We start from the raw sequence: 144,179 nt of genomic DNA on the forward strand, positions 1-144,179 counted from the left end.
AAACCCACATGTAGGGAGGGTAAGGAAACATATTTCCTCACAAAAAAAATCCTGCGGGTAGGGTATGAATCCAAGGGTGAATAACGTCCGGCTTTATGAATAACAAAAGCACAACTCAAACTTCTGCCTTCCACAACCTCCAACCAATAAGCTCACGGTAATTCTGACCATGACCAATGGCTGCGTCCCTGGACAAATCTGCGCAGATGTTTGAAGGGCGGTCCTGTTGAAAAAGGTATGCTGGAGCCGCAAGACTTGGGAGGGAAAGTAGATACTTTCGTTCAGCGAAGGCATAAAGAAAAGATGGTCGGATTTATAATCTGTTTTGGAGAAATATAGTTTATAAAGACAGGTAGGGTAGGCTACTTATAAACACATTTATTTTTGTATCTCGCGTAAAGTAATAAGACGTTGGTTATAACCTAAGATATATCTTGGTGAGGTTTGATTTTGGCATCATTCAATTCAACTCTTGATAACTTCATGGCTTTGATAGAAACTGATACTGATGGTAGCTGCAAATTGAACGGGCCGTCGACAATTTACGGTAGGATTGGCACAAGAAGACAAGGCAAGACCGGCATAACCGGTCAAATGCAGCCCAAAGACACGGAATATTCAACAGATGGGTTACCCAACGCATTCTTACACAGTCTGAGGACACTCTTTGACATCCTTGATGATGGGAAGAGAGGATATGTGCACATATCGGAGATTGAGAGTAGATGGCAAGGGGCAGATACTCATGATTTGTCCGGCGGGGTTCTGGAGTGTCTGAGGCTGGTGGCCCCACCTCATGGCTGCCTGACATTTGAGCGCTTCGTGGCGGGGCTGCGATACTCCATGCCGAACGCGGACAACAACAACCACATAAAGGCTCAGGTTTCCCTGCACCCGAAACAAGCACTTCTGAACTCTAAACGGCACCATATGCCAGCGCAAAAACCTGCCCCGCTCTCTACCTGCTCTGTCGGAACTCTGATTGAAAACAAAGTTCGCCCACTGGGTCCAAGCAATGGGACAAATACGCATCACAAACGCGCGTCCTCACTTCAGAGTCGGTCCAGACATAATGAGGGGAAAACTGGACACCCACCAGTCACCTCGGTCGTAGGGGGTCCCATGCGTTACACCAATACGGGTTATGAGAGAACAGGCAGAAGTTTGGAACGGATAACCATTGTGCCCGAAAGCGGTTCATATCGAGCGGATTCGGTTCGGATGGGGAAGCAGACGCATCCTCAGAAGAGTCGGTTGAGGTCCACAGAGTCCCTTGCTCTCGAGTCGTCACGTCTCCAAAAACCAAGTGAGTTTGATTATCAAAGCTCAATCAAATCAGGACCAGTCTTCCATCATGTCTATCCATCTCCCCATCATGTGTATGTATTTTGTTTCTCACTATGCTAAGCGATCAGTAATCGTCCTCAGCAATAAGATCAAGTGGGGTTTAAACAGATCAGGGCTATTCTGCTGCCTCAGTCTCATTGACCCAGGTGTGGAGGTAGAGGAGTTGGAAACACACACACACCCATTACACACATTTCTATACCAGACTGTCATCACTAAACAACTGCAGCACTAGCACCAGGTTCCAACATGTTTAGCATCACATGCTGACTAGACTAGGTTGAAAAGCATTAAACATGCATGGCAATTTAGCTACCTAGCTTGCTGTTGCTAGCTAATTTGTCCTTCCATATAAACATTGGGTTGTTATTTTACCTGAAATGCATAAAGTCTATTACTCTGACAACGAATCCACAGATAAAAGGGTAAACCAAGTTTGTTTCTAGAAATCTCTCCTCCTTCAGGCTTCTTCTTTGGACTTTATATGGCGGTTGGCAACCAACTTTAAGGTGCATTATCACCACCGACTAGACTGGAGTGTGGACCTCAGTTCATGTTTCAATCACCCACGTTGGTTTATGCTCCTAAAAACCAATGAGGACATACACACACTTTCACGCATCATATATGCTGCTGCTACTCTATTCTTATTTTACTTTTATGAGTATCTATCCTGGTTCCTATATGTACATATCTACCTCAATGACCTCATACCCCTGCACATTGATCTGGTACTGGTACTCCCTGTATATAGCCTCACTATTGTGTATTTTATTCCTATTGTGTTATTATTTGTATTTATTTGTATTTCTTAACTCTGCATAGTTGGGAACGGCCTTGTAAGTAAGCATTTCACGTTAAAGTCTCTACCTGTTGTATTCGGCGCATGTGTCAAATACAATTATATTTGATTTGTTGACAAATGTCCACATTAAAACAGAGCCCACGACCTGGGGCCACAGCTAGGGGTCAATCCTTCCACACACTCTGGGTTTTTACTAATGGGGGAGCTCAGCTAACATTATTTTGTTATCGTTATTTCAAAGCCCTGGTATGCCTCTCAAATCTCTGCTGCAGTGAAGAGTGTGTAATTGAATAATTGACCTCCAGCTCATCCAGAGTGAGTCACAGATCATGTCTCAAATTCTTCTGGATGCTTAGCCAGAGTTTAGACTGGGCTCTGGGCTCCTCCTATTGGGATCATCAGCACAATTTTCCTGGTCTCGCTCATTAGACTGACCTGTGTTCACTGAAGTCGGGAAAGCTATGGAGAAAATCCTGCTCTCTCTCTCTCCTTTGTGCACAAAGCCCCCCCCCTCCCCCTCTCGCTTTCTCTCTCTCCCTCTCTAATGGCCCTGCTGAGTCCAATCCTGTCTGTATCTATAACAGGGACATGTCCGTGAAGCAGCCTGGAGGCCCTGGCTAGCTACTTATATCAGTGCCATAGACCCACTCTACCCACTACTCTCTGTAGAGCCATGGGATTGGAGAGTGTGGTGAATGGCAATGTAATCTCCCCCAGCAAACCCGCTGGATTAGCACAGATTACGTGCAGAGTAATTGAGGCACTGCAGCGGTGAATCCTGCCCAAGCTACCATTACCCTGCTCTCTCTTCTCTCGCTCTCAATGTGTTCCAAATGGCATCCTATTCCCTACATAGTGCACTACTTGGTCCTGGTCAAAACTAGTGCACTATATAGGAAATAGAGTGCCATTCGGGATGCAGACTCTTGGGGGATGTCCAAAATCATGGAGAGAGATCACGTCTGCCCGGCTGTGGAACTCATTGAAGAGGCTGATGTGGTATTGGCGTAGGGTAATGTGAAGAGGCTGATGTGGTATTGGAGCAGGGTAATGTGAAGAGGCTGATGTGGTATTGGAGCAGGGTAATGTGAAGAGGCTGATGTGGTATTGGAGCAGGGTAATGTGAAGAGGCTGGTGTGGTATTGGAGCAGGGTAATGTGAAGAGGCTGATGTGATATTGGAGCAGGGTAATGTGAAGAGGCGGATCTGGTATTGGAGCAGGGTAATGTGAAGAGGCTGGTGTGGTATTGGAGCAGGGTAATGTGTAGAGACTGATGTGGTATTGGAGCAGGGTAATGTGAAGAGGCTGATGTGATATTGGAGCAGGGTAATGGGCCAGTGGATGGAGCTGGACTGTGGACTATGTTTAACAGAGCTACTGACCCCAATGCTTTAGTGCCCTGCCAATGTTAAGCTGAAAGAAAGGCATAATAACAAGTATCACTTCCCTGGAACACTATGAAGTATTTCCCACACTCTTAACGGCAACTTCTGGACAACGTCACTGTGTGGGCGACATGACGTCCATGCTATACAATGCTCTAAACACTGAAAAAAGATGAGGACAGATTGAGCATTTTTCATGGTTGCAGTGCCTGTTGTTCTATCTCTGTTTACCTGAGTAGTGAACTGTAGGCAGGCAGGGGAGGATGTGTGGAAGTGGTCGGACAGAGAGAGCGAGAGAGAGCTTGTCAGAGATGGCCTTTCCGACCCGTCTGACTGCAAATTACCCAGGAGGCGTGAGGAACAACTCACCTCTGGAATAACTGTCTCTGGAGCCAGAGATCGTTTGGAGAAGCACAGAGGAGGTGGTGTATGTCTCTTTGTTAACAACAACCTGTCCACAATCTGTAATATTAAGGACGTCTCGAGGTTCAGCTCGCCTGAGTTAGAATACCTCATGATAAGCTGTAGACCACATAATTTACCAACAGAGTTTTCATCTTTATTTTACGTAGTTTCTATTTACCACCTCAAGCTGATGCTGGCACGAAGACCGCACTCAACGAGCTGTATAAGGCCAAAAGCAAACAAGAAAATGCTCACCCAGAGTGGCCGGTGACTTTAATTCAAGAAAACTGAAATCACATTTACTCCACACACAGTCGCATACAAAGCTCTCCCTCGCCCTCCATTTGGTAAATCTGACCATAACTCTATCCTTCCGATTCCTGCTTAAAAGCAAAAACTCAAACAGGAAGTACCAGTGACATGCTCAATACAGAAGTGCTCTGATGAAGCAGATGCTAAGTTATAGGACTATTTTGCTAGCACAGACTGGAATATGTTCTGGCATTCATCCGATGGCATTGAGGAGTTTACCACATCAGTCACCTGCTTCATTAATAAATGCATCGATGCTTTGTCCCCTCAGTGACTGTACATACATATCCCAACCAGAAGCCAAAGATTACAGCCAACATCCGCACTGAGCTAAAGGCTAGATCTGCTGGTTTCAATGAGCTAATCCCGCTATGCCCTCCGACGAACCGTTAAATAGGCAAAGTGTCAATACAGGACCAAGATCGAATCCTGCTACACCAGCTCTGATGCTCGTCGGATGTGGCAGGGCTTGCACACTATCATGGATTACAAACGGAAACCCAGCCGTGAACTGTCCAGTGCCTAAATACTGTCTATGCGTGCTTCGAGGCTAGCAACACTGAGCTATGCATGAGAGCACCAGCTGTTTCTGGATGACTGTGTGATCACGCTCTCTGTAGCCGATGTGCGTAAGACCTTTAAACAGTTTTACATTCTCAAGGCCGAAGTGCCAGATGGATTACCAGGACACGTAGTGAGACCAGCTGGCAAGTGTCTTCACTGACATTTTCAACCTCTCCCTGACCCAGTCTGTAATACCTACATGTCTCAAGCACACCACCAGTCCCTGTGCACAATAATGCCAAGGTAACCTGTCTGAATGACTATCGCCCCGTAGCACTCACATGTGTAGCCATTACATTTTTTGAAAGACTTGTCATGGTCATGGCATCACATCAACACCATCATCCCAGACACCCTGGACCCACTCCAATTAGCATACCACTTCAAAAGATCCACAGATGCCGCAATCGATATTGCACTCCACACTGCCATTTCCCACCTGAACAAAAGGAACACCTACAGTGGAGCACAAAAAGTATTTAGTCAGCGCAAGTTCTCTGACTTAAAAAGATGAGAGGCTTGTAATTTTCATCATAGGTACACTTCAACTATGACAGACAAAATTAGAAAAAAATACAGAAAATCCCATTGTAGGATATTTAATTAATTTATTTGCAAATTATGGTGGAAAATAAGTATTTGGTCAATAACAAAAGTTTAACTCAATACTTTGTTATATACCCTTTTTTGGCAATGACAGAGGTCAAATGTTTCCTGTAAGTCTTCAAGGTTTTCACACACTGTTGCTGGTATTTTGGCCCATTTCTCCATGCAGATCTCCTCTAGAGCAGTGATGTTTTGGGGCTGTTGCTGGGCAACACGGAATTTCAACTCCCTCCAAATATTTTCTATGGGGTAGAGATCTGGAGACTGGCTAGGCCCTCCAGGACCTTGAAATGCTTCTTACCAAGCCACTCCTTTGTTGCCTGGGCAGTGTGTTTGGGATCATTGTCATGCTGAAAGACCAGCCACGTTTCATCTTCAATGCCCTTGCTGATGGAAGGAGGTTTTCACTCAAAATCTCACGATACATGGCCCCATTCATTCTTTCCTTTACACGGATCAGTCATCCTGGTCCCTTTGCAGAAAAACAGCCCCAAAGCATGATGTTTCCACCCCCATGTTTCACAGTAGGTATGGTGTTCTTTGGATGCAACTCTGCATTCTTTGTCCTCCAAACATGACGAGTTGAGTTTTTACGAAAAAGTTATATTTTGGTTTCATCTGACCATATGACATTCTCCCAATCTTCTTCTGGATCATCCAAATGCTCTCTAGCAAACTTCAGACGGGCCTGGACATGTACTGGCTTAAGCAGGGGGACACGTCTGGCACTGCAGAATTTGACACCCTGGCGGCGTAGTGTGTTACTGATGGTAGGCTTTGTTACTTTGGTCCTAACTCTCTGCAGGTCATTCACTAGGTCCCCCCATGTGGTTCTGGGATTTTTGCTCATCGTTTTTGTGATCATTTTGACCCCACGGGGTGAGATCTTGTGTGGAGCCCCAGATCGAGGGAGATTATCAGTGGTCTTGTATGTCTTCCATTTCCTAATAATTGCTCCCACAGTTGATTTCTTCAAACCAAGCTGCTTACCTATTGCAGATTCAGTCTTCCCAGCAGCCTGGTGCAGGTCTACAATTTTGTTTCTGGAGTCCTTTGACAGCTCTTTGGTCTTGGCCATAGTGGAGTTTGGAGTGTGACTGTTTGAGGTTGTGGACAGGTGTCTTTTATACTGATAACAAGTTCAAACAGGTGCCATTAATACAGGTAACGAGTGGAGGACAGAGGAGCCTCTTAAAGAAGTTACAGGTCTGTGAGAGCCAGAAATCTTGCTTGTTTGTAGGTGACCAAATACTTATTTTCCACCATAATTTGCAAATAAATTCATAAAAAATCCTATCCTTATTTTTGCTCTCATTTTGTCTGTCATAGTTGAAGTGTACCTATGATGAACTTTACAGGCCTCTCTCATCTTTTTAAGTGGGAAAACTTGCACAATTGGTGGCTGACTAAATACTTTTTTGCCCCACTGTATGTGAGAATGCAGTTCATTGAATACAGCTCTGTGTTCAACACCATTGTGCCCTTCAAACTCATCGCTAATCTAACAATGCTGGGATTAAACACCTCCCTCAACAACTGAATCCTTCCTGACGGGCCACCCCCAGGTGGTTAAGATAGGCAACATCAACTACGCCACCCTGACCTTCAACACGGGGGCCCCTCAGGGGTGTGTGCTTAGTCCCCTCCTGTACTCCCTGTTCACCCACGACTCCAACACCATCATTAAATTTGCAGACGACACAGCCTGATCACTGACGACGATGAGAAAGCCTACAGGGAGGAGGTCAGAGACATGGCAGTGTGGTGGCAGGACAATAACCTCTCCCTCAATGTCAGCAAGACAAGGGAGCTGATTGTGGACTACAGGAAACTGAGGACCGAGCATGCCCCCATCCACATCAAAGGGTCTGTTGTGGAACAGGTTGAGAGCTTCAAGTTCCTTGGTGCCCACATCAATAAGGAATTATCATGGTCCACACACATAAACCCAGTCATGAAGAAGGCACTGCAATGCCTCGTCACCCTCATAAGGCTGAAAGGATTCTGCATGTGCCCTCAGATCCTCAAAAAGTTCTACAGCTGCAGCATTGAGAGCATCTTGACTGGCTGCATCAACACTTAGTATGGCAACTGTTTGGCATCAGACGCACGGCGCTAGAGGTTAGTGCGTACCGCCCAATACATAACTGGGGCCGAGCTCCCTGCCATCCAGGACCTTTATACCAGGTGGTGTCAGAGGAAGACCCTAAAAATTGTCAAAGACTCCAGCCACACAAGTCATAGACTGTTCTCTCTGCTACCACACGGCAATGGTACCGATGCACCAAGTCTGGAACAAACAGGACCCTGAACAGCTTATACCCCCAAGCCATAAGACTGCTAAATAGTTAGTCCTGGTAGGTATTGGTTAACTATTTAACTATCTGTAGTGACCCTTTTTGCACTAACTATTTTGACTCATCACATGCACTGCTGCTACTATTTATTATGTATCCTGTTGCCTAGTCACTTTATGCCTGTCTATATGTACATATCTACCTCAATTACCTCATACCCCTGCACATCAACTCTGTACTGGTATCCCATGTATATAGGCAAGTTATCATTACTCATTGTGTATTTATTCCTTGCGTTATTATTTTTACATTTATTCTTTGTGTTATTATGTTAAATGTTTTCAACAACAAAAAAATAGAAATGGCCATTAGGCTCTCTTTCAATTAGCAATGCTGTTTCAAGGCATGCAAATGAGGCTTACCTACACTGGTAAACAGTATCCTCTTTGGGTGCCACAGTCCAACTTGACGATTATCTAGAGCCACTAAACTAGGTGCTCTACATATTTCCATCCACCTCTCTGAACCCTGCATACTCCTGCCCTCAAGGAACTATCTCCAGTTACCGATTAACTGGATTTTTGGAAGTCCGGATACAACATGGAAACGTGTCATGTTTTCTCTGTTCTGTTATCAACTATCACCTGAACTGTTTTTATATACATAAGTTCTTACATTTTATTCTCATCTTCCCCCAGAATTGTAATTTATCCCCATTCAATTACAACCCAACCAGATAGGGTTGATAAGGTTAGCAGGGAGGGAGGGTAGCGTCCTCGTGTGGCCACCAAAGGCACTGCAGGGTTTACAGATTTCACTATTCTGAGTAGTGGCCTCTCTCATTCGCTCGTTCGCTCACTCGCTCGTTCGCTCACTCGCTCGTTTGCTCACTCACTCACTCACTCACTCACTCACTCACTCACTCACTCACTCACTCACTCACTCACTCACTCACTCACTCACTCACTCACTCACTCACTCACTCACTCATAGACTGTTCTCTCTGCTACCGCATGGCAAGCAGTAGTGATGCACCAAGTCTCGAACCAACAGGATCCTGAACAACGTTTACCCCCAAGCCATGGGACTGCTAAATAGTTAACCAAATACAGTGCCTTGCCAAAGTATTCGGCCCCCTTGAACTTTGCGACCTTTTGCCACATTTCAGGCTTCAAACATAAAGATATAAAACTGTATTTTTTTGTGAAGAATCAACAACAAGTGGGACACAATAATGAAGTGGAATGACATTTATTGGATATTTCAACTTTTTTTAACAAATCAAAAACTGAAGAATTGGGCGTGCAAAATTATTCAGCCCCTTTACTTTCAGTGCAGCAAACTCTCCAGAAGTTCAGTGAGGATCTCTGAATGATCCAATGTTGACCTAAATGACTAATGATGATAAATACAATCCACCTGTGTGTAATCAAGTCTCCGTATAAATGCACCTGCACTGTGATAGTCTCAGAGGTCCGTTAAAAGCGCAGAGAGCATCATGAAGAACAAGGAACACACCAGGCGGGTCCGAGATACTGTTGTGAAGAAGTTTAAAGCCGGATTTGCATACAAAAAGATTTCCCAAGCTTTAAACATCCCAAAGAGCACTGTGCAAGCAATAATATTGAAATGGAAGGAGTATCAGACCACTGCAAATCTACCAAGACCTGGCCGTCCCTCTAAACTTTCAGCTCATACAAGGAGAAGACTGATCAGAGATGCAGCCAAGAGGCCCATGATCACTCTGGATGAACTGCAGAGATCTACAGCTGAGGTTGGAAACTCTGTCCATAGGACAACAATCAGTCATATTGCACAAATCTGGCCTTTATGGAAGAGTGGCAAGAAGAAAGCCATTTCTTAAAGATATCCATAAAAAGTGTCGTTTAAAGTTTGCCACAAGCCACCTGGGAGACACACCAAACATGTGGAAGAAGGTGCTCTGGTCAGATGAAACCAAAATTGAACTTTTTTGGCAACAATGCAAAACGTTATGTTTGGCGTAAAAGCAACACAGCTCATCACCCTGAACACACCATCCCCACTGTCAAACATGGTGGTGGCAGCATCATGGTTTGGGCCTGCTTTTCTTCAGCAGGGACAGAGAAGATGGTTAAAATAGATGGGAAGATGGATGGAGCCAAATACAGGACCATTCTGGAAGAAAACCTGATGGAGTCTGCAAAAGACCTGAGACTGGGACGGAGATTTGTCTTCCAAAAAGACAATGATCCAAAATATAAAGAAAAATCTACAATGGAATGGTTCAAAAATAAACATATCCAGGTGTTAGAATGGGAAAGTCAAAGTCCAGACCTGAATTCTATCGAGAATCTGTGGAAAGAACTGAAAACTGCTGTTCACAAATGCTCTCCATCCAACCTCACTGAGCTCGAGCTGTTTTGCAAGGAGGAATGGGAAAAAATTTCAGTCTCTCGATGTGCAAAACTGATAGACATACCCCAAGCGACTTACAGCTGTAATCGCAGCAAAAGGTGGCACTACAAAGTATTAACTAAAGGGGGCTGAATAATTTTGCACGCCCAATTTTTCAGTTTTTGATTTGTATTTTTTTTTTTAAATATCCAATAAATGTCGTTCCACTTCATGATTGTGTCCCACTTGTTGTTGATTCTTCACAACAAAATACAGTTTTATATCTTTATGTTTGAAGCCTGAAATGTGGCAAAAGGTCGCAAAGTTCAAGGGGGCCGAATACTTTGGCAAGGCACTGTAGCTACCCAGACTGCATTGACCATTTTTGCACCAACTCATTTGATTCATCACTTACTGTATGCTGCTGCTGCTACTCTGTTTATTATCTATTCTGTTGCCTAGTCACTTTACTGCCTATAGGTACATAGTACCTCAATTACCTCCAGTACATCGTCTTGGTACCCAATGTATATAGCCAAGTTATCATTGATCATTTTGTGTTTGTTCCTCGTTATTTTTTAAATAATTTTTCAAAATGTTCTCTGCATTGTTGGGAGTAAGTAAGTAAGCATTTCACTGTTAGTCTACACTTGTTGTTTATGTGAAAGCATGTGACAAATTACAATTTGATTTGGGGTGGGGTTTTGGTGACAATGTCTCTTTTGATTGTTGGCTGGGGGACAGTTCAGTTCTATCATAGATGGAAACCGTGATGCACTGAACACAACAGAGTGAGTCAGAACTTCTCTCTGATGTTCATGTCCATCGAGCTCTATGTATTTGATACTAACATTATAGAAGTGCAAACAAGTTTGTTCTTCCTCACAGCAAATGGGTGTGTTTACATTTTATGTATTAATTATCCAGTTACCCAAAGCATAGTTGTACTAACCAGACAGTTGATACCTGTGTTCCAGACAAGACCTGGAAGTCAGTTGGTGAAATCAGCAAAAAATCTTTCTGACCACCCATTCCTGCCCAATTTCTGGTCCAGGTATTGTGGAGGCTGGGTTACCGAGGTCCCAGAGTGAGTCAGCCACGGGATTCACTGTCTCCAGACGCCATGGGCGGAGCCGAGATGAGCAGAGACGCCACACCATCACCAACGGGGTGGATTATGGAATGGTACTTACGCCCGCTAACACACACACACACACACTGTTGCATTATGCACAGTTTTCAGAGAGGCAGTCAAACAACCATGTTCTCACTGCCAGTGAAAAGAGGTATTTTGTGACCCACATACAACGTGAACGTGGTCTCATACTGGTGTTCAGTGATATGGTTGGTGTTAGGGGTCTGTTCAACTTTTTATCTAGAGTGGGGGTGAGGTGGAGAACAGTTTCATGGATAAACAGGCCTATCTGCTCTGTGCAGACTGCAACTGCTGTAGGTCACTTTGTTTCTGTTGGCCAACACCCACCATTAACTCCCCCATTCAACCCCTCTCCCTACACCCCTCCCACCTTTCACTCAGTCCAACCCCTCTCCCCCTGTGGCCCTCCCAATCTCCTGCCCCCTTTCCATGCCTCCTCTCGCCCTATTTTTCTCTCTTTCTATCCCCCTGCCTCCAGTTTCTCTTTGAGCCCTACTTTATCCCCCTCTCTATGTCTTCTCCTCTCCTTCCACTCTTTCTCTGTGTGAAGTCATAGAGGGAGCTGCTTCCCCCCTCCTCCTCCCCCCTCTGGCCGCCTGTCCTCATTGTAATGAGCCGGGTCGGGCCCAGGGGCCTGGAAGCAGGGGATTCGCTTGGCCCACCCGGCCCAGCCTGGACAGCTGTCTGGGCAGCCTACACCACTGTCTTCATCCCTCTCAGCAGCAGTCTGTACAGCAGCAAGGCACTGCACTTTTTCCTCGGGGTGAGTGAGAACAACTAGAGGAGAGAGGTCAGGAAAGAGAAGTAAAAACGGAGTCTTGTTTGGTCATTGAGCTGTTTCCATGTATGTGTATGTCTATTACACGCTTGCAGATGTGTGTTGAGCCGTGTCAAAATGTAACTATGGAGTTATGAGCAGAGTCAGGCAGAGATAACTGTTTGTCAACTAGCCCGAATATTTAACAGTTCTGTGTCTGCGGTTGATGTGTTGTTGAAGCTCGTGGAAAGTACCAGTTTCAGTTGTTGTCTTGTTGATAACCAGTAAACTCCTAGTTGTAATGTTTGTTCCTCTGGCCCTAGCAGGTGTATGATAGTTTGTACTGTTTGGCGCTGTTGTGTAGATTATCCTGATGCCCATGATTTTGTACTTAGTGATTTTAGATACGACAACATCAGCTGTGTCATGCCGTTGTAGTACTCTTTGTCATTTTAACATTTACATTAAAGTCATTTAGCAGACGCTCTTATCCATAGCGACTTACAGGAGCAATTAAGGTTAGGTGCCTTGCTCAAGGGCACATCGTCGGCTCGGGGATTCAAACCACAGACCTCTCAGTGACGCTGTTAACCGCGAGGCCACCTGCAGCCCTGGTAATGTTAGCTTTGTCAGCCAGTTCTCCCCTCCCGTACCCTCCTCTCCCCTCTGCAACTTTTCCTCCCCCTGTTCTGTGTTCTCTCCCCTCTTTACAGAGCAGATTTTCCCTGCCTGTGGCCCACCACACAAACACGGCCTGACACTCTGGGTCACGCTTCATTCCAGCCACAACCCCACCCCCCACTCCCCAACCTCTCTTTCATCCCTCGCTCTCCTCTCCTCTGTTTGCAGCTCCCATTCATCCCAGCAGGGCCCAAGCTGAAAGGGGAAATGTGTTTAGTATGCAGTGATGGCACAAGAGGTTTACCCTGGCTAATTACAGTCCAGATCAGATAACAACAACGACAGGATCAGTAGACTTTGACAATACTGGTTGGTTTGGCCACCGCATTATGTCATTGGGAACTAGGCCTTTGTACAGACATGGTTTTCCCAACGGTGATAGTGTATAGAGAGGGTGGCTGAATGCCAGGAATGGGGCCTGTGCTGTGGTACTGGAGGATAGGATGGTCAGCGGAACTCTATGCTGTCTACCTGTCACTGGGACAGGACAACCTGTTGTAGTGGCTACTGTTTTCCCATTCTTAGGTCTCTCCATGGTTGCCATGGTGCCGGGCTGATCGCCGCTCTTAACATTGTCTCTCCTGTTGAGATCAGGGTACCACTCCGGCACAATTGGCCCGGTGCCATTGTCCCAGAACAAAAGCGGCAGTCAAATGTGCAAATAGAAGGGTGCAGATTTCCCAAGTCACCCAAAACAACATAACCATCATAAATATTGACATGCAAGCTTTGTTTGGGGCTCAGGATGAGTATAAGCTTGAGGGGACAGGTTCGACCAAATGAGGTAAGTGACCCATATTGACGATGACAGTAAGAGAGAAGTTGTTCCCCTCTCCCTCCAGCTGAAGCAGATGAAGGAGTTGGAGCAGGAGAAGGACTCTCTGCTGGCCGGTCTGGGCGTGGTGGAGCGGGCTAGAGAGTGGTACCAGACTCAGATCCACAACGTCACCGAGAGACAGAGACACGTGGGCCAAAGCAACCACTGCACGGTAACTACTGTTCAGTAGGCAACAAACAGACGGAAAAATAACTGAAACAGGGAGGGACTACTATTGAGGTTCAATAAGAAACGCTCCTTTTCGTTTTCCGTTGCATGCCATAATGAACATGACCCATGACAATTTAGTAGGAATGGATGATACAGTGTATGAATTATCTGAAACTGTCCAGTTCTTACTCTCTTTCTCTCTCCCACCAGGATTCCTTCGCAGAATCCCAGAATCAAAGTCACAGGAATGTTCTGCTTCCCAAGCTGCAGGAAGTCAACCGTTGCCTTAATGACCTAATTTCCTGCTCTGGAGTGGTGCGTCTTGAAATAAGACACCTTACCTGACTGTGTCTAACTGAGCGTCCTCACTGCTCTAAAAATGGGGGATGGTTGTCTCATATGACTGTGTCATTTCTAAGGTCAAATTGAATTCCACGGCAATTTTGAAGGGACTTATTTTCCTCTTACTGGAGTCCTCCCAGTGGCAATTAGATGTTGAGAGGTAGTTCTACGTTTTAGAAACAGAATATAGTCAAGCCTAAACACTAGAGTCGTTACTGAAACATGGTAATTCATGGGGAATAATCTTTCTTTCTCTCCCTCTTAGCAGTCTTTCCCATCCTCCAGCTCTCAGCCCACAGTGATCTCCAGCTCCCAGCCTCCTGCCCCCCCACAAGCCATTCAGAGACTAAAGGACCAGAACCGCCTTCTCACCCAGGTAAACTGAACATATCATGTCAATGTATTGTAAATGTCCAGATTTCCTGAACACCTCCCCACTGTCCCTTTATGATGGTCTGACCTCTACCTATGTCTTCTCCCTGCTGCACTGGAGCTGTATGTAAACTCCTTTAATGCACAATAAAGGCTTGTTTAAACTCAAAATGACCCCCCCCCCCTGTCCATGTCTCTCGTCCTCCATCCCGGTGCAGGAGGTGACAGATAAGGGTAAGCGCATCACTCAGCTGGAGCAGGAGAAGTCTGCTCTGATCAAACAGCTGTTTGAGGCTCGCGCCCGGAGCACGCATGACAGCAGCACCATGGACTCCACCTTCATCTGAATACCGTCACCATAATACAACCACACTGGGCTCCAGCTCTATCTGAATACCGTCACCATAATACAACCACACTGGGCTCCAGCTCTATCTGAATACCGTCACCATAATACAACCACACTGGGCTCCACCTCTATCTGACCCTCCCCCAGTCACAACAAGACAACTGTATCACTCCTACTGGATTCCACACTCAACTCACCACTTCTGTCATGATGAAAGCACCTTGAACTTTTTACCCCGCATTGTACCACTCCCTTTGGATCTCCCCAACTGACCACTCCACTTAAAATGGCCTGCACACTAATCTGGGCCGGCCACTCCTTGAGGGGAGGGACCCCCGAGTCAACCCTCCTATAATACAGTCAGCCTCACCCACTGGGCAAAAATCCAGGAACACCACAGTCTTACCACTCCTAATTGGGGCCTTCCCAGGATTCCACTCCCACTTGATCACTTCAAGGATCTACTGTGATGCACTAGGATCCTACCTTATTGGACCGGCCTTTATGTTTACCCTCCCTCTCATCACAGTATATCCTATGTGATTGGACATCATGGACTACATTTAAAACCGCGACAGGGAGCTACAGGATCCATCCCTGCCAATCACCATGACAACAGCTGCTGTACAAAATACATTTGTTAGAGGGACTTCCGGACCAATACACACACCACACTAAAAATGTAGATTTTTTTTAAATTAAAAAGTTGATGTGCTGTGATCTACCATTCCAATACAATGTTGTTAACCATTTAATCCAGAGACTTTGATCCCGGTCACACATTGGTCGATATTTCTCCCCTTCTATTCCAATACACCCAGTTGAGTACCTCAAACCTTCATGGAAATGGTTGATATGATGAGAAGCTGAGCTCTCCTGACCTGGAGGGCACAGTGACTGTGCAGCATCTCATTTATGTCTCTCTATGTGCCCTTTAAGTGATGCACCAGTATATATAGCCTATTGCCCACCATTTTAGAAGCAGAGCAGCGTGTAAATGTCACATTTTGTTTCCCTTAAAGTGAATGTATATTGAGAACACCAAAAGGTCCTACGAGCCAAGGGGATCGAGTAGTGGAGAGGGTAAGAGATAGGTTTGCACGTAGAAGAGACTTGAAGATGAGAAGGAATGGTATATATTGAATGTGCATTGAGCCCTGGTCCTCAGCGGCAGTGTGACCACTGGAGCAGCGTGTGGCTCAGAGAAGAGGGCTGTCGTGTTGGCTAGTGGATTTAAAGTGACTCCTTGGTTAATAGGCCTCTAATGTAATGATTCATGCAAGACTGGTTTTATCGTGCCACTTCTCCTCTGTGGTGTCCTGGAGCCTTTGTGTAAAAAAAAAAAAAAAAAGAATGTGTGATCCCACTTTCTGTTCGTCCTGTACTAACATGGTATGTGAGACTTGGTTCCCTGAGAGGTGAACACCAAGCACAGGTGCAACCGCTCTTTACTGCTGTTCTTCATAATGGTCCCACTAATCCAGGATAATAAACCACATGGTCGACAGGGGCCGCTCAGTCTTGAACCCCCCTTTTTAACTGATAATTTTTATTTTTTATTTTTAGTGGCTGTAGATTGCTATGTAACGCAGCTATGTGATGATGTTGCAGTGCAACTTGTATTAGGTACTGTCGTGATGTCTGCATACCAATACTCTGCTGTGACTGACTGCCTGTGACTGACTGCTGTGACTGACTGCCTGTCTGTCTCTCCTGTTTGATTGTATGTCTTTGGTCTCGTTATTATCTCGCTGCACATGAGTATATGAGTGAATGCCACCCTATCATTTCCTATTTCAATTAGTTGACTTGATTTAGAAAGCAGTCACCTCTATGCAGGTGGATGTTATGGGTCAGGATGTTGACTGAACAGCTTTTGGGTGCAGGGTGCCTCCAAGTCGTGTTTTTCAACCAGAATCTTATAAACTCTGGGTTGCAGACCAAGTAGGTTAATTGACATTTATGAACATTGATAACGAAATTCTCATAACAGCATGGCACAGTTGGGAGCTTATAAAGTACGTAGGACCTGTTCTATTACCTCTAAAACAACCTCTTTTCCAGTATAGCAGATATTTAGAAAGTGTAGGAAAATATAAATAATTCTTACTTTGGTTAAAAAAGGTTTATACAGACAGCAGACACGGCAAATATTTCACATTTAGATTCATATTTGATTTGTTGTTGTCAGCAAACATGAATTCAATTTAAAAATCAACCAAACAGTAAAACCCTCTTGTTGATTTGTGGTTGAAACCAGTGTTGAATTTAAACCATTTCTGCAACATCAATCAAAGAGCCATATTTGACGCGGTGTTTACGTTGTGGGGAACAACAATGTGTGGGGTGTCTATGGAAAAATGTTGCATCTTATTAAAACTGTTGACACACAAACGTCTTAATGAGAAAGTGTGTAAGAGGACAGGTATTCGAGGACGTGTAGCTTTGTCTTGAACCAGGCTTCCCTAAAACAGGTGTGACAACGTGATTTTGGAGGTATTGCAACGCGGGACTAGATGGCGGGTAGTAGTGCTCATGTGTGGAGAGAAAGAAGACTGTCTTGTTTATCTGGATAGAATTACTGATACATTTGCATCTGATACTCGCTCTTCCTCTTCTTTTTTTAAACTCTTTTTGTCGGTGGCTGCCAGTAAATAGCACCATTAAATAATCACACACATATAATAGCGCTTAACTAGTTGACTGTTTTTTTTCTCCAATTTGTTCTTTCTGATCAAATAAAAAAGCAACCCGCGCCAAGTTGATGGACAGGTTGAAATGAATAACCTTTGATTGAGTGTGTTATTGTAAAGATGGATGGACAGAGTGTAACTGACCAGAGATGGTAAATGATCTGTGCAACAATGAGAAATATTACCCATGTATCTCTTCCAGACTACTAGAAGCTACATAGTCTATTCTCAGATAGAGATCTTTGTGTCTTCCGTTGAGAGATAATATAACTGGCATTAGGCTTCTCTGACAGATCAATGATTGCCATTGTATTTAATTAGGTGGACAATGCCTCACAGATAACCGTCAGACTAGGAAATGCCCTAGTACGTTATCACAGTATGACATAATTCATCCAATATTCAATTTGGATTATATTAGTTAAGATCCAACGGAGAAGATTTTAATAAGTAATATAATTATGTTTGGCCTGAACATACATCTTAGACTTTATTGGGATTGGTATAATGACTATGCCTTTCAAATGTTTTAGAAATGGTGAGACTGTGGGGTTTATTCATGAGACATTAGGATGTGACCATTGAGCAAGTTGAGGAAGCTAAACTCCTAGGTATAACATTGGATGGTCAATTATCATGGTCAAGTCATATTGACAGAGTTGTTGTGAAGATGGGGAGGGGTCTGGCTGTTATAAAAAAATATATGCTCTGTGGGTTTTTTTTACACAAAAATCAACTGTACTAGTTGTTCAGGCTCTGGTCTTGTCCCATCTTGATCACAACCCGGAATATGTGAAGCAAAGAAAGACCTAGCAAAGTCGCAGCTTGTCCTTCAACTGCACATGCAGAACTATCATCAACGACATGCATGCCAGTCCTTCCTGGTTGAGAGTTGACGAGAGATGAACTGCTTCTCTTCTAGTTTTTATGAGAAATATTACTGTGATGAAAATTCCAAATAACATTCAGCTCAGACACCCATACATACCCCACAAGACATGTCACCAGGGGTGTCTTCAGTCCCCAAAAACAAATTCACGGCAACGCACAGTATTAAACAGAGCCATGATCACATTGAACTCCCTTCCATCTTCTATTACTTAAGCAAAAGCCAAATTACCTTTGAAAGTGTATAAAACAACATCTCATGGCACAAGAGGGACTGTGAAATGACAAACACACGCACACCCAGACACACTATCACACGTTATTCTTTAGTTGTATTGCTTGTATATCATTGTATTTTAAAGTTGTGTGACTGTTCCTGTCCATCAGTGTTTTGTTACTTGTCGTGTTTTATGTTTTTGTGTGGACCCCAGGAAGAATAGCTGCTGCTTTGGCAAAACCTAATGGGGATACTAATAAAAGCTAATGGGGATCCGAATGAATTTGATTATATATCTAATATCCATAAACAAATGAATCAGCTTCAGAAACAATAAAAACAACAGCAATACAAACAACAAAAAGAAACATTCCTAATTAATTGCAATTATTTTTAGACTCCACTGATTCCCCTTTGAAGCATTAATTCCCACTAATTAAATGAGCACCCAACGCAACAACAGCTCATCATGTTGAGTCAGAGACCCCAAGGGAAGTTTCCCTCTGCACTTCATCTCTCTCTCTCAGAGACTAACTAAACAGAATGGAAAAACCATCCCATGGACATCATGTCATCTGCATGACTCACGTCTGCATGGTGGGGATGTGAATTTCACCCAAGATACTGTCTGTGGGATAGGAGAAGCATGCAAACAATGTCTGGCATAATGTGCTCTTCAATTATGTGTCACTGTGACTTCAGGTAGTCACTTCTCTCTGAGGTATCCAAGAGAAGGGGATTTACAGTAAGTCAACTGAATGGCATCTCCTTTTAACCTATCAGTTTCATTGCTGGAGTTTTCAGCCAAATTGGTAATCTAATGAAAGTTTCCGTAAATGACAAGGAAATGACACGTAATTAAATCAGAATGGTATAATTCAACATTGAGACATTTAAATGAACTTTGGTTTGACCTTATGTCTGCAGTTGTAAAAACAGAACCCTTGTCTTGTGGCTGGAGGTGGTGCTCAGAGCCCAGGGCTGAATGTGGCACGCATCTGAGAATCTTGCCTTATATGAGCAAAATATGTCCTGTGTGAGCATAGCACTAATGTAAACACAACCTTGGATTCAGTCACACAATGAAAGAACCTGGGTTGTTTCGACAGATGCTGTAGGGAATTGTAACCATTATAACCAAGATAAAACACTCAAAGTTATACAGATGTGTGTGTGGATAGATTTCAATAACCATGTTTGCCCAAACAAATCAGACATACAAATTAGTAAACAAATAAGGTGACTCCTGGACTGGATCTAGCTGTGTTGATTGACTTTCACTGTATGAGAAGCGTATTCATATATTCTAAAGACAACAAGCAATATCTGATGTCACAGTAAAGTGTAATCTAATTTCAATTTGTAATTGAAAAAGGTTTCCTTCACTTGTGTCGATATCTTTATTCATCTTCCTTTCTGTTCCTTCATAATGGAATGAAAATGAAAAAAGAACACTCTGAGCTCTGCGATGTGAGAGGTCATCTGAAAGGTCAAACAACCTCTTTATGAGATCAGTTTCTGACATTGAGTATTAGGGATCTTCTTGCCATCTGTACAGAGAACAGACCAAAGACACCATGTAGGCTGTGTCTCAACGACAGTGGCATACCTCAGTAAAAAAATAAAGATAAAACATTTGTAGTTTTATAGCTAATCTCATTCAACACATTTTGCCATGAGGCTGAGAGAAAATAAAGTATATATAAAGCTACACTATATATACAAAAGTATGTGGACACCCCTTCAAATGAGTGAATTCGGCTATTTCAGCCACACCGTTGCTGACAGGTGTATACAATCGAGCACGCATACATGCAATCTCCATAGACAAACATTGTCAGTAGAATGGCCTTACTGAAGAGCTTAGTGACTTTCAATGTGGCACCATCATAGGATGCCACCTTTCCAACAAGTCAGTTTGTCAAATTTCTGCCCTGCTAGAGCTGCCCCGGTCAAATGTAAGTGCTGTTATTGTGAAGTGAAGTCGTGTTCTATTCATGTGCTTTTCTAATAACCGTTTTCTGTGCTCATGTAAGTGACTGACTGAAGGAATCCTCACTATCAGTAGCTGCAATGTGGCAGTACGCCTTGACCTTTGTTTTGAGAACCGAAAGATATCTCAGTTTCAAAGTCTCAGCTTGGAGTGAAGAAGCCTCGTGAGCTATTGGTCTGTCAAACGGTCCTTCTGTAGCTCAGTTGGTAGAGCATGGCGCTTGTAACGCCAGGGTAGTGGGTTCGATCCCCCGGGACCACCCATACGTAGAATGTATGCACACATGACTGTAAGTCGCTTTGGATAAAAGCGTCTGCTAAATGGCATATAAAAAAAAATATAAAAAATAAATGAACCAGTATTGGTCGGGCACATGAATTAAACAAAAACGGTAATGATGAATTAATTATGCTAAATCATGCAAATATAACTTGTCTTATATATCGACCCTATCCCCTCCTCTCTTCTCCAGACCATTTCCGGAGACCTTCTCCCTTACCTCACCTCGCTCATCAACTTATCCCTGACCGCTGGCTACGTCCCTTCCGTCTTCAAGAGAGCGAGAGTTGCACCCCTTCTGAAAAAACCTACACTCGATCCCTCCGATGTCAACAACTACAGACCAGTATCCCTTCTTTCTTTTCTCTCCAAAACTCTTGAACGTGCCGTCCTTGGTCAGCTCTCCCGCTATCTCTCTCAGAATGACCTTCTTGATCCAAATCAGTCAGGTTTCAAGACTAGTCATTCAACTGAGACTGCTCTTCTCTGTATCACGGAGGCGCTCCGCACCGCTAAAGCTAACTCTCTCTCCTCTGCTCTCATCCTTCTAGACCTATCAGCTGCCTTCGATACTGTGAACCATCAGATCCTCCTCTCCACCCTCTGAGTTGGGCATCTCCGGCGCGGCCCACGCTTGGATTGCGTCCTACCTGACAGGTCGCTCCTACCAGGTGGCGTGGCGAGAATCTGTCTCCTCACCACGCGCTCTCACCACTGGTGTCCCCCAGGGCTCTGTTCTAGGCCCTCTCCTATTCTCGCTATACACCAAGTCACTTGGCTCTGTCATAACCTCACATCCTATCATTGCTATGCAACGACACACAATTAATCTTCTCCTTTCCCCCTTCTGATGACCAGGTGGCGAATCGCATCTCTGCATGTCTGGCAGACATATCAGTGTGGATGACGGATCACCACCTCAAGCTGAACCGGCAAGACGGAGCTGCTCTTCCTCCCGGGGAAGGACTGCCCGTTCCATGATCTCGCCATCACGGTTGACAACTCCATTGTGTCCTCCTCCCAGAGCGCTAAGAACCTTGGCGTGATCCTGGACAACAAACTGTCGTTCTCAACTAACATCAAGGCGGTGGCCCGTTCCTGTAGGTTCATGCTCTACAACATCCGCAGAGTACGACCTGCCTCACACAGGAAGCGGCGCAGGTCCTAATCCAGGCACTTGTCATCTCCCGTCTGGATTACTGCAACTCGCTGTTGGCTGGGCTCCCTGCCTGTGCCATTAAACCCCTACAACTCATCCAGAAAGCCCGTCTAGTGTTCAACCTTCCCAAGTTCTCTCACGTCACCCCGCTCCTCCGCTCTCTCCACTGGCTTCCAGTTGAAGCTCAGCATCCGCTACAAGACCATGGTGCTTGCCTACGGAGCACGGCACCTCAGTACCTCCAGGCTCTGATCAGGCCCTACACCCAAATAAGGGCACTGCGTTCATCCACCTCTGGCCTGCTCGCCTCCCTACCACTGAGGAAGTACATCAGCCCAGTCAAAACTGTTCGCTGCTCTGGCAATGGTGGAACAAACTCCTCAACAGTCAACTCCTCGGAGACACCTGAAACCCCACCTCTTTAAGGAATACCAGATAGGATAAAGTCAATCTTCCACCTTCCGGAGACACCTGAAACCCCACCTCTTTAAGGAATACCTAGGATAGGATAAAGTAATCCTTCTCACCCCCCCCCCTTAAAATATGTAGATGCACTATTGTAAAGTGGCTGTTCCACTGGATGTCATAAGGTGAATGCACAGACAACTGCTGGGACTGCCCCAGCAGAGCTCCTGATTGACATGTGTACTATGGTGCACTGAGTTGGTTGGAACCTCTCCAGCGCGCAAATAATAAAGGATGATTAATTTAAGATTGACTTTGAGTGCCCCTGGTGGTAATTTCCACAACGTGTGTGTAAGAATTTCCACAACACAACAACAGCTCAGCCACAAAGTGGTAGGCCACACAAGCTCAGAGAAGCATAGTGCAGAAGCACGTAGCGCGTAAAAATCATCTGTCATTGTTGCAACACTCACTACCGAGTTCCAAACTGCCCCTGGAAGAAACGTCAGCACAATTACTGTTTTTCGGGAACTTCATGAAATGGGTTTCCACGGCCGAGCAGCCACACGCAAGCTTAAGATCACCATGCGCAATGCCAAGCGTCGACTGGAGTGGTGTAAAGCTCGCCGCCATTGGACTCTGGAGCAGTGGAAACGTGTTCTTTGGAGTGATGAATTACACTTCACCATCTGGCAGTCTGATGGACTAATCTGGGTTTGGTGGGTGTCAGGAGAACTCTACCTGCCCCAATGCATAGTGCCAACTGTAAAGTTTTGTGGAGGAAGAATAATGGTCCCGGGCTGTTTTTCATGGTTCAGGCTAGGCCCCTTAATTCCAGCGAAGGGAACTCTTAACCCTACATCATACAATGACATTCTAGATGATTCTGTGCTTCCAACTTTGTGGCAATAGTTTGGAGAAGGCCCTTTCCTGTTTCAGCATGACAATGCCCCGTGCACAAAGCGAAGCAATACAGAAATTGTTTGTCGAGATCAGTGTGTGACCTGCACAGAGCCCTGATCTCAACCCCATTTGAACACCTTTGGGATGAACTGGAATGCCCAACATCAGTGCCTGACCTCACTAATGCTCTTGTGGCTGAATGGAAGCAAGTCCCCACAGCAATGTTCTAACATCTAGTGGAAAGCCTCCCAGAAGAGTGGAGGCTGTTATAGCAGCAAAAAGGGGACCAAGTCCATATTAATTAATGTCCATGATCTTGGAATAAGTCGTTCGATGAGCAGGTGTCCACATGCTTTTGGTCATGTAGAGTAATTTCCTGCAATTCCACACATATTGCCATGGGGCAGAGAGGAAAATGTGCAGTTTTATAGCTATTCTCATGCTATTCTAAAGATTTTGCAATTAGGCTGAGAGAATATAGATTTTTTTTGTGCTATTTTATACATTTTGCCATGAGGTTGAGCTCAGTGGAGGCTCCTCGGAGGAGGAAGGGCCATCCTCCACAGTGATTTTTTTTTAAAAATAACACACAAAAGTTGTATTTTTTAGATAAAACTATACTAAATATAGTCACGTCACCAAATAATGTGTTTAAAATAAACTGTTTTGCAATGGTCTACAGTAGCTTCAAAAGCATTCCATCCTCCTCTGGGTACACTGACTTTAATACAAAACCTAGGAGGCTCATGGTTCTCACCCCCTTCCATAGACTTAAACAGTAACTATGACAACTCCCGGATGACATCCTCCAACTGGGTGACATGTTGTCCACCCAGTCAATTGATCAGAGAATGAATCTAGTACTGAAAGCATAAGCTACAGCTAGCTAGCACTGCAGTGCATAAAATGTGGTGAGTAGTTAATTTAAAGAGAGAGAAAGACAAAAAAGAGGAACTCTTGCTTCTCCTTGATTTTGGAAGAAATGAAATAGTTGAACAGTTAACAAATTCATTTTTTCATTTTTAGTTTCACTTACTTAACTAGCAAATGCAGCTAGCTAGTTTAGCCTTCTCAAACACCTTGCTCAAACAGAGGGATGCTATGTTAGCTATCTGGCTATGACTATCCAACACAACACTGGAACTCTTCCAATTCAAGGTAAGGTTTTTGTTTGACTAATTTATTGCCACCAGGGCCCACCGGTGTAAGTGCTAAACTGCTTTCTGACTGTACACTAACAATACTGCATAATTGCAGCGGGTTGACTAACGTGTTAATTATATTAGCTAGGTTGACTAGGACATTACTTTAGCTAATATGGTGAGTGTAGCGGTTATGATATGCTTTAGCTTGGAAAGTTTTTTGCCTGGTCACATACAGCTGATGTGTTGTGCATTGAAGTCCACAAGTGAAGGGGAAAGGTGAGAGGAGGAGAGCGGATAGATGCGAAAAGGAATACAACGTGGCTGCTATTACTGAACTGTGTTTACGCATGAACTTTCATCCCTAAAGCCAACACCTCATTTGGCTGCCTTTCGTTCCAGTTCTCTGCTGCCTGTGACTGGAACGAATTGCAAAAATCGCTGAAGTTGGAGACTTTTATCTCCCTCACCAACTTCAAACATCTGCTATCTGAGCAGCTAACCGATCGCTGCAGCTGTACATAGTCTATCGGTAAATAGCCCACCCATTTTTACCTACCTCACCCCCATACTGTTTTTATTTATTTACTTTTCTGCTCTTTTGCACACCAATATCTCTACCTGTACATGACCATCTGATCATTTATCACTCCAGTGTTAATCTGCAAATTTGTAATTATTCGCCTACCTCCTCATGCCTTTTGCACACAATGTATATAGACTCCCCTTTTTTCTACTGTGTTATTGACTTGTTAATTGTTTACTCCATGTGTAACTCTGTGTTGTCTGTTCACACTGCTATGCTTTATCTTGTCCAAAATAAAAAATGATCAGGGGTGTATTCTATTGAAACATGTTTCTTAAACGGAAGCAAAAGGAACAAAACCGAGATAAACATACCTAAATTTGTCCAATAGAAACTCTCAATTGCAATTGTCCTAATAACTACACCCTAGATCAGCTCGATGAAGGCAAGAGTGTGCAAGGCGGTATTGAATGTGTCACTGTCTGTCCATCTGTCACCTCAAAAATATGTGCACCTACATTATTCCATAGACAAATGTCTGTATAGAAAACCATGCTCCTCACAGTACTGTTTACTCTTGGGATTTTACGAGACATAACACTAGCTCTGGTATTGTGATTGTGTTGATTATAGACCATCAATGTGGTTTTCCATATAACCTGGGGCACGATCATTTAAGATATATGATTAAGTTGGTCCACTCTGGACTCCAAAGGCAACAAGCCCACCTCCCAGAACTCCTGTACCACTATGTGGGTCCCAGGGGGGACATTCAGCATATACCTGATAACATTATTTTGCATTACCTGCATTCTCTTTTTCAGCTTTTTTGATAGCCCACTATACCAAGCAGAGCAGGCGTAATCAACATGACACTGAATCAAGGTTGAGACAAGCGGTTTAACTTTGATGTAAAAAATATCTAGTGTTACGCTATAAAAAAATATATATATTTGTTCGCTATTTGAGATTTTAGGTCTCCAGAAAGGGATTGAACTAGGGACACACCAAGATAAGTTACACTTGTTTTAGATTCAATCTCCTTGCCTGCACAGTTTACCTTTATCTTGTCAGCATATATCCTAGGAAACAAAGATAATAAATACTGCATGTTTACTTTGCCTATACTCTACATTACAGGCATCTGCAAACAGGTGTCATGGCAAGTTTCAGACCTTATTATGTGCACATGAACTAAAACGGAATGCACTCCCAGTTAACGTTTAAACAGTGTCCCATATTAAAAACACGTGGCGAGAGGAATTATTCTATATCAGACAACTCTATTCTGGAATCAAGTAAGCAGATTTATTTCTTAAGGCAGATGTTAAGTCATGTTGAAGTTCAGTGACTAGAGGAAAAGGAAGATGCTAACGGGATATGTTGTTTTATTACAAAGCATGATCAATGTCATGATATGTCAGTGTCCAACTAGCTGTTAGAAATGTGCCAAATCTGACAGTTTTATTCTTTGTTTGTCTATAGAGTCATCCTTGACCTGTTTGGTGTCCACTGAGTCTCCTACTAGTCCAGTCATCATGGAGTGCTTCAACTCATCCTTGTTCTACATTGACTCATCCTTGCTCTTAAATCTCTCACAAACCATTAAACTCCAGCATAGGGGACAAGAGTGTGTATGGGCAGTCTGAAGACATGCCAGCCGTACTCCTCTTCTACCTGGCGCTGCAGTTCATCAACATGTTCCTGGGATCCCAGCCAACGCTATGGTGCTGTGGCCCTGCACAAGAACGACTCTACCACCTCAGACATCTTCGTAATGCACCTTGCCATCCTGGACACCCTCTTCCGCCTCACCCCCACTCTGGAGGTTGCCAACGTCCTCTACCGGACCACCAGCAGCACCTGATACATGCTGCGCTACTTCTACGGCGTCAAGGACTTCTTCTCCTGCGTCTGTCGGGATCGCTACATGGCCGTGCTCCACCTGATCACCTTCACAGAGCTCAAGGAACGCCGCCACTGGGCTCTTCACGCTGGCCTATGCTACCGCTAAGTGCGTGGGCAACATCATGAACTTTGAGAAGGTCTTCACATTCAAGATCCTGGTGGCATTTGCCTTCATTTATTCCGTAACGTTGCCATCCTGTGGGCCCTGAGGCAGTTTGGGCCGGGCCGCCACGAGATGCACCCCGTCAAGAAAAGAGCCTTTAAGATGGTCCTCATCACCTTGGCAATCATTGTTTTGAACTACTTCCCTCCAGTGGCTCTGTTCCCATTCCAGCACTACTAGCAAATACATGCAATAAAATGTTGACCATACTCTGTTATTTTGATATGTATGCCAATGTCTTTACATATGTTATTGCTGTTGTATTAAAGCTATTTAATAAAAAGTTATTAACACATACTATACTATGTCTGAGTGGATTATGCTTTTGCTTGTGTCTGTATACCAACTGATTTGAATGCTGGTGTCAGAATGAAAAATATGTAAATATAAAATCCTAGAAAGACACATAATTGAACCCTAGTTGCTAGTGGGGGTGGATGGAGACATGTTGGCTGGGTGGGGTTGGGAGAATGGAATGGAAGGTTAATTTTATTTTTATTTTTTCTGTTTATACTGAATGTATTATTACTTGAACTCTGTGTGTGTTTTGTTTTTCTTTTGAGTGGCAGCTCACTGGTAAATGTTATATAAACTGAATATATTAATTAAAATGGATATTGTACCTGTAATTTAATATTTTCATGTGTATCTGAGATATTGGCGTTCAAGCAGGCAGAAATTCAGGCGGTATGATGCAGCACAGTGATAAAGTCTCTCACTAGCACTGGATGTTAATAGGAATGACTTTTAAATTGTCAAAACGTCTATCACACATGTCAGTTTTCAGTACTGGCCGATGTCATAACTCAGGCGGATGTCTTCTCTCGAATGAGCCATTGAGCATTTTTTTGCGTGATATTCATTCCTTGAGAAATGTGTAATTTAATGGAGGGTCTAGCACATTTGTGCTATTTGTCTGCCTCTTTCATCCAGGATGCATTGCCATAGAGGACCACAAAAACAAATTCCATCTAGATACCGTTGCCCTAGAGCACACAAAAAACGATACATACCTCGGCCTAAACATCAGCGCCACAAGTAACTTCCACAAAGATTTGAACGATCTGAGAGACAAGGCAAGAAGGGCCTTCTATGCCATCAAACGGAACATAAAATTCAACATACCAATTAGGATCTGGCTTAATTCTGCAAAAATATCCTGTGTACAACGTAAAAAAACAATGCATGCAGAGCAGAATTAGGCAGATACCCGCTAATGATCAAATTCCAGAAATGAGCCGTTAAATTTCCAACCACCTAAAAGGAAGCGATTTCCAAACCTTCCATAACAAAGCCATCACCTACAGAGAGATGAACCTGGAGAAGAGTCCTCTAAGCAAGCTGGTCCTGGGCTCTGTTCACAAACACAAACAGACCCCACAGAGCCCTAGGACAGCAACACAATTAACAATTAGACAACCAAATCATGAGAAAACAAAAATATAATTACTTGACACACTGGAAAGAATTAACAAAAAAACTATGCAAACTAGAATGCTATTTGGCCCTAAACAGAGAGCACACAGTGGCAGAATACCCGACCACAGTGACTGACCCAAAATTAAGGAGCATAGCCTTGCTATTGAGAAAGGTTGCCATAGGCAGACATGGCTCTCAAGAGAAGACAGGCTGTGCACACTGCCCACAAAATGAGGTAGAAACTGTGCTGCACTTCCTAACCTCCTGCCAAATTGTTGACCATATTAGAGGCACATATTTCCCTCAGATTACACAGATCCACAAAGAATTCTAAAAAACAAATACAATTTTGATAAACTCCCATATTTATTGGGTGAAATACCCGTGTGCTCCTTGTCCCAGAATCACCCAAAATGCCCATTGACATAGTATGGAAGTTTCCCATCTCCACAAAAGTATATATGCAGTTGCGAATGTTAGACTCCACATCAATCTGCAGGTTGAACATTGTGAGATTGTAGACTCCTACAATTTGTTCAGGCGATTTTACAGCTAACTACCCACTTTACATGCTGATATTGTCTTCGCTATTACTGTGTAGCTACGTTTGCTAAATCGCCAAGAGAGAGCATTGCGGATTTTGTGTTGCTACCAACCTTATAACATCAAAATGAAACATTTGTTCATAAAAAATATTGTTCACATAGTGTTATTTAACACTGTAAATGAAAAGAATGCGTGGTTTTGGGTGAATTATTCCTTTAATTACACTTTGAATAATAAATAGTTTTCAAAGTTTGGCATCATTCTTACCAAAAGAATGCAATATTCTAGTGTAACGTGTTGATTTGTTTAAAACCATTAATTGTGAAAATGAACAGCATGTTCATAGATTAAATGATCTAGCTTGTCTCTAGGTAAAGGCCATTGCAACCAATTTGGATGAATTTCATTATTTACACTAAAATGCATGACATTCTTTAAGAAAATCTAAATTTTCTTAGAGAATATGACTTAAAAGCTATGTACAGTGTTAGTAAACAACATTACCACTATATATATAGAAAGACTACCACAAATTACAATTATTACCATAGTTTAATACTGGCAAAGACTAGCTCTTAGGCTACATCCACTAAAAGCAGTTTGCTGTCCTACTACTTGGGACAAATCTAAACTTGAGTTCTCATGAAATTCAGCATACAGTGTTTCTCCAACACTGTACTGATACATCAACATTAAATATCCATATATATTGCAATGTACCACATACAGTAATATGACAGTCTTAGTCCTCAATCTTTATTTCCAGGTTATGGGGAACATCAGTCCCACTGGTACTGCCCTCAATCTCCTCAGTCCTCATCTCCTCATCTCCATGAGTCTTCTGGTGCTTTTTGAGGGATGACTGGTCAGTGTAGGTCTTCCCACACAGGTCACAGGGGTAGATCTTCTCCTTGGTGTGGACCTGTTCGTGCCTTTTCAGATGGCCAGACCTACTGAAGCTCTTCCCACAGTAAGAGCAGCTGAAGAGTTTCTCCCCTGTATGAGTCCTCAGGTGCAGCTTGAGGCTGCTCGCCACGCTGAAGCTTTTACCACACTCTGAGCACGTGTATGGTTTCTCTCCCGTGTGCATCCGCTTGTGTATGGTGAGGTGGCCTGCCTGGCTGAAGGTCTTCTCACACAGGTCACAGTGGTACGGCCTCTCCCCTGTATGAATCCTGTAATGTGTTTTGAGGTCCCCCATACCATTGAACCTCTTGCCACACTGTACACAGCAGTAAGGCTTTTCCCCTGTGTGTATTCTCTGATGTATTCTCAGGTTACCTGCGTTGCTAAATGTTTTGGTGCAGACAGTGCAACTGTATGGCCTCTCTCCTGTGTGAGTTCTTAAGTGGACTTTAAGCTGGTTGTGTTCACTGAAGCGCTTCCCACAATGTGGGCAGCAGTACGGTCTCTCTCCCGTATGAACACGCTTGTGTATTCTGAGTTGGCCCGGGTGACTGTAGTTCTTCCCACAGAGGTTGCAGCTGAACGGTCTCTCTCCTGTGTGAGTGCGCTTGTGAGACTTGAGCAGGTCTGCCCGGCCAAAGCGTTTGCCGCAGTAGTTGCAGCAGTGGGCCTTCTCGCCACTATGATTCCTCATGTGAATGTTGAGGGAGCTCACTCGACTAAATGTCTTCTCACACTGGGTGCAGTTGTAAAAGCCTTGTGTGTTTTTAGAGGGCTCTGTAGCGTGAGAGTTCAGAGTTGGTAAAATGTCCTCCCCTGTCGTCCCAGCAGGGTCAGTTCCCGTGTCAGGGTAGTATGCCAAGAAAGAATCTTCTTCTGGCTCAGACTCTCCAGTATCATTGTGACACAGCCTTTCCTCCGATTCAACAAAATGGCCACCCTCATCGTCTCCCATCTCCATGTGAATGTCAGACACTATGGTGACTTTGACATCACTGTCGCTGTCTCTAGAGTCCACATCTGTGTCCAGTGGTGACTGAAAATGTTCATCATACTCTTCCGGAATGATATAGCTCAACTCAGCACTCTCCATCTTAATTTGCTTAGATGCCAGGTTGAGAGGAGATGGTGGTTTTGAGAGGTCTATAGCATAGTCATCCTCCATATCAGGTTCTGTCTTTATGTTTTTGAAAATGAGGGTGGAAACCGCAGTGTCTGGGATGTTTTTGAGGCATTCTGGTTCCTGCTGAGCTGCTGGATCCATAATGGAGACAGACCCTATGCTCTGAGGTATCTTGCCCTTGTGCTGTCTCCTGGAGCTCCTCCTTTCATCACCCTGTGTTTTGATTGGCTTATGGGATTGGCTGACAGATGAACGGCTGGAACATGTCTTCCTTGATAAGTCTGGGAGGTGAACCACGTCCTGGTTACTTTCAGGGTCTGGGCGACAACAAATACATGTTAAATGTAAAAACTGTCCAACAAAGTCAGGGGATTACTATCTACTACAAGTTCCAACGTCGAAAGCTAGTCTGAAAGTACCGCTGACAACAAATGTTGTCCATGGTTACAATTAATTTTTGAAAACGACATGTAAAACATGCAACAGAGAGGGGTCAGCTACGCTCGGTGGCCATCTTGGCAGCATGTACATCAAAATGGGACAACAAAGGACAGCTGCAACTAACGATAGCTGCACTGGCGATTATTATTTTGAAGCCAACTGCATTGTGTACGTACCCTTTACGATCGAATCCTTATTGTCTTGTTCGTGCAGCCTTCGTTTAAGATCCTCATTCTCACTTTCAATTATTTCTATTTTGCCCTTGTACTCAGACAACGTTTGGTCCACTGAGTCCAATATGTCACTTACTGTGGCTTTAAAAATCTCGTTCAGAGACGACTCCAAAAACACTTTTAAGTCTTTTGACTTTGCCATAATCTGCAAATAAATAGCATACAAATAAAATATTAAAACCTTTTAACTATCTTACGATGTGGGTGTGACCGAGGTTGTTGCCGTGTCCGGAACAAAGCAGTAATCGTCGCTTGAAAGTGACGTTCCATCCCGTCAATATGTCGTTCTCTCCCTCTTTCACCGCCTCCGCAGTTAAGGAGGACGCATTGCATGTTTGTTAGCCGTCGATTTCAAGTGTCGTAGGCAACCAACCACCTGGCAGGTACTTGTATATGTTTAATGTTATATATGTGATACACTTAGTGCATTCTTTCGAGGGCGGCTTGTAGCTTGTTTGTTGATTTGACACGTGTTTACAGTTCAAGAAGCATAGACCCAAGTCATACTTGTCACAACAACTAGTCCTGGCTACAAGCGCTGCGTCTTATATGGCTTAACAACAACATAATTCATAAAGTTGACACATGCACAGTGGTTATGTTTATCCTTTTTGTTATTTTGAGGTTTACATGGAACAACCATTAGAAAAACAGTGGGAATGTTGTCATGGAACCAATAAACCAGGGGGAATATGGTCCACTGGGACTCATAAGTATTTGCTTCAAAGGATGCCTACAGTGCCCTGAGGCTCGACCAGTCCACTCCCTTGTGTCAGTCAAGACTTGCAGGAATGAAGTTAAGCCACTCTCCTGACCTGTGGCTGTATGAGTGGCAGAGTTATATTAAGCTGGACCGGGCGTGACCGGTGAGGGAGGAGCGCCAAGCTCAAATCAAACAGCAATCTGCAGCGCTTGGTTATGTTGTCAACAAGACAGCATGATCCATCGTTCAGAAACATACATATATTTTCCATAAAATTTATGTTCACATTTTCAAACAAGTTTTCATTGGGAAGGCAGCTTAAGCCTTTTTTTATTTGTATTATTTTAAACATACAGAATCCTACTCATTCGTCCACCTTTTGCTTTGAGTCAACTTCGCTGTCGGCCTGAACGAGGCAGCTGGCTCATGCCCGGGAGCAGCACGGTTCCAAAACGAATGCAATCACTTTTTACCCAGTGCAAACAATACCTACCCGGGCCAGCATTATAGAATCTCCTCAATGTATGCTTGTGCGCATCTGTGCCTTCACGCTGTGGGCGGGCCCAATGCTCTCAGGTGTCTTTGTGCTATTTCGCTCCCTGCCAATCACAATGTGGCTTTTCTTTCTTTTTGTTGCCTCTTTCCCTGTTTTTGCAAGGCATATCCGTGTTGCAGAGGGAGGCGGAAGTCTGGGATCTGTTGCCTGGAGATGAGGTATCTCTCACAGAGGAGGAGTGGACTAGGATTTGCGACTCGCATGCATCCTCTGTGACACCCCAGGCTACCGCTGTGTAAGTGAGAGAGGCTAGAAAACTTGTCATCTGAGGGATTACACCTTGTGCACTAAGCTCTGTGTCTACATGGCAATAAAGAGGTTTTCCCCCCCAGACTGACTTAAAGCCTTACTAACTGACTGGTTATATGATACCCCATGAGAAGGCTTTAAAGGGTAAGTCCAAATCGAAGTTTACTAAGAAAATGGCAAGTGTTACTCTCTGAAAGTAGTTTGAGTTTTTAATGATCTCAGGCATGTTATTATTTTGCTGACAGCAGTAGTGTTTATTATCTGGTGTTTCCACACATGAATAATATATATTAACCTTGTTATCCTGTTGGTATTGATGGTTTCATTCAAGTTTGTGGTTTGATTTCTGCATAGTTGTACTTGTCATGTAGAGCCTTTGGGTGTGTTGTTGACGAGTCAATAATGTGGTTACAGTCAATTTGGCATCTCCCTCTGATAGACTGCTTCAACAGCTAGAGAGTCCCATGCATAGTGCCTGCCAATACAATGGTCCACTGGTAGGGGATAATCCACATAATCACTGGGACATCCACAAGTTAATGCAATGGTTCATCAGCTGCACTAAACCTTTGCCATTTCAATGTTTATTAGACCTTAATTTCCTGAATTTAAAAAATATAAACGTAACATGCAACATTTTCAAAGATTTTACTGAGTTACAGTTCATATAAAGAAGTCAGTAAATTAAAATAAATGAATTAGGCCCTAATCTATGGATTTCACGTGACTGGGAATATATATCTGTTGATCATAGATACTTTTTAAAAATGGGACTCACAATGGGGCCTCAGGATCTAATTGATATTGATAAAATGCAATTGTGTTCATTGTCTGTAGTTTATGCCTGCCTGCCTGCCCATACCATAACCCACCACCACCATGTGTCACCATGTGTTCACAGCGTTGACATCGGCAAACCGCTTGCCCACACGACTCCATACACGTGGTCTTGGTTGGAGGTATTGCCAAATTCTCTAAAATGATGTGGAGGTGGTTTATGGTAGAGAAATTAACATTCAAATATCTGGCAACATCTCTGGTGGACATTCCTGTAGTCAGCATGCCAATTGCACCCTCCCTGAAAACTTGAGACATCTGTGGCATTGTGTTGTGTGACAAGACAGCACATTTTAGAGGGGTATTTTATTGTGCCTAGCACAAGGTGCACCTGTGTAATGATCATGCTGTTTATGCAGCTTCTTGATTTGCCACACATGTCAGGTGGATGGATGATCTTGGCAAAGGAGAAATGCTCACTAACAGGGATGTAAACAATTTTTTTTGCACAAAATGTGAGAGAAATATGTGTTTTGTGTATATGGCACATTTCTGATATATTTTATTTCAGCTCATGAAGCATGGGACCAACACTTTACATGTTGCGTTTCATATTTTTTTCAGTGTAGTAATGCTGGTAATTTAAAGGACAGAACTGAAATCTCTGTCTTATTAACTTTAAAAACCTGAAGACATAATCACCGGCAACATTCAAATCCAAGGTCAGAGATTAATGTTGTTATTACACCAAACAATAGATAGGCCTATATTGTGCCTGCATAAAGGGAACAATGTTCCTCTAATTAGATAACTGTAACCTATGACCTGAATACCTTCAAATATTATACCTAAAGGAAGATGATGACTGTAAAGTCTTTATCCAGACTCCAAAGTAAGAGTAATCTAGTTTATACAACACGCACATGGACCTTTATACAATCTCAGAGAGCAGCAAATCTCATTCACACAGATTCAATGAGGAAGTATGGGGTGCAAAAAGAAAGTATCTGTCTATCATTGTAAGCTTATACCGTTCTATGCTGTTTTTAAGTGGAGCGCCAGCCTAGCACCCTAAAAGGAAATGAGAAGTGAGCACCCACACAGGAAGTGTGGCCAAACACTGTCCCGGATGTTGGTTATGTGATGTGAGTAGACTATTGACAAAAAGGCTGAGCGACTGAAAGAGAGAAATGGAGTGAAAGTTTAAATAGACGGAATAGGAGGTATTTAAACCCATTTTCCATGTCACTCTTCTTTTTATGACAGTGCAATTCTGAAGACTAGAGGCTTAGTATGAGGCTTCACATGAATTGTTACAAAAATGCTGTGTTTATATTAGGTAGTGTCCTTGATATGGATCAACAACATACTACTGTAAATCTTCACTTATATCCTCCGGGTCGGTCCATGGACCATGACCTATACATGTACATCATGGTAGCTCAAGTTGATGGTTAGCAGTAGACATGAATATTTAGGATACAGTGAAACCGCTCACATCCCCACCATCTGGCTCTCACTCTCTATTTCTCTCCATCTATGCTCTCCAACTTCTCTCTCTCTCTCTTTCTGTAAAGGCTGCTCTTCTGTGGTCAGGAAGTAAATGCGCCTCTGTAATGTTTCAGCAAAAGTCATTGCAAAGCACATCCGCTGTGCCACGCCAAAAGAGAGAGAAGTAAACAGGGTTTATAAAACAACCTCTTCCTTAAAATATATGAACTGGATAGTGTTTGGTATGCAGAAGTGAATGGTGAGTGTTGGCTAACATTTTAATATGTTTAAGAGACCATGTTTGTCATTGAACTGTGCCTATTGGTGTATGATCTGTGAGAGTGACATGAGCTACCGCTGGTCTAAGTTTTAGGATGTTGCTTTCTGTCAATTGAAAGCGTGTTAATCTCACACCCTAGTCCATTTACATTTTTTTTAAATAATACAATTTAAAAATTGAAATTTCACACTGTAATATTATTGATATACAAGGCAGGTAGCGAGTCACTAGTTAGTTTGAATGGATGTATGTTTTGCCATATTTTATTGTACATGAATGATCTTGCTTTACGGACCTCGTGCACATAACTAGGGCAGCACCGGAAGCTAACCAACCACAGGAGTCAACCATGACAGCATCACTTTGACCTAATTCCAAGATGGATGCCCTGGCCAGCACAGAGGAACGAGACTAAACTAAGTTGAGCCATATCTCTGCTTAGGACTGAGTGAAGAGAGAGGTTATGGAGGGGTCTAGGGTGCGCTCTCCTCTCCCAGACCTCAGGGAGCAAGACAGCCAGACATGGCCCAATATGGATCTCCCACTACAGAGCAGGCCACTGGAGGAGGCTATTGGGTGGAGAGAGATGGAGGAGCAAGTGAACCAGATGGACAGGGAGGAAGATGATAACTCTCATCAGACTGGAAGGACTGAGGAGCCAGAGGAGCACTGGGATTCCATGACTTTACCTGTGTACCCCATGATCCATCCCAGTGTCCCTCTGTCCTTTACCACGGTGCAGTGGGACATAACCAACCCCTCCCCTGACATTCCCTACCCCATGACTGACAACAGCTCGGCCGATGAGCTGGACTCCAGTGGAGCGGCCAGTCTGGACTGGACTGTGAGTCCCCTGTCTCAACAGCAGCAGCAACATCAAGCCTGTGTGACAGGAATCAACATAGAGCTGTCTGTCCAGGAGAAGACACATAATCACAACGGACCGGAGCAACAGCTGCCTTTGGACACAGACCAGGGTGAAAGCTCCCCTCGGGTACGTCAGGCAGAACGGAAAGGATTGTGGTTATGTGTCTGTTGTCATTTGAAATTGTGTTGCTGTGTGTTTGTGTGCATTTGTGGACCTTTATTTCCTGTGTGCATGTGTGTGTTTGTCTGTGAAAGTACAAGAGAAAGAGAGTATTTAGGATGAGAAATAGCTCTACCTCTGTCTATTCATAGATCATATAACAGCATATAGGTTTCAGTTGTAGGTTGAGATGAGGTGAATGGAATATACCGTTATACAGTACCAGTCAAAAGTTTGGACATACTTAATCATTCAAGGGTTTTTCTTTATTTTTACTATTTTCTACATTGTAGAATATTAGTGAAGACATAACTATGAAATAACACATATGGAATTATGTCGTAACCAGAAAAGTGTTAAACAAATCAAAATATATTTTAGATTCTTCAAAGTAGCCACCGTTTGCCTTGATGACAGCTTTGCACACTCTTGGCATTCTCTCAACCAGCTTCATGAGGTAGTCACCTGGAATGCATTTCAATTAACAGGTGTTCCTTGTTAAGTTAATTTGTGGAATTTATTTCCTTAGTTCATACGAGCCAATCAGTTGTCACAGTTGTGCTGTGACAAGGTAGGGGTGGTATACAGAAGATAGCCCTATTTGGTAAAAGACCAAGTCCATATTATGGCAAGAACAGCTTTAAGACATGAAGCTCAGTCAATCCAGAAAATTTCAGTCGCAAAACCATCAAGCACTATGATGAAACTGGCTCTCATGAGGACCACCACAGGAAAGGAAGACCCAGAATTACCTCTGCTGCGGAGGATACGTTCATTAGAGTTACCAGCATCAGAAATGGCAGCCCAAATAAATGCTGCACAGAGATCAAGTAACAGACACATCTCAACAAGAGGAGTCTGCGTGAATCAGGCCTTCATGGTCAAATTGCTGCAAAGAAACCGCTACTAAAGGACACCAATAAGAAGAAGAGACTTGCTTTGGCCAAGAAACACGAGCAACGGACATTAGACCGGTGGAAATCTGTCCTTTAATCTGATGAGTCCAAATTTGAGATTTTTGGTTTCAACCGCCGAGTCTTTGTGAGGCGCAGAGTAGGTGAATAGATAATCTCCACATGTGTGGTTCCCACCGTGAAGCATGTAGGTGTGACGGTGTGGGGGTGCTTTGCTGGTGACACGGTCAGTGATTTGTTTAGAATTCAAGGCACACTTATGCTGCTACCACAGCATTCTACAGCAATACGCCATCCCATCTGGTTTGAGCTTAGTGGGACTGTCATTTGTTTTTTTAACAGGACAATGACCCAAAACACACCTCTAGGTTGTGTAAGGGCTATTTGATCAAGAAGGAAAGTGATGGAGTGCTGCATCAGATGACCTGGCCTCCACAATCACCTGACCTCAACCCAATTGAGATGGTTTGGGATGAGTTGGACCCCAGAGTGAAGGAAAAGCAGCCAATAAGTGCTAAGCATATGTGGGAACTCCTTCAAGGCTTTTGGAAAAGCATTCCAGGTGAAGCTGGTTGAGAGAATGCCAAGAGTGTGCAACGCTGTCATCAAGGCAAAGTGTAGCTGCTTTGTAGACTCTTTTTTTTGGTTACTACATGTTTCCATATGTGCTATTTCATAGTTGTGATGTCTTCACTATTATTCTACAAAGTAGAAAATAGTTTTAAAAAATAAAGAAAAACCCTTGAATGAGTGTGTCCACGCTTTTGACTGATACTGTACATATCAGTCATCTGAGAGCCAGGTCCCTTCTGTCTGAGTGCTGATCATCCCACCTCTTTCTCAATCACAAGTTTTCCCCAACTCGATGTTTATTGTTGACAGCTGCTTTTGCAATTCCAGGCATGTGATACACCAAGGCCATATGTGAAGGAGCATGCAGCACACACACAGGAAGAGGAGGCTTCAGCACAAGAGCTATTTGAGGACCATGGTGAGTGCAGACCGAGGTCATTTTCACAAATGCACAATGGGCATACTCTAAGATTTTATTTTAACATGTGTTGACATATTCTGATAGTTGCTACCCCTTCAAATGCATTTGACCTCTCACCTTGACTTGATCATATAGTATGTGGAGTGCATAGGATGTTGGTGGCACCTTAATTGGGGAAAATAGGCTCGTTCTAATGACGAGCTGAAAAGTGTAATGGTAACAATTACATCAAACACCTGGTTTCCTGTGATATTGACTTGGTCAATATTAACATGGGTATTTGTGTGTTTAGACTCTCTTTCAGGGAGACGTCCATGGCCAGAGGAAGGGATAGGACAGTCTGTGACAGCGGAGACTATCACACCCTCTGACATAGCTCCTAGCTCTGTAGAGACAGGAGAGTCCGAGACTAGGCCGGATAGTGAGAGTTTAGGCTCTGTGCCGGGAGAGAAACAGGAACAGACTGGCACAGTCCTGACTATACAGATCAACCCAGAGCAAGGATCCAGCTCTATGGACTATGAGGAGAAGGAGCAGACAGAACAGATAGGACAGTCAGAGGGGAGGGAACAGTCGGACAGTGAGGAGGAATCAGCGATGATAGAACTCTTAGAGCACCTGCTTGAGCCAGCTGAACTGAAAGAACAGTCAGAACTCTCAGAGAACTCTGAACACAGTGGGCAGTCAGAGCCTAATCACACAGAACAGAATGAATACGGGAACAATAACGAGACAACAGAGCAGCCAGAAGACTCTGAGAAACTTGTAGAGTCCGACCAGGTAGAGCATTCAAATCAGTCAGGGGACGAAGACCAGCAAACTGAAGAGGCCCATTTACAACAGGCAGAACAGTCAGAAGTGACAGACCAGTCAGAACAATCAAAAGAATCAGAGCAGACGCAACAGCCAGAACAGACAGAATGTTTAGAATCAAAACAGACGCAACATTCTGAACAAAATATGCACTCCGAGCAGACAGACTTTTCAGTGCAGGCAGAACCACAGACAGAACCATCACAGCAGACGGAACACTCTGAAGATTCTGAGCAGTCAAAACAATCAGGGGAGATGGAGCAGTCCGAGCAGTCAGAGCAGACGCAGCAGTCAGAGCAGACGGACAAACCAATACATTCAAAGCAGTTAGAAGAATTACTTTTCCTTTGCACAGAGGAGCTTGAACAGACAGAACAGTCAGACCAGACAGAAGACCAGAAACACTCAGGGGCTGAACAGCCAGCGCAGACTGCACTAACTGAGTCGACAGAAGAGCTTGAGCAGACAGAGCATGTAGAACAATTGGAACAGAACATTTGTACAGAGGATTCATGTTTGCCGCCCAGGAAAGGAAGTGGAGAGCAACTGGAGTCTCAAGTACAGCAGACGGAGGCCTCAGAACCAGTGGTGGTCCGTATGAATGGTGGAGGTTTGGACAGGGAGAGGGCCTGCAGGCTGGCTGAAAGACTCTACAGGCTGGATGGGATCTACAAGACAGATGTGGTCAAACACCTGGACAAAGAGTAAGACCAAAGGCTGCAAAACTTTGGAGTGGCCAAACGTTACATTACATAGGTCTTATGCAGTAGTAACTATTAGGGTAATGATCCATGCTAGTAAGTACTTTCTGAGTTTTTTTTCTCATAATGTGTCACTTTGAATCATGAACTTGACCTGTCTTTGTCTCCCGGCCCCTCTCTAATTCAGCAATGACTTTAGCCGAGCCGTTGGGGAGGAGTACCTGAAGTTCTTTGACTTCACCGGTCAGAGACTGGACCAAGGCCTGAGGTAAGTCCTTCACACTTTCTAATTCGATTTTTCCTCAAATGAGCATCTTCCATCTGTAAATGATCTTATATTTCCTCTATTTTGCCCTCCTCTCCCAGGTCTTTCCTGAGGGTGGTGGTGCTTATCGGTGAGACCCAGGAAAGAGAACGGGTGCTGCAGCATTTCTCCTGTCGATTCCAGCAATGCAACCCTCACACCTTCTCCTCTTCTGGAGAAGTACTCACACTCACCTGTTCTGTGATGCTCCTGAACTCTGATCTGCATGGACAGGTGAGTCCCCACTGCACTGCAAACGTGTAGGTATTTAGGGTTTTGAATGTTGTTACGCACACCTCCATGAAGAGGGAACGCAACACCCTGCTTTAACTCAAAGAGGTATGGACTGTAGGTGCGAGTAAGGATGACAAAAGGTAGAATTTACCGCTTACTAGGAATTTATTCCTTCACACGGTAATGTGGGGAAAAGGAGCTGGACAGAACCAAAGCAAAGAAAGTAAATCTCAAACCCTCTCTCCTATCTTACCTGCCTACCCACTACTTACCTGATTTAGCACCACCTGGTGCCCGAACCAAAATACAGGGGGTGGTCCACCCAGGTCTTACCTAGTGTGCCTAGACAGTGAATATACTACGGGTATATGTATGCCCTCAGGCCTCTTGCCTAAGCACTCCCTTGGTGCCTTCCCCTTCCCCCCTGGGAACAAATGAAACAGAATATTAAACAACCCACTTCACAACAAAACTGAGAAAAAACTAACTCAGACCATTAAAGAAGCTCTGCCATACCCACAAACACAGAACCGAACCAAAGCTGCTCCCAAGAACAACTAACATAGTACATACTAACGACCAACATGCTATACCCCTCAGCCATCAACCTCCTCTCTCAGCAATGATCTATATCACGATCAATCTCTCCCCTGAACAACAGAACACTGGCTTTTATAGCTTCAGAAGGCATTGGAAATTGGAGACAGCTGCGTCCTGACGAGGGGGCGGGGGTCAGCTCTCCAATTAATCGTGGAGTCGACCAATCAGCTGCTGGGGGATCTCAGGAAGCCATCTCCTGAAACACACTCAAATACACAAACTACAACACAGAAACTGGAGAACGTAACAAATGTATACACAGTTAAACCAGGGGAGGACCATCCTCCTTAGTGAATTTCAGAAAAATAAAGAGTGAAACAAAAACAAAGTTATCCTTTTTAGATAAAAATATACTAAATATTTTCAGTTTTAGCCTCCCGGGTGGCGCAGTGGTTAAGGGCGCTGTACTGCAGCGCCAGCTGTGCCATCAGAGACTCTGGGTTCGCGCCCAGGCTCTGTCGTAACCGGCCGCGACCGGGAGGTCCGTGGGGCGAGGCACAATTGGCCTAGCGTCATCTGGGTTAGGGAGCGATTGGCCGTTAGGGATGTCCTTGTCTCATCGCGCACCAGCGACTCCTGTGGCAGGCCGGGCGCAGTGCGCGCTAACCAAGGTTGCCAGGTGCACGGTGTTTCCTCCGACACATTGGTGCGGCTGGCTTCCGGGTTGGATGCGCTCTGTGTTAAGAAGCAGTGCGGCTTGGTTGGGTTGTGTATCGGAGGACGCATGACCTTCAATCTTCATCTCCCGAGCCCGTACTGGAGTTGTAGCGATGAGACAAGATAGTAGCTACTTAAATCAAATCTAAATCAAATCAAATTTTATTTGTCACATACACATGGTTAGCAGATGTTAATGCGAGTGTAGTGAAATGCTTGTGCTTCTAGTTCCGACAATGCAGTATTAACCAACAAGTAATCTAACAATTCCAAAACTACTGTCTTATACACAGTGTAAGGGGATAAAGAATATGTACATAAAGATATATGAATGAGTGATGGTACAGAGCAGCATAGGCAAGATACAGTAGATGGTATCGAGTACAGTATATACATATGAGATGGGTATGTAAACAAAGTGGCATAGTTAAAGTGGCTAGTGAAACATGTATTACATAAGGATGCAGTAGATGATATAGAGTACAGTATATACGTATGCATATGAGATTAATAATGTAGGGTATATAACATTATATTAGGTAGCATTGTTTAAAGTGGCTAGTGATATATTTTACATCATTTCCCATCAATTCCCATTATTAAAGTGGCTGGAGTTGAGTCACTGTCAGTGTGTTGGCAGCAGCCACTCAATGTTAGTGGTGGCTGTTTAACAGTCTGATAGCCTTGAGATAGAAGCTGTTTTTCAGTCTCTCGGCCCCAGCTTTGATGCACCTGTACTGACCTCGCCTTCTGGATGATAGCGGGGTGAACAGGCAGTGGTTTGGGTGGTTGGTGTCCTTGATGATCTTTATGGCCTTCCTGTAACATCGGGTGGTGTAGGTGTCCTGGAGGGCAGGTAGTTTGCCCCCGGTGATGCGTTGTGCAGACCTCACTACCCTCTGGAGAGCCTTACGGTTGAGGGCGGAGCAGTTGCCATACCAGGCGGTGATACAGCCCGCCAGGATGCTCTCGATTGTGCATCTGTAGAAGTTTGTGAGTGCTTTTGGTGAAAAGCTGAATTTCTTCAGCCTCCTGAGGTTGAAGAGGCGCTGCTGCGCCTTCTTCACGATGCTGTCTGTGTGGGTGGACCAATTCAGTTTGTTTGTGATGTGTATGCCGAGGAACTTAACTTACTACCCTCTCCACTACTGTTCCATCGATGTGGATAGGGGGGTGTTCCCTCTGCTGTTTCCTGAAGTCCACAATCATCTCCTTAGTTTTGTTGACGTTGAGTGTGAGGTTATTTTCCTGACCCCACACTCCGAGGACCCTCACCTCCTCCCTGTAGGCCGTCTTGTCGTTGTTGGTAATCAAGCCTTCCACTGTTGTGTCGTCCGCAAACTTGATGATTGAGTTGGAGGCGTGCGTGGCCACGCAGTCGTGGGTGAACAGGGAGTACGGGAGAGGGCTCAGAACGCACCCTTGTGGGGCCCCAGTGTTGAGGATCATAGGGGTGGAGATGTTGTTGCCTACCCTCACCACCTGGGGGCGGCCCGTCAGGAAGTCCAGTACCCAGTTGCACAGGGCGGGGTCGAGACCCAGGGTCTCGAGCTTGATGACGAGCTTGGAGGGTACTATGTTGTTGAATGCCGAGCTGTCGTCGATGAACAGCATTCTCACATAGGTATTCCTCTTGTCCAGATGGGTTAGGGCAGTGTGCAGTGTGGTTGAGATTGCATTGTCTGTGGACCTATTTGGGGGGTAAGCAAATTGGAGTGGGTCTAGGGTGTTAGGTAGGGTGGAGGTGATATGGTCCTTGACTAGTCTCTCAAAGCACTTCATGATGACGGAAGTGAGTGCTACGGGGCGGTAGTCGTTTAGCTCAGTTACATGACTTTATTGGGAACAGGAACAATGGTGGCCCTCTTGAAGCATGTGGGAACAGCAGACTGGTATAGGGATTGATTGAATATGTCCGTAAACACACCGGCCAGCTGGTCTGCGCATGCTCTGAGGGCGTGGCTGGGGATGCCGTCTGGGCCTGCAGCCTTGCGAGGGTTAACACGTTTAAATGTTTTCCTCACCTCGGCTGCAGTGAAGGAGAGTCCGCATGTTTTCGTTGCAGGCCGTGTCAGTGGCACTGTATTGTCCTCAAAGCGGGCAAAAAAGTGATTTAGTCTGCCTGGGAGCAAGACATCCTGGTCCGTGACTGGGCTGGTTTTCTTCTTGTAGTCCGTGATTGACTGTAGACCCTGCCACATACCTCTTGTGTCTGAGCCGTTGAATTGAGATTCTACTTTGTCTCTATACTGACGCTTAGCTTGTTTGATAGTCTTGCGGAGGGAATAGCTGCACTGTTTGTATTCAGTCATGTTACCAGTTACCTTGCCCTGATTAAAAGCAGTGGTTCGCGCTTTCAGTTTCAAGCGAATGCTGCCATCAATCCACGGTTTCTGGTTAGGGAATGTTTTAATCGTTGCTATGGGAACGACATCTTCAACGCACGTTCTAATGAACTCGCACACTGAATCAGCGTATTCGTCAATGTTGTTATCTGACGCAATACGAAACAAATCCCAGTCCACGTGATGGAAGCAGTCTTGGAGTGTGGAATCAGCTTGGTCGGACCAGCGTTGGACAGACCTCAGCGTGGGAGCTTCTTGTTTTAGTTTCTGTCTGTAGGCAGAGATCAACAAAATGGTGGTGGTCAGCTTTTCCGAAAGGAGGGCGGGGCAGGGCCTTAAATGCGTCGCGGAAGTTAGAGTAACAATGATCCAAGGTTTTTCCAGCCCTGGTTGCGCAATCGATATGCTGATACAATTTAGGGAGTCTTGTTTTCAGATTAGCCTTGTTAAAATCCCCAGCTACAATGAATGCAGCCTCAGGATGTATGGATTCCAGTTTGCAAAGAGTCAAATAAAGTTTGTTCAGAGCCATCGATGTGTCTGCTTGGGGGGGAATATATACGGCTGTGATTATAATCGAAGAGAATTATCTTGGTAGATAATGCGGTCGACATTTGATTGTGAGGAATTCTCAATCAGGTGAACAGAAGGATTTGAGTTCCTGTATGTTTCTTTGATCACACCACGTCTCGTTAGCCATAAGGCATACGCCCCCGCCCCTCTTCTTACCAGAAAGATGTTTGTTTCTGTCGGCGCGATGCGTGGAGAAACCCGCTGGCTGCACCGCCTCCGATAGCGTCTCTCCAGTGAGCCATGTTTCCGTGAAGCAAAGAACGTTAGTCTCTGATGTCCCTCTGGAATGCTACCCTTGCTTGGATTTCATCAACCTTGTTGTCAAGAGACTGGACATTGGCGAGAAGAATGTTAGGGAGTGGTGCACGATGTGCCCGTCTCCGGAGTCTGACCAGAAGACCGCTTCGTTTCCCTTTTTTACGGAGTCGTTTTTTTGGGGGGGTCGCCGGCTGGGATCCATTCCGTTGTCCTGGTTGAAAGGCAGAACACAGGATCCGCGTCGCGAAAATCATATTCTTGGTCGTACTGATGGTGAGTTGACGCTGATCTTATATTCAGTAGTTCTTCTCGACTGTATGTAATGAAACCTAAGATGACCTGGGGTACTAATGTAAGAAATAACACGTTAAAAAAAAACTGCATAGTTTCCTAGGAACGCGAAGCGAGGCGGCCATCTCTGTCGGCGCCTTAAGTTAATCTGTCAGTTGGATACCACGGAATTGGGGAGAAAAAGGGGTAAAAAAAAAAAAAAATTTTAAATACACAGTTTTGCAATAAGTCTACCGTAGCCTCAACAGCACTCTCTAGGGTAGCACCATGGTGTAGCCGGAGGACAGCTAGTTTCCATCCTCCTCTGGGTACATTGACTTCAATACAAAGCCCAGGAGGCTCATGGTTCTCATCCCCTTCCATAGACTTAAACAGTTATGATAAGTTGGAGGATGTCCTCCGGAAGTTATCAGAGCTCTTGCTGTATGAACTGACATGTTTTCATCTCAATCAAAGGATCAGAGAATTAATCTAGTATTGAAACCATAAGCTACAGCTAGCTAGCATTGCAGTGCGTAAAATGTGTTGAGTAGTTGACTCAAAGAGAGAGAAAGACAATAGTTGAACAGTTTTGAACAAATTAATTTCTTAAAAAATGGAGAAGCAAAAGAGAGCAAGAGCTAGCTATATTTAATTGTCTTTTTAAAAAACTTACCTATCTAGCGAATTCAGCTAGCTAGTTGAGCCTACACAAACTCCTGGCTCAAACAGAGAGGGATGCTATGTTAGATGGCTATGGCTATCCAACACTGTAACTCTTCTAAGTCAAGGTACGCTTTTGGTTTGATTTATTCCCAACGGGGCCCACAGGTGTAACTGCTAAACTGCTTGCAGTACACTGTACTGCAAGATTGTAGCGGGTTTATTGAGAGTTTGTCAATATAGCTAAGTATTTTAACTATGACGTTAGCTAATATGGTGACAACGATGTAGGCTGTGTGTAGAGGTTATGGTAATGAAGTTTTGTTTTGGAAAGTTTTTTTTCTTGGTCAGCTACTGTATTGTGCACTGAAGTTGAAAGGAAAATGTGAGAGGACGAGAGCGTGTAGATGCGAGAAGGAATTATACAATGAGCAAATGATCATGATGTTGGTATGTGGCTTCTATGTGGCTGCTATGAATTGAACTGTTTGTGGTGATCAAGGGTTTATTTATTCGCCCGATTCTGTTGAAATACATTTCTTAAACGGAAGAAAACGGAATGAAACGGAGTTAAACATACCTGAATTTGGCCAATAGAAACTCTCGTTTGCGACTGTTGGACGACTGATTACACCTTAGATCAGCTAGACGCAGGCAAGAGTGTGCAAGGAATTATTGAATGTGTCACGGTCTGTCACCTTGATTACTGAAAAATGTCTCTAGACCTGTGCACCTACGTTGTAAACTTTAATTTGTTGTCTAGGTTGTAGCAACCTCATGATGGGTATAGGAAAAATGTGAGTATCATGTAGTAGCCTAAACCTATCACTGTTACATTGAACTGGGTGAATGGAATATGAATGACAGTCATCCAATATGCTTTAATAGAAATAAGATCATCCTCATAAAAAAAATATTAAACAGCACTGACCGCTACTGAGTTAAACATTGTTTTTGTGTCTGTCCTCAGAATGTGGGCAAACCCATGTCTGTGTCCAGCTTCGTGTCCAACCTGGATGGGATGAATGAGGGTGAGAGCTTCAGTAAGGAGCTGTTGAAGGTAAGATTATCCTCCTCATTCTACACCTACTCAATATTTCAGTAGATACTGTTAACTGAAAGAACCGTGTCTATAGCAGTCTGAAGTAACCCTTTTTTACGGAAGACTTCAGTGTCCTTTCTCTTGTTTCTTGCTCAGGCTCTCTACAACTCCATTAAGAACGAGCCTCTGGAATGGGCAGTGTAAGTAGTCTGACTTAAGAACAAGGTAGTGGGTAGCATTATTCTATACTATTTGGCACCACCTTTTCAGTCTCCCCTTGGGCATGGTAGATTTACACACAGCTTCCTCTTCATGTTGCTTTCTCCAATATATTGTGGTTGTGTTACACCTCTCATATTTTCATTGTTTTTTAATTTCCACTCCATTGCTTCTTCATTCCTCCCCTCATCTCGTCAATCGCCCTGTTCAGTGATGAGAAGGAACTGAAGAACTCCATGTTGTTGGCGGAGGATGCTAAAGAGGACGCACCCCTGCGCTCCAAGAGCAACCCGTTCCAAGATGTGCCGCATGACAAGAAGGCCACAGTGTTCAAACAGAGCTTCCTCAAACGCAAGGCCCACGCTGACATCGATGGCAAACGCAGTGAGTGGGACTGTGACACTGTTTGCACGAAACCATAGGAACTCAAATATCAGGGCAATAAAGTGTGTACAAGAGCGTCATAGTGTTTTGATAAATCCTTTGACGATTCATCAGTCTGGTGAAATGATTTAGGGTGTGAGTGTCTTTGAGAAGCATCCTTTGACCTCAGGAGTGATGTAATGTAACTGTGTGTGACAGCTCCTTGGGGGAAGAGAAGCTGGAAGGTCTTCTATGGAGTGCTGAAGGGAATGGTCCTCTACTTGCAGAAGGTTAGAGTTTCCTCCTCTCCCTCATTTTATTCCATACTTTCCATATCACGGCCTCTTGATAATGTTCTGGATGCCTTTGACACGAATCCCTCACTGCTTGTTACCCTATCCAACCTGTCCTCTCCCTCAGGATGAGTATACGATGGAGTGGCAGAGTACAGAGGAGGTGGTCAGTGTGCACCATGCCCTGGCAGAGCAGGCAGCAGACTACACTAAGAGACCACACGTCTTCCGCCTGCAGACCGCTGACTGGAGGGTTTTCCTCTTTCAGGCCTCGTGAGTCTATGTCGTGTGTATGTTTGAGAGACCCGAAAAAGTATTTGATCCCCTGCTGACTTTGTACATTTGCCCACTGACAAAGAAATGATCTGTCTATAATTTTAATGGTAGGTTTATTTGAACAGTGAGAGACAGAATAACAACAAAAAAATCCAGAAAAACGCATGTCAAAAATGTTATAAATTGATTTGCATTTTAATGAGGGAAATAAGTATTTGACTCCTCTCAATCAGAAAGATTTCTGGCTCCCAGGTGTCTTTTATACAGGTAACAGGCTGAGATTAGGAGCACACTCTTAAAGGGAGTGCTCCTAATATCAGCTTGTTACCTGATTAAAAGACACCTGTCCACAGAAGCAATCAATCAGATTCCAAACTCTCCACCATGGCCAAGACCAAAGAGCTCTCCAAGGATGTCAGGGACAAGATTGTAGACCTACACAAGGCTGGAATGAGCTACAAGACCATCACCAAGCAGCTTGGTGAGGAGGTGACAACAGTTGGTGAAATTATTGGAAGAAAAGCAAATGAAAGAAACACAAAAGAACTGTCAATCTCCCTCGGCCTGGGGCTCCATGCAAGATCTCACCTCGTGGAGTTGCAATGATCATGAGAATGGTGAGGAACAGCCCAGAACCACACAGGAGGATCTTGTCAATGATCTCAAGGCAGCTGGGACCATAGTCACCAAGAAAACAATTGGTAACACACTACGCCATGAAGGACTGAAATCCTGCAGCGCCCGCAAGGTCCCCCTGCTCAAGAAAGCACATATACATGCCCGTCTGAAGTTTGCCAATGAACATCTGAATGATTCAGAGGACAACTGGTTGAAAGTGTTGTGGTCAGATGAGACCAAAATGGAGCTCTTTGGCATCAACTCAACTCGCCGTGTTTGGAGGAGGAGGAATGCTGCCTATGACCCCAAGAACACCCTCTCCACCGTCTAACATGGAGGTGGAAACATTATGCTTTGGGGGTGTTTTTCTGCTAAGGAGACAGGACAACTTCACCGCATCAAAGGGATGATGGACGGGGCCATGTACTGTCAAATCTTGGGTGGAACCTCCTTCCCTCAGCCAGGGCATTGAAATGGGTTGTGGATGTGTATTCCAGCATGAAAATGACCCAAAACACACCGCCAAGGCAACAAAGTAGTGGCTCAAGAAGAAGGACATTAAGGTCCTGGAGTGGCCTAGCCAGTCTCCAGACCTTAATCCCATAGAAAATCTGCGGAGGGAGCTGAAGGTTCAAGTTGCCAAACGTCAGCCTCGAAACCTTAATGACTTGAAGAAGATCCGCAAAGAGTGGGACAAAATCCCTCCTGAGATGTGTGCAAACCTGGTGGCCAACTACAAGAAACGTCTGACCTCTGTGATTGCCAACAAGGGGTTTGCAATCACAAGTCATGTTTTGCAGAGGGGTCAAATACTTATTTCCCTAATTTAAAATGCAAATCAATTTATAACATTTTTGAAATGCGTTTTTCTGGATTTTTTTGTTGTTATTCTGTCTCTCACTGTTCAAATAAACCTACCATTTAAAATTATGGACTGATCATTTCTTTGTCAGTGGGCAAACGTACAAAATCAGCAGGGGATCAAATACTTTTTTTCCCTCACTGTATATCCATGTAGTATTGGAGTTGTGAATTTACATTTGTCACACAAAGGTCTAATGTGTTTGACTGTTTGGCGGTGTGAAGGAACAATCGCATCAATCAGGATGCAACAGTCCAATAATCCTGTGACTTTGTGTACAAAGATATGATTAGATATGTTATGTCTTCTATGTGCACGGTTCCCTTGTTGTCCGAAGCTCCACAGCAGAGATGATTTCATGGATCAGCCGTATCAACCTGGTGTCAGCCCTACACTCCTCTCCTCCCTTCCCTGCTGCCGTGGGCTCTCAGAGGAAGTTCTGCAGACCCATCCTGCCAGCCTCGCAGTCTGCACACACACTGGTACTGTATTCACATACCCTCTTGGTTCACTCTCTGTAGTCCCAACTGCTTTGTTTTAGTACATTATGTATTCATCTTTGTGGGGTGTGATATTTAGGAGTACGCTGAGACTGTGAACAAAAAAAGAAACGTCCTCTCACTGTCAACTGCGTTTATTTTCAGCAAACGTAACATGTGTAAATATTTGTATGAACATAACAAGATTCAACAACTGAGACATAAACTGAACAAGTTACACTAATGTGACGAACAGAAATTGAATAATGTCCAGATCAAAACAGTTAGTATCTGGTGTATCTGGTGTGGCCACCAGCTGCATTAAGTACTGCAGTGCATCTCCTCCTCATGGACTGCACCAGATTTGCCAGTTCTTGCTGTGAGATGTTACCCCACTTCCACCAAGGCACCTGCAAATTCCCGGATATTTCTGGGGGGAATGGCCCTAGCCCTCACCCTCCAATCCAACAGGTCCCAGACATGCTCAATAGGATTGAGATTCACGCTCTTTGCTGGCCATGGCAGAACATTGACATTCCTGTCTTGCAGGAAATCACGCACGGAACGAGCAGTATGTCTCGTGGCATTGTCATGCTGGAGGGTCATGTCAGAATGAACCTGCAGGAAGGGTACCGCATGAGGGAGGAGGATGTCTTCCCTGTAACGCACAGCATTGAGATTGCCTGTAATGACAACAAGCTCAGTTAGATGACGCTGTGACACACCGCCCCAGACCATGATGGACACTCCACCTCCAAATCGATCCCGCTCCAGAGTACAGGCCTCGGGGTGTAACGCTCATTCCTTCGATGATAAACACGAATCCGACCGTCACCCCTGGTGAGACAAAACTGCGACTCGTCAGTGAAGAGCACTTTTTGCCAGTCTTGTCTGGTCCAGCAACGGTGGGTTTGTGCCCATAGGTGACGTTGTTGTCGGTGATGTCTGGTGAGGACCTGCCTTACGTTTATACCCCGATGAAGACAGCTTGGCTGTCGAAACGTTAGTATTACATTTTCGCATCTGAGCTCCTAGAGTGTGCGTCTCTCTTTTATTTTCGAGGACATGCCTTACAACAGGCCTACAAGCCCCCAGTCCAGCCTCTTTCAGCCTATTGCGGACAGTCTGAGCACTGATGGAGGGATTGTGCGTTCCTGGTGTAACTCGGGCAGTTGTTGTTGCCATCCTGTACCTGTCCCGCAGGTGTGATGTTCGGATATACCGATCCTGTGTAGGTGTTGTTACACGTGGTCTGCCACTGGGAGGACGATCAGCTGTCCATCCTGTCTCCCTGTAGCGCTGTCTTAGGTGTCTCACAGTACGGACATTGCAATTTATTGCCCTGGCCACATCTGCTGTCCTCATGCCTCGCAGCATGCCTAAGGCACATTCACGCAGATGAGCAGGGACCCTGGGCATCTTTCTTTTGGTGTTTTTCTGAGTCAGTAGAAAGGCCACTTTAGTGTCCTAAGGTTTCATAACTGTGACCTAATTGCTTACCGTCTGTAATCTGTTAGTGTCTTAACGACCGTTCCACAGGTGCATGTTCACTAATTGTTTAGGGTTCATTGAACAAGCATGGGAAACAGTGTTTTAACTCTTTACAATGAAGATCTGTGAAGTTATTTGTATTTTTACGAATTATCTTTGAAAGACAGGGTCCTGAAAAAGGGACATTCCTTTTTTGCTGAGTTTATGTACTCTAGTTGTGCTGGGCCAGGTAGGGTAATCTGATACTAGATCTATGGTTAGGGACACTTTCTACCTAAGTCGCTCTGGATAAGAGCGTCTGCTAAATGACTTAAATGTAATGTTAAATGTACCTGGAGTGTGTTCTGAGCCTGTTCACTGAGCCTGGCTCTCTGCTGCCCCCTACAGGAGAGACAGCTGCAGTCCCATGCAGGCATGCTGGAGTCCTTCCAGGAAGACCTGGCCTACCTGCAGCAGAGTCTCCCTGACGGGCGCAGGGCCAAAGCCAAGGAGATGGAGGAACACCGAGTCAGAGAGGAGTACCTGCAGCATGAGGTGTGTGTGTGTGTGTGTGTGTGTGTGTGTGTGTGTGTGTGTGTGTGTGTGTGTGTGTGTGTGTGTGTGTGTGTGTGTGTGTGTGTGTGTGTGTGTGTGTGTGTGTGTGTGTGTGTGTGTGTGTGTGTGTGTGTGTGTGTGTGATATATCTGCATATGTATGTGCATATGAGATTGACCACAATGTTAAGCTCTGTGACATTATTGTAATGCAGGCTACAATTTTCCCCCTTCACTCTATTAGATGTCTCATTCCTTCCTCTCCCCACAGAAATGTCGCTACGAGGCCTACATCCAGATGCTGGAGGTCTGGAAGGGTTTGAACCAGTCAACCGAGACTGAGGTGGGAACCAGTGAGCTCGACCTGTTTGACAGAGCTGTGTGTAAGGACACGGTGGATGAGGAGGGGGAGGAGGGAACCCTGAAGAAGTCCCACTCCAGCCCCTCCCTGGATCTGGAGATGGCCTCGCAACCCGTGGTCAAAGTTAAACGCAACATCTCGGAGAGACGGACCTATCGCAAGATCATCATACCGAGACGCAACCAGGACATATGAGGGCAGGTGTCCAAAAGTGTGGGGACACATAGAACTCTGACATGACTTTTCAATGGCTTTTTTTAGGACAGGGACAATGTGTTACTTCCAAGCACGGTCCTTTTTAAGTTTTCATTTTCAGCTTGCACTTATTCAGCAAGAAGGCAAAGGTCAATAAAACAAAATGCATCCCTCAGGGAACTTGCTTGAGTCCTTTTGTTTGTTACATTCTCTCTTCATAAGATGAAAGTATTTTAGTTCATATTTGTGCACTTTCAATTTAACAAAATTAATTGAACCTCAGAAGTCGATGTTTCATGCTGATGGGTCAAAAAGAGTAATAGAGTGATTGTCTCCTAACGATTTTGATCCCTCAAAACCCACATGGACCTACCTACACCTATGAATTTGCTGTGATATGTTGAGATACCTATTTATTTATTTATATTAGAAATGTGTCTCTGCAGTTTCAAAATCATACTCATTTGCTCTGTATAGCCAGTGTGGAACTCTAGCCACATGAGGGTGCTATACAACAGTGTATCACACATCAAATAAAAAAGAAGTTATAAAACAGTTTGAAAAATAATCTAAATTATGTCAATATTCTCATTCTAGTTATGCAGTCTTGTATCTTCTATGTCCTTTTATATAAACATATTTGGATTTCATCTCCATGAAAGACGACCATCACATTTCACTGTAAGTTTCACAATGATTTGATTAGGCTCCTTGAGTTTAGAATCAAAACAGTTTAATGATCCATCCCAGTTGTTTGAGCTGCCAGTCACGTATGCCCTTGTCAATAAGAATGGTGAAAAGGGATTGAATAGCTTTTTGATCTCGCATGGCACGTGGAGGAATTCTGGGCCGTTCTTTTTCAGAGGGACATCTTCAGCCACGGTCAGAACAGGATGTTTCAGAAGACCCTCACGGTCCTCCTTAATGTCACTGTTATGGATGACACACAGGAATGTGATGTGACAATAGGTATATAAAAAAGTGCCCAGACAATACAGATGGGACAAACCTTTTCTGACTAGGCTAGTCTCTTCAGGATCAAGACTAGTGTTTTGAACAGGAACATGCATACATTCAGAAATGCATTATACATCATTTGCTTGGGCACCAAGTTTATCCTGGCATACTAAGGCCCAGAGTTTCTCTTGTTCAGGTCATCTGGTAATGACAAGTAAAGGACCTGTGTCATGAGACATGGGTTCATCAAATGTGTAATGTTATGATATTGCTGACACAGGACCTGCGTTAATGTGATAGTGCTTATTTGTGTGTTTTTTCTGTTAAAATGGTTCATATTCATTAATGTTAATAACCACAAACCATTAAGATAAAGTCCGATTCTAAAGATGTGGATGATTGATTGAGCAAATGATTGGCAGGAGCTTCAGGCCATGACAATGCTCCGGGTGTGTCTGCCTGATAAGCTCAAAAGACGCCATCTTGGATAACCTTCAAGTTCTTGGACTGTTGTACATGAATTGCAACAGTAGGAGAAATTCAGAAATCCTGCTGTTCTGAGGCAATGTTAACCTGTTAAACACATGGACTTTCACACATTCACATTGGGCTTCTTCTTAATGCATGCAGGGTACAAATTGCAGTGAATACTTTGGCTTTCATCAATGGAGGGTCTTGACCCAGGCTCTATACATGTTCTCTAGACCATGACAGCAGCAGTGGTGCTGGGTTGGAGTGCCATCTTGCTCCTCCACTCCACACAAAGAGTGGCCATGGCAGTCAGGCAGGCAGGACTCAGCCTTGCATTAGCAGAGGTTAGGGCCATACTTCAGATGGAAAGGTCCTGTTTTTGTTCCCCTCCTCTACTCCCCATTCTGTGGACTGGAGAGCTTTGTGGCGCTCTGTCAGGGCTGGTTGGGTAATTAAAAAGGCAAGGCCAGAGTTGTGATCATTAGGGGCTTGTCCAACGCTTGCACTGGGCAGTGGACTCAAAATAAGCCCCTCCACACATAAGGTCTCTCCCTGTGAAGCACACAAACACTCATCCTGTGTTGAACGCTATCCAACATTCCAAAAGCCCTAATATAGACACACACACACACAGACACACACACACAGTATTTGTCCCTGTGTTTCATTTTCTCCGTCTGTCTCTCCTGCCTCTGCCCTCAATGTCCCTCCCGACACACATTGCCCATCTGGTGCTGACGCCTCACACGCTCTACTTGTTACTTTTTATCTTTTATTCGCACTAACCCTTTATTTGTCTCTCTCTCCCCTCTGTATTCGATGTAGCTTTTTACTCCCTCTACCTCTCCCCATCCTCTTTTATATCCTTGGCCTTTCAGTCGCTCCACTCTTGACTGCTGGCGTCGTGGCGTGGCTTCCTCTGTGGCCCGGCTCTTGAATTCTACTCTTTTTTCTCTGTGATCTTTTCAGGAGTCTCTTTTCCATTTGGACCCTCGTCCCCCTTCACTTATCCACTGTCAGCTCCCTCTGTGTCCACTTGAGTTAGAGAGTCTCCAGTGTGACAATCAACACCAAACCCCACAACGTGCTCCATTTCATACTTACGCTGTTTCTCTAACTCTCTTTATCAGTTTTATTGTCTCGTTTTCTTTTTGTTGCTTTTATTATTTATCATGTCATCGTCATATTTCTTATTGTCCTCTTTCCTATTTTATTTAGCCCCTTTTCACAGGTACCAGATGTGAGGGCATGGAGGCCAGAGATGTCCAGAAATAGCATTAGACTCGTCCTTTTTTTCTTTCCCCCATTTTCGACTCAGAAACCAGACATATTCATTTGATTTGCTAAGCAGACCCAGGCCTAACATGAATAACACTTCCACGTTCTACTCTTTCCTTCGTCCCCTTTAGAATGGAAGCCCTTGTACCCGTGGAGTCTCTCACTGGAACAGTTAAGGTAAAGTGCCTGGCTTAAGGGCATTTCAATGCATGACCTAACATTACACTCTCCACTTCCACACACTCCTGCCTGGGACAACACTCCCTAGGCAGGGATTCAGTGCTTCTCAGACCCAGGCGCTGCAGACAAACATAATGAAACGTAGAATAGGGTTTAGAGGCGGCGTACAGTACGCTGCGGTTAGAGCTTTTAATCTGGGCAGGCAGGACAAACACTGAAAACACTGTATGTTGACGGTGTGTCCTTTTCAATCTGAGCTTGACCGAGTTTTAATCAGTACTAGTGAGGGGTTTCATCTTGGTGCTATTCATGATAGATCTGCACAGTGCTGCGTAGCAAATTAAATGTTGAGTGTGAGGAGAGTATGTTTTGAAGCATCTGATGGAGAGAGCAGTGTTGGTCTTGGTTGACTCTGTCCCCATGTCCAGAGTTCAGGCCTCTCCCTCGGGGCAGTACCTGATACCCGGCAGATTTGATCCAGGTGGTTGTATATAGGAGTGTGTGTATGTGAGTCCGGAAGGTGTGTGCTTTGAAAGGTGCGTTCCTCTTGATGTCTCCAGTCAATAGTGCCCTCAGGGCTGTGTGCTAATAGGCCAGTCAAACAGAGGGCACCTGTCTTTCACCTCCGATCTACCACAGGCTCACAGAGACCGTCTGTTTGGCCACTTCTTTTCTGTTTGGCCACTTCCATTGTTTTAAATCCTTCTATGGTTTGATGGACAGATGAGATCCTTGAAGTTACTGATGGTATTCATTATAAATGTTTGTGGAAGAGGGACTGTTTTCAAGGGTATAATTGAAAGAAGTAGTACTCATATTAAAATCTGTAGATTAGTGATCACTAAAGCTTGTCTCAGGTTTATTCTGACAAAGGAAATATATTAATGATGACATCAGAGACCGTTCAGAATTGGTAGGGACATGTCATTCCAGGACAATGAGCTCATTTTAAATAGTTTGAAAGAGAAACCTTTTTGTAACAGACCGATAGGGCTCACGTTAATGACCGCTGCTCCATCCAAATCAATAAATGAAGGTGACGAGTTCAATCAAACAGTCTGGATGAAGTGCTTTTCACCAAGCCTCAAAGCCTGTCCTCACAGAAAACATCCGGCAGACGAGACTCTCAGCGCAACCTTGTAGCCCCGCAATTCACAGTTTAAAACAACAGCAGCCTGTGTTTCATTTAGGCAGACCAATGTTGTCCTGTGCACCATGCTTATTTGCGAGTCTGAGTTGGTTCGCCCAATGTTTCAGGCCCAGAGATAAGTGGAGAAGTTTCCAGTTGACTGGCGCGGGACAACTCTGACCCGTCATTCCACTGATTGCCACACACTCCTCTCTGCACTGCCTTTTTGGCAGCAGCTACTCCAGGGGCCTCTATCTGTCTCTTAGTTTGTCCCAGTAATGGCTATGGCACACACATGCACCACACACACACACACACACACACACACACACACACACACACACACACACACACACACACACACACACACACACACACACACACACACACACACACACACACACACACACACACACACACACACACACACACACACATGGATGCATGTGTACACACACACCGCTCTGTCCCTCTCTGTGTTAAATGTAGTTACCCCAAGCCCCCAGCGCTCTCCCCATCCTGCTGGCTTTGTCCCCCCTCAGCTGTTCCGGCCGGGTGCCTGTATTGTGCTGCCGGGCTCATTACTAGAAGCACTGTGGCCCAAAACCTTAACACTAATAGGCCCACTGTCGCCCAGAGCCAGGCCTGGGCTGGGAATTGTGTGTGTGTGTGTGTGTGTGTGTGTGTGTGTGTGTGTGTGTGTGTGTGTGTGTGTGCGTGTGTGTGTGTGTGTGTGTGCGTGCGTGCGTGCGTGCGTGCGTGCGTGTGTGCGTGTGTGCGTGCGTGCGTGCGTGCGTGTGTGTGTGTGTGTGTGTGAAAAAGAGAGAGAGAGATGAAGTATTTGTGTTGTAGTTGTTTGTGGCAGTATTATGTTGTTTTCGACTCTTTGGCTGCAGGATTGTTAATGTTTAACAGTTGCTGTCATTATTTCCCTGGCAGTCCGTCAGCTGGCTGGGTTTTGTGGAGGCTTTGGAATTTGAATTTGATGCTTTGGGGGGATTGCCTCATTTTGCAGCCATTAAAAAACAGAGGGGACATATACTTTAAAGCTCCTCTGTGTTTCAGTATGTGGATGTGATGTGTGTTTCTGCGTGCCTGCACAGGGAACTGAAAACAATGTGTTCCATTCGTTTGATGGGAGTGGGACATCCCACTTCAACAACAACGGAGAAGGGAGTATTGTCTTAAGTACACAGGGCAGAGAGTAGAGTGAGCATGAGGGTCGCAACTTGGATAGGAAAGAGAGGTGTGAAGAGAAGAGAGAGAGAGAGAGAGAGAGAGAGAGAGAGAGAGAGAGAGAGAGAGAGAGAGAGAGAGAGAGAGAGAGAGAGAGAGAGAGAGAGAGAGAGAGAGAGAGAGAGAGAGAGAGAGAGAGAGAGAGAGAGAGAGAGAGAGAGAGAGAAAGTGAGAGGATGAGGGAGGGAGAGGGAGGAAGACAGAGCATACAGTAAATAAAGAGATGTCATGAATCATCTTCGTCAGTTGCTGAGTACTGCCCTGATTACATTGTATTGCTTGCCAGTTATCATTGATATTGTTTGCTTAAAACCATTTTTCAAACGGGAGCTTAGCCTCAATTTGATTTGATTTTTGCATTGTTTTAGTGGTTCTTTTAGTGGTAAATTAAGGCCATGGTGTGTTCCGTTTTTGAGGGACCAATAAAGGTTTATAGCCTACATTCAGAAGAAAAACAACACATGAATTTTAAAAAATGGATGTAGTTAAAAATAGTATTTCATTAAAAAGAGTTTGAATTAGCCTATGGTAAAAACAAAACAAAATGTAGTCTCTTAATTCTATTGATATAATGTATGAGTCTTTATCTTGAAGTAGAATACCACAATGCACTAATTTTAGGTTATGAATTGTCTGAATATGCAACTATATGCAAAGGATATGTGGCAGTAGGCCTATTAGATTTGTCAGCTCACAATCAAGGGTTATTACCTTAGCGCAGAAACTCACTGATGAAGTTGAATATAAACTCTAAGACTAGGGGAAAATAAAGACAGCAACGAATTCATCCCCAGTTCACAAGCACTGCGGTCCTAAATTACACCTTCAAATAAAACAAATAAAATGTGAGACAGAACAGGATTGAGTCCCTTTTGAAGACAAAAGGAATTGCCTTGGCTTGGCTGCTTTTCCAGAGACAATAGCCGACACATACAGTAGGTCTTCTTTCCAACATCATGGGGTGTGATCTGGTATCGAATCAGACTTATGCACGGCGGCGAGGCAGGCCATCCATCAAGTCCCGCGGCTTGTGCTGAGATGGTGGGTCCAGGTGGGCCGTGGCACCGCCGAACCGTGGCCTCGTTACCGCGGTATAATTATGAGGCCGCAAAGAGGGGAGAAATAATTGCAAATAAAACTACATGAAGCAGAAAATAAAAAAAGAAATTAAACAGATGCGCGTTTGATCAGGATCATTGATTTTGTCCTCTTACGTTTCTGGTAAATTGCTGAGTTGCAGAAAATATGCAACATTTGAGTTTTGCAGTGGAACCATATAGACCCCAATAATAATAATAATAATAACAGCAACTAATAGGAATTGTTATGTATTCTGTTATAACGATTTAATTCACTACGTATTTATTGTGCACAATGGGAATCCTACATTTTAGATCCACGGGAGGAAACTAGGCCTATTGTCTTTGTGAATAATTGACATCACTAATAGGACACAGTAAAGTGGTGTGAGGGAGTGAGATCTGGTGAGATATTGTGTTGATAAATTGAAATTAGCAGAACACCTATTTTGACTGTATGCTAAAGAGTTGCACTGCGACTAAAATCCCTAGTAGCACTTTATAATCACTCCACGTAATAAACCATTTATAATGGATTAGTAAAATGTTTATTCATCATCTATTAATCATTACTCCAGTCATAAGGCATTTAATATAGGTCCTTATAAACCATTTACTAATCATTAGTTAAGTATTTTTGCATGGCCGTGTCTAAAAGCATGTGCTATTTATACTTTATAAATGCTTGATAAATGTTTGAGTGAGGAGTGTAATTTCTGACAAAAAGAGGGAAATGCCGTTGATAGACATTCCAGCAGTATCTGATGCTCCTTAAACTCGTAAAATAGCCTAGAACATATCAATGGTAACATAATAAGCACACAACACAGGATGTTTAAAGGTCCACTGCATCATTTGTGGGTAACAATTAACTGTATTACTGTGATTGTTTTCAATTCAAATGAAAAATGATCAAAAATAAAGAAAAATAGCTCTTGGCAAAGGTCAATTTCTCAAACAAGAATTTTGCTAGGACGTCTGGGAGTGGTCTGAGTGGGGAGGGGAAAACTGAAAACTAGTTGTTATTGGCAGAGAGGTTTGGAACTGTCATTCTTGTGGGTCTTTTAGCTAATCACCAGGCAGGCCAAAACGCCATCCCACCAAAACAGGCTGAAATTTCAGGCAGTCATTTCAAACAACATCATTTTCACAATTTCACAGTATTATTTTAACCTCATAGTGTGGAAATACAGTATATATAACACACATGACAATCTAGTTTTTGTCTGCACTAGGCCTTTAAGGAAATATATGAAACATTTTATTCACAAAAACTATTGTAAAACAAGTCTCAATGATGCGAGGAGGTGTTGTAATGTGATTATTTTACTAATGTTGTCAACCTCATGAACACAATATAATCATAAAACAGAGAGATGTAGCCTACACACAAAAGCTGGCCAGACCTGCCAGTTTTTATCTAGTTTTTATTCTTTCATAACTACTGATATGTGATTGAGTTAGACATTTTACATTTATGATGTGCATGTAGAAATGTTCTAACCTTTAAGTGCTTAGAGTGCTTCAGTCTTTTAACCACAGACTCATTTTCACACATGGCATTGTTTGGCAGCACTTTTATTGGGCCTTAATACATGTGTTAACTCTTTAACCGTAATGGAATAGTTCAACGATATGATGTATTCAGATATTGATTTCCTTAACTCATAAGCATTCTATTGGATAACGGAGTGACTGCAATCTGCAACTTGGTTTTGGTAGAAAAGTCCCTGCCAAGAAACGCTGATGATAGCATTTTCAGACGAAACGTTATTTTACTCAGTATAACGTGTGTCTAAAGTTACACATCACACTATTACAATAATGTGACTGTTTTGGAATAACATTTTCAATATCTTTAAACATCCTCTGAATTGTCTGCTTGTCTGCTGGAATGTCTACCCATCTTTTTGGGAGAAATAACACTGGTCCCTCAAAACATTCCTGAAGTATAAATGACCCACACTTTAGACGACGCAAAAATACTTAACTAATGATTAGTAAATGGTTTCTACGGACATTTATTATACATCTTATGAACGGTGTAATGATTAATAGATGATGTATGAACGATTTACTAATCGATTAGAAATGCTTCAGCATGAGGAGTTGGTATACAGGGCTACAATCTTACAAGATTGTAAGCGAAGTTCTAAGCGGCATTTTGTGATTGTTAGAACAATAGGAGCTTTGTGCAGCATGAAACAACACTGTGACGAAACAATGATCCTCTCATTGTGACGTCCATTCCTTATTGTGATGGAAGTAGTGGGGAGCTTTGTGTAGGCCTATGTTTGTTCATGCACTACATACGACATGCCACAACACTCAAACTGTAAAGACTTTAATAGAAACGGGTTTCTTATTTTTTTGTCAGTTGATTCTAAGGATATTAATAGGACTCTATTCTAATGTAAAGGTTCTGTGGGGAAAATAATGCAATGCACAATCACTTTGTCATGCTTTATTTAATTAAAATAATTATTTAGAAATTCCATATGTACATCTTCAATAACATTAATAGCAGTATAAGAAAAGAACAAACAGTTTAGTCCCAGTTCTCATACTAAACATCAGCATGACAACAAAATCGAATTATCATAAAGAAAAAAAATTAAAGAGTTGTTTTGTTTTTCAGATACTCAGTCATTAATCCCCACAATATTCACCCCCAAATCATCCTTCTGATAAAATTGCATTTCTTTCTCAAGAGCAGTTTGCCATTTACAATATATACATATTGCCAAACAAGAGTAACCCAGACAGTTCAATTCATGAAACACATTTTTTTTGACAAGGACATGAGGACATTTTGCTATGAGAATGATACCCCGTGTGACTGTATGCCTCATACAGACAATTGGCACTGCACTACATTTAAGATCTGGAAGGTTTGGTTGGGTGGTGAGCTCAAAGAGGCTGAATTTTGAATTCAACACAGACGATCCTGAAAAAACCGACACTGGAATGCAAAAGGGACATGTGTATTATTGTATAAAACGATTGTAAACTTGATGCAAATACAGGAGTAGCTTCACAAAAAAAGCTGTTTACTGTACTGTGCCACCAAACATCCTATGATGTCATGAAGTCAAAGTCGCATGTCAGAGTGTTGCAAAATGTGCTACAAATAAAGTCTTTGGTGAAACAGCTTTGGAGCGACGTACACACAATGCAGGATTCAGGGCCTTTGCCACTGACAAAGTCATAGACATCAGTTGCCCAAATGTATTACAGTGTTTAGAATGTCATGTGTAAACGTGTCAAGTCACCCTGGATGAGGCTGCCATTAAAAACAAATAAATAATGAATAGTTAGCCATGAGAAGGTATTGTCCATGAGTTCAGGGTCAAGGATAGCTGGTCCAGTGTTGCCACTAAAAGTCTTCAATGTCCCTCGGATGTCTTTACTCCCCTGTCCATCATTGGGAGACAGTCCAATTCCCATCATAGCTTCCTATCCCTTGCTGCATTTGCCTGTTGGTCCCCATTATCAGTCCTCTTGATGAGGGTTGGTCCATGGGAGCTAGAGATGGTCGTAGGCTGCAGTGGATGGTGGAGCGGTGCGGGAGGCCGAGCTATAGTAATAGGGCGAACCTGCAGGGGGCGACAGAGATAAAGGAGTTTACCATTGTGGCTTGATTTTTAGCTTGGCTTTGATGGTGTTAGGAGGGACAATGCAACACAGAGCAGGCTTTCTTAATCCCATCAACCACATGACAATAGCAGATGGTTCAGATGGAAATCTGCCTTGCTTGGATAGTTTGTCCCATGAATAAAGCTGCCTGTTTTGCACCTTCTCTCTGTTAAAGTATGGGTCTACTTGATGGAAGAAATATCACCGAATATTTTGCATTATGCATAGAATTAAGCATTCAGAACACACAAGCATTAATACTGTCTATGTTCCCCGGTGTCGTTAATAATTGGTGAAATCAGCTGGTTCAAGGTGACACACAGACTTGTGACCAGAAAGTCACAACAGAACACAAGTTCTCATAGGCTGGTAAGCTCAGAGAGAGTTACCGTACACACCAAGAGACGGCAGTGGTATAGCACAGACCCCCTGGTAACTAGGTAACTAGTTTCCATGGGGACTAGGGGAGATCCTGATACATGTGACCTGACTGAAAGCAAAAGTTTGACTGTACTTTATTTCCTGGTTGGCGTGAGGATTTGTATTTGAGGTTTTCCCATTGATACTCTAGGTTCAAATTCATGGTATTTCAGGTTCAAAGCTATTGAATAAGGTTCAAAGTATAAACTTGACCTGACAGGAATGGTTTGTATTAAAAAAAATATATATAATTGGAAGCTGGGTCTTTTATCTATAACAATTCAGTCACTTTTGTCACGTTCACTTCAATCATAACACATCAGCTTTATAAACAGTATGGTCCTGTGTGGAATCTTTCATCGTTCCAGTACTGACACAACACAGACTACAGTACATGCTTCTAATACTTATGAAGGGTGTGTCCATTGTACACCACTGTGCCGGACTGACTGACTCACCGAGAATGCTGGAGTTGGTGAATCTCCAAGCTTCGCTGTAGGAGGTGTAGGGGGAGTGAGTGTAGGTCTGACCAGAGTAGTCTGCACCTGCAAGGACATGGAACAAAACAGCACGTACATCAGATGTACACTAAGAGACATATAGTAACAAACATCATTCAGTAAGAAATTCCCAGATGTACGTGTATAGAAAGAAATACAACACAGACAATATCAGGCATAAAATGTCTTATAGAGACACAGCATTCCTCAAAGTGTTTGTTTTTTTGCCTTCAGTTGAGAGTGTTTGTACTCTTGCCAGCATCTGCTAAGACTTAGCTCATAATTCACCAATGGTTAGGGCATCTTGTAAACCATTAATCTATGGGCCAGGTGGATGGCTGGGGGTAAAATCCCTCGACTCATTGGTGCGTGTGGCTAGTCTCCGCTTCCTCTCTTTAGCGTTTACCCCTCCCCTCTCGGTCCATCCAAAATGCCCTCCTCTCCTCTCTATCCCTCCACTTCCTGCTTCAGCCTTTCAGCCATTCTCTGTCTCCTCTATTTTTTCCTCTTCTTTTTTTAACATTCCAATATCTAATTGGTAATTATGTTGGCTGGATTGAATACCCCTGCTCCCCCCCAGACCCCCCCCCTTTCTGTGAGTAATTGTGTATGAACGCTTCCTCACAGCAAGCCCACCAGAAAAATAATAAATCAGACCCTCTCATTTCGCGCTTCGAAGGGCAGACTTCAAATAAAAAGGCACACACACACACACACACACACACACACACACACACACACACACACACACACACACACACACACACACACACACACACACACACACACACACACACACACACACACACACACACACACACACACACACACACACCACAAAGACCCTCCTCCTCTGCTCTCTCTCTCTCACCCAGGCCCACTCTGCCACCCTGTGGCCCCCCACCCTCTCCCCCCCTCTGGTGGGGCCCCTGGTTCCCATGGTGATGTGTGGTCAGAGGGGCGGCGTGGGGGTGCGGGCAGCAAGGCGGAACCCCCAGCCTGTTCTCTTGTACCCCCTGGGCCCTGGCTGCACCGCCATGCAGTTCACCAGCCGAGCAGGCTACTCATTAACCAGCATGCCTTCCTGTTAATCTCCAATCCTCCCTCCCAGCATTTCGCTCTCCCTGTCTCACGCCCATCCTTGCTTTTTTAGCATTGGTTTTGCTCACTGCCTAATTTTTTTTTTTTTTTGTCTAAATCCTTCTCAGTGGTGCTTTGTCCTAATAGCATATGCAGTTTCAGCGTTCCCCAAGGGAAAACCCAGATAGGATCAGGTTTGGCTAAAAATAAAACTATGAACTGCATTTATATAAGCTGAACTGAAAGTAGAGACATCATTCATCTCTTTCTCAGAAATCCCATTTTAGGATGCCATGGCCTGTCTCATAGCCTGTGTGTGTCAAGGGACGGGAGTCTTACCTGCTACCATGCCAGTGATGGCCGAGGATGAGTAGCCTGTCTGGCCACTGGAGGGGATGTGAGGAGGGTAGCCAGGGAGAGTGGAGCTCACCATATCCCGCCCTGAAACAGAGGAGGACAGACCACACACTGTCAGCATGAGGATGTACACATACTGTAGTAGTGCAGCAGCTGGATATACACATGAAAAACAAATCAATTCTGGCACTGTCAGTGGTGCTCACCGTCATCTACAGCAATTGACGTTCCAGTACAGTACTGCACATGGGGTTTGGTGTGTTGTGGCAGGTGACATGATAAGCGAGTGTAGTCTATACTGTCTGTATGGACCCCCTACAGGGCGTGGCAATGGGTGAGACGAATGCTTCATTACCTGCTATGAGAGACTGGCTGCTGAAATGGCCGTACACTGGTGCATGATGGGAGAATGAGTTGAACGCATGAGGGAAATGGTTGGAGCTGCTGCAGCTGCTACTGACAGTGACAGGGGCCTGCAATGACTGCAGCTCTAGGAAGGCAGAGTTGGCCACCGCATTTAGGGAGGGGCTTGTGCTGGTCACCTCCGGGGACATTTCCTGTTTCAGACAAAGTGTGAGGGGCTGTAGGGGGTCTGAGGTGGCATGGCCAGTGGGTGGATGGGTGAGAAAATGAAATAAAATGGAATTAACTAATATGAATGAATGGATTAACAAATACACAGCAGGAATAGCCAGGAAGCTGAAATTAATGCTTGAAACAAATGATGAGTGAACGGGTACTGCATTAGACATACAGCACATATTGTACGTCTGTTTTAAATTAAACTTGAAAGGGTGCTTTGGGCAGCTCGTGATAATAGGCCAAATTAATTGTACAACGCATCAGCAGGCACGGCAAGCTAACATGTGGCTGCACTGCAGAGATAAACATCAACTGCTATGATAGCTCGGTCGGAAACAAGATCTATTATCAGATTGATGACAACCGCAGTTGCTACAGTCCGGAGTATACACGCCTAAACAGACTGCTATTACATTCACAGATTATGAATGCATTATGATATTTAAAATAACTGCCTTTGTGAATTGGGTGTTGAGATATGCTAATGTTTCCATGTGCCAGCGTGTTCAGTTTTCCCTCTGCTTCATCTTTGAGCGCTGATCTTTGTGCTGGGTGAGAGGGCACCATCCATCGTTAGAGTCTTACCTGTCACCACAGTGTAACCCTGGTGCGCTGCCAGGTTCCGACCAATAGCAGCACTCGATGTTGAGAGGCTGGTCTTCCCGTCTTCTAGACTGCCATTGATGAGCGAGAGAGGGTACACAGTCTGTGGAGAATAAAAGCGAATGAACCATTTGTACGTGAGCGTTGTGTTGTGTGTGAAAAATAGAGGGGGGAATTCAAATAAATAAGGAAATCTTTGACTATGTACAGACTCAGTGAGCATAGCCTTGCTATCGAGAAAGGCTGCCGAAGGCAGACCTGGCTCTCAAGAGCAGACAGGCAATGTGCACGCTGCCCACAAAATGAGGTGGAAACTGAGCTGCACTTCCTAACCTTCTGTCAAATATATGACCATATTAGAGACACGTATTTCCCTCAGATTACACCATTTTTTGATAAACTCCCATATCTACTGGGTGAAATACCAGTGTGCCATCACAGCAGAAAGATTTGTGACCTGTTGCCACAAGAAGAGGGCAACCAGTGAAGAACAAACACCATTGAGACTATTTGCACATCATTACAACACTGTATAATACATAATAATATGACATTTGATATGTGTTTATTCTTTTGGAACTTCTGAGTGTAATGTTTACTGTTAATTTGTTATTGTTTATTTCACTTTTGTTTATTATCTATTTCATTTGCTTTGGCAATGTAAACATATGTTTCCCATGCCAGTGGCGTTAAAGCAGACTCCACCTCTCAGTGCCAATGTGACATGTAGGTCACCGTACCTGCTCGGTCTTGCTGGCTGCTGCAGAGCTGAAGTCTGGTGGATAGTGGTGGCGGTCAAAGCCACAGTCCAGGTGCTGCGGGGGGAAGTGCTCCGGTCTCAGCTGCTTCCTAGGAACGCCTGCGCTGCCCTGAGAATCCACACTGTGTCTACAGCTCTCCTGGTCACCTGAGAGAGGTGAGAGAAAGAGAGAGAGAGAGAGAGAGAGAGAGAGAGAGAGAGAGAGAGAGAGAGAGAGAGAGAGAGAGAGAGAGAGAGAGAGAGAGAGGTGATAGAGAGAGAGAGAGAGAGAGAGAGAGAGAGAGAGAGAGAGAGAGAGAGAGAGAGAGAGAGAGAGAGAGAGAGAGAGAGAGAGAGAGAGTGGGGTTATATTGAGAAGTTATTGAATCTATTTGAGTTTGTACATAAATTATGGTAGAATAAATTGTCAGAGTGAATCTTACTGGATTGCATAAAAAAATATTATAAAATGTGAGAGGAGTATAGAACATCAGGATTTGGGATTGCTCAAGAATTTGTGGGTATTTACTGTCATCATGGCTCCTCTTGCCCTCTTGGCTGGGCTGTGGTATTCCCAGCAGGCCACTGATGGAGTAGGTGGAGCCCAGGGAGTCGGACTGGGGCGACTCTGGGGGAGTGACAGCTGAACTGGGGACTGACAGAAAGAAAGGGAAAACGGACTATTATTACTGCAATATTATCGTTGACCATTAGCGCTTAATCTTACGAACCATTAAGCATGGAGTTTCTTTAGGCTAAATACTACATGATCAGACCATAATGCTAGGCCTTAGTGAAGGCGTGTGTTGGTGCTTGGAGTGGGGGGTGATAGTGCTTTGTTAATGACTAGGGTGTCTGTCTGAGTCTATCAGAGCAGCAGCGTGTGTGTGTGTGTGTGTGTGTGTGTGTGTGTGTGTGTGTGTGTGTGTGTGTGTGTGTGTGTGTGTGTGTGTGTGTGTGTGTGTGTGTGTGTGTGTGTGTGTGTGTGTGTGTGTGTGTGTGTGTGTGTGTGTGTGTGTGTGTGTGTGTGTGTGTGTGTGTGCGTGTGTGTGCGTGTGTGTGTAGAGACTCACTTAGTGTGTGTCCTGGGCTTAGGCCTTTACCATCCAGAGGCAGGTTGAAAGGCAGCTGCACCTTGGTTCTAATTATTCTGGAATAAAGAGCAGAGATTATAAATAATATTAAATCAACGTTTTATTGTCACATACCAGATAGGTGCAGTGAAATGTGTTTATTGGACAACAGTGTAAAATCTATTGCACCACATACTTACATCTGCGATTGTTCTGCTGATTCAATTTCTATACACTTGTTTAACACTACTTAAGAGATCACAGTTCTTATTTTAAAGGTCCACTTATTTATTGGTTTACACATAGCATAATTTAGAGGTTAGTCAGTACCTGTTGATGGAGCTAACACTGGGCACGGTGTCACTGTCACACACCCCCTCTGCCAGGAGCCTGTCTCTGATCTCCCAGGCAAACATTGTGGGGTTCTGACGCTTGTAATCTGCTATTTTATCAACCACTTTAGGAGTGGCCACCTTGGGCTTGGAGCCCCCAATCACTCCTGGCTTGATGCTGCCAGTCTCGTAGTAGCTGGAAAAGGAGAGAGAGGTTTGTTCAGTCAGAGAGCAATATAGTGAATGTGGGTGGTCATCATTTGGATTGAACAAAAATAGGTGTTTACATGACTAATGATGTACTGTGTAGTGAACCCAGACACTTTTCACAATGGGAGACCGTGGTTCATGGTTTAGGTGTCTTGAGAACACAATAGAGGGCTGCTAACAGTATCACCCTGTTGTGTACATTTACATTTACATTTAAGTCATTTAGCAGACGCTCTATCCAGAGCGACTTGTAAAGGTGCTATGAGGTGCTCACCGTCCCAGGATCTTGCTGACACAGCCGTGGCTGACACGGAGCTGGCGGGAGATGTCACAGGGACGGACGCCCTGGTGGGCCATGTCTACGATGCGCTGCCGGATCACCTCCGGAAGCGGACGGCCGTTCACAAACATTCCGCCTAGTTGGTTAAGACCCCCATGACCTGGAGGAGGAGGGGGGATGAAACACTTATAAATGTCATGGAACCTGAGCTCACTGCCACCCACGCTCCCACCCACACACAGCACTACCTCACACAGGATACACATACAGGGAGGGAACACTGATATTGGGTCTGGGCTGGTTCTACTTCAAGCTATTTGTTTGGTCTGTGACAGGGCTTACTTGGCACCTAACGTTCTTACCTTGATACGACAATGACATACTACAGACATGTAGAACAAAATAGATGAATTGATCAAATAAATCACATATTATTTAGGCATCTACTGGCAATATCATTTTCAGAATGCAACAAAAAAAAACAGGATAAAAGGTGGGTCCTTTGGGTTTCCAAGAGAAGATGTTATTGAACCTGGTGGGACAATTCAGCACACAAAATTGTGCAGGTCATGAACATAACAATGAGCATATATTTCCTGGAATTTGTTTCACTGTATTGTTTGAAATAAAGTTATTTCATATTCTGTTTTTTTTTATGTTGAGGAGACAGGCATGTTTAGTGTGTGCAAGTTTACTGCTAATTGATATGTATGTTGGACAAAAAAAATATTCACTACACAAAAATATTCACTACACAATCTATATTGCTGAAGTTCAGCATTACAGAGTGATTGAAATGTAAATGAAAAGTTCCCGCATTAGCGGAGACTGTATTCACGGTAAACGCTGTACAGGCTATGTTGGCTCAATCGGGAAATTACCTTTACATTTCTAAAGCGCAATCTGTAACGCTTCAGCGATACAGATTGAATAGAGCCCCTAGCTATCAAACGAACCCGAGTACAGATCTTAAAAGGGCTATATAAAAATGATGACAGAGATGTGAATGATGCACATGTCAGAATATATTTTGTCAATTTATCATGCATAATTCAGTGTTGTTTTAAAAGAGTGGTAAAAGAGGGTAACTGACCAATTAAGTCGGATCTAGCTAGAAATTTGACAGCCTCTGGTCTAGACAGCTCTGTGTAAGTCTTCCACATTCTAGATGTTCTCAATCCTGGTTCTGACCTCTAGATTCCTCTCTCCGGGTTTGGGTTTCCTATGGGACACACAAGGCAGCGAGAGAAGGTAGTCATTTCTCGCAGAGGAAATAAGTTTATCCTAACTTTGATATAAATGAATTTCACATTAAACGTTATAAAGCGGAGAATTTTACGCCTTTTACATGTTTTATGTAAGGAGTTTGGGGCCCATAGGCCATGCATAATTTAGGCCCATTCTGGCAAGCGGCATGGAAAAACAGCTCACATGCACAATGATACGATATTGCCATCATTTCGATTTCAAAATGCCCTGAAGTGATACTGTCTAAGCTACAATTCTATAGACTAAATGACAAAGTCAATTATTTATCATCATGTTATGCTTTGGAGTTTATTTTTCCACGATTTGGTCAATTATTCGCAAAAAAAAAAAGTATATCTGCGAGGATAATGGGTTTCTATAGGTTATAGCACCAAGTTCAATGTGAAACCACCTCTCTGACAGGCATGTTTATCACATTTACAATTACGCAAAATAAATGGCAATAATTCGTTTTTTACATTAGAAAAATGTAGCCTACATTGTGAGTATGTTGACCATTTCCAATAGCTATATTAGGTCAAATAGCAATTGTGTGGTGTAAATCAAGTTATTGATAGCCTATTTGCGTGCAAGCATACTCACTACATTTCTTCTCGTCTAAACACTTCGATGGGCTGTCAGTAGTCAGTTGGTATAATGCGGTTATTATAAAATATATATATATATATATATATATATATTACATTGAGAGTGATGTAGTCTATGCCAGAACGTGTCCATCGTCTGTATTTGAACTATAGGGATTAATGTAATAGTGATTCCTATGAACATTTCCCATATAGGCCTATACAATTATTATGGTTCACCAATATGCTCGAGATAATGCGCATGCATATTCGTTTGTAGAATAAAAGGTATTCCCTTGTGTCGATGCTTAAATGAATAGCCTACCATAGGCCTAGACTACACCAGGTAATACATGTTCTAGTTATAGTTGACCATTTTAATTTACAAAATCAAAAATCGACGTCTCCTTTAAGAGGACTTGGAAATGACGCTGGGGGAAAGGGTTTGCCATGTCATTTTGAAAGTTGTCAGCAGCTTCTCTGTCTTTCTATAGACTGCATCAGTGACTTTGTAAGAATCCCATTGCTTTTAATTTAACCCATTCAGCAGCTTTCTTCCTCGCCTTGCTCTTTTCTCAGCCCTTTCCCAGCTTTTATTTCCACATCAAACGGAGGCCGGACGAGGCTGGGTGGGGAGCAGGAGCACCATTAACCGTGCTAGCGGAGTGTGTAAAAATCTCCCCGCCAAGCTTCACCAACCTGCAGGATATTAAAGCTGAGCAACCCCAAGGGAATAAACACACACGCATATACACACGCGCGTGCACTCTCTCTCTCGCTCTTCTGTCACACAAGCACATACATAACACACGCACACGCGCACAACACACACACACACACACACACACACACACACACACACACACACACACACACACACACACACACACACACACACACACACACACACACACACACACACACACACACACACACACACACACACACACACACACACACACACACACACACAAATCCCTCATAAAGACGATTTATCCTAATTGCACAATTAATAGCCTATATTGTCTCCATTTCGCGTAATTTGTAATGATGCCATTCATTCTTTAGGTTGTTTCCCTTAAAATAATTAATCCCCTTGCATGGTTTTCCTCCTCAAAATGGATTCGAATTTATAATCCACTGTCAAATATATTATTTTATTGATTCTAGGCTTCAAATGATGCGGGAACTATGTCTAAAGGCCTCGCCTTTTGAATTAGTATGTACACATTTGGATTGAGAACACAATCTACAATGTAGCATAAGGAGCCGTCAAAATGCCAGAGGAAATATCTACCATAACTGAAAAAAATGGTTTTGTTCACCTATTTTGTGTGTGTGTGTGTGTGTGTGTGTGTGTGTGTGTGTGTGTGTGTGTGTGTGTGTGTGTGTGTGTGTGTGTGTGTGTGTGTGTGTGTGTGTGTGTGTGTGTGTGTGTGTGTGTGTGTGTGTGTGTGTGTGTGTGTAACTTATACCCTTATATTAAATATAATATAGCCCACACAAACTATTGCAGAACCTCTCACTTTCCTCTCACTTTCCATTTTAGTTTCACATGAACTTCAATAATGCAGCATTTCTGTTACACTGCACTTTAGTCCCTATATGATAGCCTACTCATTATATATTTTGTTTTATTCCACTAACTTGCCATTAGGTTATAGAATGAACGTGTGGCCACTGACCACGATTAGCACAACCCATTATTTAGTCTAAATTCAAAATAAGCAGTTTTAAAAGAAAATGTGGATGCTCACAGGTACAATTATGTATCAGCCACTAGAGATCGATTGTCTATGTTTGACAACATCGGTTGACTATCCTAAAGGCTACTCCTAACAATTTTAAACAATATTGACACGTAATTTGAATAGACCCATAACATTTAAATGTTGGTAATTTAGTAGACGCTCTTATCCAGAGTGACTTATAGTGCATACATGTGCATACATGTTCGTACTTTTCCCTTACTGAACCCACAACCCTGGCGTTGCAAGCGAAATCCTCTACCAACTGAGCCAAACGGCACCCAATAACCTCAAAACCTCGGAGGTGCAATGCTGCACTGTAACTTCTGAACGGTTATTGTAACCCCTGACAGCGGGTGCTATGAGAACATGAAAGAAGATGGCGCATTTGAGGCGACAAGAGGGTGTCATAATTTATGCTGCGGGGTAGACCGGGTGAAACGTAAACAAGCCATACCATTCAGCTCCCCACCGTTCCATCATTGGCACAATTGAAGTGACAATGACCACGGATTGGCTCAAATCTATATCTGTCAGCTAAACTAACGTCCAATTAACTTGACAAACCCTCCACGAGAGAAGGAAAATCTGTTATTTTGTTTAGTAAATACACGCTGGATTTATAACACCAGGCTCAACTTTCAGAATTGTTGGCCTGATCATTGATAGTTCAGTTTTTTTAATGTTACATTCATTAATTGACTTTCTGTCATAACTTTTACAAAGATCACCCTGAAATTAAGGAAATACATTTAATAACCGTGTATAAAGACAGGTGCACATTAAGTTATTCAATTATTGATCATTTGGTTTTTATTGACTAAGGTTCTTGGCCTTCCTAGCCGATCTCTGCTCTGATAAGAGAAACATTGCTGTATAAACTTCATAAAAACTGTATAACCAGCCATGGACTACTCAACTATTCGAATGTATTCAGAATTCGTGGGTATACAGATATTACAGCAAAACATAGCCTGTTTCTGTTAATAACGTCCTTATTCAGTATGAATAATGTCAAAGTATTAGAGAATGAAACAACAAACACTATTCAAGTGTTTCATAATTCAAAGCACCCGTAGGCCAAAATGTCGTTGCTGCTGAAATACACTTTATTATCAGCATAATCACTCAATTACTTTAAAAGGTTTTTGTTTTCATGCCATTAGAAATCCCGGTGAAAAATGTTAGGTATTCTTAACGAAACTTGGATAGAAAATAATTACAGGGATTTTGAATTTATTCCGTTGTCAACGTCTGAGCATAAACTATTAACGGCTGATTTCTGTCAAGGTCTCTGAAATATTTTTGTCATGCCTGTACTGCATTTTTTGCTTGCTTTGACAATTAAATATTTCATATTGATGAATGAGTTCAGCTTTTTCTAAGGAACATTTTAACAAAGTATCTGTTTATTTAGCCTATATTTGAGTAATAGCTACTAAATGCATGTGATTATCTTCTCTTTGGCGGCCAAAATACTATAGCAATACGAGGGAAGGGAGTCTCAGATCTTGTGTTTTACCTCGTCCGGTGGTGTTGGACATATCTCTGAGGTCTTTGTCGTTGGGTGTCCTTGACAAATGCAAGAGGGTCCACTCTCTCTCTCTCTCTCTCTCCCAGTTAATTAGATGTTTTTAGTCCATGTGGGGCCTCGCTTGGAATGAATGTGTTCCTGAGTGCACTCTTTGCTGCAAGAGGACATTGTAATAGTTAATATGGGGTTCTTATGAATACTGTTAAGTAAGCTTATGCCATAGTGTGGCATAGTATTAAAATATATTAGTGCTCGCGTTGCAGTTTCAATTTGAGTCTTAAGTCCCCGTCGCCACTCTTATTTAAAGAAATATATAGGCTTATATAATAAGCCAAAACAAAAAACACGTTTCACTGCTTATCGTAGGCTAGGCTTTGGATCTTTGTTGGGACTACCAATTAGTAATAATAGGATCTCTATAGGGACTACTCTCTCACACTACTTAGTGAATGTAACCGGACTCGATACTCTAACTAAACGATCAGCCAATACATTATTCATTGTTAAGTTTTTACACATTTACAACCATTTGTTAAAGATGTTATCAATCATTCACATTTGCTAACACAGTGATGTACCCATGTCTAGTCGTTTGCACATTGCGTTTACGATCAAAAACACCTCATTGATGCAAATAATTACCTTCGCCTTGCAGAAAAAAGGTCCAGGCAGATATCCTTATTATTATCCAATGCTAGACCACACCGGAGAAAATGTAACCTCGGCTGGGGAGATCCAAGTCAATCTTTGATAAAGCGTCTGGTATGATACTCTCTCAACAGGCAGAGGTGGTGTAGCTGTTCACGACCTGCTACTAATACTGTGCAAGGTTTTATCCAACAGACGCTCTCCGAGGCGCGCAGTGGCGATGGTGCGCCGCGGCCATTGGATGATGGAGTCGAGGGGAGTGCAGTAGAACTAAGGGTGAGGTGTGGCTATTTGAAAAGAGGGTGTCACCTTTCCCAAAACCACATGGATGACTGATTTTGTGTTTTGAGTGGCATTCCACCCAATACAACACACTGTCTCAGAGAAACAGTAACGTTTACGGAAACACTTGTCAAGGAGCCGGTTTGTTTTCATTCACCCCCAGCGACAGCTTCGCTTTGATTAGATTGTATACAAGATGTGACACGATTTCCGGGGGTCTGTGAATTCCGGTTAATTTGGAGTACACTGTTTTCACACACAATTTGGAACTTGATTTGTTGTGATCTGTCACAATGTCTGCTATCACATGACAGGTATATGTCCCCTTATTTGAGCGATAAAATTAGTAATATAGGACTATAGCATGACCAGGGACATGGGTGAAGCCGATAGCCTACACGTTTGTAGATGTTACGTTTAAATCATAAAGTTTAGTTTTGTGTTGTACCCTGAATAAGCACATCAGATATGATCTGCTTACAGTCATACTTGAATGATATAGGACAGCCTATTATTTCGTGTCAGAGGACTTCAATTCAAAATAATGGATCACATTAAAGGTTGAATAAGCGGCTGCTAGTATTTGCTACTTTTTACACAACTTTCAACTAATTAAATATGGATGACATAGGCCATGTTTGGCCACAATATTGATTACATGTATTACTTTTTGCACATTAATAGCCAAAATGTTTATTAGAAACTTCTTTCAGATTGCTTGTCTTTATTGTTGGAATGAATTTCTATTTACATATTATTATTAATATATATATATTTTTTACCAACACAACATTATGGCTGTTTTTTATTCTGTTACCCACACAAAGATACAGAGGTAAATCTTATATCCATCATTTTCAACATCATCACCAAATTCAGTCAAAAAACAACTACTCTGTCTTATATGTTGATGTGGGATTATATTATTGTATTACCTTTCACCCGCCCGCCCTTAGATTGCTTTCTGTGGTGGTTTGTGCAGTTGTAGGTCAGACAGTGTTACGTGGATTGTGTTCTATCCCTCTAAGCTTTTCTACGATCCTCTTCACCTCTCCGTCAAGTAGCGCTGTAAATACCCATACTAGATTACTAACTAATGGTAGACTGTCTCTTACTTACATAATAAGTAAGTCTACAGCGAGTTCTTTAAGGTCAACCCAGTTCAACACAGAGACAGTAGACAGTAGACACTGCCTATCCAAATGAGTGGACATCACGTCTGAACATCACTTCCAAACATCACATCCCACGCATTTTCAGCTGCTGGTTATCATAGTGCCAAGGCGTTCTGATTGTGCGTATTGAATGCCTTAGCTTATTTTACACATACACCACTTAATCAAGTGGATGGGCTCCGTGAAATATGCGGGTGGTTCTTCGCAACAGGGTGTCGGTGTCCCTCTGCGTTCCAACAGTGTTTAGTTGTTCTCACGAGATTGGAAAACAAACATAACACCTATAATGACTCTCGTTTATGACCCCATGTTGCCTAACATGGCCACAGTGTCGTCTGCCCAGTAGAAATTATAGTCTATCTAACCATATGGCTCGTGGCACCAATTTACAGTTGTTTTACCGTTTTGCCAGTTGAAGACATAGCAAAATTGATTATGCAAAAGTGGAACCTTTTGCCATGGAAATTGGTGATTGGAAACAGAACATATAGTCGGGGCAATTTAAGTGTAGGTCCTTAAAAACAATCTAGAAACGTTGTACGGCCTGTTAGTTGCGAGATTACGACATATATGTGAAGTAGATAGAAGGGGACCCTTGTGCGCCCCAAACAATTTAACATCATTGGTCAGTGCATCGCAAATCCTTATCTCGTTAGGCTACAATTGGTGAGCTCATTCTCAATCTTCCCCGGCCCGCCGTGCAATGTAAATACCATTACATCAGGTTCGCTCCGGGACAAAAGGGCGAATGTTTTGAAATAAATAAAACTGTCGAGGGACTAAAGCGAATCATAACATTAGATGGAAGCAGAGAATTCCTCTGTGAAGTGCAAAGAGAGAGAGCGAGAGCGAGGGGCAATTGCCTGGGGAGGGAGGTGAGAGATAGAAAGAAAGATGGCACACAGAGGTTATCGAGAGTTTAACAAGCGATTAAAACTTCTAGATGGCTATCTGCACCAGAAGTGCACATTTTAATAATGTTTAGTTACAGGGGTTTTGTTGTGTGGCTTGCTTTGAGGCAAACTGATTGCATGAATATTACACCCACAGACTCTCAGATGACTGGGTCATGTGAGTATCCACCAATAATAATAATGATTATAATGAAAAGAGAATATGCAACACACAACACAGTAGCATATGTTAATATAGTAGGCTACCTTCGGTACTGTTATAATAATTATATGACCTCATAATGATCTTTCCTGAACTAATAAACCTAATATTATAATGATGATGGGGATGAAAATTAGAAGATGGAAGAGGAGGAGAAGAAATAACAGAATTAGGCCTACATCAATTGAATAATTACGTCAACGATTATGACAGTGGTTTTCAGGTTGCGTGTATTGCCAAAACTGCGCCAAAAATGTTCAATTATTAGCCTAAAATAATCCATTTTATTTCCAGTAATCGCACAACTCTTTTGGTAGCCTAATTAAACAGTGTAAATTCAGATATAATGGGTCTCTGTAATATCAAAATAAACGTATTGCATATTAGGAGGGGGATATCGGGGGAGGGGATGTAGGCTATATATATAGTTTACATATAGGCCTAATGTTTTTGTAAATAGTCTATAATCATCTATAATAATTTCGAAATAAAACCTGAACTAAATGATTCATTCGAATAAAGACTATAGCCAAGGCAATTCATCTGTCTGGTATTAGATCAACTCGCAGACAGTTTCTGAGAGCATTCTCCGCCCAGGCCATATGAACAAGCCCGTTTAATTTGTAATTTATGCAGGCCTATGCAGCCCCTACTTATTTTCTACTGTGAGATTTTATTAAGACAACCCGCGGATTGTTTTCCAATGCTGCACATGTAGGCCTACCGTCAGTCTGTCACGTCCTTCAGTTCAGAACCACTCTCAGACTTGGTTGTCAACATGCATTGGAGAAAAGCATTTCGCCAGAGGATATTCTCAAGATCTTATGCGATTTGACTATTGAATGGACCGACACAATCAACGTAGCGCTCGGTTGGAGCCAGTTAATATAAAGTCAAATGAAAAAGTGAAGAAAAAACCATACCTTGATCAAAGAAAAAAAAAATTACAGCATCGTTCGGCTTTGAGCACAGTCACCCATATCAAGAACACCTTCTGCAACCATTCTCAAAAAAATTGATTTAAAAAAAATGAATAACGTCTCCTCAGTCCAAGGATGCTGTGTAATTCCTCAATGAATACGGTCTTTATGGCTGGAGCCTACTTTTTAAAGAAATGCTTGTTTTTAGATTAATGCCTAGACCAACGTTTGCAGATTGGACGCTGTAGTTTCATTGAAAGGTTATTGCTTTATCTCGACAGGTGTAGCATCAATGATCCCACAAAATAAAAAGAAGAAGCATTGAAGCATCTACGTTTTAATCTAAGAAATCATGAATTCATATTTTAACAGTAAAATTTCACAATTGACAGAATAATTAACGTTTTCTAAATTTCTGACAGCTTTCATATGTACTACTTTTTCCTGAGGGCAATCGACTATTAATTTAATTACTTTTCTGTACTAAAACAAACAGGGATAGGTTTAAAATATATCAACATCACTCACTTAGCCTACATTGGGACTTTTTGGGGACATGAGGCAAAAGAAGATGCATGCCCCAAATGTTTCGGGTGTGTCTTGTTGATGGGTGTTTTTATGGATTCAGCTCCCCCGGGCAATTTTGGACCTGCAACAAAGTTCAGACCCAGGGGCGACGGGTGCAAACCATGAGGGCAAAGGGTCAGAAAAGCAGCATCAATTCTTGTCCAGGCCTAATGTTTTTGTAAATAGTCTATAATCATCTATAGCCAAAAGGCTAGTAAATGAAACTGATTAACAAATGATATACCTATAGGCTACTATAATATTAGCCGAAATCTTCTGACTTCAATTAGACATATGCTTTTCAAGTTTATCATAATTGAATTGGAGTTGAGTTGTAGCCTCAAGCAAAAACATTAAGTTCAACTTTGTCGTTTTCATATTCCACACAACAAAACGATTACTCCACCTTATTAGGCTAACCTTTCTTAGGTCTGACACTTTACACCGGTAAAAGGCATGTATGTCTACACCTTGCAACTCAGCTGAGCTATTTTTCACTGGGGAATTACTTTGAGACCATTAAAGTGAACACCACGAGGTAGACTACTCCAAATTAGACATTTAAATATAGTCTATGACATGATATGACAACTGATAAGCCTATGAGGCACACATATAATATGTTTGAATAGGTCTAAATTATAAAAAATAAAACGAAGGTCACAAAGCAAGCGATTTAGCTTCATTCAGTAACAAAATATGGAGTCCGTTTTGAAGAAGAAGAGACCAAACTGCTTCGAGAGAGTGGGATAAAGAATAGGCCTAGCCTATCCAGCTAGGGCATAGGCTATTTTTCCTCATAAGCACCAATTGTAATTTTTCCATCTATGTAACTGAACTTTTTTTATGGTAAAATTCTTCTCAAATAATTGTAGAAAAACGAAACGACCGTTTTGTCTTCTTATCGGTGTCTCTCCACCTGCAAAGGTGCGTGCGAAGGGAGGGTAAAGTGAATTCACTGTGTCTGATTCGCTGATTACTCGGTGCGCGCACGTTTCCCGTCCCGCTCTCTGCGTGATGCATGGCCTCCTCTTGCTCCACGCTGCTCCGCTTGTCACTCTGCACGCTCTGCAAGATGAATGGGTTCACGTTAAAGCCCACTTAATAGCAACTTTTATCAATCTAGCCTTACGCTTGTCTCTTTGTGGTCAGCGATTCGAGATGTGCCAGATAATTAGATCATACTAGCTAAAGAAATGCCTCAATATTGATGATTCCATTACCCCCTTGCAAACTTTTTTTGTTGTTGGTGCAAACCTACATTTCTACCAGGATCCATGTAAGAATATCACCCAGACCCCCATTTTTATTTTATATAAGGAATCTTGTCTTTTCCACGGATTTCCACTTAAACTACACCCACGTTTGATGTCCCCTGTCCCGTTTTTTCTGATCGTCCAACATTTTCTATTGTTTTTATGCTTTAGATTGAATTTGTGTTAAATGTGTGGACACCATGCAGTAAATGCATTGCACAATTTAAGCCTACACAAAAGTGTCCAAAATTGCAAGCTTTTACAGTGAATATGTGAGGGTACAATATTATATTGCTCAGCTACAGCGTGAGGAGAGCATTAGCCCCCCTTGAAAACACTACAAGATGTCATTGATGCATCCATTCAGTCTTTCATGCTTAGTTGGGCTATATAAGTTAACAGTATGTTGCCAATTGCCATATGTGATTTACCCACATTTAGTTGGATACTCAGTCAGTCACTAGACTGATTCTCTCATGATGTATATGTTGCAAATAGAGGTCTTTTCCTGTTCTTTGGTGCTTGCCTTTTCTCTCGTACCTCCTTTTACCATCTGTTTTGGTACCCCATCTTTCTATCCTCATCTTCCTGTGTTTTGTGCACTGTCACCCCCCTCCAGCTTTGTCTGCCTGGTCCAGCCCCCTCCATTGTTCCCGCTCTCTGCCTCCCATTTCCGCTTTGTGTCTGACCCCTGACCCCACACCCTGTTCCCCTCTCCCCCTGGCACCCCAAATCTTCTTGTTCCTCTGTTGACTGCTCCGCCTGAGGTTTTGGGGCTAATAACTTTTGCCGGCAAGCTCCTCACAAAATCCCAGCGTGACGGCCATTGTATGGGCCACAATGGCACCCAGGCGGTAATAGCCATTAGCAACAGAGGGGCTTGCCCCACATTAAGCCCTACCTGCCCTGCCATCCAGCCTATTCGGGCTCTACCTTTCTCCCCTCACTCTCTTTTTCCACTCGTCTATCTTTATCTCTGCCTATCTCTCTCTCTGTCGCTCTCTCTGTCTCTCTCTCTGTCGCTCTCTCTCTGTCGCTCTCTCTGTCTCTCTCTCTGTCGCTCTCTCTCTCTCTCTCTCTCGCTCATTCTTTTTCTCTTGTCTGTTGTGACAGGCATCAGTTACTTCACCCCACTTGTAGGCTTGAGGCAGAAATCTCAAACACTGAATGGTGGCTGCCTGGTTTCTGGTATAGTCAATGCTTGACTTGGACAGGAGCTTACCGGAGCTGAGTCACCGGAGCTGAGTACCGGCACCTCTTATTTTCTACTACATGAGGTCCTGTTCCTCTTCTAGAATATTAGCTCAAAAGCATTGTGAAACTCCTGCAACTAAATGTAAACAGTACCGGCACCCAAAATGAGTACCGACACCTATTTCAGTCCAAGTCAAGCACAAGGTATAGTAGTCAAATCCCAGTCTTTTTGCTCATAGTAGCTTATTGTGGTCTTTGTTTGATTAATGTAGGTTTTTATTAAGAAAATATGTGGACCTTTCCCTCAGAGATTTTACAATTCATTTCAATGCCCAACCTACAAAATGTATACCTCGTTAACCAAATGTATTGGTCTGGACAATGATTTTCTTCAGCTAATAAAAACATTTGACCACAGCATTCACTTTTAAAAAGAGGACATATGGATGAAAGAGAATAATTCAGCCAATCAAATCAGAGATACTCTTTACACAAAAAGAACAGCTAACATGTGAATGATTCACTTACGTTTACAGTAATATGTAGACCAACAGACAGACAATGAGCAGACAGACAGCGTAAGAAAGAATAAGTATCAGCAAAGGGAGAGTTGGATGGTCAGAGTGATTGGTAGTACCCCTCTTCATGCCTGTCAGTCAGAGTAGTGGTTTCCATGGAGACTGGCATCACAGGGTGCAAGGCAGTTGCCGGTATGTTTGGAGTTGTGGAGTTGAGTGGACCCAGGGGAAGGGGAATCCATGTTCAGGTGGTCCACTTACTGCAAACATTCTACACCACTGAAGAGATAGCCTATTTGACAAATGGATGGTCAAAGAAATCCATTTTTAGTCTAACTCAACCAAATTGGATTATAATTCATAGATTATGTTTAAAGTTATCTGAATAAATTATTAGTCAACTCAGTATTCAGTCAATCAATGGGGTGCCAGGGAGCCTGCACACCAAGGGAACAGCCTTGTGAGTCTGACATGCTATTCCCAAAGAAGATACATTTAACCCACCCACTCAATTTGATGTGTAGAGAAAGGTCTTAGGTGAAGTTGGCCATAATAGAGGGAGGAGGGTGTAGCTGTGTTGATGAAGCCATAATGTGTGAGCAGGGGATTTTGACACTTGGACTGAGCCGGTGGACAGAGGGTCAGGTAATTGCTGCCACAGGGTCCTCCTGGGTTCACAAAGACCCCAATCCTTTTCAGACAGCCAGAGCAGGGTGTCCTCTTGTGCCTCAGTTCCAGCACCATCTTTTTGCCCCACTCTGGGAAATGCAATAGGCCAAAACACAGCTCCTCCTTGCTTTGATGGGTAACTTATTTGTTTATTTTTTTGTATGTAGACCTTGCAGTCAGCTGACACAGAGGATTCAAGGAATAATGTGGGGCCAACCTATTACAAACAACAAGGGCTCATGAGTACTTCATAATCAGGTTATGTGACGAGGAAAACCCCCAGTAATAAGGTAACACTCCTTGATTTGAATGCAAAGCCCACTACTTTTCTGGCAGTTGGTGTGTGTTTGTTGACAGTCATGAAGTCCTCTCCTCTCTTCTCAATCCAACGATTTTATCACCATAGCCTACGCCGTAAAACAGGAATGTGCTTGATATGCAAATGAGCCGGCATGCATCGAGTCCCATTATAACAGAGGGAGAGTGCCTCCCATGAACACCATACACACCTCTCCCCCTGCAAGTTTACGGCCGAGATGTCCTGTGGACACGTTGTCTGACCATTACTGATGGCCCATAGTAATAGCAATGTAATTAGGCCTTTATTGTCATGTAATTCTCCGTCAAGCACATTGTCAATATATTGGTTGATGAGGTTGAAAGTGAGATTGTAGCCACTGACCCAGGTCAAGCTTGGTAATTATAGCAACTGTGCAAAGTACTCTCTTCCTCTCTCAAGGATGCTTGGTAAATGTGTGATAGATGTTGGTTGGAGATTGTGGTGTTTGTTTTTGTCCCAGTGTGGATATACCCTGTCGTTTTATTACGTTATGCCTTCTGGTATCTATTTGAGTGTTTCATTTGTCAGCATGAGTAAAACTGAGGGTTTAGGAGGGGTGAAGACATAATGCAAAAGGGATTAACCTGGGGAAGTGAGGGAAGGAGAGAGGCAGGGAAAGAAAGAGAGAGCACTATCTCCTCCTCCCTACTGTGTCACCGGCAGCGTGTCACCGGCAGCGTGTCACTGGCAGCGTGTCACTGGCAGATTTGCTGGTGCGGAAGCAGATCTTTCCCTCAGTGACTCTATTAATTTACCTCATTTATCTTAACCCCCCCCCATAAATACTGGAGACCTCAGTCAGATTGAGAGTATGCGTGTGTGTGTGTGTGTGTGTGCGTGTGTGTGTGTGTATGTGTGTGTGTGTGTAAGAATAAAAACACAGCAGCTCCCTTTTCCATTCCCAGAGGACAAATCCGTAGCGGAAAAACTCATTTTCCTGCAAATAGTTTGTCAGCCAAGCTAGGAGGAGTGATAAATTATCACAGACGTTAGGTGAGGGAGGGTGAGAGGGAGAAGAGAAACCCTCCCTTTCTCCTTCTCTCTCCCTCATTTCCCTTCCCTCTCTCCCTTCCATTCTACTTCTCACTCTATTTGCTTCCCACATACTCCTTCTCTTTTCCTCCTTTTTATTGACCTCCATTGCTTTGTTCCCTCTTTTTCTCTCCCTCTCTGATATAATAAAAACACACAAACAAACACACATCAGCACTCGCACGCACGCACACTCACAAACACACACACACACAAACACACAGCCGGGTACAGTGGAAATTGGGAACATTTTTGCTGCCCCTACAACTGAAGTGTGACTCCCCATCCCAAATGATAAATTGATGGGCAGCAAAATGGATTTGTTTTCAACTAGTAACACATGAAATAAATAATAATTCTGCACGGGGAGCGTGGTGGAATGATGAATGGGGTGGACAGCTGGATCACAACGGAGCAATGGAGTGAGAGAGAGAGAGGAAGAGACCGGGAGGAAGAAGGCCTGAGAGAGGGAGAGAGAGAATAACTAGAAAATCCATAAGCAAACAAACATTGCATCATTCGGTGAAATAGTTTGTATGCTGTTTTCATAGACAAAACTAACTGAAATAGACACTCCAGATAGCGAATTATATGTGTGACTGAGAAAATGAGATGAATTGAAAGGAACGGTCCAGCAGATGTCCTTATAGAGGAAAGTGTTGGCACCATTCTTTGAAATGATGGAATTCACTGCTTCATTTAGCTTCATGAATACAGTTTAGTTAGTTAACCATAGTGATTTATGATATATTCCAGAGTCGTTTGAGCAATAATTTAGCGACCAGCTGAGCTATAAAAAGTATTTTGAGTATTTAGTTCTTTGAAACTAGAAGAAATGTAATCGTTACTTTTTAAGTTGAGTAAATGTGAAAGGCTGAATTGTCTATTTCACTTGTGGCTACCTTGTCAACTACATAGGTGATGAAAGGGACATTTCACTTCGGTAGAAAAATGATTTATATTTAGTTTGGTTGACATTGCAGAGTTCTCTGCAGACATCAGCTGGTAACCATCATGTTTGCATAGCGGAACATTGTCACACGATGGCAACTAATATAACATTATTACTTCATAGCGTGGGACTCAAAGTGTATTGACAACTGTAATACTTCATCAAATGGGTTCTCTTTTGAACAGGACAGAAAACTGATGTCTTATATTTTCCTCCATGAAAGATTTGAAAGAATTAAGTTAAAAAAAAAAGATTTATAGTGAGGATCTCTTTCAGGACCCAGGAATTTAGGCCTTTAAGCATTTTTAGACGCCATTGAAAAAGTGTTGAGGAGTCCAAATCAAATCAAATAGAAAAGCACATTCAGCAGTTGGAAGTGAAATAGGCCACTCTCAGCGATGCTTTCACTGTGGCAGCTGCCTGGCTGTATATTTACACATAAATCTACACACAACAGAGCTGAAATATATTTTATAGGCCCCCAACTTGTTAGGATGATGACAATATCATCAAGCTGTTGTTGACGTAGATTACAGTATTTCAGAATTGTGTATATCAAGGACATTTTCACATGACTAAACATTTCCACTTTTCCCTTTGCTTGGGTCAGTGTAATTTATTTATTTTAAATGCAAAGCTACATTTCAGTAACTACACACAACTATAACGCAATTGTCAAACAATGAAAGAATTTTCAGCAAAACAGGTGATGGTTTTCAGTTCAGGCTTTTTACCATTGCATATTGATGAATTTCCTACAGAGATGACGTAAATGCCATATGCAGGTACCCCTCTCCATCTGTACATCTCCCGCTCAGCCCTCATAATGCTCAGTTGGTGATCTCACATAGGTAATAACCATAACAACTAAGGACATACAATTACCATAAGTACTATCATCACCATCACCATCACCATGATCATAATCATCACCATCATCATCACCATCATCATACAATTATAATCACAGTCCCAGCCAAACCGTGCACCATTCTGACACTTTATTCACACTGTAGTGAAGCAGTATTGGGAAAACACATTTATTTGAGACATCATTATGCATGGCAAATTATTAATAACTGCTATTATACCTTTCATTTGGTTGACTTTCTCTCCCCTTCCTCTTTATAATTTATGCTCCTCAATGTCTACACACAATGTGATTTTTTTGTACCACTTTTTATCAATATCTCTTTTTATTGTTTTTCTCTCCCCCACACACACTCTTTCTTGCTCTCTCCTTCTCACTCGCTCTCCCTCCATAGTGATTGATGGAGTTAGGCGACAGAGCACAGAGCAACGTGTGGGCACCAGTCCGAGACAGCCTGTTTCTCAGCGTTCACTGAAAGAGAGAAGGGGAGAGAGAGAGAGAGAGAGAGAGAGAGAGAGAGAGAGAGAGAGAGAGAGAGAGAGGAGAGGGAGGGAGAGAGGGAGGGAAGGAGAGAGAGAGAGAGAGAGAGAGAGAGAGAGAGAGAGAGTGGGGGAGAGACATTGAGGATATATATATATATATATATATATATATATAGAGAGAGAGAGAGAGAGATATATAGAGAGAGAGAGAGAGAGAGAGAGAGAGAGAGAGAGAGAGAGTGGGGGAGAGACATTGAGAGAGAGAGAGAGAGAGAGAGAGAGAGAGAGAGAGAGGGAAAGGGGGAAGAGAGAGGCAGGGACTGAAGAGCGAAGGGAGGGAAGGATGGAGGAGGAAGGAAGAGAGAGGAAGGGGGAAGAGAGAGGCAGGGACTGAAGAGCGAAGGGAGGGAAGGATGGAGGAGGAAGGAAGAGAGAGGAAGGGGGAAGAGAGAGGCAGGGACTGAAGAGCGAAGGGAGGGAAGGATGGAGGAGGAAGGAAGAGAGAGGAAGGGCAGAAGGGAGAGAGTGAGAGAGGGAGGGAGTGGGAGAGGGAGGGAGTGGGAGTGTGGAGTGTAAAAGGGAGAGGGGAGCTCAGCTGAAAGCCGCAGACTTAATTCTATGCATCATTAAGCAGTCTCACTCAATGCAACATCCCCTATACATCATCCACGCTCAGTAAACACAACGATGACATTACATTAGCAACTGCAAATGAATTTTCTTTTTACAGGGAAATTGAGAATACTCTCTTTCTCCCTCTCTCCTGCACTCACACACACAGACGCTTGCAAAACTCAAACACAAGCCATTAAAAACAGGAAGATATTTAAACAAAACAAAAACAATATTTCCTCCTGCCTCTTCCTCTCTCTTTCTATCTCTGTCTCTCTCATTCTCTCACAGAGAATCACAGAGATTCAAATGTACCATATTTGGAAATGTCTAACTATCATAATATCATATGGATATTACAGTACCTATAATTTCTCACCAAGGAAATATCAATGCCGTAAAAAAAGTTACAACATTTCTTTTTTTTGGGGGGGGGTTCTAGAGCAGAATGTTCTTGTTACAAATAATTCATAGTGTTTTTGGGGACAATATCAGTTAGGCCTATCTAAAGAAACATATTATACAGGTTCATTCTCATAATATGCTTTTTTATATGTTTGTTAATTTTCTCTATAACAGTCTTTACCTTTGCATACCTTTTATATTATAATATATGCCATTTAGCAGACGCTTTTATCCAAAGCGACTTACAGTCATGTATGCATACATTCTACGTATGGGTGGTCCCGGGGATCGAACCCACTACCCTGGTGTTACAAGCGCCATGCTCTACCAACTGAGCTACAGAAGGACCACTTTTCTTTTTCCAAATTATTTTGTTCTACAGAGATATTTTCAGACATTGGGAGAAATCTCATTGTGAGAAATCTGTGCATCCTAAATAGAACACACTCACAGTCACTACTCAGGCCTAAGACAATGGGAGTGGCATAAATGATCAGGCTAATCAAATTAACAATGATGTTTTTATTGCACATTATGTATTTTCCTCCTACAGTACCCAGCCTTTGAAGTCTAGGAAATCCATTAAGGCCATGCAATAGATCATTTCATCTGACCGGCATGTATCGCCAGGCTCATTTAAGAATATTGAATCTGTTACAGTAAAGTAACCCCCCGGATTGAGTCAAATGTAAAAATCCATTCCTTTCATGCATCTGTGAAGAGCTGTCATTGTGTGCTGTAATGACGGATGACGCCGGCTCTCTCTTTCTGCGAGAGGTGATAAAAAGTTCAATTATGACTGCTGGGGAGACAGGTGGGGATGCACGGACACAGAGACAGGGAATTGGAAAAGATCCGTCAAGAGATAAGGCCAATCAGTCAATGAGGAAAGCATTTCTTCACGTGAGCGATGGAATGTGTAATTCTCCCAGTGCCTGTGTGACACAGCCGAGTGCAGTCTCGAGTTAGAGGTCAGCGAAGGGTCAAGAACATGACCTTTGACCTGGCCTATAGCTGAAGCAGCAGGCTCCCAGACTGCTCCAAAGAACTTAAGTCCCCACAGTCTGTTTTTTGTTATATTGGACACTATTGGTTTCAAGTGAACCTAATCGAAATGTAGTTTGTTATGTGGAAAAGATGATTACTTGCAGCAACTGATCATTATGGACTTGTAATGGCACATCCAAATGATAACAAGCACATTAAAGGCTGGATGAAATAATAGCCCAGAAGTGAATCAAGGAAACTAAATGTTCACATAAAAACGTTGCTCTAAATCCATGCAGGGCTATAGAACACTGTGCCATGTTTGTTCCATCCATTCTATTGGTATTTAAGAGACTCCCTTACTAAAACAGTGTGGAGAAATGTCATCCCACGACACCCTCTCTTATACTGTATCTGTGTCACAGGGTTCCTGACGTCATAGTGGAAATATAACCCTGACTGAGTAAACAGGCTACTATAACCTCTCACTCTCTCCGCTATCTGTCTCGTCACCATCAAACAGAACAAGGCCCCCTGTCAAGATGGCCTCAGTGGTGACCCCATGGTGTTGCTCTGGGTTTGACCCACACTGAGGTGTGAGGACAGCCTCTACCTCTTACTGAGCTCCAGTCATTTTACTGTCCCCATCAGTGGCTCCTTATGGCTCATGCCTTGATTACAGTGTGGCCCTTATTGGACCCCAAGTCCATTGTGCCCTGGAGAGCGGCAGAGTTCCCCCAGAGCTGTTATGGCTCCAAAGAGAGAGAGAGAGAGAGAGAGAGAGAGAGAGAGAGAGAGAGAGAGAGAGAGAGAGAGAGAGATTGAGAGAGAGAGAGACACATCAAAGAGGCTATGGGAGGAATGCCGACATTTGTTTGTTTTATCATGTGGCATTCTGCTGCTTAATCAAATGGGATGGGTCGTGAATGATACCCTGAGCACTCAGATGGCCAAACGAACCCTCCTCACTGCTGTAAATGTGTCTGTTGGTCAGATAGGGCAGATTAATCCTTGCCAGCCCCCCTCTCTCTCAACACAGTGGGATGTGTGGGTGGTTGTAGCACGGAGTAAATGGGTACCTTGCTTGATATACAGTATTAACACATTGCAGGTGCAGGATAGAGGTGTGAAAGGCCTTTGAACATTTTATTGCTATTGAGGTCATATTCCTCGTAATCATAATTCTTAAGATAAAAACCACTGATCCTAAAGTAGGCCAATACCACAGCTATAGGAATGTAGTCAATGGTGTAGGAGCCGGGGTGGAACAGGGGGGACATGTCCCCCCCCAATGTTAGAAGCAACACTTTTATGAAAAAAATAGTAGCCAGATTTGTTGAGGGACTTTTATATTGAAAAAGCCTCCTCTGCCGGAACATTAGTAACTTCCCCTACCTCCACTGACTGCTTCGTTCTCATGTTGCGTTCATAACCAAGTGGGAAGGTGATAATTACCAGTTGTGAAGTTGTAAATACCAGTTAGATGGATTCATGTTCTTTGAACTTGTTGAGAAATGCAGATTGGCTAATGGCAAACATACTGCTTCAACCATGAACTAAAAGTACATCATTCTTGTACAGAGCCTTCAAAAAATATAAAAAAATATAAAAAAATATGAATGATTCTTGAATTATGGGCTAAATAGATTTTTTTTTCACCCATCGACACACAATACCCCATAATGACAAAGTGAAAACTTGTTTTTGGAAATGTTAGCAAATATATTGAAAATTAAATACAGAAATATTATATTAGTAGTCACACCCCTTTGCTATGACACTCCAAAAAGAGCTCATGTGCATCCAATCTCCATTGATCACCCTTGAGATGTCACTACAACTTGACCAGAGTCCACCTGTGGCCAATTCAATTGATTGGACATGATTTAGAAAGACACCTGTCTATATAAGGTCCCACAATTGACAGTGCATGTCAGAGCCATGAGGTCGAAGGAATTGTCCGTAGAGCTCCGCAACGGGCTTGTGTCGAGGTGCATTGAAGGTTCCCAAGAACACAGTGGCCTCCATCATTCTTAAATGGAAGAAGTCTGGAACCACCAAAACACTTCCTAGAGCTGGCTGCCCGGCCAAACTGAGCAATCGGGGGAGAAGGGACTTGTTCAGGGAGGTGGTCAAGAACCTGATGGTCACTCTGACAGAGCTCCAAAGTTCCTCTGGGGAGATGGGAGAAACTTCCAGTAGGACAACCATTTCTGCAGCACTCCACCAATCAGGCTTTTATGGTAAAGTGGCCAGACGCCACTCCTCAGTAAAAGGCTCACGACAGCCCGCTTGGAGTTTGCCAAAAGGCACCTATAGGACTCTCAGACCATGAGAAACATCTGGTCTGATGAAACCAAGATTGAACTCTTTGGCCTGAATACCAAGAACCACGTCTGGAGGAAACCTGGCACCATCCCTACGGCGAAGCATGGTGGTGGCAGCATCATGCTGTGGGGATGTTTTTCAGTGGCAGGGACTGGAAGACTAGTCAGAATCGAGGGAAAGATGAACTAAGCAAATTACAAAGTGATCCTTGATGAAAACCTGCTCCAGAGCGGTCAGGACTTCACACTGTGACAAAGGTTCACCTTCCAACAGGCACACAGCCAAGACAATGCAGGAGTGGTTTCAGGACAAGTCTCTGAATGTCCTTGAGTGGCCCTGCCAGAGCCCGGACTTGAACATCTCTGTAGAGACCTGAAAATAGCTGTGCAGCGACGCTCCCCATCCAACCTGACAGAGCTTCTTTTTTTTTTTACAAACTTGGAAATATTTCTAAAAACCTGTTTTTGCTTTGTCAGTATGGAGTATTGTGTGTAGTTTGATGAGGGACAATTACAATACATTATAGAATAAGGCTGTAACGTAACAAAATGTGGAAAAGGTCTAGGGATCTGAATACTTTCCAAATGCACTGTATGTGTGAGTGTGTGGATAGGGGTTGAGTCAAAGGATCACTGATGAGATTCACACGGGTCGGAGCTGCCACACGAATCAATGACTGACGACACAGATGCCACAAGCCAGAGATGAGACAGGACCATACAGAAGAAGGAACTCAGATTTCCTTTTGCTTCAACACCTCTCATATTTTTTTCTAATTTTCTTTCATAAAACAGCTGTAGCCATACCGCTGAAATCACAAGCCAGCTACTACTTGCTAGCTTCATTGACAAACACGTAGCTAGTTAGCAAGTGACTTTCGGCACTGATAAACAGTGTGTAACTTGTACGTTTTTAAGATAGTTTGACAGCTTGCAGATGATGAAGTTGTAGACATGTTATTGTTCTCAGAAATCATGTCCTGAGAGTACATACAGACTTTCCCGACTCAATAGACTGTACAGTATATGCAGTGCACTGACTAGTTTCTCAAGCACATTTTTTAAACTTGAGAAATACTGCATTAAACACCTTATTTAGATGTAACATTTTCCGACTAAGGCCTCCTTGGCAAAACAAATTCTGAACTGCCGACGGTGGTTACTTCCCCTCAGGACGGCCCCTCCACCACCACTCTGGTGCTGGACATGGACCCAGTGGACCTTTCAACTCCTCTACCAGGGCTGTAGCCAGGGTCTGAGTCTTAGTGAGGTCTGGTGGGACATTTTAAGAAAGTTCAAGCTCAATTACTGTATTTCTATACAATTTAAAAATTGAAATGCCAAAAAGTCCAGATAAAAAAAAACAAGCAAAGACTACCCCAACCCCAAGACTACCCACCATCACATTGGTTGCTGTAGCTTCATTCACTTCAGTCGATCTACAAACACATAGCCTATTACCTATCAAATTAGCTGCTGTACTCACATTGACTCAGCACACGGATTCAAATCAATAATTTGATATGTATAGAGGGATCTGTTAGCAGAAAAATATTTGATTAACAAAAGGTAAGCAAATACGCTTGCTTTACATAACCTTTTGTTGTTGTTGCAGTTTTACAGCTAATTTCCTGCAATTATTCACATTTTGCCGTGACTCATGACATGTTAATATGATATCTGAGTGAGAGTGACTAACAAAATACATGGGGGATCCCTGGAGGTCAGGGCCACCTGGAGGTCAGGGCTACTGTGCACGTGCCCCGCATTCCCTGTCGGTAAAGTTTAGAAAGCTGGCTAGACTTAATAAACTCATTTACCTATCTAAAAATATTTAACTGACATGGGCTAATTGTGTGACTGCATGTCAGTAAGTGACATGTAACAAGAAGAAAACTGCTGGTGCACAACCAAGTATTGAAAATGCATCTTGTGTATTATATTATTATAGCAGCGGGAGGTCCGGGCTCACTGACAGACAAGCAACAGAGACAGACATGGCTGTGTGACGTGTCACAACAAAGGCTGCTCTCACTTTGGGAAGGGATTGCGGACCTTCTTCCTCCTGCGGGGCCCATGTCTCGCTGGGCTATGGCTTGAGGACACTGAGGTCTGGACCTCGATAATATAAATAAAATAAAAACTCAATCAGGGTCTCAACTTACTGTTAAGAATGCAAAAACATTTGCTTAGGTCTTTCCTTCCTGTACAATCCTGTATTGCATCATTACATGCCACTAAACTCTTAAATTCTTAACACTTTCAAAAAATGTTTGGGTTATAATGTAATCTAATCTCGCTTCAGCTCTCAGAACAGACTGTGAAACTGTGTGTGTTAGTGTGAGAGGGGACGGGCTGGATGTAGCCAATCAGAATCAAGTGAATTGATGGATGAAATGTCTCTAGCTGAATCCTGGGAGAAGACCGTCTCCAGAGAGAGGGCTGCTCTGCTCGTTACTGCTTTTACACACCCTTACTTGCTCTCGTTGCCTTCTTTGATCAATGTTGATGCCCGGTTTTGTGATGCCCGTAAAGGCATATACAGTACTAGTAAAAAATATGGACACACCTACTAATTCCAAGGTTTTTCTTTATTTTTTTAAAAACAATTTTCTACATTGTAGAATAATAGTGAAAACATCAAAACTATGAAATAACACATACAGAATCATGTAGTAGCCAGAAAAGTATTACACGAATCAAAATATATTTTATATTTGAGATTCTTCAAAGTAACCATCTTTTGCCTTGATGACAGCTTTGCACACTCTTGGAATTCTCTCAACCAGCTTCATGAGGTATGGAATGCCTTGTTAAAAGTACATTTGTGGAATTTTTTTCCTTCTTAACGCGTTTGAGCCAATCAGTTGTGTTGTGACAAGATAGGGGTGGTATACAGAAGATAGCCCTATTTGGTAAAAGACCAAGTCCATATTATGACAAGAACAGCTCAAATAAGCAAAGAGAAACAACAGCCCATCATTACTTTAAGACATAAAGGTCAGTCAATCTGGAAAATGTCAAGAATATTGAAAGTCTGTTCAAGTGCAGTCGCAAAAACCATCAAACGCTATGATGAAACTAGCTCTCATGAGGACCACCACAGGAATGGAAGACCCAGAGTTACCTCTGCTGCAGAGGATAAGTTCATTTGAGTTAATTTCACCTCAGATTGCGGCCAAAATAAATGCTTAACAGACACATCTCAACATCAACTGTTCAGAGTAGACTGCGTGAATCAGGCCTTCATGGTCGAATTGCTGCAAAGAAACCAATACTAAAGGACACCAGTAACACGAAAAGACTTGCTTTGGCCAAGAAACACAAGCAATGGACAATAGACCGGTGGAAATCTGTCCTTTGTTTGATGAGTCCAAACCAAATTTTTGGTTCCAACCGCCATGTCTTTGTGAGACGCAGAGTAGGTGAACGGATGACCTCCGCATATGTGGTTTCCACCGTGAAGCATGAAGGAGGAGGTGTGATGGTGTGGGGGTGTTTGGCTGTTGACACTGTCAGTGATTTGTTTAGAATTCAAGGCAGCATGGCTACAGCATGGCTACCAAGGCACCATTAACCAGCATGGCTACCACAGCATTCTGCAGCGATACGCCATCCCATCTAATTTGCACTATCATTTGTTTTTCAACAGGACAATGACCCAACACACCTCCAGGCTGCTGTGTAAGGGATATTTGACCAAGGAGAGTGATGGAGTGCTGCATCAGATGACCTCGCCTCCACAATCACCCGACCTCAACCAAATTGAGATGGTTTGGGATGAGTTGGACCGCAGAGTGAAGGAAAAGCAGCCAACAAGTGCTCAGTTTATGTGGGAACCCCTTCAAGACTTTTGGAAAAGCATTCCAGGTGAATCTGGTTGAAAGAATGCCAAGAATGTGCAAAGCTGTCATCAAGGCAAAGGGTGGCTTCTTTGAAGAATCTAAAATCTCAAATATATTTTGATTTGTTTCACACTTTTATGGTTACTACATGACGAGCATATCATTCCAAGGGCATTAATATGAGCTGGTCCCCTCTTTGCTGTCATAACAGCCTCCACTCTTCTGGGAAGGCTTTCCACTAGATGTTGGAACATTGCTGCGGGGACTTGCTTCCATTCAGTCACAAGAGCATTAGTGAGGTCGAGCACTGATGTTGGTCAATTAGGCCTGGCTCGCAGTCGGTGTTCGAATTTCTCCCAAAGGTGTTCGATTGGGTTGAGGTCAGGGTTCTGTGCAGGCCAGTCTAGTTCTTCCCTACCAATCTCGCCAAATCATTTCTGTATGGACCTCGCTTTGTGCACAGGGGCATTGTCATGCTGAAACAGGAAAGGTCCTTCCCCAAACTGTTGCCACAAAGTTGGAAGCACAGAAGCGTGTAGAATGTCATTGTATGCTGTAGCGTTAAGATTTCCCTTCACTGGAACAAAGGGGTCAAGCCCAAACCATGAAAAACAGCCCCAGACCATTATTCCTCATCCACCAAACTTTACAGTACAAATCAAATCAAACTTTGCGCCGAATACAACAGGTGTAGTAGACCTTACCGTGAAATGTTTACTTACAAGACCTTAACCAACAATGCAGTTGAAGAAAGAGTTAGGAATATATTTACCAAATAAACTAAAGTTAAAAATAATAAAAACAGAAAAATGTAACACAAGAAAATAATGAGGCTATATACAGGGGGTACCCGTACTGAGTCAATGTGCGGGGGTGCAGGTTAGTCGAGGTAATTTGAACATGAGTCGAGGTAATTTGTACATGTATTGGGGCAGGTAGCGTTCTCCTGACATCTGCCAAACCCAGATTCGTCCGTCGGATTGCCAGATGGTAAAGAATGATTCATCACTCCAGAGAACGCGCATCCACTGCTCCAGAGTCCAATGACAGCGAGCTTTACATCACTCCAGCCGACGCTTGGTATAGTGCATGGTGATACTAGGTTTGTGTGCGGCTGTTCGACCAGGGAAACCCATTCATGAAGCTCCCGATGAACAGTTCTTGTGCTGACATTGCTTCCAGAGGCAGTTTGGAACTCGGTAGTAAGTGCTGCAACTGAGGACAGACGATTTCGGCACTTGACGGTCCCGTTCTGTGAACTTGTGTGACCTACCACTTTGCGGCGTAGCTGTTGTTGCTCCTAGACTTTTCCACTTCACAATAACAGCACTTACAGTTGACTGGGGCAGCTCTAGCAGAGCAGAAATTTGATGAACTGACTTGTTAGAAAGGTGGCATCCTATGACGGTTCCAAGGTGAAAGTCACTGAGCTCTTCAATACGGGCCATTCTACTGCCAACGTTTGTCTATGGAGATTGCATTGCTGTGTGCTCGATTTTATACACCTGTCAGCAACGGGTGTGACTGAATTAGCCAAATCCACTCATTTGAATGGGTGTCCACATACCTTTATATATACAGTGTAGTTGTGTAGAGAGAGATTGATTAATTTCAGTTTAACCTTTCATGCCTAGTTTTATAAATTGTATTATGTTGCTGGTTATTGTTACAGTATAATAACTGTATTACAAATATTATTTTTAGTTTCAAACCATACAGTATGCAGAGCAGCAGAAGTAACAATCTGCTATAGGGAAAGTAAGACAAATATTAGGAAATTAATCATACAGTATCAGAGAAAGACTACAAAATGGTTGTTTAAATTAATATATCCACATAGACAGTCACTGATTGGAGTTTACCAGAGTAAGTGCCCCTCTACAAGGCCCCTCTTAGCCTTGTAAATTTGCCTATTTGTAAGTTAAGATTTTTCTGTATCCTTTTCTCAAAAGTAAAAAAAATAAAGAGCATTTAAAAGGTGTTTATCAAAAATATCTTCCCAGGGGGCTGATGGCCCCAATCAATGTTATACTCTCCTACGCCCCTGCCTGTAGTATAGTTACAGACAGAGACTGTGTGACACACAACACTTTAATTAAGTTAGAGGATATCTCTCTCTTTCCCCCTGTGGTCAATCTGTCTTTCTGTCCTTCGTTTCCCCTGTGTGGGAGGCCGGTGTTCTGGGGTAAGAAGCTGGGAAAGTCCCATGATTTATGGCCTACTGCAGGCCTGACTGCCTCTCGCCTCAGCGAGGTTAGCAGTGAGGGTAACGAGGGTTGATTGCTTCGCTCTATTCTCTTATTTGGGAAATCCTATATTGTTCATTGGGATTTATTGTCACTCTCATCCTCTGCAGTTTGCGATCTGATTAACATCATATTTGGGAAAGGGAAACAACTTTGAGTGCATTTTATTAGTTTGATTATTACATTGTGTGGTTCAGATGTTAATAATTAAGCAATGCAGAGAGAGAGAGAGTTATGGAGATTTTATCACCTGTCTCACATGGTAGACTTTCATTTCCCTGTTATATTTTTTTTCACTTTTCACCTTTAGAAGAGCACTACATGCACCTCATAAAACTATAAACACCTATACACTGGACAAACCCAAGAGCTAAACTTGTGATTCATTATTTAATTTCCTCAGAACTTAAATGCAACTCCTTATAGATTTCCTCATTTCAGTAGAAAATATATGAAATACTTTTTTAGAATCCATTTCATTAATACGTTCATCTTTACAATACATGTTTCTCTGCTAAGGTAGAGTGATGACCACTATTGCTTTCAAGTGTACCAAAGCAGCAAACCACAGTGAATATGGATGGATCACACTTGTGCATGGTCTACATACTCTATGCTGACTGTTGAATCACCTTGAGGTCCAGTTGAATACTCCTGCTCTCGTTTTGCCTCAGATGGAGGATCAACAGACTTCGGGTTATTAAAGCCAGCCAAGCTTACATGGAGAGCACGGCACACGGCAGAATATTGTGACTCAAGGCCAGAGGAGGAGGTTTGTTTTTATCATGGCAAAGCACCCAAATCATGTTGGTATGAAGAGGGCTATATAAATGCAAATTGTATTGGAGATCTATTAGAGTCCTGGAAAAGGGTTGTATGTAAATGTCTATAAGACCACAGTGGAGCACTCAGCCCAGGCAGATTAGTATGGCCTGCGATAAAAGACAAAATAGAAATAAAAAAAATGGAATTGCCTTGTGGTAAATCATGGTGAACAAGGTGAGAACTTCACTGAATGGTTGAGGTATTCTATGTGATTTATTGTATATGCAAGAGAGATGTATTGAAGAGAGATTGTTGTAAATGCGCCAGTGTCAGAGATTGTTGGGTGCAGTTCATAGTATTTGCTTTACTACGGAAAGAACTCTCATGCATAAAATGTGATCGTGTTCAAATTCTAAGGTACAAAATCCAGAGATCATTAGAGTTGTGTTTCGTAGTAATTTGGGGCTTTTATTGTAGCGGTGCAAATTCTCTAGTCTAGACGAACTACATTAGTCCAGCCCAATGAGAGTGAGAAACAAGGGAAAGTTTCAATCGGCTAAATCATTTCTTGCTTTGCTTGTTTGTGTCCTAAAGGATACTGAATAATGACTTTATTTTACCCTATAAAATCACAACCAATATAGATCAATTAATTAAGCTCATAACATAAACTCATCACATACACATGTTGAAATGTATGTTGTTGAAAAACAGTACAAGTACTATGCAACAAGAGGGGATATGTGAGTGCCGTGAGCAAGCGTTGTCATGGAGATCAACAGTAGAGAAATAGTGCCCTCTAGTAATTTTCTAGCAGAAGCGCAAGCATTCCTGTCTGACATTCGGTGCTTGGGCCTTAGTAGCTAGGTTTCCATCCAATTTGCAACAGATTTTCATGGGAATATTCTGAAGTCTGCATAAAAAAATATGCACAATATCCCACCAGTGTGTTGCCAAGAAACAGATTTATTACAGATACAAGTCTGTGCTTGATAACATAGTCCAACTCAATCATCAAGTTTTCAGGAAACAGCAGAGGGAGCACCCCCCTATCCACATCAAAGGGACAGCAGTGGAGAAGGTGGAAAGTTAAGTTCCTGGGCATACACATCACAGACAAACTGAAATTGTCCACCCCCAAAGACAGTGTGGTGAAGAAGGCGCAACAGCGCGTCTTCAACCTCAGGAGGCTGAAGAAATGTGGCTTGTCACCCAAAACCCTGACAAACTTTTACAGATGCACAACCGAGAGCATCATGTCGGCAACTGCACCGCCCTTAACCGCAAGGCTCTCCAGAGGGTTGTGTAGTCTGCACAATGCATCACCGGGGGCAAACTGCCTTCCATGACACTTACAGCACAGGATGTCACAGGAAGGCCAAAAATGTCATAAAGGACATCAACCACCCGAGCCACTGCCTGTTCACACCGCTATCATCCAGAAGGCGAGGTCAGTACAGGTGCATCAAATAGCTTCTTTCTCAAGGCCATCAGACTGCTAAACAACAATCACTAACTCAGAGGCTGCTGCCTACATTGAGACCCAATCACTAGTCACTTTAAACAATAGCACTATAAATAATGCAGAGTAAGTGCCCCTCTACAAGGCGGAAGCGTAGCCTAGTGGTTACAGCGTTGGACTAGTAACTGGAAGGTTGTGAGTTCAAACCCCCAAGCTGACAAGGTACAAATCTGTCGTTCTGCCCCTGAACAGGCAGTTAACCCACTGTTCCCAGGCCGTCATTGAAAATAAGAATGTGTTCTTAACTGACTTTCCTGGTTAAATAAAGGTTAAATAAAGGTTAAAAAAAAATCATGTTTACATATCTTACATTACTCATATCACATGTATATACTGTATTTTATACCATCTATTGCACCTTGCCTATGCCGCTCGGCCATCGTTCATTCATATACTTATATGTACATATTCTCATTCACCCCTTTAGATTTGTGTGTTAGGTAGTTGTTGAGGAATTTTTAGATTACTTGTTAGATATGACCACATACTTTGGCAAATCCTCTCTAAACAGACCCCTCTCATCATCAGGGATGAGAGCTCTGTAGAGAGTCTCTAAAAAGTTGAGTAGATGCTGGGTGTTGTATCGCCCTATAAGGGGGATATGGGTTAGGACACCATGCTCCGAAATAGCAGCACACATGGTGATATTTCCTCCCCGTTGGCCTGGCAAATCCACAGTAGCTCTGTGACCGATGATATTCCAACTCCGGCTTCTGCATTTGGTCAGGTTGAAGCCAGCCTCATCCACGTATACAAAGTTGTGAGAGAGTTCACTTGATTCCAACTCCATTATATGCTATATCCCAGAACACACAGTTTAATTTGTTTTGGTAAGGAAGAGTGACATAAAATGTACATATATATTGCATGTTCGTTCCACAGCAATGTAAATGTGTGCAGTTTATGCTTACTGTACTATGTATCACTTTAAAATGTTGCTGTAAAGTAGTTATATAGATATATGTTTTACCTGTACATACTGGTACCGTAGCTCCTTAACTCTGTCCTCATTCCTTTGGAATGGTACACGGTACAGCTGTTTCATACTCATCTGGTTTCTATGCAGCACCCTGTCGATGGTTGCGATACTAACTGTATGGATGTTTTCAAAGACATCGTTGTCTTCTATAATGGTCCTTTGTATTTCCCTGATTTCCCTGTGGACTACTGTAATATGAAGCAGTGCAGGAAGTATACAGTATACTACTTATATACAGTAACAGTGCACTGTACGTTGGTGGACATACCTGTTCTCTCTTCGAAACATTTGAACTATTGAGGACACGGTTGATCTCCCAATATTCGGCTGCACCCTTCGACCCGCCTCAGCCATTGTAAGGCCATGATTGACAACATAGTCTACAATAGTGGCCCTTATGTCGTCAGATATGTGCCTATGTCCTCTTCTGCCTCTTCCTCTGTTTTGCCTTCCACCACACATCCTTGCTCCTCTTCTTCCTCCTCTTGGCTGTTGACCCTATTTGTTTCCTGGTCCATTTTCCATTATTGGAAAATTGCAACTCTGTGTTGTGGTCTTTCTATATATGCTTGCCAATTGATTCTTCATGAGATGCACCATTGAGCAATTTAGACAACTGGTTGATTGTTGGTTGAACTAACACTTTACATTCCTTCATGAGTGAGGGTCAATTTCACCTGCACGATTCATCAATTCACGTTTTTGTACAAAAGGTCTAATAGAAATGTGTAAAACTATGCTTGACAGTTTATGACAAATAGTTCAACAATTTAGCATGTAATGGCTTATGCAAGGAACTAATGCCTAGATGTTTTGAGGGGTAAGACTATTCAACAGAGAATCGTCTACTATATTTTGATCAACATGATGTCAGGATTTGGCCAGGGTTGTTCCGGTTTTTGGTCACTAGATGCCTCCATTGTGCCTTTTGACCTTTTGGTTTCCCTTGATCCCCATTATTATTTGCACCTGTGCCTCATTTCCCCTGATTGTATTTAAACCCTTTGTTTTACTCAGTTGTTTGCTCTGTGTTTGTATTTGTATTAGCCCTAGTACTCTGTTAGCTCTTGTTGATCCCGGTGGAGTTCTGTTTTTTTTGTTCTTGTTTGTTTATTTTTGAGTATCTTTTGAGGCTTTTTGTGCTGTACCTTCCACCTTGTGGATTTGCCTTTTTGTCTTGGAGGATTGCCTTTGTTCTTGTGGAATTCCTTTTGAAGTTGTGGAGTTACATGTTTTCCTGAAGAACTTCACTTTTTACTTCATTAAATACACCGTCTCAAGTACTGCCGTGTCTGCCTCATCTTCTGGGTTCTGCTGACTATTCGTGGCTCAGTTGGTTTAGTGACTGTTTCTCACTCCGGAGACCCGGGTTCGTAACGGGGTCCTGACACATGACATGAGCAATTGATAATGTGGAAAAAAGCAGACACTTGTACATTATCAATTGCAATTTGTTCAAAGGAATAAGAAATTGCTTTAATGATGTGCACAAGTAACTAGATGATTTGGAATTTGTACAAGTAGTATCAAGAATTGCACTTTTGATCTAAGAAATGCACCAAAGCGACTGAGAAACTGTAACATCTGTTAACCATGTGTATGTGATAAATAAAATTGGATTTTGATTTGCACATAAAATAACTTTTGCAGTAAAATTCAGAAGAAAAAATACAAGTTAAATGGGTTGCCATCACATTTTCAACTCTATCGATGTCTTTGTCACAAAAACGGATTAGTTAGCCTTATAGCAAATTTGCCCCACAGTGTGGGTCAGCTACCTATATGATGAGATTATTACGGATAATAGGAGCGATAAAATTTGTTTGTTAAATGGTAGCCAAGCATCGATCATCATGTCACCAGAATAAGACCCACAATATTTATTGAAAAGGTGGATCAAGCTCATCACCGTGCACTTTCACAACCATGTAAAATTCATCATCTGTTATTTAATCTCTAGACTAACAAACGGCATGCTTTCCCGAGTCATAGTGGGAGGACCACATAACATCATTGCGTGACTCCAAGTTGACTTCGATATGATAGTTATTATAATATTTGCGAATTAAGGCGTTTCAACTGCCATTTCTCGCATGATTTATTTTACAGACACAAAAAGATCAAACCATTTTGAACAAACACATTTTATTTGTTCATGCTTCAGGTAATTCAATCGGCATGAAATGGTTGGATAGAAACCTGGTTACTGATACAGAGCAGGATATTTCCCTGCCCCACTGGTACTAAAGGACAGAGTTTCAATCACATACACGCAACAAAGTACCCACTGGGCAAAAACTGGTTGAATCAACATTGTTTCCACATCATTTCAACCCCAAAGAATCTATGTGATAATGTTGAAACAACGTGGAAAACTAAATGTCATCAACGTAAGGGCATGTTGTGTTTTTTTTGACCCAACTTTTAACCTAAATCCAATGACATGATGAAAGTTTTTGTTTATTTCACGTTGAATTCAAGTTAGTTGACAACTCAACCAAATGTAAATCAAAACTAGATGTTGGAACTGATGTCTGCGCCCAGTGGGTCATGTCTATTCAGCTGTTCATTCTTAAAAAACTCCTTTCATAATGTAGACATCTTCATAATAAGCCTCCTGTCTATTACAAAAAGGTGGCAAAAGTAAGAACACAGAAATGACAGTTGAGTAATATCTGAATAATTGAAATGTTTAAATAATAACGTATATACAGTATATACAACTGGAGAAGCATGAATAAAATGCTGGTAATGTCAACATTACAGAAAGTTTCTCTTTAAAGTATTTACTCTATTGCAACTGGCTCATGATCTATTCAAAAAAATATCACAATACTTTCAAAACATATTATGACAGCAAGTCAAAAGCTTTGATAATGAACACCACTCCACCTTTCACCTCCTACCCTTCGTTTGAGTCTTTGGGAATAAGTATGCCCCTGGCGTCACTTCTTACGAACTGCTATGTTCTTGCACACCCACGTCATGCCATCCTATAAAGTAAGTAAACAGACTCATATTACACCGGCACAGTATTAAACGTTAGTGTGCAATCAGTGTCTATGATGCTCTCTAATTGTGCGTACAGTATGTGTGTGTTGTGTGCAAATGTAGTGTACTGGCGGTTTGTGTGTACAGTGGATTCTGAAATGATTCCGACCCCTTGACTTTTCCACATCTTGTTACGTTACAGCCTTATTCTAAAATGGATTATATTCATTTTTTTCCTCACACCATCCCATAATGACAAATCGAAAACAGGTTTTTAGAAATGTTTGCTAATTTATTTTAAAAAATGATAAACAGAAAAAACATATTTACATCATAAGTATTCAGACTTTTTGCTATGAGACTTGAAATTGAGCACAGGTGCACCTTGTTTCCATTGATCATCCTCGAGATGTTTCTACAACTTGATTGGAGTCCACCTGTGGGAAATTCAATTCATTGGACATGATTTGCAAAGGCCTGTCTATATATTTTACATTTACATTTAAGTCATTTAGCAGACGCTCTTATCCAGAGCGACTTACAAATTGGTGCATTCACCTTATGACATCCAGTGGAACAGCCACTTTACAATAGTGCATCTAAATATTTTAAGGGGGGGAGGGGTGAGAAGGATTACTTTATCCTATCCTAGGTATTCCTTAAAGAGGTGGGGTTTCAGGTGTCTCCGGAAGGTGGTGATTGACTCCGCTGTCCTGGCGTCGTGAGGGAGTTTGTTCCACCATTGGGGAGCCAGAGCAGCGAACAGTTTTGACTGGGCTGAGCGGGAACTGAACTTCCTCAGTGGTAGGGAGGCGAGCAGGCCAGGTGGATGAACGCAGTGCCCTTATTTGGGTGTAGGGCCTGATCAGAGCCTGGAGGTACTGAGGTGCCGTTCCCCTCACAGCTCCGTAGGCAAGCACCATGGTATTGTAGCGGATGCGAGCTTCAACTGGAAGCCAGTGGAGAGAGCGGAGGAGCGGGGTGACGTGAGAGAACTTGGGAAGGTTGAACACTAGACGGGCTGCGGCGTTCTGGATGAGTTGTAGGGGTTTAATGGCACAGGCAGGGAGCCCAGCCAACAGCGAGTTGCAGTAATCCAGACGGGAGATGACAAGTGCCTGGATTAGGACCTGCGCCGCTTCCTGTGTGAGGCAGGGTCGTACTCTGCGGATGTTGTAGAGCATGAACCTACAGGAACGGGCCACCGCCTTGATGTTAGTTGAGAACGACAGGGTGTTGTCCAGGATCACACCAAGGTTCTTAGCGCTCTGGGAGGAGGACACAATGGAATTGTCAACCGTGATGGCGAGATCATGGAACGGGCAGTCCTTCCCCGGGAGGAAGAGCAGCTCCGTCTTGCCGAAGTTCAGCTTGAGGTGGTGATCCGTCATCCACACTGATATGTCTGCCAGACATGCAGAGATGCGATTCGCCACCTGGTCATCAGAAGGGGGAAAGGAGAAGATTAATTGTGTGTCGTCTGCATAGCAATGATAGGAGAGACCATGTGAGGTTATGACAGAGCCAAGTGACTTGGTGTATAGCGAGAATAGGAGAGGGCCTAGAACAGAGCCCTGGGGGACACCAGTGGTGAGAGCGCGTGGTGAGGAGACAGATTCTCGCCACGCCACCTGGTAGGAGCGACCTGTCAGGTAGGACGCAATCCAAGCGTGGGCCGCGCCGGAGATGCCCAACTCGGAGAGGGTGGAGAGGAGGATCTGATGGTTCACAGTATCGAAGGCAGCCGATAGGTCTAGAAGGATGAGAGCAGAGGAGAGAGAGTTAGCTTTAGCGGTGCGGAGCGCCTCCGTGATACAGAGAAGAGCAGTCTCAGTTGAATGACTAGTCTTGAAACCTGACTGATTTGGATCAAGAAGGTCATTCTGAGAGAGATAGCGGGAGAATATAAGGTCCCACAGTTGACAGTGCATGTCAGATAAAAAAACAAACCATGAGGTCGAAGGAATTGTCTGTAGAGCTCTGAGAAATGATTGTGTCGAGGCACAAATCTATGGAAGGGTAACAGAACATGTTTGCAGCATTGAAGGTCCCCAAGAACACAGTCGCCTCCATCATTCTTAAATGGAAGAAGTTTGGAACCACCAAGACTCTTCCTAGAGCTCGGCCAAACTGAGCAATCGGGGGAGAAGGAACATGTTCAATCAAGGAGGTGACCAAGAACCTGAAGGTCACTCTGAAAGAGCTCCAGAGTTCCTCTGTGGAGATGGGAGAACCTTTCAGAATGACAACCATCTCTGCAGCACTCCACCAAGGATGTATAGTAGAGTGGCCAGAAGGAAGACAATCCTCAGTAAAAGGCACATGACAGCCTGCTTGGAGTTTGCCAAAAGGCTTCTAAAGGACACTCAGACCATGAGAAACAAGATTCTCTGGTCTGATGAAAACAAGATTGAACTCTTTAGCCTGAATGCCAAGCGTCACGTCTGGAGGAAACCTGGTAACATCCGTATGGTGAAGCATGGTGAAGCTGGGAGACTAGTCAGGTTGAATGAAGCAAAGTACAGAGCGATCCTTGATGAAAACCTGCTCCAGAGCGCTCAGGACAACAACACTTCCAACAGGTCAACAATCCTAAGTACACAGCCAAGACAACACAGCGGTGGCTTCGAGGCCTCCCGAGTGGGGCAGTGGTCTAAGGCACTGCATCGCATTGCTAGCTGTGGCACTAGAGATTCTGGGTTCGAGTTCAGGCTCTGTTGAGCCAGCCGTAACTGGGAGACCCATAGGGTGGCACACAATTGGTTCACGTCTGGGTTAGGGGAGGGTTTGTTTGGCAGGGATGTTCTTGTCCAATCGCACACTAGAGACTCCTGTGGCAGGCCGGGCGCAGTGCATGCCGACGGGGTCGCCAGGTGTACGGTGTTTCCTTCGACACATTGGCGCGGCTGGATTCTGAGTTAAGTGGGCAGTGTGTCAAGAAGCAGTGCGGCTTGGTTGGATTGTTTATTGGGGGACACACGGCTCTCGACCTTTTCCTCTCCCGAGTCCGTACGGGAGTTATAGCGATGAGACAAGACTGTAACTACTAATTGGATACAACGATATTGGGGTGAAAACGTTTTTTTTTTTAAACTAACAAAAAAAAAAACGAACCAATTTTTTTTTGTATATATATATAAAAATATATACAAAATGTACAACAAGGAATGGCTTTGGGATAAGTCTCTGAATGTCCTTAAGTGGCCCAGCTAGAGCCCAGACTTGAATCCAATCAAACATCTCTGGAGAGACCTGAAAATAGCTGTGCAGCGAAGTCCCCATCCAACCTGACAGAGCTTGAGAGGATCTGCAAATACAGGTGTGCCAAGCTTGTAGCGTCATATCCATGAAGACTCGAGGCTGTAATCGCTGCCAAAGATGCAACAAAGTACTGAGTAATGGGTCTGAATACTTATGTAAATGTGATATTTGTTTTTTCTTTTTAATACATTTGCAAAAATGTCTAAACCAACGTAGATGTGTGTTTTATACCTGTACTCCCTCTGCGGTAATTGCAGAGCAGGCCTGGATCTGCCATACCCGGTCTCTGATGGTGTGTAGGTTGAGGCCCTCAGCTAGCTCTGATGCAGGAGCCGCAGTCATCAGGTCCTGCTTGTTGGCAAATATCAACAGTGGCACCATGCTCAACTTCTCTTCTTCCAACAACTCAGCCAGCTCCTGTGTGTTTGTGTGTGTGTAAGAGAAGGGCGGGGGAGGGGTTCAATCAATAACTGCATCAAAATATGGATATCAGATGACAGCTGAATAGAATATTGTGCATTTTTACAGACTGGTGCCGCTTTACCTGACCGGTCTCTTCAAAGCGTTTCCTGTCTGAACTGTCAATCACATAGATCTGTGACAAAGATGGACAGAGGAGAGTATTAGTGACAGATAGAAAGGTTCAACCGTATCAAGCTGTCTCAATTTATTTGTGGTCAGAACCTTTTGGACCTACCAGTACGTCTGTGTTCTCAAAGTAGTTCCTCCAGTACGGGCGGATCTTGCGCTGGCCTCCAATGTCCCAAACATTTAGCTTAAATCCCTGGGACTGCATGCTCTTTATGTTGAATCCCTGTGGACAGAGGAGGAGAGTGCCCATCAATGCAATGCTTTGGACAGTTTGTGATCACTGTGAGCATGTGTAACTATGCTTTCATGAGTGTCTGAGCTGTGTTTATGCTATTGTCTGTATCCAGGGTTGGGCAGGTTACTTCCTAAATGTAATCTTTTACAGTTACTAGTTACCTGTCAAATTGTATTCAGTAATGTACATTTTGGAACACCCAAACACAGTAAAGTAATATGTTTACTCTGTTACTTTTGGATTACAAAAAGGATCCATCAAATGCATTTGGTGCGTTATCATAGTGATCTCTGCATTTTTTAAAATTTTATTTTTAATTGGCTACATCATTTCGGAATTTAAAAGTAATAAAAGTAGTCATCTAGTTTTTCAAAAGTATCTGTAATCTGATTACAATATTTTTAATGGTAACGTAACTGATTGCAGGTATTGTTTCTTCTAATAAGATAATATGTAACTGATTACATGTAATCAATTACTCCCCAATCCTGTGTACATCAGTACATTTACCTGAGTAGGGGTGATGTGGCTGACATCCTCTGAGGCCAGCTGTTTAAGCAGGGTGGTCTTGCCAGCATTGTCCAGCCCTAGCAACAGTAACCGCACCTCCTGGTCCGGAGAGTGCTTCAGTCTTCGCAGAATCGACAGCAAACCCTGCAGTGCATCACACATCCAGGTCAGGTGACATCATAACAAACAGCACAAGTTGGTATTTAGGTTATAGCTATGTAATGAAATAAGAACCTAGACAACAAGGCATTATGTTCAAACATAATTAACAGCAGGTGGTCCAGCTACAAACAACTTCTGTTCTGTTAACAGGGTTACCTGAAAGCACATTACGGCATAACAGAGTCAACACACCAGGGCAGAAATAATGCGAGGCCAGAGGCTCAGTGGTTCTGTAGCTCAGTTGGTAGAGCATGGCGACTGTAACGCCAGGGTAGTGGGTTCGATTCCCGGGACCACCCATACGTAGAATGTATGCACACATGACTGTAAGTCGCTTTGGAAAGCGTCTGCTAAATGGCATATTATTATTATTATTATTTTAGAGGCCAGGGGCAGCGGGTAACCTCAGCCAATCACGAAACGCCCTGGTGTGATTGGGTTTGGCATGGCACAGATTAATCAAGACGAGCCCGAGCTCTGTGTGCAGGAGGAAATAAGCACTAAGAGCACAGATTTAACTGTTAGCCATGGCCTACTTTCACACCACCTTTGATTGGACAGTTGCACAGCACGAAGACTCTTCCAGTGTTGAGGGAGGCTTAAGGTCTTCTTATTCACTGCTGTCACTGTACTTTTTGATCTAGCCAACTAAATAGACAGCAGATTCTCTACCCACATCCTTGTGACATAGTTAATGTCACAATCACTGTAGATTACATGCTATCTGAGTAGGCAACAAGAATTAGGACTAGCTAAATACATTTAAAGACTACACGTGTCACAGGTGATTATGTAGTCAGTTTAGAGGATGAATGTATTTTCAAAGGTTTGGGGTACTTTATTACTGCAGGAATCAGTAATATGGTATCAAGCCGTACTTGTTAGTTTAAATAACTGATTACCAACCACAAGTTAAAAATGTGTCCATAACATTTGAAACGTTGTCACTGTTATTAGCTAGCTATAGCTTGTCTATGCGTAACCTTACTTGACACATAAGACATGGTATTATTTGTTATAAAGTTATGTTCTGACAGTAACAATGGTAATTCATTATTTACATGAATGACAATAAGCATGCCCTGCCAGGTAGACCTTTTTGCAGGTACAGGCTGTACTGTAGTTAACGTTAACTGTTAGCCGTTAGAAAGCTACGTTAAAGTTAGTCGCGTCGCACTTTTTGAATAACTGACTAACGTTACTCTCTCACCCATACGATATTGCATTTAGCCATATAGCTCAATTCCAACTTTATGTTGATTATATTGCAGGGTACTTACCATGGTTTGCTCAGATAGTGGCTCCTGTTCGGGCTCAGTGAGTGGATTAGCTAGCTAGCTAGTAGCATTTGACTGTATTCATTCTGAACAGCTGAAAAGCTCCCCGTAGCTATGGTAGCCGTGACGTCACCATAAACAACGACTTGGGCCATTATTTGGCCGGGCACGAACCCATTTATATCTGCGATAATTTCGGTTTTTAGAAATAGGAATGGCCAATCTTAATAAGCGATCTCTTACTAAATTGTCTTCATTTCCAGTGCTTGTGATTCCCTCAGACAAATAGTCTACAGCAAGTATGGCCAACTGCGGCCGAGAGTATAGGCGAGCTGGTGTGTCGAAAGGAGTGAGGAGTGTGTGTGTGTGTGTGTGTGTGTGTGTGTGTGTGTGTGTGTGTGTGTGTGTGTGTGTGTGTGTGTGTGTGTGTATGTATGGAAAGCCAATAATGTAATATTGCAGATTTGTTGTCACTCAAGACCGTTTTGCGTGGCTGATTGGGCTGCACAACAAATCGATAAACAGGCAAACAGTGCACTGGTGTTTGGACATCCTGCCGACCTGAGACCTGACCAATAGTGTGCAACTGCAGCCCGCAATTCGGCAGTTCCCCCCTCAATCATTCCATTGGTACATTCATGAACACCCCCGCTCGAACAATTCAATTCAAGGGGCTTTATTGGCATGGGCAACATATGTTAACTTTGTCTAAGCAAATTAGGTAGATAGTATACAAAAGTGAAATAGACAATAAAATTAACAGTAAACATTACACTCACAGGAGTTCCAAAAGAATAAAGACATTACAAATGCCATATTATGTATATATACAGTGTTGTTACGATGTACAAATGGTTAAAGTACAAAAGGGAAAATAAATAAGCATAAATATGGGTTATATTTACAATGGAGTTTGTTTTTCACTGGTTGACCTTTTCTTGTGGCAACAGGTCACAATCTTGCTGCTGTGATGGCACACTGTGGTATTTTACCCAGTAGACAGTAGATATGGGAGTTTATCAAAATCGGGTTTGTTTTCAAATTCTTTGTGGATCTGTAATCTGGGGGAAAAATGTGTCTCTAATGTAGTCATACATTAGGCAGGAGGTTAGGAAGTGCAGCTCAGTTTCCACCTCATTTTGTGGGCAGTGTGCACATAGCCTGTAGCCTATCTTCTCGAACATCTCATTGGTTCTGTGCACCCCACTGTTTACGAGTGTATGGCTAGCTATAGCTACACCCTGCCCCTTCTTCTAATCAAAATCAAATCAAATCAAATGTTATTGGTCACATACAATTGGTTAGTAGATGTTAATGCGAGCGTAGCGAAATGCTTGTGCTTCTAGTTCCAACAGTGCAGTAATATCTAACAAGTAATCTAACAATTCCTCAACAAATACCTAATACACACAAATCTAAAGGGGTGAATGAGAATATGTACATATAAGTATATGAATGAGCGATGGCCGAGCAGCATAGGCAAGGTGCAATAGATGGTATAAAATACAGTATATACATGTGATATGAGTAATGTAAAATATGTAAACATGATTAAAGTGGCATTATTAAAAGTGGCATTGTTTAAAGTGACTAGTGATCTGTTTATTAAAGTGTCCAGTGATTGGGTCTCAATGCAGGCAGCAGCCTCTCTGAGTTAGTGATTGCTGTTTAGCAGTCTGATGGCCTTGAGATAGAAGCTATTTTTCAATCTCTCGGTCCCAGCTTTGATGCACCTGTACTGACTTCGCCTTCTGGATGATAGCGGTGTGAACAGACAGTGGCTAGGGTGGTTGTAGTCCTTGATGATATTTTTGGCCTTCCTGTGGCATCAGGTGCTGTAGGTGTCATGGAGGGCAGGTAGTTTGCCCCCGGTGATGGGTTGTGCAGACCGCACAACCCTCTGGAGAGCTTTGCGGGTGCAGTTGCCGTACCAGGCTGTGATACCAGGATGCTCTCGATTGTGCATCTGTAAAAGTTTGGCAGGGTTTTGGGTGACAAGCCACATTTCTTCAGCCTCCTGAGTTTGAAGAGGCACTGTTGCGCCTTCTTCACCACACTGTCTGTGTGGGTGGACCATTTCAGATTGTCAGTGATGTGTACGCCGAAGAACTTGAAACTTTTCACCTTCTCTACTGCTGTCCCTTCGATGTGGATAGGGGGGTGCTCCCCCTGCGGTTTCCTGAAGTCTATGATCACCTCCTTTGTTTTGTTGACATTGAGGGAGAGGTTAATCTCCCACTTCCGAGGGTTCAAAACAACTGGGACTGAGAAAAAAACAAACTCCGACTGGGAAAAATCGTTTTGAATTCAAACTCAGGAAGTGGGTTCGATTCCCGGGACCACCCATACGTAGAATGTATGCACACATGACTGTAAGTCGCTTTGGATAAAAGCGTCTGCTAAATGGCATATATTATTATATATTATATATTATTAACTCGGGTCTCTTTCTCGATCTCCAACTTTCCAACATAAAGATTACTGACGTCATGATTTGAGCTTGTATTCTTTTTTGTAGATTATTATTATTATTTTTTAAATTTACCCCTTTTTTCTCCCCAATTTCATGGTATCCAATTGTTGTAGTAGCTACTATCTTGTCTCATCGCTACAACTCCCGTACGGGCTCGGGAGAGACGAAGGTTTAAAGTCATGCGTCCTCCGATACACAACCCATCCAGCCGTACTGCTTCTTAACACAGCGCGCATCCAACCCGGAAGCCAGCCGCACCAATGTGTCGGAGGGTACACCGTGCACTTGGCAACCTTGGTTAGTCTCACTGCGCCCGGCCCGCCACAGGAGTCACTGGTGCGCGATGAGACAAGGACATCCCTACCGACCAAGCCCTCCCTAACCCGGACGACACTAGGCCAATTGTGCGTCGCCCCACGGACCTCCCGGTCGCAGCCGGTTACGACAGAGCCTGGGCGCGAACCTGGGACTCTGATGGCACAGCTGCCGCTGCAGTACAGCGCCCTTAACCACTGCACCACCTGGGAGGCCGAGCTTGTATTTTTTAAGAGGTCCAAGTTTTTTTGAATGTGGCATATGTACCACAGTACAGTTGAAGTTGGAAGTTCACATACACTTAGGTTGGAGTCATTAAAACTCATTTTTCAACCACTCCACAATTTTCTTGTTAACAAACTATAGTTTTGGCATGTTGGTTAGGACATCTACTTTGTGCATGACACAAGTCATTTTTCCAACAATTGTTTACAGACAGATTATTTCACTTACCATTTACTGTATCATAATTCCAGTGGGTCAGAAGTTTAAATACACTAACTTGACTGTGCCTTTAAACAGCTTGGAAAATTCCAGAAAATTATGTCTTGGCTTTAGAAGCTTCTGATAGGTTAATTGACATCATTTGAGTCAGTTGGAGGTGTACCTACCTGTGGATGTATTTCAAGACCTACTGTACCTTCAAACTCAGTGCCTCTTTGCTTGACATCATGGGAAAATCAAAAGAAATCAGCCATGACCTCAGGAAAAAAATTGTAGACCTCCACAAGTCTGGTTCATCCTTGGGAACAATTTCCAAACTCCTGAAGGTATCACGTTCATCTGTACCAACAATAGTACGCAAGTATAAGCACCATGGGACCGCACAGCCGTCATTCTGCTCAGGAAGGAGACGTGTTCTGTCTCCTAGAGATGAACGTACTTTGGTGTGAATCAATCCCAGAACAACAGCAAAGGACCTTGTGAAGATGCTGGAGGAAACTGGTACAAAAGTATAAATATATATATATATATATTTACATACAGTAAAACAAGTCCTATATCGACATAACCTGAAAGGCCGCTCAGCAAGGAAGAAGCCACTGCTCCAAAACCACCATAAAAAAGCCAGAGTACGGTTTGCAACTGCACATGGGGACAAAAATCGTACTTTTTGGAGAAATGTCCTCTGTTCTGATGAAACAAAAATAGAACTGTTTGGCCATAATGACCATCGTTATGTCTAGAGGAAAGAGGGGGAGGCTTGCAAGCCGAAGAACACCATCCCAACCGTGAAGCACAGGGGTGGCAGCATCATGTTGTGGGAGTGCTTTGCTGCAGGAGGGACTGGTGCACTTCACAAAATAGATGGCATCACGAAGTAGGAAAATTATGTGGATATTATGAAGCAACATCTCAAGACATCAGTCAGGAAGTTAAAGCTTGGTTGCAAATGGGTCTTCCAAATGGACAATGACCCCACGCATACTTCCAAAGTTGTGGCAAAATGGCTTAGTCAAGGTATTGGAGTGGCCATCACAAAACCCTAACCTCAACCCTATAGAAAATTTGTGGGCAGACCTGAAAAAGCGTGTGGAGGCAAGGAGGCCTACAAACCTGACTCAGTTACACCAGCTCTGTCAGGAGGAATGGGCCAAAATTCACCCAACTTATTGTGGGAAGCTTGTGTAAGGCTACCCGAAACATTTGACCTAAGTTAAACAATTTAAAGGCAATGCTACCAAATACTAATTGAGTGTATGTTAACTTCTCACCCACTGGGAATGTGATGAAAGAAACAAAAGCTGAAGTAAATCATTTATTTATTTATTTATTATGACATTTCACATTCTTAAAATAAAGTGGTGTCCTAACGGACCTAAGACAGGGAATTTTTACTTGCATTAAATGTCAGGAATTGTAAAAAACTGACTTTAAATGTATTTGGCTAAGGTGTATGTAAACTTCTGACTTCAACTGTAAGTGTCCCGGTGTTGATGCTGTTCATACCCTCCTCATTGAGGAGAAGATGTGCATGTATCAAGGTGACATCTAGATGGTTATAAATATTTGTTATTTTTTGTGTAGGCTGCTATCCTACTTTAAATAAAATCATGGGAGGCAGAAAAAAATGCCACATTAGCTACCACCGGCAACACAACCTGGTCTCAGCTGGTCTCAGAGCATTTCGTATTATTCTTTATGTAAATGTAAAATCTGAGACATTCCATTCAGTATGATATGTCACGTTTCATATGGTATGTATTCATTTGTGGATGTCCATCCTTAATTTTGTATGATTTCTTAGAAATTACAATTAGTATAAGAATTAGAAAAACGTACAATATGTTATGAATTTGCAAAATTCTGGGCTCTCCAGAGGTCTGCATAATGCATCACTGGGGGCACACTGGCTGCCTTCCAGGACACCTACAGCACCCGATGTCACAGGTAGGCCAAAAAGATAATCACGGCCTGTTCACCCCGCGATCATCCAGAAGGCGATGTCAGTTCAGGTGCATCAAAGAAAACTGGGACTGAGTGACTGAAAAAGAAGCTTCTATCTCAAGGCCATCAGACTGTTAAATAGCCATCACTAGCCTGCTCCCAACCGGTTACTCAACCCTGCACCTTAGAGGCATGGAATTACTGGTTACTTTAGACATGGAATCACTGGTCACTTTAAGAATGGAAAACTAGTCACTTTAATAATGTTCACATACTGCTGAGGAAGCAAATGGAATAGACAACAGGTGGAAATTATAGGCAATTAGCAAGACACCCCCAATAAAGGAATGGTTCTGCAGGTGGTGACCACAGACCACTTCTCAGTTCCTATGCTTCCTGGCTGATGTTTTGGTCACTTTTGAATGCTGGCGGTGCGTTCACTCTAGTGGTAGCATGAGACGGAGTCTACAACCCACACAAGTGGCTCAAGTAGTGCAGCTCATCCAGGATGGCACATCAATGCGAGCTGTGGCAAGAAGGTTTGCTGTGTCTGTCAGCGTAGTGTCCAGAGCATGAAGGCACTACCAGGAGACAGGCCAGTACATCAGGAGACGTGGAGGAGGCCGTAGGAGCGCAACAACCCAGCAGCAGGACCGCTACCTCCGCCTTTGTGCAAGGAGGAGCACTGCCAGAGCCCTGCAAAATGACCTCCAGCAGGCCACAAATGTGCATGTGTCTGCTCAAACAGTCAGAAACAGACTCCATGAGGGTGGTATGTGGGCCCGACGTCCACATGTGGGGGTGCAGGACGTTTGGCATTTGCCAGAGAACACCAAGATTGGCAAATTTGCCACTGGCGCCCTGTGCTCTTCACAGACAAAGGCAGGTTCACACTGAGACAGACATGACAGTCTGGAGACGTCGTGGAGAACGTTCTGCTGCCTGCAACATCCTTCAGCATGACCGGTTTGGCGGTGGGTCAGTCATGGTGTGGGGTGGCATTTCTTTGGGGGGCCGCACAGCCCTCCATGTGCTCGCATTACATTACATTTACATTTAAGTCATTTAGCAGACGCTCTTATCCAGAGCGACTTACAAATTGGTGCATTCACCTTATGGCATCCAGTGGAACAGTCACTTTACAATAGTGCATCTAAATCTTAAAGGGGGGGGGTGAGAAGGATTACTTATCCTATCCTAGGTATTCCTTAAAGAGGTGGGGTTTCAGGTGTCTCCGGAAGGCGGTGATTGACTCCGCTGTCCTGGCGTCGTGAGGGAGTTTGTTCCACCATTGGGGGGCCAGAGCAGCGAACAGTTTTGACTGGGCTGAGCGGGAACTGTACTTCCTCAGTGGTAGGGAGGCGAGCAGGCCAGAGGTGGATGAACGCAGTGCCCTTGTTTGGGTGTAGGGCCTGATCAGAGCCTGGAGGTACTGAGGTGCCGTTCCCCTCACAGCTCCGTAGGCAAGCACCATGGTCTTGTAGCGGATACGAGCTTCAACTGGAAGCCAGTGGAGAGAGCGGAGGAGCGGGGTGACGTGAGAGAACTTGGGAAGGTTGAACACCAGACGGGCTGCGGCGTTCTGGATGAGTTGAAGGGGTTTAATGGCACAGGCAGGGAGCCCAGCCAACAGCGAGTTGCAGTAATCCAGACGGGAGATGACAAGTGCCTGGATTAGGACCTGCGCCGCTTCCTGTGTGAGGCAGGGTCGTCCTCTGCGGATGTTGTAGAGCATGAACCTACAGGAACGGGCCACCGCCTTGATGTTAGTTGAGAACGACAGGGTGTTGTCCAGGATCACGCCAAGGTTCTTAGCGCTCTGGGAGGAGGACACAATGGAGTTGTCAACCGTGATGGCGAGATCATGGAACGGGCAGTCCTTCCCCGGGAGGAAGAGCAGCTCCTTCTTGCCGAGGTTCAGCTTGAGGTGGTGATCCGTCATCCACACTGATATGTCTGCCAGACATGCAGAGATGCGATTCGCCACCTGGTCATCAGAAGGGGGAAAGGAGAAGATTAATTGTGTGTCGTCTGCATAGCAATGATAGGAGAGACCATGTGAGGTTATGACAGAGCCAAGTGACTTGGTGTATAGCGAGAATAGGAGAGGGCCTAGAACAGAGCCCTGGGGGACACCAGTGGTGAGAGTTGGTGCCCAACTCGGAGAGGGTGGAGAGGAGGATCTGATGGTTCACAGTATCGAAGGCAGCCGATAGGTCTAGAAGGATGAGAGCAGAGGAGAGAGAGTTAGCTTTAGCAGTGCGGAGCGCCTCCGTGATACAGAGAAGAGCAGTCTCAGTTGAATGACTAGTCTTGAAACCTGACTGATTTGGATCAAGAAGGTCATTCTGAGAGAGATAGCGGGAGAGCTGGCCAAGGACGGCACGTTCAAGAGTTTTGGAGAGAAAAGAAAGAAGGGATACTGGTCTGTAGTTGTTGACATCGGAGGGATCGAGTGTAGGTTTTTTCAGAAGGGGTGCAACTCTCGCTCTCTTGAAGACGGAAGGGACGTAGCCAGCGGTCAGGGATGAGTTGATGAGCGAGGTGAGGTAAGGGAGAAGGTCTCCGGAAATGGTCTGGAGAAGAGAGGAGGGGATATGGTCAAGCGGGCAGGTTGTTGGGCGGCCGGCCGTCACAAGACGCGAGATTTCATCTGGAGAGAGAGGGGAGAAAGAGGTCAGAGCACAGGGTAGGGCAGTGTGAGCAGAACCAGCGGTGTCGTTTGACTTAGCAAACGAGGATCGGATGTCGTCGACCTTCTTTTCAAAATGGTTGACGAAGTCATCTGCAGAGAGGGAGGAGGGGGGGGGGAGGATTCAGGAGGGAGGAGAAGGTGGCAAAGAGCTTCCTAGGGTTAGAGGCAGATGCTTGGAATTTAGAGTGGTAGAAAGTGGCTTTAGCAGCAGAGACAGAGGAGGAAAATGTAGAGAGGAGGGAGTGAAAGGATGCCAGGTCCGCAGGGAGGCGAGTTTTCCTCCATTTCCGCTCGGCTGCCCGGAGCCCTGTTCTGTGAGCTCGCAATGAGTCGTCGAGCCACGGAGCGGGAGGGGAGGACCGAGCCGGCCTGGAGGATAGGGGACATAGAGAGTCAAAGGATGCAGAAAGGGCAGTGTGGGAGGTGTTGGATGAGAGCGAGAGGGAAAAGCATACAAGGTAGTGGTCGGAGACTTGGAGGGGAGTTGCAATGAGGTTAGTGGAAGAACAGCATCTAGTAAAGATGAGGTCGAGCGTATTGCCTGCCTTGTGAGTAGGGGGGGAAGGTGAGAGGGTGAGGTCAAAAGAGGAGAGGAGTGGAAAGAAGGAGGCAGAGAGGAATGAGTCAAAGGTAGACGTGGGGAGGTTAAAGTCGCCCAGAACTGTGAGAGGTGAGCTGTCCTCAGGAAAGGAGCTTATCAAGGCATCAAGCTCATTGATGAACTCTCCGAGGGAACCTGGAGGGCGATAAATGATAAGGATGTTAAGCTTGAAAGGGCTGGTAACTGTGACAGCATGGAATTCAAAGAAGGCGATAGACAGATGGGTAAGGGGAGAAAGAGAGAATGACCACTTGGGAGAGATGAGGATCCCGGTGCCACCACCTCGCTGACCAGAAGCTCTCGGGGTGTGCGAGAACACGTGGGCGGACGAAGAGAGAGCAGTAGGAGTAGCAGTGTTGTCTGTGGTGATCCATGTTTCCGTCAGTGCCAAGACGTCGAGGGACTGGAGGGAGGCATAGGCTGAGATGAACTCTGCCTTGTTGGCCGCAGATCGGCAGTTCCAGAGGCTACCGGAGACCTGGAACTCCACGTGGGTCGTGCGCGCTGGGACCACCAGATTAGGGTGGCCGCGGCCACGCGGTGTGGAGCGTTTGTATGGTCTGTGCAGAGAGGAGAGAACAGGGATAGACAGACACATAGTTGACAGGCTACAGAAGAGGCTACGCTAATGCAAAGGAGATTGGAATGACAAGTGGACTACACGTCTCGAATGTTCAGAAAGTTAAGCTTATGATGTAGCAAGAATCTTATTGACTAAAATGATTAAAATGTGTGATGATGATTAAAATGATACAGTACTGCTGCAGTCAGGCTCGCCATAGGTAGCCTGACTGCCATTAGGTACCGAGATGAGATCCTCAGACCCCTTGTGAGACCATTTGCTGGTGCGGTTGGCCCTGGGTTCCTCCTAATGCAAGACCATGCTAGACCTCATGTGGCTGGAGTGTGTCAGCAGTTCCTGCAAGAGGAAGGCATTGATGCTATGGACTGGCCCGCCCATTCCCCAGACCTGAATCCAATTGAGCACATCTGGGACATCAATCTCACACTGCGTGAGAAAGGAGCGGCACTCAGTGGGCTGCCCGGAGTAGCAAGGTGGGTTATTAACCCTAGGTTCTGGAGGCTCGGCAGGCCAGGAAGTAACAGGTGGCACGAGACGAAGACTCTGGAACTGTCGCTTTTGGGTCCTCTTTCACCTGCATGACAGAAGGAACCGACCAAGGAATGGACCCAGCGACTTCAGACGCTCGTTACACTGCCGTCGAGATCCAAGGAGCCATGCTCGGCAGACACGAGCAGGAATTGTCTGCTGCTCGCCATGCCGTGGAGAACCTGGCCGCTCAGGTTTCCGACCTCTCTGGACAGTTCCAGAGTCTTCGTCTCGTGCCACCTGTTACTTCCTGGCCTGCCGAGCCTCCAGAACCTAGGGTTAATAACCCACCTTGCTACTCCGGGCAGCCCACTGAGTGCCGCTCCTTTCTCACGCAGTGTGAGATTGTGTTCTCTCTCCAACCCAACACATACTCTAGAGAGAGAGCTCGGGTTGCTTACGTCATTTCACTCCTTACTGGCCGGGCTCGAGAATGGGGCACAGCTATCTGGGAGGCAAGGGCTGATTGCTCTAACAAGTACCAGAACTTTAAAGAGGAGATGATTCGGGTTTTTGACCGTTCAGTTTTTGGTAGGGAGGCTTCTAGGGCCCTGGCTTCCCTATGCCAAGGTGAACGGTCCATAATGGATTATTCTATTGAGTTTCGCACTCTTGCTGCCTCTAGTGAGTGGAACGAGCCGGCGCTGCTCGCTCGTTTTCTGGAGGGACTCCACGCAGTGGTTAAGGATGAGATTCTCTCCCGGGAGGTTCCTTCAGATGTGGACTCTTTGATTGCTCTCGCCATCCGCATAGAACGACGGGTAGATCTTCGTCACCGGGCTCGTGGAAGAGAGCTCGCATCAACGGTGTTTCCCTGCTCCGCATCGCAACCATCTCCCTCCTCTGGCTCAGAGACTGAGCCCATGCAGCTGGGAGGGATTCGCATCTCGACTAAGGAGAGGGAACGGAGGATCACCAACCGCCTGTGCCTCTATTGCGGAGTTGCTGGACATTTTGTTAATTCATGTCCAGTAAAAGCCAGAGCTCATCTGTAAGCGGAGGGCTACAGGTGAGCGCAACTACTCAAGTCTCTCCATCAAAATCCTGTACTACTTTGTCGGTCCATCTACGCTGGACCGGTTCGGGTGCTACATGTAGTGCCTTGATAGACTCTGGGGCTGAGGGTTGTTTCATGGACGAAGCATGGGTTCGGAAACATGACATTCCTTTCAGAGAGTTAGAGAAGCCTACGCCCATGTTCGCCTTAGATGGTAGTCATCTTCCCAGTATCAGATTTGAGACACTACCTTTAACCCTCACAGTATCTGGTAACCACAGTGAGACTATTTCTTTTTTGATTTTTCGTTCACCGTTTACACCTGTTGTTTTGGGTCATCCCTGGCTAGTATGTCATAATCCTTCTATTAATTGGTCTAGTAATTCTATCCTATCCTGGAACGTTTCTTGTCATGTGAAGTGTTTAATGTCTGCCATCCCTCCCGTTTCTTCTGTCCCTACTTCTCAGGAGGAACCTGGCGATTTGACAGGAGTGCCGGAGGAATATCATGATCTGCGCACGGTCTTCAGTCGGTCCCGAGCCAACTCCCTTCCTCCTCACCGGTCGTATGATTGTAGTATTGATCTCCTTCCGGGGACCACTCCTCCTCGGGGTAGACTATACTCTCTGTCGGCTCCCGAACGTAAGGCTCTCGAGGATTATTTGTCTGTGTCTCTTGACGCCGGTACCATAGTGCCTTCTTCCTCTCCGGCCGGGGCGGGGTTCTTTTTGTTAAGAAGAAGGACGGTACTCTGCGCCCCTGCGTGGATTATCGAGGGCTGAATGACATAACGGTTAAGAATCGTTATCCGCTTCCCCTTATGTCATCAGCCTTCGAGATTCTGCAGGGAGCCAGGTGCTTTACTAAGTTGGACCTTCGTAATGCTTACCATCTCGTGCGCATCAGAGAGGGGGACGAGTGGAAAACGGCGTTTAACACTCCGTTAGGGCATTTTGAGTACCGGGTTCTGCCGTTTGGTCTCGCCAATGCGCCAGCTGTTTTTCAGGCATTAGTTAATGATGTTCTGAGAGACATGCTGAACATCTTTGTTTTTGTCTATCTTGACGATATCCTGATTTTTTCTCCGTCACTCGAGATTCATGTTCAGCACGTTCGACGTGTTCTACAGCGCCTTTTAGAGAATTGTCTCTACGTAAAGGCTGAGAAGTGCTCTTTTCATGTCTCCTCCGTTACTTTTCTCGGTTCCGTTATTTCCGCTGAAGGCATTCAGATGGATTCCGCTAAGGTCCAAGCTGTCAGTGATTGGCCCGTTCCAAGGTCACGTGTCGAGTTGCAGCGCTTTTTAGGTTTCGCTAATTTCTATCGGCGTTTCATTCGTAATTTCGGTCAAGTTGCTGCCCCTCTCACAGCTCTTACTTCTGTCAAGACGTGTTTTAAGTGGTCCGGTTCCGCCCAGGGAGCTTTTGATCTTCTAAAAGAACGTTTTACGTCCGCTCCTATCCTCGTTACTCCTGACGTCACTAGACAATTCATTGTCGAGGTTGACGCTTCAGAGGTAGGCGTGGGAGCCATTCTATCCCAGCGCTTCCAGTCTGACGATAAGGTTCATCCTTGCGCTTATTTTTCTCATCGCCTGTCGCCATCTGAGCGCAACTATGATGTGGGTAACCGTGAACTGCTCGCCATCCGCTTAGCCCTAGGCGAATGGCGACAGTGGTTGGAGGGGGCGACCGTTCCTTTTGTCGTTTGGACAGACCATAAGAACCTTGAGTACATCCGTTCTGCCAAACGACTTAATGCCCGTCAAGCTCGTTGGGCGTTGTTTTTCGCTCGTTTCGAGTTTGTGATTTCTTACCGTCCGGGTAGCAAGAACACCAAGCCTGATGCCTTATCCCGTCTGTTTAGTTCTTCTGTGGCTTCTACTGATCCCGAGGGGATTCTTCCTTATGGGCGTGTTGTCGGGTTAACAGTCTGGGGAATTGAAAGACAGGTTAAGCAAGCACTCACGCACACTGCGTCGCCGCGCGCTTGTCCTAGTAACCTCCTTTTCGTTCCTGTTTCCACTCGTCTGGCTGTTCTTCAGTGGGCTCACTCTGCCAAGTTAGCTGGTCATCCCGGTGTTCGAGGCACTCTTGCGTCTATTTTTGGTGGCCGACTCAGGAGCGTGACACGCGCCGTTTCGTGGCTGCTTGTTCGGACTGCGCGCAGACTAAGTCGGGTAACTCTCCTCCTGCCGGTCGTCTCAGACCGCTCCCCATTCCTTCTCGACCATGGTCTCACATCGCCCTAGACTTCATTACCGGTCTGCCTTTGTCTGCGGGGAAGACTGTGATTCTTACGGTTGTCGATAGGTTCTCTAAGGCGGCACATTTCATTCCCCTCGCTAAACTTCCTTCCGCTAAGGAGACGGCACAAATCATTATCGAGAATGTATTCAGAATTCATGGCCTCCCGTTAGACGCCGTTTCAGACAGAGGCCCGCAATTCACGTCACAGTTTTGGAGGGAGTTCTGTCGTTTGATTGGTGCGTCCGTCAGTCTCTCTTCCGGGTTTCATCCCCAGTCTAACGGTCAAGCAGAGAGGGCCAATCAGACGATTGGTCGCATACTACGCAGCCTTTCTTTCAGAAACCCTGCGTCTTGGGCAGAACAGCTCCCCTGGGCAGAATACGCTCACAATTCGCTTCCTTCGTCTGCTACCGGGTTATCTCCGTTTCAGAGTAGTCTGGGTTACCAGCCTCCTCTGTTCTCATCCCAGCTTGCCGAGTCCAGCGTTCCCTCCGCTCAAGCGTTTGTCCAACGTTGTGAGCGCACCTGGAGGAGGGTGAGGTCTGCACTTTGCCGTTACAGGGCACAGACTGTGAGAGCCGCCAATAAACGCAGGATTAAGAGTCCAAGGTATTGTTGCGGCCAGAGAGTGTGGCTTTCCACTCGCAACCTTCCTCTTACGACAGCTTCTCGTAAGTTGACTCCGCGGTTCATTGGTCCGTTCCGTGTCTCCCAGGTCGTCAATCCTGTCGCTGTGCGACTGCTTCTTCCGCGACATCTTCGTCGCGTCCATCCTGTCTTCCATGTCTCCTGTGTCAAGCCCTTTCTTCGCACTCCCGTTCGTCTTCCCTCCCCCCTCCCGTCCTTGTCGAGAGCGCACCTATTTACAAGGTACATAAGATCATGGACATGCGTTCTCGGGGACGGGGTCACCAATACTTAGTGGATTGGGAGGGTTACGGTCCTGAGGAGAGGAGTTGGGTTCCGTCTCGGGACGTGCTGGACCGTTCACTCATTGATGATTTCCTCCGTTGCCGCCAGGATTCCTCCTCGAGTGCGCCAGGAGGCGCTCGGTGAGTGGGGGTACTGTCATGTTTTGTCATTGATTATCATGCCTTGTCCCTGTTCTTCTCCTTCTATTCGTTTCCCTCTGCTGGTCTTATTAGGTTCTTTCCCTCTTTCTATCCCTCTCTCTCCCCCTCCCTCTCTCACTCTCCCGCTCTCTCTTCTCTCTATCGTTCCGTTCCTGCTCCCAGCTGTTCCTATTCCCCTAATCAATCATTTAGTCTTCCCACACCTGTTCCCGATCCTTTTCCCTGATTAGAGTCCCTATTTCTCTCCTTGTTATTCGTTTCTGCCCTGTCGGTTCCTTGTCTAGAATTCACTGTGCTGTGTTTGTGTATCGCCCTGTCGTGTCGTGTTTTCCTCAGATGCTGCGTGGTGAGCAGGTGTCTGAGTCTGTTTGGTTCAAGTGCCTTCCCGAGGCAACCTGCTGTTCACCTGCTGTTCAAGATCGAGTCTCCAGTTTGTCCTCGTCATTTCGAGTGAAAGTTGTGTTTTTTGATTGTATTTACTTTACTGGATTAAAGACTCTGTTTTCGCCAAGTCGCTTTTGGGTCTTCTTTCACCTGCATGACATTGTCAGCACATTCAACTATGTAAAGAAAAAAGTATTTAATAAGAATATTTCATTCATTCAGATCTAGGATATGTTATTTTAGTGTTCCCTTTATTTTTTGAGCAGTGTATATACTGTATTCTATTCTACTGTATTTTAGTCAATGCCACTCCAACATTGCTTGTCCTAATATTTATATTTTTCTTAATTCTATTATTTTACCTTTAGATTTGTGTGTATTGTGGTGAATTGTTTGATACTACTGCATTGTTGGAGCTAGGAACCCAAGCTTTTCACTACACCAGCGATAATATCCGCTTAATATGTGTATGTGACCAATACAATTTGATTTCAGAGTTCCCAGTTCCCAGTTTCTTTTGAATGCGGCATTACACAGAACAATGTGTGTAATTGCTAGCTATTCTTTTGAGTGCTGACGATACAACATTTTACGTGACTTTGGAGCTCCAGTCCGCCCACACAAGTTGCTTGCAACTCCATCGTATTGTGGAGTTGAGTTAAATCAATTGTTCCCAGTCGGAGCTTGTTTTTTAAACTTGTTCCCAGGTGTTGTGAATACACTAAAAAGTCGGAAGTCTGAGAATTCCGAGTTCCCAGTTGTTTTGTACAAGGCATCAATAGATGGGTTTGCTGACAATGTCTCGGAAACAATGTGCACTCTTTAATGGGGCAGAAGTCGATTGAGTTATTTTGATTCTGGATGACCAGATAGCTACTAACAATGACAAAAAAAGGCCATGTGGGGAATCATAGGTGACTCATTGCAGCTAGTTTCATCTTGTTCTTGATACCGTGTCTTGTTTTGAGTTATTTTGACTGATTTCATGTCAATGCTAATATAGCAAAATAAATCCCTAGCTAGCTAACCAACAACTGTAAAAATGTATTTGAGAGACAAGTGCTCATTGTGCAAATGTATTTATGTTTTCAATAAACATTGGAGACAAAATATAGTTTACACGTTGGCAACAATCTAAGCCAACCCCGTCTGTTTTGCCCCATAGTTGCACACATCGTTTTTTTGTTGCTAAACAACTCCTTTCTTTAATTACATTTTTTCAGAAGATAAGATATGCATATTATTAGTAGATTTGGATAGACATGTCAGAGTGTTTCCTAAAACTGTTTGAATCATGTCTATGAGTATAACAGAACTTATTTACACCCCCGAGGACAAACCATTCAGATTTTTTTTGAGGTCACTCTCTTTTCAATGAGATTTCAATGGGAATCCAGATTTCTAAGGGACTTACTTACAGTTCCTACCGCTTCCACTGCATGTCAACAGTCTTTAGACATTGGTTGAGGTTTTTCCTTTGTGTAATGAAGATGTAGCCCTGTTCAGAACGAGGGTCACTTCATGTGTACTGTTAGATAGAGGTGTGTGACCAGAAAGCTAGCTACAGTTTGTTTTCCTGCTGTATTGAACACAGAACATCCCGTCTTCAATTTGATCGATTATTTATGTTAAATAATACCTAATGTTTTGGCAAAGTTTACAGGTAACTTTTGAGATATTTTGTAGTCACGTTGCGCAAGTTGGAACCAGTGTTTTATTGGATCAAACGCGCCAAATAAATTGACATTTTGGATAAATATCGACGCAATTAATCGAACATAAGGACCATTTGTGATGTTTATGGGACATATTGGAGTGCCAACAAAAGAAGCTCGTCAAAGGTAAGGCATGAATTATATTTTTATTTCTGCGTTTTGTGTTGCACCAGCAGGGTTGAAATATGCTTTTCTCTCTTTGTTTAAGGAGGTGCTATCCTCATATAATAGTATTGTTTGCTTTCGTCTAAAAGACTTTTTGAAATCTGACATGTTGGCTGGATTCACAACAAGTGTAGCTTTAATTTGGTATCTTACATGTGTGATTTCATGAAAGTTTGATTTTTATAGTAACTTATATGAATTTGGCGCTTTTCATTTTCACTGGCTTTTGGCCAGGTGGGACGCTAGCGTCCCACATTTCCCAGAGAGGTTAATGCAACCGCTGTGTGAGATTTCAAAAAAACTTTACGGCGAGAGAACACCTTGAGATTATGTTCACCGCCTAGCCACAGAAAAACATACAGCCATTTTCCAAAGGAGAGGTCACAAAAGTCAGAAATAACATTATAAATATTAACTTACCTTTGATGATCTTCATCAGAATTAACTCCCAGGAATCCCAGTTCCACAATAAATGTTTGTTTTGTTCGATAAAGTCCATAATTTATGTCCAAATACCTCCTTTTTGTTCGCGCGTTTTGTTCACAAATCCAAACTCAAGAGGCGCGGGCAAGTCCAGGTGAAAGTTCAGACGAAAAGTTATATTACAGTTTGTAGAAACATGTCAAACGATGTATAGAATCATTCTTTAGGATGTTTTTATCATAAATCTTCAATAGTGTTTCAACCGGAGAATTCCTTTGTCTTTAGAAATGCAATGGAAAGCAACTAACTCTCACGGGCATGCGCGAGACTGAGCTCATGGCACTCTGCCAGACCTCTGGTTGAAACAGCTCTCATTCTCTCCCCCTTCACAGTAGAAGCCTCAAACAAGGTTCTAAAGACTGTTGACATCTAGTGGAAGCCGCAGGAAGTGCAATATGAGCCCATAGACACTATATTTGATAGGCAATGACTTGAAAAACTACAAACCTCAGATTTCCCACTTCCTGGTTGGATTATATCTCAGGTTTTTGCCTGCCTTATGAGTTCTGTTATACTCACAGACATCATTCAAACAGTTTTAGAAACTTCAAAGTTATGGTTATAGATTAGAATGAACCAAGTCTGTACTGAGGTACTGGGTGACAAGTGATTGAAAGTGTTATTTGCGCATGTTGTACTTACCTGAGGGAAGGCACAGGTTTTTAAAGAATGGTTGTGTATGGTGTTCTTACCTGAGGGAAGACATTGGTTTTGTTTTGATATATATACAATTGCTGGGATTATAGATTTGGTGTGGGACAATTGTTGTATGAGTTGAGTGTATTTGATAACAGTCAATGGATATATGCTAGTCAATATCAATCATTTCTATGTGCTGAAATAAATCTAGACTGGTATAGATAACAAGACTGTAAGGCTAGTACAAGAAGGGATACATTTGCAAATTGCGTATTGGGAAAGACATGTTGTGAGTTTACTCTTCCATTACATCCACAAGAGAGGAGACAGGGAGAGCCCCATACTGAAGTTAAAATACAATTGAAACCAATTGTGGTTATTTACCACACATATGTGGAACCATTTACAGTAGCGTGTTTAGTGAATAAATGTAGTGAATGTTATGCTGGTGAATGAGGACCCAAAAGCGACTTAACGAAAACAGAGTCTTTATTCCAGTATATGACAAAAGTAATAATCCTGGATAAATCAAGGAGAAAACAAAACAGGAAAAACTTAAATCCACTCGTAGTAACGAGGACTGACTGGAGACTCGACCATAGACTGCAGGTTGCTTCGGGAAGGCACCGACCGTAGCAGACTAAGACACCTGCTCACACGCAGCATCTGAAGAAGACAAAACACGACAGGGCGAGACAAGGACACAGAACAGCGAACATCATACAAGGATCCGACAAGGACAGAAGCGGAAAACAAGGGGAGAAATAGGGGCTCTAATCAGAGGGCAAAATAGGGGACAGGTGTGAAAAGAGTAAATGAGTGAGTTAGGAGAATGAGGAACAGCTGGGAGCAGGAACGGAACGATAGAGAGAGAGAGAGAGAGGGAGGGGGAGAGAGAGGGATAGAAAGAGGGAACAAACCTAATAAGACCAGCAGGGGGAAACGAACAGAAGGGAAAGCACAAGGACAAGACAATAACCAAAGACAAAACATGACAGTACCCCCCCACTCACCGAGCGCCTCCTGGCGCACTCGAGGAGGAACCCTGGCGGCAACGGAGGAAATCATCAATCAGCGAACGGTCCAGCACGTCCCGAGATGGAACCAAACTCCTCTCCTCAGGACCGTAACCCTCCCAATCCACTAAGTACTGGTGACCACGTCCCCGAGAACGCATGTCCATGATCCTTCGTACCTTGTAAATAGGTGCGCCCTCGACAAGGACGGGGGGGAGGGAAGACGAACGGGGGCGCGAAGAAAGGGCTTGACACAGGAGACATGGAAGACAGGGTGGACGCGACGAAGATGTTGCGGAAGAAGCAGTCGCACGGCGACAGGATTGACGACCTGGGAGACACGGAACGGACCAATGAACCGCGGAGTCAACTTACGAGAAGCTGTCGTAAGGGGAAGGTTACGAGTGGAAAGCCACACTCTCTGGCCGCGACAATACCTAGGACTCTTAATCCTACGTCTATTGGCGGCTCTCACAGTCTGCGCCCTGTAACGGCAAAGTGCAGACCTCACCCTCCTCCAGGTGCGCTCACAACGTTGGACAAACGCCTGAGCGGAGGGAACGCTGGACTCGGCGAGCTGGGACGAGAACAGAGGAGGCTGGTACCCCAGACTACTCTGAAACGGAGATAGCCCGGTAGCAGACGAAGGAAGCGAGTTGTGAGCGTATTCTGCCCAGGGGAGCTGTTCTGCCCAAGACGCAGGGTTTCTAAAAGAAAGGCTGCGTAATATGTCGACCAATCGTCTGATTGGCCCTTTCTGCTTGACCGTTAGACTGGGGATGAAAACCGGAAGAGAGACTGACGGAAGCACCAATCAAACGACAGAACTCCCTCCAAAACTGTGACGTGAATTGCGGACCTCTGTCTGAAACGGCGTCTAACGGGAGGCCATGAATTCTGAACACATTCTCAATGATGATTTGTGCCGTCTCCTTAGCGGAAGGAAGCTTAGCGAGGGGAATGAAATGTGCCGCCTTAGAGAACCTATCGACAACCGTAAGAATCACAGTCTTCCCCGCAGACGAAGGCAGACCGGTAATGAAGTCTAAGGCGATGTGAGACCATGGTCGAGAAGGAATGGGAAGCGGTCTGAGACGACCGGCAGGAGGAGAGTTACCTGACTTAGTCTGCACGCAGTCCGAACAAGCAGCAACGAAACGGCGCGTGTCACGCTCCTGAGTAGGCCACCAAAACCGCTGGCGAATAGAAGCAAGTGTACCCCGAACGCCGGGATGGCCAGCTAACTTGGCAGAGTGAGCCCACTGAAGAACAGCCAGACGAGTAGAAACAGGAACGAAAAGAAGGTTACTAGGACAAGCGCGCGGCGACGCAGTGTGAGTGAGTGCTTGCTTAACCTGTCTCTCAATTCCCCAGACAGTCAACCCGACAACACACCCATGAGGAAGAATCCCCTCGGGATCGGTAGAAGCCACAGAAGAACTAAACAGACGGGATAAGGCATCAGGCTTGGTGTTCTTGCTACCCGGACGGTAAGAAATCACAAACTCGAAACGAGCGAAAAACAACGCCCAACGAGCTTGACGTGCATTAAGTCGTTTGGCAGAACGGATGTACTCAAGGTTCTTATGGTCAGTCCAAACGACAAAAGGAACGGTCGCCCCCTCCAACCACTGTCGCCATTCGCCTAGGGCTAAGCGGATGGCGAGCAGTTCGCGGTTACCCACATCATAGTTGCGTTCCGATGGCGACAGGCGATGAGAAAAATAAGCGCAAGGATGGACCTTATCGTCAGACTGGAAGCGCTGGGATAGAATGGCTCCCACGCCCACCTCTGAAGCGTCAACCTCGACAATGAATTGTTTAGTGACGTCAGGAGTAACAAGGATAGGAGCGAACGTAAAACGCTTCTTGAGGAGATCAAAAGCTCCCTGGGCGGAACCGGACCACTTAAAGCACGTCTTGACAGAAGTAAGAGCTGTGAGAGGGGCAGCAACTTGACTGAAATTACGAATGAAACGCCGATAGAAATTAGCGAAACCTAGAAAGCGCTGCAACTCGACACGTGACCTTGGAACGGGCCAATCACTGACAGCCTGGACCTTAGCGGGATCCATCTGAATGCCTTCAGCGGAAATAACAGAACCGAGAAATGTGACAGAGGAGACATGAAAGGCGCACTTCTCAGCCTTCACGTAGAGACAATTCTCTAAAAGGCGTTGGAGTACACGTCGAACGTGCTGAACATGAATCTCGAGTGACGGTGAAAAAATCAGGATATCGTCAAGGTAGACAAAAACAAAGATGTTCAGCATGTCTCTCAGTACATCATTAACTAATGCCTGAAAAACAGCTGGAGCATTAGCGAGACCGAACGGCAGAACCCGGTACTCAAAATGCCCTAACGGAGTGTTAAACGCCGTTTTCCACTCGTCCCCCTCTCTGATGCGCACGAGATGGTAAGCATTACGAAGGTCCAACTTAGTAAAGAACCTGGCTCCCTGCAGAATCTCGAAGGCTGACGACATAAGGGGAAGCGGATAACGATTCTTAACCGTTATGTCATTCAGCCCTCGATAATCCACGCAGGGGCGCAGAGTACCGTCCTTCTTCTTAACAAAAAAAAACCCCGCTCCGGCGGGAGAGGAAGAAGGCACTACGGTGCCGGCGTCGAGAGAAACAGACAAATAATCCTTGAGAGCCTTACGTTCGGGAGCCGACAGAGAGTATAGTCTACCCCGAGGGGGAGTGGTCCCCGGAAGGAGATCAATACTACAATCATACGACCGGTGAGGAGGAAGGGAGTTGGCTCTGGACCGACTGAAGGCCGTGCGCAGATCATGATATTCCTCCGGCACTCCTGTCAAATCACCAGGTTCCTCCTGAGAAGAGGGGACAGAAGAAACAGGAGGGATAGCAGACATTAAACACTTCACATGACAAGAAACGTTCCAGGATAGGATAGAATTACTAGACCAATTAATAGAAGGATTATGACATACTAGCCAGGGATGACCCAAAACAACAGGTGTAAAAGGTGAACGAAAAATCAAAAAGGAAATGGTCTCACTGTGGTTACCAGATACTGTGAGGGTTAAAGGTAGTGTCTCATATCTGATACTGGGGAGAAGACTACCATCTAAGGCGAACATGGGCGTGGGCTTCCCTAACTGTCTGAGAGGAATGTCATGCTTCCGAGCCCATGCTTCGTCCATAAAACAACCCTCAGCCCCAGAGTCTATCAAGGCACTGCAAGAAGCAGCCGAACCGGTCCAGCGTAGATGGACCGACATGGTAGTACAGGATCTTGATGGAGAGACCTGAGTAGTAGCGCTCACCAGTAGCCCTCCGCTTACTGATGAGCTCTGGCTTTTACTGGACATGAATTGACAAAATGTCCAGCAGAACCGCAATAGAGGCAAAGGCGGTTGGTGATCCTCCGTTCCCTCTCCTTAGTCGAGATGCGAATACCTCCCAGCTGCATGGGCTCAGTCTCTGAGCCGGAGGAAGGAGATGGTTGCGATGCGGAGAGGGGGGAAACGGATAACGCGAGCTCTCTTCCACGAGCTCGGTGACGAAGATCTACCCGTCGTTCTATGCGGATGGCGAGTGCAATCAAAGAGTCCACACTGGAAGGAACCTCCCGGGAGAGAATCTCATCCTTAACCTCAGCGTGGAGTCCCTCCAGAAAACAAGCGAGCAACGCCGGCTCGTTCCAGTCACTAGAGGCAGCAAGAGTGCGAAACTCTATAGAGTAATCCGTTATGGATCGATCACCTTGACATAGGGAAGCCAGGGCCCTAGAAGCCTCCCTACCAAAAACTGAACGATCAAAAACCCGTATCATCTCCTCTTTAAAGTTCAGATAATTGTTAGAACACTCAGCCCTTGCCTCCCAGATAGCTGTGCCCCACTCTCGAGCCTGACCAGTAAGGAGTGAAATGACGTAAGCAATCCGAGCTCTCTCTCTTGAGTATGTGTTGGGTTGGAGAGAGAACACAATATCACACTGGGTGAGAAAGGAGCGGCACTCAGTGGGCTGCCCAGAGTAACATGGTGGGTTATTAACCCTAGGTTCCGGAGACTCGGAAGACCAGGAAGTAGCTGGTGGCACGAGACGAAGACTCTGAAACTGTCCTGAGAGGTCGGAAACCTGAGCGGCCAGGGTCTCAACGGCATGACGAGCAGCAGACAATTCCTGCTCGTGTCTGCCGAGCATTGCTCCCTGGATCTCGACGGCAGTGTTACGAGAATCCGTAGTCGCTGGGTCCATTCTTGGTCGGATCCTTCTGTTATGCTGGTGAATGAGGACCCAAAAGCGACTTAACGAAAACAGAGTCTTTATTCCAGTATATGACAAAAGTAATAATCCTGGATATATCAAGGAGAAAACAAAACAGGAAAAACTTAAATCCACTCGTAGTAACGAGGACTGACTGGAGACTCGACCATAGACTGCAGGTTGCTTCGGGAAGGCACCGACCGTAGCAGACTAAGACACCTGCTCACACGCAGCATCTGAAGAAGACAAAACACGACAGGGCGAGACAAGGACACAGAACAGCGAACATCATACAAGGATCCGACAAGGACAGAAGCGGAAAACAAGGGGAGAAATAGGGGCTCTAATCAGAGGGCAAAATAGGGGACAGGTGTGAAAAGAGTAAATGAGTGAGTTAGGAGAATGAGGAACAGCTGGGAACAGGAACGGAACGATAGAGAGAGAGAGAGAGAGGGAGGGGGAGAGAGAGGGATAGAAAGAGGGAACGAACCTAATAAGACCAGCAGGGGGAAACGAACAGAAGGGAAAGCACAAGGACAAGACAATAACCAAAGACAAAACATGACAGTGAAACTAAAGAAGACGAGGGGTTAGAGAAAATAGAACTGCGTTGGGTATATCATCCTATGTTAGGTTCTACTACCCATATACTGATAGATAGATAGATAGAACTGGGTTTTTCTACAGTACCATATAGCTAAGTCACTCAGTCCACATTACATAGAACCTGATTAAAACAAAACCACAGAGCACCATGACAGATTCAACCAAAGGCAGTGCAGAGACAGTGGGTCCCACACCAACGAAACCTGGGACTCACCTCTCCCACACTGCCCTGACTGATGCTGACTTTTCGTTGACGGTTCTGCATATATAGATCAAACTACAGGGAAGAAACATGCAGGGTTTGGTATTGCGACAATGGATAGAACCACTCACATACAACAACCATTACCAGATACTTTCTCAGCTAAACAGGCTGACATTTTGGTGCTAACCACTGCCTGTAAAATGAGAGAAAGGAAAAGGTTTACACTTTTCTTTGATTCTGCTTATGCAATAGGGAGTTGTCTCTCCTAGTGTGGTGTCTGGAGGAGTAGGGGTTTTCACAATGCTTGTGGAAGTCCTATTTGTAATATAACTATGGTTTTAGATCTCTTGGAGGCTAAGATGCTGCCCTCTGCTTTGGCTGTTGTGAAGGTTGCTGCTCACACTGGGGGGAAAGATTGTGAGCATGGGTAACGCCATGGCAGATGAGGCTAAATTAGCTGCCTCAAAGTGTCATAGCCACTCCATATTCTTCTCTGCTACTGTTGGGAAAGACACTGATGATTTGGTATCTAAACAGGCTTTGGATGTTGGTTCTCATTTGGTATGACAACAGCGGGGTTGTAAACTTGACAGTTTCTAAAATTTGGAGACAGACTGTCTGGCAGACAGTGAATGCCAGCTTGTCTTATCACCTCTGTTTACCTTGTGGCCCATTTGTCAAGGGGGTATATGATAGAGGCAATTTCTTTGGATTGGTTTTGTCCAAATTTGACTCAGCATGTGAAACAGTTTCTGTTTCGATGTGCTACGTGCACGCAATTTAACATTGCCAAAGGAACACTTCTGAAACCAGGTCATTTCCCTATCACAAGAGGACCATTTGTCCATCTTGCCATGGATTGTATAGATCTTGCAGAAAGACAAGAAAGTAAAAGGTACTGTTTAGTCCTTATTGACAGGTTCACCAGGCAGGTGGAGGCATTTCCCACCACACACTGTGATGCCAAGACAGTAGCAAAGCTACTAGTGAGGGAGATAAAATCTCAGAAACACCAAATCTAGGTATTACCTGCAGACAACAGTACCCACTTCACTGGTGATGTAGTGAAGCAGGTAGCCATAATGATGGGAGTGGACCAGAAGTTTGTGTCCATCTACCACCCCCAGAGTAATGGGGTTACCGAGAGGGCTAGCTTAGGCATGCCACTCCACCAAGAAATCTTGGGTGGGTTGTTTACCACTGGTGTTAATTAAAGTGTGCAGTAGTGTTAATAAAGGCCTGGGGTGTACACCACATGAAATGTTGACAGGAAGTCCCATGAATGTTCCCGCACACAGACCCATGACTGACAGACAAATAGAGAACACTCTAGCTGAAGTAGAACACTTGGAGTACATGAAAGAGCTAACTACTATTGTCAGATCTCTCCACTCTCACACTAGGAAAGCTCAGGAGGAGGTACCAGGCGAGGACCCCGACTACCAGCCTGTGGAGGTTGGAGACTGGGTCAAAATCCAGGTCCACAAGAGAAAATGGAACCAGACAAAATGGATGGTGTCATTCGAGGCAACCATGGCAACTCCACGGCAGTTAGAGTTCAGGAAAGGTCCGGCTGGCACCACCTGTCCCACTACCAGAAGGTGTTCAGCCCACAGGAGATGATGGAGCCAGACACAGTCTGAAACAAGAGGCAGAAGCAGATGTGAGTCGAGACCAAAGACTTGAAAAAGATGAAGGGAACGATCAAAGCCCTGAAGAACCAACTGTTTTACATGATCAGCAAGGTTATGTTGTAAATAAACAAACTGTCACGTCTGCTCCCGCTCCCCCCCGGTGCTTGAGGGCACCAGGCTGCCCTGCATCACGCACTCCTGCCATCTATTACGCACACCTGCCTCCCTTCATCACGCGCGTCAGCGATATTGGACTCACCCATCACCTGTTTATTACCTGCCCTATATTTGTCAGATCCCATTGCTCTGCTCCCCGCTGCTGCATTAATCGTTTTTTGTCTGTGTTACTCGTTTGCTGACACTGTTCCTGTCTCATTCCATGTCCTTTCTATATTAAATGTTTACTCCCCATACCTGCTTCGTCTCGCCAGCGTCATACATGTGACACAAACCCTTAAGGGTTACAAGAGAGGGAAGACGACAGCATGTGGTCATTGGTGGTTGACTGTGTTGGCTCTATCCACACTACATGTTGTGTGGGTGAAGCCGGCCCTGTCAACACGTGGGCAAAGTTTGTTCGAGACATAGGTAGAAAAGTGTCCCCAAACTGGACTGCGGTGTAAATTTTGTCCACACCCAAATCCGTGAGAAAGTTGTTTGGTTCAATGAGTAGACCAATAGCAGAGACAGATCAGGCCTGTGGAATGTTGTAATTTATGAGGAGGGCAAAAGACGAGCAGAGCCAGTGTAATTGTACCATAGGACTCTTTAATGGACATGAGCTAAAAGGGACTGGGATACAAGATCTGGGGAGGGTGTTTGACAAATGGGAATCCAGAAGCTGTGGATAGAATAGGGACTGTAACTCGTGGGTTTTGGCCACGGCATAATCCCCGGGATGATGATAATTGGAAGATAGTTAGGAAAAGGCTTATGTGTACTCACCCAACAATGTCTAGTTGGAGTGAAAACCTGGGGACCACTGTGGCTGAACCAATTTTAGAGAATCTGAAGGAAGAATGTGTTCCGCCATTATGTATCTGTAACAATGGCTCTTTGGCTGTGTGTGTAACAGTGCATTGTATGTCATATGCAGGCTACCTCCCTGAAGAAGAAGAGCGCAGGCAAAATTTTAGCACACCCCATGTTTAATTACTAGAGTGATCTATCTTGCTCTAAATGATGGTATGGGATCACCCTGGGGGTTTATGTGGATTTGCAGTGGTAGAGGTTATCTGGCAATACCAAATAACTGCCGCGGGTGTTGTTTCCTCAGTGAAACTCTTACCAATGTTCTCAGACCCCACCTCTGCTATACTAACTAACCATTCCACTGATCCCATTTCCACATGTATGAAAAGGTTGATTCCACTTAACAATGAGGCGTATGGCCATGTCCTTAAACCAGCTGAGATATTCGGTATCTCCATTATTCCTAGCATTGGTGTATCCATTTTAGGTATATGGATTAATAAGTTGACTTACTTGCTACAAGTTCATATTAATTTGACCTACAAGAGTTTTAGCCAGCTCTGCCTGGATGTCCAGAATCTTAAGGCAGTTACGGCTAGGCACAGTTTGGTTTTGGATTACCTGCTGGACCTCGATGACGAATGCGTAATACTTCCTGACTCCTCCGATAACATGACCAAAATCCTGCTTGATATGTCTAAACTCTCTAATACTCTCAGCCCTAGTGACAATGATGTTCTGACCAGGATGGGTAAAGGGTTCACTGGGAAATTTGGAAATGTTATGGGCCAATGCCATGATTACTGTATATATGTGATAACCTTTATATGCTTGAAATGTGCAATGTTGGAAAAGTACTGGGTAATGTAGTGCTTTAGTTCTCAGGCTGAGAATTGCCTGCACCTGCTGATAGTCACGCAGCATCAAGGCCGAGATGTTCCGAAAGCAGCAAAGCGCCTGAGACTACACAGGTGTGGTTATAGAGGAGTGAGAAACCACGGTCTAGACATGTTTTCTCATCTTGGATACTTTGTATCTAATTCAATGCAACAATGTTAAGGTATGATTGACGGTAGGTTGTCCACACCAACTAGTATAAAGAGTGTTGGGTCCTGTTCACCACACAGATATTTACTATAGACTACTGAGGTATTCTGTATGTGAATCTCTGTCTGCAATTGCATTTTATTACTAAAGAGTTTTATACCAAGGTTCCTGTGATTGTTGAAGGAAACTTACATCACCCTAAGCAAAAGACCACCCAACAGCAAGCAGTAAGAGGTAAGGTAAAAAATTGGGGCAACCTTGTCTAATTCCTCTTTTCAAATCAAATCTAGAAGTGCCATGCTTTAATTTAATGGAACTCTTCCCATTCATATAAAGAGTTTTAATAGTACTAACAAATTTTTCAAGGGAGAGAAATAGAAACTCATGTTCCACTGTTTCGAAGGCTTTATAAAAGTCTAAGAAGACAATAAAACTATCTTTGCGGATTAGATCAGAATAGTCAATAAGGTCTAACACCAGTCGGATATTATTAGATATATGTCTATTCCTCATGAACCCAGATTGGGTCTCTTCTATAATTGAGTCCAATACTGCCTTCATTCTTTTTGCAAATATAGAGGCTAATATTTTGTAATCATTATTGAGCAGACAGATTGGACACCAATTATCGAGGAGAAGCAAGTCTTTCTTGGGCATAGGTATTAATGTAATCAGACCTTGAGTCAAACTTGGTGGGAGAGCTTTATTTGCAATGCTTTCAGAAAAGACCTGCAACAGAAATAGGGCCAACTGTTGAGAAAAAGTTTTGTAAAACTCAGCAGATATACCATCAGTCCCAGGAGACTTGTTCTTTTGAAGGTGTTCAATAGAATAAATGATCTCTTCAACTATAATAGGGTCATCACACTGTTCCCGCTCAGCTTCCCCAATTGATTTCACATCCCCCAGAGAGTCAAAGAAAAGAGTTGAGGAAACCTCACAATACAAACTATATAAATTCCTGTACAAGTTGCAACTAAAGTTAGAGATTCATTTGGGATAATCTGTGATGTGACCATTAATATTTAGTTGTTGAATTGTATTATTTTTGGAGTGGTATTTTTCTAACCTGAAAAAATAAGATTCATTTTCTTCATCCTCCTCTAGCCACTTCTTCCTAGATCTGACAAGGCCTCCCTCTGCTTTCAGTTTATATATATCATCCAACTTGTTTTGTAGCTCCAACAGAACAGCTGTCACACCCTGACCTTAGTTATCTTTGTTTTCTTTATTATTTTAGTTAGGTCAGGGTGTGACGAGGGTGATATGTGTTTTTGTCCTGTCTAGGGTTTTTGTATGTTTATGGGGATGTTTTTCCAGTTTAGGTGTTTTTATGTCTATGGTTGCCTAGATTGGTTCTCAATCAGAGGCAGCTGTTTATCCTTGTCTCTGATTGGGGACCATATTTAGGTAGCCATATTCCTTGGGTATTTTGTGAGTTATTATTCTATGTGTAGTTGCCTGTTTCAGCACTCGTTGTATATAGCTTCATGGTTTGTTTTGTATAGTTTTGTTCGGTGTTTGTTCTTCTCATTAAAAGAGTTATGTACTCTTATGACACTGCGCCTTTGTCTCCTCTTTACAACGAACGTGACAGAATAATCCACCAAACCAGGACCAAGCAGCGTGAAAAGGAGGAACAGCGATTAATGTGGGAATGGACCTGGGAGGAGGCATTAGATGGAGCAGGACCCTGGACACAGCCAGGAGAGTATCGCCGTCCTGAGGAGTTAAGAGGCAGTGAAAGGGGAACAGCAATACTACGAGGAGAAATACAGGAGAATAGAGGAACAGCGATACATGACTAGCACGGAAGCCCGAGAGGCAGCCCCAAGATTTGTTTTGGGGGGGCACATGAGGAGATTGGCTGAGTCAGGTAGGAGACCTGAGCCAACTCCTCGTGCCTACTGTGGGGAGCGTGTAACTGGTCAGGCATCGTGTTATGCAGAGATGTACACGGTGTCTCCAGTGCGCTATTCTAGCCCGGTGCGTTCTATTCCAGCTCCTCGCATTGGCCGGGCTCGAATGGGCATCCAGCCAGGAAGGAGGGTGCCGGCTCAGCGCTCCTAGTCTCCAGTATATCTCCTTGGATCAGGATATCCTGCGCTGGCTCTGCGTACTGTGTCTCCGGTGAGTCTGCACAGCCCAGTGCTTCCTGTGCCAGTGCCCTAGACATCCAGCCAGGACAGGTTGTGTCAGCTCTACACTCCAGACCTCCAGTACGACCTCCACAGTCCAGTACGTCCTGTGCCTCCTTCCCGCACTCGCCCTGAGGTGCGTGTCCCCAGCCCAGTACCACCAGTTCCGGCACCACACACCAGGCCTACAGTGCTCCTCCAGGGTCCAGTACTCCCTGTTCCTGCTCCTCGCACTCGCCCTGAGGTGCGTGTACCCAGCCCAGTACCACCAGTGCCGGCACCAGGCCTACAGTGCGCCTCGGCAGTCCAGTACGCCCTGTTCCTCCTCCCAGCAATCGCCATGAGGTTCATGTCCCCAGCCCGGTACCACCAGTACCGGCACCAGGCCTACAGTGCGCCTCGCCAATCCAGAGCATCTGGCGACAGTTCACAGACCGGAACCTCCAACGACGGGCCACAGACCAGAACCTCCCACGACGGGTCACAGTCCGGAATCTCCCACAGCGGTCCCCAGCCCGGGGTCTCCAGCGACAGTCCCCAGCCCGGGGCCTACGGTGATGATCCATGCAGCGATGGTCCCCAGTCTGGGGTCGTCAGCGATGATCCGCAGTAATGAGCCTCCGGCGAGGATCCACGGGTCAGAGCTACAAGGGCACAGGGCTCAATGTAAAGAAGGGGGACAGCGTCCAGAGAGCCAGAGCAGCCACCAAAGTTAGATGCCCACCCAGATCCTCCCATATATGTTTAGGTTTGCGGGGGGTACACCTTTTTTTTTGGGGGGGGGGGGTACTGTCACTGTCACGCCCTGACCTTAAATATCTTTGTTTTCTTTATTATTTTGGTTAGGTCAGGGTGTGACGAGGGTGATATGTGTTTTTGTCCGGTCTAGGGTTTATGTCTATGGTTGCCTAGATTGGTTCTCAGAGGCAGCTGTTTATCGTTGTCTCTGATTGGGGACCATATTTATGTAGCCATATTCCTTGGGTATTTCGTGGGTTATTATTCTATGTGTAGTTGCCTGTTTCAGCACCCGTTGTATATAGCTTCACGGTTTGTTTTGTTGTTTTGTTCAGTGTTCGTTCTTCTCATTAAAAGAGTTATGTACTCTTATTAAGCTGCGCATTTGTCTCCTCGTTACAAGGAACGTGGCAACACCTTAGTCCTCCTCAGAGACTTTCAACAGGCTTTTGAACAAGAGGTGATCTTTGTAAGTACACTTTCTTCTTCAGCTCTCCTCATCAGCTCCCATATTTTCTTAAATATTTTCCATTCTCATATTTAATGTATGAATTGTCATTTATTGGTTTGTTCCAAAAGTGTAATGAAATTGTTTATCTCCATCTTGACCAACACATATATTAATATAGAGCTATTAAGCTTCCAGTAGGATGCTCTGCCAAGGCCATTATCAGTGATAAAAAGTTTAATGTCAATATAAATAGCTCCATGATCATGTCAGGAGAATTTTCAATCCCAATGATAATACCAATCAGTCAATAGCTCTGACCAATCCCGAGGTTTGTAAGACCATGGGTTTAATAATAATTAGTCAAAGACTCAGTTTATGCAAAAGGTTTGTACAGTCTATTCATGAGAACGTTCTCTAGTCAAGAATACAAAAACATCAATTTTATAGCTGCGCACATACTTCCACACAAACAGTAGGTATCCTACACACATATATATACACACAAACAGCAGGTATCCTACGCACATACTGTATCACTACCCAGCTGACAAAGATTAGGGAGACCGTGAGAAGTACTCCCTGTCCTCCCACAAGATTAGGGGGACAGTGAGAAGTACTCCCTACCCCTCCCAAATCTCCCAGAGGCCTAGCCAGGTCGGCACCGAATTTTGCTCAAACAGTCTGTCTAAGATACTATAAAGATATATTGTACAGATATATTGTTTTACAATAATTCTGACTAAAACTACACACATCATTAATGATAATTTTACTGACTGAAACTACACACATCAGATTATAATTTTTTGATTCTAATCAATTACATACAATTATAAGGTTTCAGAGTGAATTATTTCATTATCTTTCAACATTTAAATGATTTTATCAATCCACCCCTAATGACTAAATAATACACACTAATACATCAAACACTATATGGAAACAAATGTTATACAAAAATCATCAAAACCAGTACATGTATGTACATTTGATATTTATCAATGACTGTTCTAGGCCTATATCCAATTATAAAACTTTTTCTGTTTGTAATAAAAATCCTATCTTCATAAAAAACGGTCTAAACATAAAAAAAGTGTCTCATCCAACATTGGCTCCTCATAGTAAAAAAAAACGAAGCCATCTCCTAGGCCTGGAGACCTGTATTCCTCATCCCACTGGCCAGAGCTCGGAATCGGTCCGAATCTCACCATCTGTTGCGTCAATGACCTCTCCAGAGTCCTAGTGATCAAACCTCTCACACATGGGACCAAACAACATCCACTCAGAACCAAAACACTCATACAAGTGAAAGTTGCCAACAACACAATGATTATGACATTTTTACATTTCCCAAACATACTGTCAAACCAATTCGTAAGAGAATTATCCACCCCAGAGTTCTCTGCTATTTCATAAGCTGATGTGGTTAACCCAACCAGGGCCTTGGTCACTGATCCGTCTGGAGCTGTGTTACTTAAAAAATAAACGTACAGCAATAAACCCCAATCATTCTACATGCCCCGCCCTTTTCTGCCAATAACACATCGAGAGTCAATCTATTTTACCAGGTCATGAGGGAGGTGGCGGATAATTGGTCAGAGAACCCCCTTACTGTATCCCCAGTATCATTCACAAATCTCTGTTGATTATAATGGAGGTCATTAATCCAATCCACATTTTTATTTATTGTCAACCACCAAAAGAACGTAGTGGTATGATCTTCACCTATTTGATTCATAGCTTTGTATTAATCTGTAACTTCCCTGAGGATGCCAATATCATCCATCTAGACAAAGCTACTCCCATCCTGGTCAAAACTCCTCCTGTGCCTACTTCAGCCTCCTATAACTGGCCTCTGATGACTAACTCGAACTGGTTGGACCAATAACCCCGGGGCGCAAGTACCTAACCACCCTTTTTGGTAGTTTATGTCGTATGCGTCCTTTGCTGGTACAAGCCCTCACTACATCAGTTATAGGTGCTGTGAGGTTAAGAATTGTCTCCTGTACACATTAACGATGACCTTACTTCAATCTGGCCAACCCAATCCCTGTAAAGTTATTTGCTTTCCTAGGGAATTGTTTAATGTTTACCTTAAATCCTACATTGATCTTCTTTTACTCCTTATTCTGTAAGACACTCATCAGTGTATTATACAGTTTATCTTTTACTTCTTATCAATGACAATGGCATCCTATAATTAGTACAGGCAGGTGGTGGATATGGATGTATCAGAAAGGTTAACAAGACTATGATGCAGCTCAGAGCCCCTACTCTTCCCAAAAGCCGCCAACCCTCTCATGCACTTAGTCGGTCTGCTAGGTACCACCCTATACTCACACTTCTAGGATCACGCACAGTGATGAACGGTCGGGATAGGAAATCTTCATTAAGGAGGTAGCCCCCAGACCCTTTTGCAGTGGGTAACGTGGACCCAAGTGACTCTCTCAGCTATTCTAATGGCAAAGGCGGTGGTTTAACAGAACCTGGTATGGGCCTTCCCAACAGGGCTGCTTCCAGTCTATTCTCCTCAGGGACTGGATCCACACCCAGTCTCCTGGTTGGATTGAGTGAATCACCTTCTCCTGTAATTCACCTGTTGGACACAAAATCTTGGACATACGGGTTTGGTAAACAAACAGTCTTCCCAAGTGTTCTGTTAGTATATCTTCAACTTCTATGTCTACCTGTTCTGGTCCCTAACTCTGGCCTTCTATTTATTCTACCTGATTACCTAAACTGTCATCCATTATTTAAATAAATTGATCCTAGTAACCCAACTCTAGGGATAATATCTTGGCCTAATTTTTTTGTTACCATAATCGTGTCCGCCAAGTAAGTTGGGAACTCTTCTACCCATTTGCTATATTTATGTATTATGTCTAATAGATAAATTACCTAATTACCTGTACCATCCCTCCTGTTGATACATGGCTCTGCCCAAGTTGGTCTGGGCAAGTTATCCTTGTACCAAATATTTTCTGAAGCCCTCTATTCCTGTCTTTGGATGTGCGACTCCTTCTAATGCCCTTGCTACATCCCTCTGTGTCCATGCCCTATAGACTTCTGTCGTGTCTGGTTATGCTCCGTCCCCAGCTCTGGGGTTGGGTAAGGTTATGAGTGGGAATTGGGGTATCTTCTCATCGTCTTCTAAATATTCTGTGTTACTTCTATCTTCTCTCAATCCTGGCTTATTATGAGATTCTAACCTTTGTAACTCTCCAGGTCTCCTGCTCCTCACTCCCAGTCTCTCCCCCTCCTTCTCCCAAACCATCAAGGTCACCTTAGGCCTCCACATAGGGTGGGGGAGCCCTTCTCCATCTGACTTTTCTACTATCTGTCTGTCGCTCCTTCCCACAACCGTCAGTAACAAATATAGGTTGTTTCCAAATATTGACTAAATGTATCATCTGTCTGTCTGAACTCATGGATTTTTTGAAAAATCACATGTCTATGGTAGTAATCCCTAAGGTTATTACATAGTTTGAATAAGGTTATCTTGATACTCTCAATGATCCTGAATCACCACAGATGTCATATATCCCTGTCCTGTTGGCTTAGAATATGTCCTAAATACTTAACATAAGTCTACCATTAGTCCAAGGCTATGCGATTTCTTTATTCTTATTGGTTCAAATTACAAATATGTCAAATAACTATAAACTCGTTCATAATGATCAATTACACAAATGACCTTGAAATCAGTATTGCAAATGACCTTAAATTCATTATCCAAATGGCCCTCCCATAAGGCTGATCAGATCACAAAGGAAAGCCATGATAGAGGTCAAAAGTCATATCCCCTTTCACAGTAGTGTTTCTTAAAATATTAGACAAATTAAAGAAAAAACTTCAACCCTTTTCTACATGTTATATCCCAGGTTCCAAGAATAATCCCTTTATCAAAATAATTTGCGTGTTTAATTAATACACAGAAAATAAAACTTAACATATTCCATATTTGTGTGTAAAAAATTGAAATTTCCTCAAACCCAAAGGTTAGAAACAAACAAAAGATTTCCAGGCCTTTTCAATTTGGTAGAAATATGCATCTATCTCACTGCTCCCTTCAAGATTACAGCACTCAGAAAACATTCCAAAGAGAGACAATGAAGCAATGAAACACTTGGTCAGCATTCATTACACTACCCCGATTCAGAAACCCAAATGTTGACTACAATCAAAACCTAATAATAATGATACCCATTGTACTCTTTCCAATCATTAGTTTTAAATTTCCTCAGTGGTTATATGTACTTAATTGAACATGCGCTACCCTTGGATACAATACTGTACTTTAAATCTATGAAATTCCCCTACTACATTTACATTTACATTTAAGTCATTTAGCAGACGCTGACTAGTTTGGCCCAAGCTTGCTTTGCAACATTAAGACCCATTCAGTCTGTCTGCAAACAGTCTCTCAAAATGTTTGATAGGAATATCCTGCCATTAGACACACAACTGTGATTAATGAGAACTGTCCCTGTAAAATCAAATTAACTCAACCTGCAATCCACTTTACTGACCTGACATTGTTCCACGTAATGGAAACAGATTATAATGTTAGAATACATTAACTTCCTGTTCAAATTCACTGGTGTTACCTAAACAATCAAACCAAAAAAAACAATAATCAAAAACTATCACGAATCGTAAAGGTTTTAACTATTCAGACATGTATTCCTCTCAGCCAAATATAAACCAACTCACCTATTCTTTCCCGCAGGCGAAAACATAATCCTTACTCAAACAGAGTTCTGCTTTAATTCTGTCGTAAGAGTAAAACCAAACTTTCCAACTTTCTCTTCTCTTTCGGCTTCACCCTTATCTTCTCTTTTCCCTTCCTCTCTTGACTCTTGTCACTCTCTCCTACTCAGAATTGAGGAATAATTACTATTATGACTTTTGATAAGTTATTAGGTCTCACACGCACATAATTCTTTCCCCTGCTGATATCTGTCCTGTAAATATCTCAATAAGGTTGCCAAATCTTGTCCTCCTTTCTGTGTCATCTGA

The 144,179-nt window shown here is 43.8% G+C and overlaps 5 protein-coding genes across 16 annotated transcripts; 2 read left to right on the plus strand and 3 right to left on the minus strand.

The window, feature by feature from the left end:
- Positions 1-240: 240 nt before the first annotated feature.
- Positions 241-18,705, plus strand: LOC124007094 (suppressor APC domain-containing protein 2-like). 2 transcript variants are annotated; one of them, XM_046317388.1, is made up of 6 exons: positions 241-1,306; positions 11,153-11,283; positions 13,535-13,681; positions 13,891-13,995; positions 14,288-14,398; positions 14,613-18,705. In XM_046317388.1, the coding sequence occupies exons 1-6, from the start codon at positions 484-486 to the stop codon at positions 14,739-14,741; spliced, it is 1,446 nt and encodes a 481-aa protein (XP_046173344.1). In that variant the 5' UTR covers positions 241-483; the 3' UTR covers positions 14,742-18,705. The 2 variants fall into 2 exon arrangements, with proteins under 2 accessions (XP_046173344.1, XP_046173345.1); XM_046317389.1 differs by having other exon boundaries at positions 14,291-14,398.
- A 10,168-nt stretch (positions 18,706-28,873) lies between these two features.
- LOC124006960 (zinc finger protein 665-like) lies at positions 28,874-31,959 on the minus strand. The gene is made up of 2 exons (XM_046317159.1): positions 31,631-31,959; positions 28,874-31,330 (listed from the first exon to the last, which is right to left on the minus strand). Exons 1-2 carry the CDS (start codon positions 31,827-31,829, stop codon positions 29,727-29,729), a joined length of 1,803 nt encoding a protein of 600 aa, XP_046173115.1. The 5' UTR covers positions 31,830-31,959; the 3' UTR covers positions 28,874-29,726.
- A 23-nt stretch (positions 31,960-31,982) lies between these two features.
- Positions 31,983-53,005, plus strand: LOC124006959 (PH and SEC7 domain-containing protein 1-like). Of its 5 annotated transcripts, XM_046317155.1 has the most exons (15): positions 31,983-32,070; positions 33,049-33,181; positions 36,056-36,737; positions 38,585-38,675; positions 38,971-40,195; positions 40,380-40,460; positions 40,559-40,730; positions 47,067-47,156; positions 47,295-47,338; positions 47,569-47,741; positions 47,940-48,010; positions 48,141-48,286; positions 50,107-50,251; positions 52,127-52,273; positions 52,544-53,005. In XM_046317155.1, exons 3-15 carry the CDS (start codon positions 36,207-36,209, stop codon positions 52,826-52,828), a joined length of 3,201 nt encoding a protein of 1,066 aa, XP_046173111.1. In that variant the 5' UTR covers positions 31,983-32,070; positions 33,049-33,181; positions 36,056-36,206; the 3' UTR covers positions 52,829-53,005. The 5 variants fall into 5 exon arrangements, with proteins under 5 accessions (XP_046173111.1, XP_046173110.1, XP_046173112.1 ...); XM_046317154.1 differs by lacking the exons at positions 31,983-32,070; positions 33,049-33,181 and adding an exon at positions 35,213-35,722; XM_046317156.1 differs by lacking the exons at positions 31,983-32,070; positions 33,049-33,181 and adding an exon at positions 35,213-35,722 and having other exon boundaries at positions 36,061-36,737.
- Positions 53,006-61,607: 8,602 nt separating this feature from the next.
- On the minus strand, positions 61,608-74,917 carry LOC124006595 (paired box protein Pax-8-like). Of its 6 annotated transcripts, XM_046316628.1 has the most exons (13): positions 74,730-74,917; positions 74,076-74,241; positions 70,064-70,192; positions 68,965-69,130; positions 68,479-68,676; positions 68,149-68,225; positions 67,605-67,730; positions 67,077-67,243; positions 66,319-66,439; positions 65,507-65,743; positions 65,134-65,235; positions 63,673-63,759; positions 61,608-62,754 (listed from the first exon to the last, which is right to left on the minus strand). In XM_046316628.1, exons 3-13 carry the CDS (start codon positions 70,131-70,133, stop codon positions 62,684-62,686), a joined length of 1,422 nt encoding a protein of 473 aa, XP_046172584.1. In that variant the 5' UTR covers positions 70,134-70,192; positions 74,076-74,241; positions 74,730-74,917; the 3' UTR covers positions 61,608-62,683. The 6 variants fall into 6 exon arrangements, with proteins under 6 accessions (XP_046172584.1, XP_046172585.1, XP_046172588.1 ...); XM_046316629.1 differs by lacking the exon at positions 74,076-74,241; XM_046316632.1 differs by lacking the exon at positions 70,064-70,192 and having other exon boundaries at positions 68,965-69,106.
- A 27,008-nt stretch (positions 74,918-101,925) lies between these two features.
- Positions 101,926-109,155, minus strand: LOC124007283 (ADP-ribosylation factor-like protein 3). 2 transcript variants are annotated; one of them, XM_046317732.1, is made up of 6 exons: positions 108,828-109,155; positions 107,386-107,529; positions 106,747-106,863; positions 106,594-106,644; positions 106,281-106,466; positions 101,926-102,790 (listed from the first exon to the last, which is right to left on the minus strand). In XM_046317732.1, exons 1-6 carry the CDS (start codon positions 108,828-108,830, stop codon positions 102,743-102,745), a joined length of 549 nt encoding a protein of 182 aa, XP_046173688.1. In that variant the 5' UTR covers positions 108,831-109,155; the 3' UTR covers positions 101,926-102,742. The 2 variants fall into 2 exon arrangements, with proteins under 2 accessions (XP_046173688.1, XP_046173687.1); XM_046317731.1 differs by lacking the exon at positions 108,828-109,155 and having other exon boundaries at positions 107,386-107,547.
- Between the last annotated feature and the right edge of the window lie 35,024 nt (positions 109,156-144,179).

This window comes from Oncorhynchus gorbuscha, linkage group LG20 (assembly GCF_021184085.1).
Source record: "Oncorhynchus gorbuscha isolate QuinsamMale2020 ecotype Even-year linkage group LG20, OgorEven_v1.0, whole genome shotgun sequence".
NCBI classification, from domain to species: Eukaryota; Metazoa; Chordata; class Actinopteri; order Salmoniformes; family Salmonidae; genus Oncorhynchus; species Oncorhynchus gorbuscha.

What these genes read in the sequence shown, in the direction of transcription:
- LOC124007094 (XM_046317388.1), top strand. Translation starts at nt 484, where the DNA reads ATGGCTTTGATAGAAACTGATACTGATGGTAGCTGCAAATTGAACGGG. An exon ending in GTCACGTCTCCAAAAACCAA is followed by an intron (nt 1,307 to 11,152) that starts GTGAGTTTGATT and finishes TTTCTGGTCCAG; the next exon opens with GTATTGTGGAGGCTGGGTTA. An exon ending in GCCAAAGCAACCACTGCACG is followed by an intron (nt 13,682 to 13,890) that starts GTAACTACTGTT and finishes CTCTCCCACCAG; the next exon opens with GATTCCTTCGCAGAATCCCA.
- LOC124006960 (XM_046317159.1), bottom strand. Translation starts at nt 31,829, where the DNA reads ATGGCAAAGTCAAAAGACTTAAAAGTGTTTTTGGAGTCGTCTCTGAAC. An exon ending in TAAGGATTCGATCGTAAAGG is followed by an intron (nt 31,331 to 31,630) that starts GTACGTACACAA and finishes GTTGTCGCCCAG; the next exon opens with ACCCTGAAAGTAACCAGGAC.
- LOC124006959 (XM_046317155.1), top strand. Translation starts at nt 36,207, where the DNA reads ATGGAGGGGTCTAGGGTGCGCTCTCCTCTCCCAGACCTCAGGGAGCAA. An exon ending in GAGCCTCTGGAATGGGCAGT is followed by an intron (nt 47,339 to 47,568) that starts GTAAGTAGTCTG and finishes CGCCCTGTTCAG; the next exon opens with TGATGAGAAGGAACTGAAGA. An exon ending in CGCAGTCTGCACACACACTG is followed by an intron (nt 50,252 to 52,126) that starts GTACTGTATTCA and finishes TGCCCCCTACAG; the next exon opens with GAGAGACAGCTGCAGTCCCA.
- LOC124006595 (XM_046316629.1), bottom strand. Translation starts at nt 70,133, where the DNA reads ATGTGGAAGACTTACACAGAGCTGTCTAGACCAGAGGCTGTCAAATTT. An exon ending in AGTGTTAGCTCCATCAACAG is followed by an intron (nt 68,226 to 68,478) that starts GTACTGACTAAC and finishes TCTTTATTCCAG; the next exon opens with AATAATTAGAACCAAGGTGC. An exon ending in AAGCCCAGGACACACACTAA is followed by an intron (nt 67,731 to 68,148) that starts GTGAGTCTCTAC and finishes TCTTTCTGTCAG; the next exon opens with TCCCCAGTTCAGCTGTCACT.
- LOC124007283 (XM_046317731.1), bottom strand. Translation starts at nt 107,547, where the DNA reads ATGTGTGATGCACTGCAGGGTTTGCTGTCGATTCTGCGAAGACTGAAG. An exon ending in TTGAGAACACAGACGTACTG is followed by an intron (nt 106,645 to 106,746) that starts GTAGGTCCAAAA and finishes TCTTTGTCACAG; the next exon opens with ATCTATGTGATTGACAGTTC. An exon ending in TTACCGCAGAGGGAGTACAG is followed by an intron (nt 102,791 to 106,280) that starts GTATAAAACACA and finishes CTTACTTTATAG; the next exon opens with GATGGCATGACGTGGGTGTG.